Source organism: Vipera ursinii (assembly GCF_947247035.1).
Source record: "Vipera ursinii genome assembly, chromosome: 2".
NCBI classification, from domain to species: domain Eukaryota; kingdom Metazoa; phylum Chordata; class Lepidosauria; order Squamata; family Viperidae; genus Vipera; species Vipera ursinii.
The window spans coordinates 95,726,372-95,870,550 of NC_139513.1; the positions used below are offsets into that span (position 1 = coordinate 95,726,372).

A 144,179-nucleotide genomic window follows, 5' to 3' on the forward strand; every position below is an offset into this window, starting at 1 on the left:
TAAACAGGTCTGGTATCCAGGTGTGAAGAATTACTTTCTGACTAAAATGTGAGATCTGGATAATTGACTAGACTGAATACCATCAGATGGCAATCCACCTGAAAAAAAAAACCTGTCAGTAAGTTTCTGTGAGTTTTTCTGTAGGATGCTGAAAATGGTTGGTATTACAGGTTTTTGAGAGGTAAGCAAAATGTCAAGTGTCTCCTAGGACCACCCTTCATCTTTATTATATTTGCAGACTGGAAAGAATGGGATATATCTTAAAGAATTAATAGACTGATATAATATAAAAAAATTACCCCTTCATTTATAGAATAAAGGACATGTTACTTTTATAGTTTTATTCAGAACTCATAGAAATGTGAAGTGCATATGTGAAGCAAATGTTTTTGTCATACTTACAAGTAATTTGGGAAAAGAGAGACATGAAAAAACAAAGAGAGGAAATTTCTGTGCCAATCTGTTTGTATTATTTCCACTGTGTTATCTGCAGGTAAAATCCAAAACATTCTTTCGGTGTAATATCCTAAATACTGACAGAACAGTGCTGAAATATATACCACTGAGTAGCTAAAGGCCCCAGCTGTGAGCATTCCATGAAGGCTTTTCACTCCCCCCCACCCCGAGTAGTTTCCCAGAGTGCGACAGAGATGGAGATATCTGTAAGAATCCTGGTGTGGGCCTGGCAGGCCTGGCACAGCCTTTATTCCACTCTGCCAAACAGCTCAGTTTCCCAATGCTTTGCATTCTTCTCCCAGATGCTCTTGCCACCTCAATAGTCTTATTCTTTCCCCAACATACCATCATTTGAGCATCTCATACTGGGCTTCTTTTGACCCCCAACAATTAAGCAGCAGCAGAACATTAAGTGGAAGCAGGTGACTGAACACTTGGCTCCTTGTTGTTGACCTAGTTGACATACTTGGGGCTGTAGGTTTAAAAATAAATACTAGGATGCTGCGCTTGCTGAATATTCATGCCAAAGTCACGAGATTCCAGCCAGAGACATCAATGTATATCTGAGTAGCACATTTACAAAATATAAATAGCATTTGGCTCTCCCTCGTCAGTTGACATGTGAACAGACAGCTGAAGGCTTATCCTCAGTGCACACTGATGTCTACTTTAGGAGTTTCTCCTATTGTTGGGCCTCCCGAAGGTACTTTTTCACTAGGCAACTGGGCTTTCTTGTTTTTCTTTGAAGAACTTTTACTTCTTCTCCAAGAAGCTTCTTCAAAGAAAAACAAGAACATCCAGTTGCCTCGGGAAAAAGCATCTTTGGGATAACTATGACCTGGATGATTGAGAATCTCCATAGACACATTGCTGGGCCTGTGATATCAACTTTTGACTGATGTTATAAACGTTCCAACATGACTGAAGTTGCTATGATTCAGTGTAAATTGATGTCTATTCCATGCAGGTTATAAGCCAGTCAAAGAGCCAGAGACAAAATGGCTAAATATTGCAGAATTCAACGATGAAATGAACATGACACTGAAAAACCGGTGTTTTTGTCTTTAACTGGAACTCCTAAAAAAGTCATGACCTTTAAACTCATTGACCAAACCAAACAACTTTCAGGTTTGGTTTCATTATTCATTCTTCCCATTCTATTTTTTCATAACTAAAACTCTGATCTTTTGTATGTCAGTATTCCAGTTTAAATACATTCATATACACAGATCAGTTTACATCCACCCCAAAAGTCCATAAAACTCCTTCCCTCGTGATTTTTACAGGATCTTTAAAGATAGCTGAAATACACTGATCCTTCAATCCTAGCTAAATTTTATTGGCATCCATCTTAGGAGTGTATTGATTTATCATTAGTGGCATTTTTAATAATGTTGATTTCTATTGTTATTTTATAATCAGGCAACCTGTGAATTGTTGGATCACCCTTTCAGATATTTGCAAGCGCAGAGGGACTGGGGGTGATGGTGTGGGGACTGGAGACTTAACCAAGGAACTGTCAATCTTCTCTGCAAACTTCCCAGGAAGTTGCAAGTCCAAATCTGCTACTGTGATCCCACCATCACCCAATGAACTGCATCAAACTGCTGCTGGGTGGAGGATCTTGTGGGTGATTCTAGGACTGTCCCTAACCCAGGAGAATCATATAAACTAATGGAACACAGCTCCCTTGCTAATAAACTGAAAAAAACCTTCTTCCTTGGAAACCCTCTCACTGGAAGCCCTCTCTTGTAATCCAGCCAGAGTTTTGGAATTGGGCAAGCTATAAAAACTCTTATTAAAAATAGTTGTTATTTAGTGCTAATCAGAAGCTTGGGTGACATAAATAGCATTCCATCCTCCTATTTTTCCCTATGTTAACAATCCTGTGTGGTAGGTGAAACTGTTCAGCCCAAAGTTGCCCATGCATCTTCTGTAGCTGAGGTAAACTAGAATGTATTTCCACCTGCCCCACTCCACCAGCTTAACTACCACCTCACAGATATTAAGTTATTTCCATAACATGTTGTACATACTGTTGTACAGGTTTAATCAGTAACAGCAGTATTAAACATGTGAATCATGCTGAGCTATGATTATAACCAAGTGTTGCACTTAAGGGATGAACAGGGATTAAAATCTGAGACTGCAATGCTTACACTTTTATTTCTACTCCAACCTACCAATCATTCATAAATTATGAACCTGGGATCATGGACAGTGATGTAATATCACCAGAGCTGTGTGGTAGCAGGGAGAGGTAAAAGAGATGCTTTTTTTGTCTTCAGATGGAGGAGATATCTTCCTCCAAGGTATTTTCACTTTTTAATGGCCTCTTTAAGCTTTGCAAGATTTTAGCACCCGGTTTATCCCTTAATCTAATGAGCCTTAAAAACATGCCTCCGCTCCGCAGTAACTTTCAGTTTGTACAATCTAGAAGCTGGGGGGGGGGGGCATAAAAGAGGAACCTAAAGAGGGCAGATTATTCCATCCAGAGAGGCACCAGTTATATCTTGGCTCTGAAGAGTTCAAAGTAACAGACCAGACAGACATTGAGTTAAAAGTTTTATTCATTCAACATCTCACATTACAAATATTTAAAAATTATATGCATACTGCTATAAATAGTCATTTGCAAACTATTTAATAACATTAATTTTCCACTAGCACTTCAACAAATGAACTCTCTTAAAAAAAGAAACTTGTGTTATAACTTAGAGTAGAACATACAAAAATATGAACTTAAATTGTGAAAATGACTTTAATAAAAAATGAATTACCCTTATTTAAAATGCTATAATAAATACTACAACCTCCCCATACACAGTAAAAACTATATGGAAATTCAGCCAAGTAGTACAAGTAACTGACATACTTAAATAACTTTTCCTTCTGATAATATGAGCATTACATTGGGGAAAAACATATTAGGGATTAGTAAAAACTAGACACCCACTTGCTAAAAGTTTCACTTCCAAAAAATATAACAAAAGAATCTGATGAAAATTATAAAAACTAATTATACTTTAAATTTTAAAAATATAAAAAATAAAACAGTTGAATACAATATTGTCCCAAATTCTTACAATGCTATCAATCACAGTAGCTTTAAAATAAGATAATAAAATAAAGCAAATGACCAAAACCTCTTTTATTCCTTTTTTTAAAAAATAATCTCAAATTTACATTAGTAGAAAGATTGATTTCTGATTCTTTTCTTTAGAAACACCAGCAAGAAAGAGGATTTACTAGAACAGTAGAAAATGACATTTTTAAATGTCTGCAATTAAAAACAAAGAATTACACTGCAAAGATCTTCCAGAAGTCTGAAATAAGTATTGCACATAACTTGAAGTTAACTTGCCACAATTCATCACATTCAAGTTTTAAATCACCTTTTAAAACAGAAGGCTTTAACTCTTCAAGAAACAAAAAGGGGTGAATTATCAAGTCTTTCCAACAGCATCCTTATAAAACACTAAAGTCATTCACTGCAAGTTTTAGATTTGCGTTCTGCAGAGGTCTGTGTATGGAGAAGTAGATACTATATACCAAAAAAGCACGGGGCAGTGGGGTTCTTTTACATATAAAATAAATCAGAAACACTTTATTTTACATTGCAAAAATAACCATGTAATTACTCTGTAACTACATTGTAAATACATGGCCAGTGCCATGCTTCTGAAAGAAAATGACATGCTTGTTTACACCCCTTTAAAATAAAGTGATACCCTAGGATTTTTAAACTAATTACACGTTAGTTATGCTTGGAGTGACATGGCAGCTCCACCTTCCATGTAATCTGAAGGACATATTATATTAGCACTATTTTGAGTACAGAGTAATAGAGATAATCATTTATGCCCTGTAAATTGAAGTGTAACCAAATAATCTGTAAACACGCTTTTCACACAATCACCACAAGTGAATATTAGTAGAATAACATTTTTTTTAATATTAGTCATGCATACTAACATTACATGCCCACCTTTGGGCAGGCTTGAGTTTATTTCCTTAAATATGATTTAAAAGCGCAGACACATCTCTGCAAACACCTAACATCAATTTGTTAAGATTAAAAATGGCTAAACATTCACCAAAAAACATCTGCATTTGTGTATTATTTTTAAAAATCTATTAAGAAGCAGTAGACAATTTGGGATGTTACTGTTAAACTTCTACTCTATGTTTATGCATTAAATTTCAAGAGTCTAAAGACAAACTCTCTCATTTGTCACTTTCATGCTTTTTAAAAATTTCTTTTTTTTTAAGTCTCAACTTTACATATAAGTATTTCTTAAATTATATGTACACCAAATACCTGGTGCTGGGCTAAAGATGTTTAAGCAACATGCTTTCTTTTTCTCTGCAAATTCTAAAATAGCATTGCCAGTGCACAACATCCATAATTCAAAATGTATGCAGAGCACTGAAATGTATAAAAAGCAGAATATAAGAAAATAAAATTTATTAAAATTATTTATATTAAAAAATGAAGTATATGAAGATCTCTCAGTAATAAAAGTACAAAAAGCTACTCTTTGCAATATGAAAAATTGAGGTATTGCATAAAGAGATATCCCGTCAGTGAAAAGTGTGCCTAAAAATGCTCACTGTTGGAAAAACAAGATATACAAAAGTAGTGCATAACAAATATACATTATGTGCATGACAAAATAAGTTAGCTACAAAAACACTGTACCGAAATTCAGCAGGTCATGTACAAAGGGAAAAAATTATTATTCAAAGCTACTTCTCAAACAGTGTTATTTCTTGTAATGGTAACCCATCTCACCTGTTCACTGGATAGGATCGGCACAATAAGACACCCCAAGCCACCTACAAGCATTTTTTTTAAAAAAAAATTAAAAGGAATATTCCAACTATCATTATGTACTTCAGAGAAAAAGGTCCCTGACAGTCTACAAAAGAGCACTCTCCATTTGCATTTCCTGTTGTCAATATTTGCAGGGATTCATTAAAAGGAGCTCCCTTTCTCTACTTGACAAGTAGACAGCAAATGTCTCCATTTTGACCTTTGGAAAATAACATGGTATGTATCATGTACTGAAAACCAAACTGCCTCTGATAGGTAACCGGCAATGGAGGGAAGGGATGGGGAGGAAGAGAGCTTACAAAAGGGATGCTTTTTCTCTGTAGCTATGTTTAAGCAAGTCTTTGGTTTAAGAGTCTATGGTGGTATCGTGCCAGTTCAGAGTCCGACTGGCTTTTTCTACACACTGCTACAACCCCTTTACTGTAGTTAAGAGATGAATACATTCCCTCCTCTCGATTTTCTCAAGATTTACAGAGCATCAGGTGTATTTCAGTCTAATCACCACCACCCTGTGCCTTAGCTTTAACATATGCTGTGTTACATGTTTATAACACTTCATGCATTACTCAGCAAGTTGGAGTCCTGCAATGGTTCATGTTCTGTGCTAAGTTCCAAACATTTTTTTTTAATCAGGATTCCTTTTACTCACTTGCTCTCTGTTGAAAGGCAAACATATCCTTTGCAGACATGCATGCCTATTCATTCAGCCAACAGTACAAAACATCCCTGGAAACAAACTTTACTTTGCCCTCTAATAAATTGCTAGGTTACAGCTTTGTTAGGAGGTTAGAACTGGTTTCACATCCCAGAGTAAGCCCAAGAAGCAGACAGAATGTGTTATGTATTGGAACAGAGGATTAATAGTATGGTGTGGGGGGGTGGGGGGGAATAGGGAGGGAATTAAAATGTACTCTTGAGGTATATCTTTAGGTTCTTGTATTTCATGTCAAAATGGAGAGCAAAGGCTGGCCTCTGATTTACATTAGTAAATTAGGATATAGAGTTCTATATAGCCATCAAAAATAAAATCTATACATTTGTTCTTCAGGAGAGGACATGCCAGTTCACTAGTTGTCATTACTTTAGCTTTGGTAGGATTTGTAGGGCTGTATTCTGATAATGAAATTTCTTTCAAAACAACAACAACAATCACAATAATAAAGAATAAGTGCACTCCCCACCCACCCCCCAGTTATAAACTGACCCAGGATTTACATTCGGGAACTTTAAAAATGTGATTGCTTGGATGAAGAACACAGATCTAAGCTCTGCCTACTCAATTAGTACAAATTTGAATGTGGTGGGAAGTTGGAGGCACGGTGAGACACAATACTGTGCTAAAGATTTAGCTTCAGAACCCTTACATCAAACAAAAAAAGAAACTTAATGCTGCTTTAAACCTTGCTCATGCATTTTTGTTGCTTTAAACATGCTCTTTTCTGTTACTAAGTTAACAGCTAACTGTTTCCATTGCTATAAAATCATCGGTGGCAAGAAAAGAGGCTTCCCAGAGGCTTGGCTAGGGAAGGGGGCAAGGAGAAGGAAAGGGCGGGGGTTGGTTGGACAAAGTGTCAGATAAGATTCATAGTGTTCCTATCTCATGGTTACTTAATAAAAGTAGTCTATTGATTTTGTTATTAGCAATAATTTAATTTAAAAACAAAACAAAACAAAATACTCTATTGTTTCATTTCTCTTAATGTTGTTCTTCCTTCCTTCAAGAAAAGATAGCAGGAAAGCAGTGTCCTCTGGGGAACCAGGCAGGTAAGAGAACCTGGCTTCCATGCACTGTGTTATCCATAGGAAAAGGAGTTCCCAATAAAGTTTAATGACAAGATTCTACAAAATACCTATGTGGTTATAGGCCATTCTTTTGTTACACTATCTTAAGTTACAGACTACAACAGCAGGACATGCTATCTTGAGTAAGAGGGAATAAGGGAGGGAGGGCAAAAGGAATCGGGAGAACAGAAGAGTGCACTTATTTTGAGGCCTGCATACGAACACGCTGCAGTAATCACTTAGTTCCAGCGGAATGAAATATGTCTTGGGCGATCTCCTCCCTCTTTCACCAGGGGCTTGTGGAATTCCCTGCCAGCACGTGAATGGATAGCAGCCCAGCAATATTCACAGTAATACTGCAGACAGGTAACATTAGCACAGAAGAATGGAGCAAACTTTCCACCACAGCGGGCCCCCTGACATTCATCACATAGCTGATCATCCAAGACATATGGCTTAACTTCCACCTGTGATGAAAGAAGGAGAGAAAATGTACACATCTCTTTAAGTTTGGCCTCGTTAAGACATAACCGTAGTCCAGGTGTTTTATTCTCATCATATATTTGTGCAATCCAACTGAGATATCATTTTTCCTAGGACTGGCTGAAGAAGCAAAAACAGAAAAGCAATAGCTTTCCCCGGTTGTATGGTCTTTGTCAAAAGATGTACCGTAGTAAGTACTGGACTAAGATCCTGACAGGCTGGCTTCAACTCATTGGGCAATCGTATACCAGTCATTATCACTCAAATGTGAAAAGAGTAAAATTGGAATCTGGACTATGCCTCATGTTCTAAGTTCATATGGAGAATACAAGGGGGGGAAAAACACCAGGTAGTTACATTTCTTTTGCTGAGTTATATTTCACAGAGCTACCCTCTCTATGAATTTACCTAACGCTCTTTTAAAACCATACCACCTTGTGGCCATTACCACATCCTGTACAAGATGGCATCATATCTATCTACAGAAGACACTTCCCTGTTATTTAAGATGTCTATCGGTTTCACAATGTATACATTCGACTGAGGCAGGGGTTTGTCCCATAAAACAGTTAAAGACCTTTCTCAAATTAGATGAGTTTTGTTCTGCTCATGCCCAATATTCAAACCCTGCACTAGGTGAATCTCATTAAACTAGTAATTGTCTTAAATTGACATTATCTCAAGCCAATTTTGATTGTGCTGAATCATTCTAAGTACAATGAGACTTTTCCTGAGAATTAGAGATTTAGAATGTTTTGTGAAATTAAATCTTTACCCCTTTCCTTGACTTAAAATTCATTAGTAGGAATTTTCTATATAAACGACTTCATAATCTGGAGGTTCTACAAATAGACCCCCTTGAATTAAAAAGAAGAAGAAGATAAAAGCCGAATAGTTAGATATAGTTAGGACCTTAGCATTGTTTTGTAACTTTGGGAATGACCAGATGTGGAGATTTAATTCCCAGAATTCTCCAACCATCATAGCTATTGCTGAGAACTCCAGGTATGGAAGTCCAAACACCTCGACATTATACAAAATGTACATTTATCATATGTGAAGATATCAGAGTTCCAGAGGGACATGTGGATCACAGAATCACAAAAATAGGAAAGTGCAACTTACTCCTACCATTTCCACCATTAGAGGGTAGGAGAATTGAATCAAATGCATTTGCTATTTAAAATAAGTTTCAAAAAATATTCTGTATAAAATAGTTAAAATTTAACTGCAAAAATAAACCAGTTAATTAACTCCTGATTCCATTTATACACAGTGTGAATAAATGTATTCCACCAGCTGAAATGCTTTGGCTATAAATGTAATTTAACAACTGTGTTGTGTATGCATGTCTATATATGAAAAATATCTGTAACTGTTAAAGTATGGATGTCCACAGATAAATTCTGAACTTCAAGAAGATACATTTGAATCTAAATCTAAAACACAAGAACAGGAGAACTGCTATTTATAAAATTCTCTACATGTATATGTACCAAACAAAACTGCCACAATAAAGATTTACCTGTGAATCAATTCACCTTTCTAAAAGCTATGGCAGAAATGTTTGCTTAGTTTTTTAGATTCTGTTAGCATCAGTAATATATTACTATCCAGAAGTAGAACATTACGTTCCTTCCAGAACTGGAGGACAAGCTACACAAATCAATATTCATTTTACTTTTTCTATCTAAGGAATGGCATCATTCTAAATTGCTGAGTCAAAACGATTTACTGTAGTTGCCAAGTTGCCAGAAAAGAGAAAAACAGTGCAGCAAAAATTGAAATGGTTCATAATTTCTTACACCAGCTTTCCCTAACCTGACTGCAACTCCCAGACAGCTTTTAGCTTGAAATTCTGGAAGTTAAAATTTTCAGCACATCTGAAGGGCACAAGTTGGGGAATGCTGTCTTACAGTATCAAAACAACACATGTTTCTTTCCAATCTTCTTTCCAGCGAATATGTCAATGTGATAAAAGGAGAAGTGAACTTCTGTTGCAAAGATATTCTTAGTGCTGCTGACTTGGGCTGTGAAAATATGCTGAACGTTAACAGAGATGGATGTTTAAGTAATCGAGTATTGTTGCTCTACAGATTATACTGAATTAAAACAGAATGTGTGCAGGAAAATTAGAAATCCAGCAGAAACAGACTGGAGCTGCATGCCTTTAGCTTTGATAAGGCAGCTGCCCGTTCTACTACAAAGCATTCAGGCAGGGTGAAAGAAAGGCTAATAAGTAGGCAAGTCATGCAGATGTAAAAGGATAACACTAAAAGCACAGGCTTATTTTCTGTGCCGCTGGAAATGGCTCTAAAGGGGACAACTGGTTTAGGAGTCAAAAGGCAGTAAAAAAAAAATCAATTCTTTGATATTTGGAATGACTGGGAGGGGAGCAGTTTTGCATTTAAACAGGTTTTCGTTGTTGTTGTTCCTGCCATGAAATGGCACTTATATGGACGTAAGACAACAAAAGAATGCTGTGTAATAAATAGAATATGCTTGTAGTACTTACCCGTTTATCTATCTCTCCATGTTGCAGCTGAACAAAGCGGGCACTGATAGCAGCTATATAACTCTGTTGATTGGAAAATGCAACACGCCCAGCTCCTTTTGGGTACTTCAGTTCAGGGTCAGTATCAATTCCAGCATAGCAAACTCCTCCATACAGTCGATCCATTATCATTGCAAGCTCCACTAAAATACAGTGACAACAAATATGCATATAAATCCCTGCTTTTTTTCCCCCTAGGCTCTGGGCAGTGACATTTCTACTCTTCAATCTAAAATTTCTGCTCTTCTGTCTGAAAAGAATGTAAACCAATGTTAACAAGCCCTGGATGTTTCCATATCAGAAATTCTCAACAGCAAGGTAGCTTGGACAAAGGCAACAAGCCACTTATCCACCATACCTGCTCGTAAGGGTCGTGGAACTCCGCCTACAAAAATGGTTTTCCGTGGATCCAGAGGTTGTGAGCCATCCATCACAAAATCACTATCACTAAGATTCCAAGGTCGGATCTGAACCTGCAAGTAGAAAGCAAGACTTTATATAAAGTTCTAAGAGTCAGAATGGGGTTTTTTTCATCGTACTAACTCGTTATTATTTTGTGTCTGAGCGTGTAAATCAATTCAAGGCAATGAACATACCTAATACTTCACCTATTTTCCCTGCAAAATCAACCCTGTGATGTGGGTTGTGTGAGAGTGATTGGCCTAAAGTCACCCAGCTGGTTTTCGTGCCTAAGCGAGGCAGTGATAGCAATACAGCCATACAGTCACACCCCGGTAATATAGAGAACAGAGTGATTCCACATTCCTCTGCTATTGTTTATCCTTCAGCTTCAGCTAACCCATTAATGGAAGTGTCATCTGTACATGCACATGCTTGGTCAAATGATAGGAAATCCTCAAAGAGGCTTTGTCAGCTTCCAAGAAGAGAAAACACCTCAACATTAGAATCAACACATTCAGAGGGGACTTCAGTTGCTTCACAAAGCTTCCCTCTGAAGGAATCCCAGAGCTTTGTTAAATATCCATGAAGGTACTGAAAGGAATTGCTGATCATGTTTCTATTGCATCATTTTTCTTTCAGATTCAAAGAGCTGCAGAGCCCTAGTATTTAGTCTGCAGGCTGGAGACTTCCTACACCTGTTTGACCATCAAAATAAGCACGTAAGTGTTCTACAAAGCCTCAAAAGCAACTAAAATAGAAGCTATATCTTTAGTTTATCATGACCCCACTAGAGACAAAATCAACTCTCCCTCCCAACTAATTAACTTCTATAAATAGAATTCCCACTCCCTCCCAAAAAGAATTCTCCCAAACTTCTTCCCTTTATGCTTCTCCCTTTCATTTGTCCAGATTTTGGCTTGTACACAGAAGTGAGGACCAAATGTACATGGAAGAGCTTCAAAAATAATCCACATTGAGAGACAGGGCAGGCCCTTATCTTGATACCCAATAGTAAATTATAGCGCAGGGAGGAATTAGGACCCTGAACTTGTAGTTTGATAAGTAACAATTAGCCATTAGTTGTGTAGTGCCTCAAACTCAATCGAGGGAGAAAGGAAAAACAAATCCTGTAAAAAAACTGAAAAAAACTATGGACATACATACTTCTCTAGTATATGAACAATACTTAAACACATAATTCTTAGCTCATTTTGTAAACTTCATATATATCAAAGCCACATACTGGTTTATCTTTAATCGTGGGGCTGGAAACACACAGGTAGAGTTTTCCATCCTCTTCAATACATGCATCAATCAAGGCCTGTACAGAGCTTTCATCTTGGAACAACAAAAAGGCATATCCTAGATAGAGAAGAAACAAACATGATTTGTTCGCTATGTACTATATATGATGTATTGAAATTGTCTATTTTGTATGTACTTAGATATGATAACCATGGGGGGAAAAAGGAAAATCATGGGGGGAGGGGGGTATTTTTCCAAAACAGCAAGAGTAGCTATAGTCTAACCAAAATGCTATTATTAAAGAGATAAAAAATAAATTACAAAACTTCATCTTCCTTATATTGAAATTTAATCTGAATGTCACCGCTTTACTCTATAGAGAAGAAATAGAAGGGGGGATTAAAGAAACTAAAGAAATTACTGAAAGGAAAAAAAACAGGAAGGGAAGCATGTTGAATAGTAGATTAAAAAGTTTGAACTAAAAAAAAGTAAAAAGTGGATAAAAAGTGCCAACTGGAAGATCGGAAGTAAAATGGAATCAAAACAGTAATGGCAAAACATTTCAAATAAGAAGAAGGTGGACTAATGAACACTTCATATTACTTTATGATTAGCAGTAATACTGAAATATGCTTTCGTGGTAGTGAAAGCTCAGGTATGTAATAGCAAACGTGTTAAAGAGACATCCATGTTAAAATCTCAAATGATAAAATTCACTCCATGAATCATAAAATTGCAAGGTTCATACTATCACATCCAATTCTATGCTCCATGCAGGAATCCAGAATTAAAGCATTTAGTGGCAGGTCCAATAAAGAGCACACTGCTTTTCCTATTAAGAAAATTTCCTAGCGCTAAAAAAATCTTTTCACGAGGAGGGATAATACCATCTTTCAACTAACATAGCTTTTATAGAAACTGTTACTTGTTTGGAATAATTTTAGGGAAGGACAGGATACATGAAGTAACAAAAGTTACCTTTAGGAGGAAAATATGATTTGCTTTCAGCTTTATGAGGCCAATCTACAATCAATGGGCCAAAACGACGAAAGCTGGCTGTGATCTCATCTGCAAGTTAGTGGACCAAACAAAGAGAAAACAAATCTTCACTTTTTTTTTCAAGGGGATGGGTCCCAAATAAAGCAATTTAAGCAATTTGATAGTAATACTCGGGTAATACTAAGCAACCCAAATATGCAGAGAAAGCAGATATTTTCAAAAGGAAAACATTTGTGAGACCAAGTATATATTTAATAAAAAAAAGCGAACAGTTTAAATATCAAAGCTTTGGCTTTAAGGTTACGAATAAAGATTTGCAGCAGCCCAAGTACTGTAATTAAATTACTGGATTTGAGCAGTTTTTACTGCCTAGCTCCAGGCATTCTCCCACAGCTAGCATGCAGAGCTTGCATCAAGAGCAAGTTGCTCAGCACGGACTTGCGAAAGGTGGGGAGAAAGGGGAAAGAATGCAGCACAGCCTAGTCACGCCTACTGCTTACGTCATAGGCTTAAGCAGTATCTGTGCACATCATCTGAGCTTGACCTCAGACTATCTTCAGCAGCACTTGCAGAAAGTGGTTATGTAACTGCTGCAGAGACGAGAATGCAGATCTCATAAGCAGAAAGCAAATGCTTTCAAAGCCTTTCTTCAATTTCTAAATTCAGCTCAGGTGATCTGCACAGTGGTTAATATTACCCCCACGCACAATTCTTTTTAAAGTGCACTGTGGAATTGTTTCACTCAGTTTAATTTTAAAAGAAGCTGGGGAATCTAAAGCTATTTCGGGAACAGACTGAAGTGTTGTTTACACACAACACAGAACCTGAACAATTATTTGATCTGCCCCTCCCTGTATGCATTTTCTATTTTATTTAAATTCTTCCCAATATATTTTTGTGGGGTATTCATCATAGGCTTGTGTCAGAGTTTATTTCTTCATAATCTGATGTTTTTATCATCATTAAAGTAACAGAAATATTTATCTTGGGGAAAAGGAAATGTCACAGATATTTTTATGCACACAGCTTAAATTTATACAGTTATTGCCCAGAATTACAGAATTTTAAAAAAATAGAGCTAGACATCCCTAAAGAATTTCTTTACATTTCTTTTTTCTTTCGAAAAAGCAACAGTCTGTTATTCTAATTAGCCTAAAAAATTAAAATAAGGAGATTCCCTTTGTTTAGTAGACTTTTAAATCAAGGCAAATATTGCCATCAGTTGCAGTTAATGTTCATATGCCCAGCATGTTCCTTATGCTTAAATGGAATTTTTTTTCAGCAGTAATTCATCCCTCTGGTGAAATATATGAGGATAGCAAAGAAATAATGCATTATATATTGTTTCCTTAAATAGATGAAGCACTAAACTGTATTTTAAATCAGATACCGACTAAAATGTGTGCCTATTACAATCATCTTCAAAATAAAATAGCTTCATAAAGAGTTTTATGATGTCATAATATCTAACTAAATGAAGCAAATGTATAAAACATACCTTATAAACTGTGCAACACACATTGCCTTATCATTGCGATTCATAACCTAAAAGCTTGGATATTGGGCAGCTCATAGGTTTACACAATTTACACTGCTTGAAAAAAAACTGCTTGAAGTGAGGTCATGAGAATGCTACAATCTGGCATAATTATCCTCTTTTCCATAAGGCTGCACTTGGTCATGGTAATGTATTTTTGGCAATACTAATATCCAAATATACCTTCATCAATATCAGGTGGCAGACCACCCACAAACACCTTGCGAGAGTACCGTTCAACTCGCTCGCCATTCTGATGAGAGAAGCAGTGTGGTGATCCTAAGCCACTATGGAGAGTCTGATCCCCACGTCCATCATCCAGAAACCCATCTTCCATTGGGAACAGGGAGGACTGACCTATAGTTGAAAAAACATATATATATATATATATATATATATATATATATAGGTGTGTGTGTGTGTTGTGCATAATATACATAGATGTATGACTCAAAATATACCAGCAGAATAATAGCTGCCTATTTTATTATTTTTTCTCCTGTCACAAAGACTTGTTATTAATTAAACAGATGTGCAATATTATCTGAATGACTTTGTACAGAAAAGCTGAATCTTAGTATCATTAAATGATGCATGTCATAGACAAATGTCACTAGTTTTCTTCCATACACAGAGACTATTTTTCCCCCAAGTATATGCTTCAGAAATATTCTACACCACCCTATTATTGATCACTCCCAGTGACAAATTACAGTGTTATAAAAATGATCTTGGGACATTGCAAGTACAAGATTTTAGTCACATCCATACGATCATACAATTCAAGTAAAATATTATACATCTATCTTACATTTAGATCTCACAGCTCTTTGTCTTTATTGACAAAAATAGAAATAAAAAGCCAGAGAAAAATGGAGGAGAAAGGCGGCATCCTCCAATCATTTTACCTACAGTCTCACTGAGGTGGCATACTAATAGTGTCACCATACTTATATTCTCAGGAAGAATAACTATGGTGGGTCTAATAAAACTGGGCAATCAGTCCAGTAGAGCAATTAAAAGTTTATTAGTGCTGAGCAGAACCAAGTTCCATCCCTCTTGGCCATGAAACCTGGTCAATGTCCTCAGATTGGTCACTATTTATTTCTTTCATGTATACTCTAAATTCTGTAGAAAATAGCTAGGAAAGAAATGTAATATATGTTTCAATGGTAAAGAAAGCAGTATTGTAAGTCAGTTAATAGCCCCTGGTCCACAAGTACATGCAGGTAAATTATTTACCCAAGTCTATTAAAATTGTCCTTTTTTAGGAGCTTATTAAATGTGATCAGAATACTGTGTGGGTTTTTAAAAAACAGAAGAACAGGAGGACTTTTTTCTTCTTGAAGCTTGTTTTTAGAATTACCAGAGCACGCTCACCACTGCAACTCTGGTGGTTTAAAAAAAAGGTTGAAGGTTAAGAATTCACAGTGATTCAAAAGTGAGCCAGTAACTTCTCATTTTATAACATGCCAAAACTAAAAATAGGGCTTGAAGACTGAAGACGGTGTAGTTCTAGTTAGAATCACATGAAACCACCACTCAAAAATCACCTCAGGAGAGCCAGACCTTAATGATTTTTTTTTCTTGACAGATTATACTAGACTAGTTAGTGCCTCATCTAGGAACATTACACTATTATTTTTGCTCTTCATTTTTGCTACTGTAGTTACTGCATTAGTGTTAAGTATTGTTCCCACAACATACCTTAGAATAAATGTGACCCCCATTACAACTGGTCTTGTGTTTCTCGCTAGTTTTCTAGTTCATATAGGATTACCATTTATATGAAAAAGACACATATTAACACGCATCCCTTCATTTTATACCTCCCCAAAGAATGCCACGTTGTTTAGTATACAGCACGTTATGTCTGTTGAAATTATAGCAATATAAAAGCTATAGAAGTCATTCCTTTTATATGTATTATAAAATGCTAAACATACACCGCTGGCCAATAGTGAAATCCAGATGCACCAAATGGAATTGTGACGTTTCCATCTTCCAAATGCCAGTGTGCATGCACACCAAGAGCATGGAACAAGTGCAGTGCAGGGAAAGTGGCAGTTCCAGGGAACCAATCCTGGAGCCACTGTCCTTAGTTAAAGGGCAGAGAAGTAAAAGTCCCCATCTCTTAATGCCTTTGATAAAATAGCTCTGACACTGGCTTCAGGAAAGGGGTTGAGGCATAGAAACCATAGACATGCACACAGTGACGACATTTTGAGCACTAATGAAGTCATGACCATTTACCAGTTTGCCATAACCTACCAAAACTGGGGGGAAAAACAAGCTCTATTTAGAAAACCAGCACTACGCCAATCAATTTTCATGACCTACATTCTTCTGAAAAACTGAATCCTCTCAAATAATTTGAATTCAAGAGTGCTGCAGTGCCTCTTTTTAGCATTAATTCTCCAACCGCTGACCCTTTTTTGGGGAGAGATTTCTTACAGTGATTTCCAGATCAACATCTCAGGCCAGGCAGCCCCGAAGAAAGTGGCCTCTGTCTACGATCGTTAAGCCAGCATGCAGGGTTCATAGATGCAGTTGTAGCACCATGGTTTCTCATCCCGCAGGTTTTTGTTTTTTTTACAAAGCACCTATGTGACTTAATTGCCAGGCTTTATTTTCACAAATGTCATAAAATCTCCCCAAACTGTATATTGTGGTCCTGCTAGTGCCTGCAAGCCAGTTCCTTGCTGTTGAAGAACTCTCAGAAACTACCTATATCACGGTACTCGACATCTCGAGGGACATGCAAAACATTGCCTAAGTATAAAACTGATTGGAAGAATGCCAGTGCTAACAGCCACAATAAATTGTGATGACAATTATTATTGCCTGGGGGAGAGACCTAGGAATTCAAGTCATTTAGGTGCTTCTCTAGGTAAGAAACCCTCTTCTCCCACCAGCACCCAGCTGAAGCTACTGTTTATGCATATTTCAATTTTGGAAGTTCTCGCTAAAAAAAAATACTGTTTGATACCCCACTCGCCATGTATTTAATATATTGTGTTAATTCTGCCTTGACCATCTTGTTCTGGGATATGCTACTTTCAGTAAGCAAAGTTACCACAGCATGCACATTGAAGAAGCCTGCCCCTGCCCCATCCACCCGGCCCCTTTAAAAACTTCTTCTGATTTTTCTTTCAGAAACAACTGGTGCATTAGCGATGCCATAAGACATTTTAAACATCAGAAAATTAAAGAGGAATGTTGTTACCTCGCCTTCTCCCATATGTCCTTGCTGCATGTCAAATGAGAAGAAAAACAGCCTTTCAAACATTGTTAAATAAAAATTAAATATAGATAGAAAGATATGCTATTTCACCTCCATATAGCCTCAGTGGTTCTCAAGCATTAGTGCAGTGCAGACCACATTTTATATATATATATATTAATCTCAAACACATCAGAACGGCTAACAAAGAGATCTAATTTTAAAAATGCTGCCTTTAGCTACTTTGTGCTTACTAGAGCATCCAGTGGATTGCCACTGTATTAGCATATCTCATATTTCTGAGAGGCTGCAACCTTGGATTTTGATCAGTCTATCAGTTTCCTAACAATCATATTTTGTTTTCAGTGAGCCAATATCTTCAATTAAGATTTACCTGGGAAGCAATTGACCATGCGATTACCATGAATCCAGAGTTAGGAATGTTAATGTCTGTGAAACATTAACACATTTATCTCACCCTCTAGCAAGCTGGTTTTAAAGAATGTTAGCCACTGGGCTAAATAGCTAAAATGCTTTGCAGACTAGAAAAACAAACATTACAATGGATTGCTTTCTATGGACAACACTGGGACTCCTTCTACAGTACCTGATTGTTCTTTAGCTTCTTTGCCTGTGTAAAAATAGTATCAATGCTTGAGATCAGAGGTGGAAAAGTTTTTTTGTTTTTTTGTTGTTTTTTAATTTAGCAATTGCTCTGAAGGTTTGGGAGAAAGTAACTGGGGCAATGATACAAAGTAATCACAGAAATCTTACTTATGCATGTGACCAAAGCCAAATGGAGCTAAAATGGGGAATGGGGCTTGTGGAAAGTTGTTCAGGTTTTAACTGCTAACTATGTTAAGCTTACTTTAATGCTCCCACTGTTCTTGGGTTTCACAGCATGGCAGGAAACAACACGGATGATTTTTGATAACTAAAGTCTGAAATGCCTAGGGAGGGTGAGGTCAAAAGAATTAAGGACCATATACAGCCTTAAATCTTATGTTTCTCACCACTATTCTAGCTTGCAATGCTTACTAACAGCCACATCCTAATGATATCAATCAGAAAAGAAAAGGAAAAAAAAAACCATCTTACAGTCTGGTTATATCCCTCCGAGCATCAATTCACATATCATGCTGAAAGCAACAATGAGTTCTCTTCAATTTATGAAATCCTCAAACAGGTTTTTTTAAGTAATTTCCAGAATTCTCAAGGGCCAAGATAGTCTCTTGCATCATAATATCCTTAATAAGAGTATCAAGCTATTTAAAAAAATAATCCCAAACCACAATTTAAGAATCACTTGCATTAACTCTGAGGAGAAAGAGAGAGAAAAAAAATCTTCTCAAACATCTGCTGACTTTCTTTTTAACATTCCCAGCTCAAAGATATTTATTGTCCCTCACGTTATTAAATCTGGCATCAGTTCTCTCTTTCTTTCACCTCTTATAGTCTTTACACAAATTAGAATGCCCTTCAGAAAGAGTCAAAGCCCGATGAAAGAAAAGCAACAGCTTGTTTGGAGAAGTGGAAGTAGGGAGAACTGTCAACTGTTTAGCTGATAGAAGTTTAAATCTCAGCACAGACCTTTTGGAAAATGGGTCTTGACAATCATTTCTGCTTCACTTCAAGCGCTTCATTGTTTACAGATGCAGAAAGGCCTAGAATGGTTCTGTAACTCTTAAATAAAAACAGAGCTACAAAGGCCACTTTGTGTGTGCTTAGAGAAGCTCGAGTGTCTTCATAGCGTTCTCTGCCTAAAAAGCCATGAAATCCTGTTTGTGGTCTATAGCTGTGTAACAAAACTAAATATACAGTACAACTTTCCTCGCTCGGTGCACTATAACAGGCTGGTCAACATAGCTGCAATTCCTACTGAGGCCCACAACAGTGTTGTTAAAATGCCACAGACTGTACTGTCATGTGTGTGCCATAAAAACATTGTGACAGTAACCACACCCCAAAATCTGAGAGAATTGCAGGAAGTTTTGCTGCTAGAGATTCCTCAACTTCCTGAATCCAGGTTTGTCAAAGAAAGTACAACTTCAAAATATTAATTGTTCACATCCATATTTTTTATTTACTGATACAGTAAATCTATACTGCCCATATCTCTATCATCTATATGATGTTAGAAGCAATGTTTCAAAACATGTCTAGGATTAGGGTGAGCACGCTATTCCTATCAGAAATATTCCATAAATTTCAAGCTTCTCCAATTGAAGGATAGATTTTAAGTTTCAGTTATTTGGTGGGTTCAAATATTCTGATGTACTAATCAGAGGAACTTCATGAAAGTTCACAAGATGTTTTTGATAAACTAGAACAGACATGTCAAACACAAGGCCCGGGGGCTGGATCCGGCCCACAAAGTGGTTTCATGTAGCCCGCGAAGCCATCCCGGAAACAGTGAGGGAACGACCCCCGCTGTCTTGGCCCCGGCCCAGGCTGGCCAGGAGCCAATGTACAATTTTGTGGTCATCTATGTTGAAATACATTCAGTCTTAGCTCCACAAGGCCATCTGAAAACAGCGAGGGACCAGCCCCTGACACGTTGGCCCCGCCCACTGGGCCCACGCTGGGGAGGTATCACCCTTTGTGAGGAATGAAGAAATGCACCATCGCCTGGAAGTGGCCAGCACATGACCCTGCCTACTTCGGGCAGGCTAGGGGCTGGGCAGCGTTGCGCTTCTCTTCAGATTCGTGCCACCCGGCTCATCCTCTCGGCACTGGGAGGAGAGCTCCCCGCTGCCTGCCAAAACCGGGTAGGCTGGGGGCTGGGCAGCATTGGCCAGGTAACATTGACTCTCACGCTGCTTATGGCATCCCCTCCCCCAGAGCCAACCAAGCCGGATGTGTGAAGTAGGCGAGGGCCATATGCTGGCCACTTCGAGGAGATGGTGCATTTCTTCATTCCTCACGAAGGATGACACTTCCCCAGCTGCATTTCTTTCCTGTTTTTCTCCCTCCCTCATCTCAAATATTTTCCCACCACTCTGTAGGAAGGAAGGAAGGAAGGAAGGAAGGAAGGAAGGAAGGAAGGAAGGAAGGAAGGAAGGAAGGAAGGAAGGAAGGAAGGCGAGGGTCTGAGGGAAGTCCTGCCTAAGTCCTGCCCTGCTGCCCTTTCACCATCCCCTTACCCCCTCCTCCTGGCCTATCCTGGGAGGTCTCCCATCCTATTGCTAAGAAAGCTTTGGATACAAAGCCAGGTCTCCTCACATGGAGAGGGAATGGGCCTCCCTCTTGACTTTGCCCTAGTACCCATCATGAGCAACCTGGCTTAGGAGAGCAAGCACAGCAGCAGCAGCCTTGAAGAGGAGGTAAGTGCAGCTGGGCACCCCCTTGGGGAAGTGGGGCTGGGCTTAGTGCCATGGGTGCTTGAGGGCTGGGCATTTGACCTCTGTGCCACCGTCCAGCCCCCACCCCATGGCCTGAGAGGAACAGTGAGGCTCCTCCAGTGGACCATGCCTTGGCACTTGCCCCGGTCCCATCTCCTTCTGCCAGAGACCCTTAGATCTGTCCCACTCCTGCCCAGGCTCCCATAGGCACCCTTGACGTGAATGATGTAGAGCTGGCCATGCCCACCCAGTAGGCCATACACACTCCAGCCATGCCTACTCAGTAGGCTGTGCCCACCCTGGCCACACCCACCCAGCCCCCGAGGGCAACCGCAATGCTGATGTGGCCTTCAATGAAATTGAGTTTGACACCCCTGAACTATCTGTCTTATTTACTGAAACATTTCCCTCTCTGAGTTTTTGGTTAATTAAAAAAAGTGCCACTACACAGATACAGTAAAAATACTTTACATCAAACCAAAAGTAGATATATCCAGACTCTAGAATCTTACAGGAAAAAAATATAATGCTGGGACAAAAATGATCCTAGCAATATACATTTTGGGGATTTCACTTTAAAATGTTCAGAGAAAAACAACAAGCATAATAATCAGGACACTAGAAATGAAGTCCTATGTAGAGAAATTAAAGGAACTGGGAATGGTTAGCATTGAGGGCAAAAAAATATTGATGGAGGATATGACAGCACTCTTCAAATTTCTGTTCTCCATTAACTCCAGAATGCAGAACATAATCATGGATTCCAGCTGAATGTCAGGAGAAACCTTTTGACATAAAAGCATGCATATCTATTATATGTATGATGAGTGTATACATTCTGTTATGCCATCTTAACAGTGATTGTTCTCCTAGCAAAATACTACATAAGCACATCTACAAATGCAAGCCAAGGTAGTCATTACTCCCAAAGAAAAATGTCTTATGCACACAGAAACACACACAAGAAACTAGAATGGTTGGATATAAATATGAAATCTAATTTAGAATCAACACAGGAAGGCCATTCAAATGGCACTGAACTACCTATGACAGGTATGATAAGTTCAAGTATTGGCTGAAATAAAGTATAAAGATTAATATAAATTGTAAAGGGCATATTATAGTGATAATATCCCATTTATCTTCTAGTTTACCTCCCTATTTAGGACCAACAATTATATGTTGTAGAAGGAAAAATTAGCAGAACTTATAGTCTGAGTAGCAATTAAAATAGATACAGAAGAACTTAACTGATGAGAAAATACTGTGAGGCAGTCAATACAAGAGACATTATAATGGTTCAATACAGTTTTTTGCAACAGAAACCTATTTGGAGGAACAGAAGGCTACCAAGCAACTGAAACACTTTCCTGTCAATACCTTATGTAGTACTGCACCTAGTTAAACCTTTGGATAAATTGAAATATTTAAGATACCACCTTGTTTCCCAGGAATTCCTACTGTTATCTTTTTTTTTTGCAGCAATTCACAAACTGTGAATGACAGAAATGGATCATGAAACATCTGCAAATTTCTGCCCAAAGGTTGAAATCAGATCACTATTCCCACAGCTGCATGTTTTGCATGCTGAAGTTTTCAAATTTAGACTCTCGCATGCTCAGTGAAAGAATCTCTGATAGCAGAGATGCATGATTTTTTTTTCTGGCACTCAGGCAGTGCTGACATGGTAATATGTATCAAACCAGATTGATCAACAATCTGCATTAGTTTGTTAAGCGGGTTTATAAGTCATTTATAAGTCACCGCCCTGAGTCCTCCGGGAGAAGGGCGGTATACAAATAAAATTAATAATAATAATAATAATAATAATAATAATAATAATAATAATAATAATAATAATAATAATAATAATTTGTAGCTTACATTTTTACTGTGGGAAACACTGCCAATTCCATTAGTAAACATGGCTGCCATGTAGTATGCAGCAATAGCTGTGAGAGGGATTTTGGAGTCTTAGTGAACAATCAACTAAATATGAGGCAACAGTGTGGAGCAGCAGCTAAAAAAGCCACTGCAATGCTAAATTGCATTAACAGAGGGATCATGCAATCCTAAATTGCATTAACAGAGGGATCAAGATCATGTGAGGTACTAATTCCACTCTATAAAGCCACACCTAGAATACTGCAACCAGTTTTGGTCTCCACACTAAAAAAAAAAGATGTTGAGACTCTAGAAAAAGTTCAGAGAAGAGCAACCAAGATGATTAGGGGGACTGAAGGCTAAAACATATGAAGAATGGTTACAGGAACTGGGCATGGCTAGTCTAGTGAAGAGAAAGATCAGGGGAGACATGATAGCAGTGTTCCAATATCTGAGGGGCTGTCACAGAGAAGAGGGGGTCAACCTATTTGCCAAAGCACCTGAAGACTAGACAAGGAATAACAGATGGAAACTGATCAAGGAGAGATTTAACCTGGAAATAAGGAGAAAATTTCTGACAGTGAGAATAATCAACCCGTGGAACAAACTGCCTTCAGATGTTGTGGGAGCTTCATCACTAGAAGCTTTCAAGAAGAGACTGGACTGCCATCTGTCAGAAATGGTGTAGGGTCTCCTGCTTGGGTGGGGGATTGGGCTCGATGACCTACAAGGTACCTTCCAACTCTATTATTCTAATTCTAACTATATGCCTAAGAATTCAACCAACTGAACAGGCCACCAATTCTGTTTATTTAAAATGTGCAGGTTTCTCCCATTCTGCACACATATATAGGCATGTATATGTACATGTCTTCTACAGGTTTTTTGTATTAGTGACATCGTTAAGTTTTAGATTATCAAACTATTTGCAAACATGTTAGTTCTTAAAACAAAAATCCTTGAATACCCTAAAGTTGTAATTCCTTGCTTATGAAGCTTGTGGAAGCAAATCTGTCCCGACACATGTTAACTGGATAATTGTATTTAACCAGAAATCCATCAAAGCAAGATTAAGGAAAATTCACAAAAAGGAGATGATGAAGGCTACCAGCCCTTTAAGTAAGTGTGCACTCACCAAATGGCAATTAATCACATTGGATATAGGTATTCTAACACTGAAGCTTATAAAGTATGGTGCTTATAAAGTAAGAGTTTGAATTATGAATCAAAATGTCTCTAATTTTTATGTCAGTCTTACCAACATCCAATAGATAACCTAAATAATCCTGACTCTTAAAGCCAAATGAACAATGAACACATTTGGATATCATATTAATTTAAAATTTGATTTGGCTCCTACTGCTAGCAGGATTGCTAAACAAAATAAAATAGAAGTATGGGATCTGCAATGTATTATGTGTAAACCAGGAATTCTGACTCCCTTCTCTTCTAACAAGTCACAATCAATTTCAAAACCCACTGCAAGAGGAGCCAGACAGATCAGTCAGCAAACAAGAGTACACTATTTGTTCACCCAAAAGTTATATTAAATGCACTAATATGATTACAAAATATAATGCGAACATAAATGTATTTGTGTGTTTTTTTCACAGAAAGTCAAGAAACTATTCATTGCAGAGAAAATCCTGAGGATCAGGAGGAGGAGGAGTAAGTGCAGGCATTTATTGTCCAGTTTGGCTCTTAGATTTAGTCCAGGATTTATCTTCAGTCAGAGGATAATACTCATGTTCTACCAGATTACGCTTTTTACAAAAACATGTATATTCTGCCAGGTGATTCAAAAACACAGTAGGCAGTAGCGCACAATAACAATTTAACTCTTTAAGGAGTAGTAAACAACAATACAACTTAAAAGGAAAATTTTAAAAAATTTCCCATCAAACACAGGGAACAAAAATAGCTAAAACAAAAAAGAAAAGTATTTCTCTCGCATGCACAATCTAGCAAACAGATGGAAGAGGTCTCAGCAGAGTATAATGCTGTTTTTAGCCTGCTTTTTCCAGATATAAGTCTCAACATTTCTGCGATCAGGAGCAGATCTTATGGAAAAGTCTTAAAATATAAGAGGCATCCTATAGTATTGAAGAAGGAAGCTGTAAAAATATCCCAGTTCCTGACAGTTTGGGTTTTTAATTATTAACGCCAGCACTTTGAATTAGTTCTCGAGTCTACTGAAAATCCCTGTATGCTTGAAAACTGGCATTCTCTACCCTCTCTTGCTGATTTTGTCTTTTTCTCACAGCATGTTATACTGAACTGACATTTTCAATAACCATCTACTGAAGAAAGCTCTAATTATCAGGGCATTCCACATCGTCATCTTATTATTAGAATCTGTTGCAACTACTGACAAAAAAACTGACTACTGTAAACTAGACCAATATCTGAATTATTTTTGTAGTCTACTTGCAAAATATCTGTTATTAAAGTTAATGAATATTAACTCCAGCAATGAGTTACATGTTGTTAGCACCACTATTGTTTTCTCATCAGTCTGTTAATTGTAATAGAAATAAAGCACTGTCTTAAGAAATTGGAAGGATTCCAATCTTGTCCAGGCTAGAGCACAAATATGAAAATCTGAAAACATGTTGTGGATGCTCTTGCAGAATGACTGCTTTCGGTAGCTTTGCAAAATGGCTACCACAGAGAAGATTGGCAGTTTAACACCAGCACTGACCTGAATGTTCGGCCACGTTCACCTGCACCACTAATCATCTCTTCTTACGCTTTTCTTCCGTTTTTTAAACTGGCCCTAAGCTGCTGCCATCCATTATTTTTATTTTCCAATATAAGTAAATAGATGGAGCCTATCGGCAGCTCAAAAATATTTTTGAAAACTAACTATGAGTCTGGAGGCTGATATTTTGCTTTGAAGCATGCCATCTTTCTTTCGTTCTTTTTTTTTTTTTTTGAAAATCAAACAATGTTTTTAAAAATGTAAAAATTTGGGTGGGATAGAAAACCTTGCAAGTACTTTGGCACCACACTGAGGACCTAAACAATAAAGTACTATTTGCTCCAACTTTAAATAACAGCTATAAAATTCATACCTTACACACGTGCGGGTGTACACACACACACACACGCTTGCCTGTTGCCCAATGGGAAATACTCTTTGGCAATCCAATTGTTTTTATTACCAGAAATAGAAGACAGAAAGAAAATTACATACATACAATAATTATAAACATGGATTCCTTTTTTCAGTGTAAAAAAGAACTCACCAAAAAGGACTTCTTTTAATCTAGTAGACATCATCTTTTCTACAGAAAACACTTTCTCTTTAAAATCATGTTCTGTCTTTCTACACATGGGAATGTAACTTGTGAGTAGATATCGATAAGGCCCTCATAAAGCACACAGAGAAGCAATGAATACAAGCAAAAAGGGAGGCTCCTATTTAAAATGGTTGACATGTTTTACTCAACACACCAATTCTTTAAAAGTGGCACACAAATGCAACCTCCCAATTAGTATCTGAGCACCATTTTGACAACTATTAGTAATATTTGGATTAATAAAGGTTTCTCAGATTTTATACATTTATTTGGAAGGTGCTCGGCCTGCAACAAAACCAGCTGCCAATTAGTAATATTTTGACTATGGCAAGCAAGCAAGTTTCTTTATCCGATAAAGCAGAAGAGAAAGGTTACAAATAAATGGTTAATTTAATTGGGCACCTTAGTGTTTTTATCATTTGACTCACACATTTGCCTCTTAATGAGCTGCCATATTACAGCAGGCGAATCTGAATCTTTAGGGAAGACTTGTGTGGTGCCGTCCACAGGATCACTTTGAAAACTTTTAACAGGACTGTCAGAGAGTTGTTTTCTTCCCTCTCCAGGGAATGTTTTAGCTCAGATGGGGAACAGGGTTTTTTTTTTCAAACCCCTCACCGGTGCAGCTTGTTATTATGATTCTCTCTCTCTCTCTCTCTCTCTCTCTCTCTCTCTCAATCTCTCTCTCTCTCTCTCTCTCTCTCTCTCTCTCTCTCTCTCTCTTTAGTAAATCTTTTTCTCTCATAAAGTTGGTTTGCTTCCCAGTATTCTGTCACTTTTGCAATCCAATCTTCAACCAAGCTCTGTCAACACAGGGAGGGGAGGATAGGCAGAGGAATCAAAGACCTGGTAACGCCCTATCAGTGCTGCAACGAAACCAAGAATGTGGTACTACAGCTGCCCCAATCCATGATCCCGAGAAGATCTATTCCTTCCTTTCCAGTACTTTCCAATAGCCAAACTTCTACTTCATGTCAACAGGCCGTGTGCTCTGCGAACTTATTTACTGACTATGGGATAGAAATCTCATACCCGCCCTTTATTTTTTCCATCGTCTCCCTTTTGCAATCTTTTCCCATTCTCCATACCGATTGTTAACTGGCTTCTTTGTCACTTTGGCTTTATTGAGCCATGATGTGATCAGATAACCAATTTTCATATTTTTGGAAGAACAGTGTGAAAATGCTCCCTAAAAAAAATTGTGTCCTTTTCCATTGAATTTGCATTTAAGAGCTATGGTTTTTTTTAAAAAAGGCTATCCAGTTTATCACTAGCCTTTATATTATTTTTATTTCTTATCAAATCGTTTGTTTTATTTTTTAGATCTCCATGAAACTTCCCAAATTAAAATCCCAATGTTGTAAACCAATTATGGAAATAGGCTTTAATTCCCACTCTATATTATATGCATTACTAACAAGCATATCCATTTGCTCCATTTGGGCAAAATTATCCTTTATACCAGTGCTGACAAGTTTCAAGAGTGAAATAACTACATCTTCTCTAGCATGTGACTCATTTCATAAATAATATGCCTATTCATTTAATTAGAGGAACCAAGGGTTCTATGCTGATTTTCCAAATATTGCAGGATAATACAATTCTGTAATTTTTTGAAAAGAGTACTCTTAACATTTATTTTTGCTTTTCCTCAGTTCTCCAGAGATAGATCTAGGAAAGACCTTTGACCTTTTTTTTTAAAGTTGTAACACTAGCAAATACTTTTTTTTAATTGCAAAATAGGTTGGATATTGTGTCCTATAACTATGGTAGTATTTTCATCCACTGCTCTTTGACAGTACAATAAGAGAAAATTCATATGCATGTCCACTTAAAAAGAAGATTCATCATTCTCCTAGATAAGCATGCATATGATTATACTCTAATAATGCAATGGCTTGGAACCAAAGCTAATATATGTAAATACAAACAGAATGCTTCCAAACTGTGCAGGATCCCTGTTCTTCTGTAGATACCCCTTACTCCATCCCAGTCTGGTTGAAGCAGAAGATGTTGCAACATGAAGATATGCCAGTGTGTGGCAAAACCAAGCTGAATGAGCGGAGTTACATTTGCATTTTTCTGGATCAAATCATTATGACTTTTTCTGAACTTTGCATGCCAGGACGCCAAAGGAATTGATGGATGGGATCTCAAAACCACTGAGTGTTATCTTTGAGGACTTCTACAATGGGGAGGGGGAAGTGCCAGAAGAGCTAACCTTAATCCAATCTTTGTAAAGGGGGGAAAAAAGGTTCACACAGGAAACATAAAAAAATCAGCTTAATGCGAATATTTGGGAAAATCCTAGAAAAGACCATCAAGTAGCAGTTTGCAACCCTTTAGAAACAAGTAGTATGATTACGAGAAGCCAGCATCAGTTTGTTAAAAATAGGTCATGCCAGAAATTATTATTATTATTATTTTTTGAGAGAGAGAAGAGAGGGTCAAAATGATTAATTTAATTTAATTTAATTTATTAATATTTCTATACCGCCCTTCTCCCGGAGGACTCAGGGCGGTGTACAGGGCAAGAATAAAACACAGAAATTTACAAAAACTAAAAGATAATTAAATACATGCCCGATTAAAATACAATTGATACATAGTAAAAACCCCAATAAAAATGATAAAAAACCCCACCAATCCCCCCTCAGGCCAGGCCGGTTTGCTCGAACAAGTATGTTTTCAGATCGCGGCGAAAGGAGCGCAGATCGGGCGCCGTCCGGAGCTCAACCGGTAACTGGTTCCATAGCTCCGGGGCGCCCACAGAGAAGGATCTCCCCCTGGGGGCCACCAGTCGGCATTCTCTGACCGGTGGCACCCTGAGGAGGCCCTCTCTGTGGGAACGCACAGGGCGCAGGGAGCTTGATGCCAGCAGCAGATGTTCCCTGAGATTAAACCAGTGGACCAAAAGAATGTTGCAGATGTAGCACCCTTAAGAGTTCAGTAAGGCCTTTGACGCACATATATAAAACAGACAGCAACTGCAGTAATATTGTGTGAAGGGGGTTGGTACGCTTGGTAGACAAAAAAACTAAGCAAGAACCGGTAGTATGTGCAGCTGCCAAAAGAGCCAAAGCAATCTTGGGCTACATCAATAGATGAACAGTATGGAGACCACAAGAAACGACAGCACCACCCAATCCTGCCCTGGGCAGATCACACCTAGATTATTATTTCTGACTCTCGAACTCCAAACACAGTACAAAAAGGATGCAGATGAACCAGAGAAAAAGGACAGATAATGTAGCATTTACAACGACGAGGCCCTTCGAGACCAACTCCTATGCAGAAAGGTTAAAAGAACTGGGTATGCTTATCCTAAAGAAGAGAAGCCTAAGGAGAGACACACCGCAATAGCATCTTCCAACACGTGAAGAGCTGTCACAGGAAAAAGATGCGCTTTCAATCCTGACTCCCAGCAATTGCCTGGAGAGGTCCCTGCAGTTTACTTAGCAAGATTGCAGAAGTACTGTGTTGTTGCCTGCTTCATGGGGCTGAGAGAAAATGACTGGTCCAAGGTTATCCAGTTAGCTTCATGCATAAGGCAGGTCTAGAACTCACGGTCACCCGTTTTCTAGCCTGATGCCTTAACCGCTACACCAAACTGGTTACGCTTTTACAAAATCCCTCTTAAAAATGGCTAATATATTTTCTGTCTAATCTCTTCTGAGAGCATGATGATATTTAATATAATCATGAGAAATAAAGATTATGTTTTCAAAAAGGAAATATTTGCAAGGTTAATATCTAAACTTCATGGCCATATTCAAAGTCAGTCTCTCCCCCCCCCTTCTTTTGGCGTGATCAAACTTATCATTTCTCTCGTTCTCTCTTTCTTTCTTGGGGTCTCATTATTGAACACATATTGGAGTCAAATTTACTGCTTATACTACATGTTGCTATAATTGTGTATTTTGATCAACATAATAAATAGATGCTCAGGCAATCAGATTCTGCAATTCAGTTTTCAAATATTCTTACTGAATATTTTGAATGGATTACTGAATTTAACTGAATACTACTTTTTCTTATTACTGTAACTTTCTTCCTATAAAATAACTTGGCCCTACATTTAGGTTGCTAAGGAAAATACATAGATGAGGACAATTAGTAAATTTTAAAACTAACACTAGTTAAATATATGAGCAATTTTAATCATTTACATTTCTTCTCAGTATATTGGTATATGTGAAGCAAGCCCAGAAGTCATTCTGGCACAATAGAAACGGTCATTGGACAATATCAGGAATATTTTTAAATTAAAGGTATTGCTACATTCATTTTTATTTCAAGTAGAACATTTCTTAAAACTTTTTTATTGATAAGACAATATAGACCCAAATTATCATCAATCATTGGTGCTTACATATGTATGTCAAAACAGGCAGGATGGTATACATAGCATCCCAGTACAAGTCTCGACACTTCTGTATGTGCACACATTATCACAAGCACAAAAAGAAAGCAGCTTGCAATGTAATACCATGTCTACTGTCTGGCCCATTTTTACCTCCCCTACAGATGATTATGTCATTCTAATTATTAAAACATTACCCTGTTATTATTCTGGAGTTATCTGAGAGAAATGAATAGTAATTAACTACTCCTGTTTCTACAGTATGAAATAAGGAATTAAGAAATAAGAGGAAAATATATCACAATTAGAGATGCAGAAAGATCAGCGTCAACACATTTGTTATGAACATTTGAATATATCTAGGAAAGCTGTGGAATGCAGGCTAAGACTTCCATATTTGACTTAAGGAGGCCGAGGCAGAAGCCCCTCCTCAAAAGACTAATGATACCCCTGTCCTTTTCTTTGTGCAGGAAGAAGGAAGAAATTGTTCTTCTTCTTCTGTGCATGGAAAAAGATATTTCCTTTCTGTTTATATTGGATATGATATTCACTCCCACAGTGGCAATGCAAAGAACAGGGTGGAGCTCCACAGATAGGATTTTTAGAGGGGGCAATTGTACCCATTGATGTCAGCCAAGAGTGGGAGAGGGGGGACAGATTAACTTATCTACTGGTATACAGTAAGCTGTTATTTGGATGAAGAGTTTAGATAATAAATGATCCCAACAGCTAATACACTGCTTTAATGAGTTGGCCATGGATTGGAATTCTACATATAGCGGTGGCTCAGTGGGTTAGGATGCTGAGCTTGTCGATCAGAAGGTCGGCAGTTTGGTGGGTCGAATCCCGAGTGCCGCGTAACAGAGTGAGTGCCTGTTACTCGTCCCAGCTTCTGCCAACCTAGCAGTTCAAAAGCACGTAAAAATGCAAGTAGAAAAATAGGGACCACTACAGTGGGAAGGTAATAGCGTTCCGTGCGCCTTTGGCGTCTAGTCATGCTGGCGACATGACCACGGAGACATCCTCGGACAAGCGCTGGCTCTTCAGCTTTGAAACGGAGATGAGCACCGGCCCCTAGAGTTGGAAACGACTAGCACCCATGTGTGGGGGAAACTTTACCTTTACCTTTATAGAACTTGGGTGTGAAACAGATATTCAATCCTTGGTATTATAATGCCAAGATAATAACACTGAGTTTTTAGAGATCTGCTATAGTATTAGATCATTCTTTGGACTTAACAATATCAAAATCTGATAATACACCAGTAAAAGTTTACCTTTTCCCCCCACATTCCGATGGAACTTTTGATCACTACTGTTCAATACTATTTTGATCAGATGTTAGAAAATGTTAAAGGTTTTTTTCCATGGTGAGGAAGTGATAATTCTAAATGACATTTAAAAATTAATGTTGACTTGTATTTGTGCCAGAATTTAAGGAATCTTATTTAATATTGCATCAGATCCTGTGTGGTAACTAATTTGTGGAATAATCGTCCCACTGAGCTCAAAAGCCTTCTAGTACAGACTGATTTCACAAAAAGTTTAGCATATAGCAAAATGCTGGACCAACCAAGCGCTCTCAGTATTACTAGTTGCTGTAGTGAGTATGGAAATTATATTTGTTATTTTAACTTTTCAATAAATTATTATTATTTTTTTAAAAAATCTTTTTTATGAAACTGAAAATTTCATACATTCTTTTAGAAGATTTGATATTTTAGTCACCAAATCCAACTCCTTCTCTAATTGTTACGATTTCTTTTCTTCCTAGCACTTTCCTTGTTACTATTATTATTAATCAAGCGTTGATCCATTGATTTTAACTGAAATTGACTGATGAGCTTGTTGGCTGAGTCTGATATCATGGACTGAGAGAGAGTGATTGACCTAAAGTCACCCAGGCAGCTTTCATACCTAAAATGGTACTAATCTCACAGTCTCCTAGCTTCTAGCCTATGCCTTAACAATAGACCTCTGTTAGGCTCTCTTACGAATGCACTTACATATTTATACATAAATATCATAATCCATATAAATCACTTGGGAAATTGTGTGTGTACTAAATATAGTAGATACAGATACTAAAGATTATATCATATACAATATGCATATAGATATACTGTGTACATGTATATAGATATACTGTATATGCATGCTTGAGTAACAGTCTGCAAATCCATATTTTAGATGGAATGTTCAATATACATTTTAACAATAATCAGCTTACACTATGATTTTATAAACAAATACCTTTTAAATATGGTTAGTTTACTTCATTCCGATTTCAAAACAAATTAAACATTTTTATATCAAGGCCTTAAGGGTATTTATAACTTTGGAATGCCAATAAATTCAGCATTTCTAAATCTGACATTTAGCTTTAGAAGGGATAGTTGAGTTTATATTAACATTCCAATATTTGGGTTTTCCAACTCTAAACTTTACTTACCATCCAAATAACAAAAAATATTATTAAAAGAATATAGTACATTTGTCAACTGCTTATCAGTTTAATTAAAAAAGAACAATGAACTTTCTCCCAAAATGTCTTCCAATTCATACATTCATTTACAGAAAACTCAGATTACAGTTTAGAAAACATAAACTTCCAAATTATAAAAAACAACTATTGAAAAACTTTTCATTTCTTATGAAAGAGTTCCTCAGCCCATCTAGACTATTGTCAAGCAAAAGACCTCTGTTTCTTTCCTAAATTGATTGTTCAGCTTCACTACAATACTTGAAGATAGAAATTCAGAGGATATAAACAGAAACAAGATAGACATATATTTCACAATGGCCAACATTTAGATTTGCTGTCATCATGGTAAGCACTAATAGAAATCAATTATCCAAATATACTATCTGATATGGAATGCCTAAATAGTTATAATTCAAACCTCCCAGACCAATACACAGTTTAGAACATAGATATTCAGATATCACAGTTTTTAGGAAGCATTTCCCTGCAAATTCACTAGGTACAATTTAAAAGCAAAATGTGAAATTATCATTTTTTTTAAAAAAAATGGAATGGAACAGATCTATGACTAAACACATCAACATTGATATTAACCAGAAAAACTGATCCATCCTAACAATGAATACTGGCATTTCCAAGAATATTTGACAAGTTAAAAGCTACCACAGAAAAGAGTCACCTGTTCATTTTACATAACAAAAGTAAATATTTGTATTTTTATAATTAAGCCAAATTACATCCCACCGCACCTAAGGGGGAAAAAAAACTCTGGTGGATGATTGAATGAATGATTACCTTTTCAACTGCTTAAGAGAAGTATAGTAAAACAATGGTCTTCAAATTTTATCGTAGACATTTCAGGAAAAAGTTGCTTGTCTTAGTAGCATACCTGCATCTTAGCATTTATTATGTCCAATATTTTCTAAACACTGTTTCCTGAAAACAGGTTTTAACAATTTTAGCAAAAAATTCTAATCTCATAAAATATATTCTCATAAAAAACCCCTCTCTTGCAGAGCTTTGCTTTACTGTAATTCATCAGCAGCAGAGATATATTTAATAATGGACAAATTATATGGAAGATTTTACCGCATTCAAATAATCTACTTATCTGAACTCATTTAGCCGTACATTTTGGCTGGTTTGCCAGTAAAACCTGCTCTTCCAAACGCTGCACTAGAAATATCAGTACTGTGAGCATCAAGTTCCTTTCACATGAGCTAAACAAATTAGTGCACTTTGCTTCGCGTTTAATACTCTACTTCAGTATTAGTAAATTCAAGGTAAAGCTATTTAGTACAGGTATTTAAGATAATTTTTAATTTCAAACAATTGAATATCTTTAATCAATATTCTAATTAAGCAAACCATTTGACAACTTATACTGTCTCCAATAGTAGAAATCAGATAATACTATTGGGCTTCTGCTCAAAAGGTAATATATTTTATATTTGTAACTGTTGAAAGGAAGTCAAGCATTACTCTCTTTTTATTTTATTTTCCCCCATTTCCCCCTTTATCCCTTGCACTTTGCCCTTCAATATTTTTCTTTCATGTTTTTCTTTTTTTTCTTTTTTAATATTTTAAAACAAAAAAGAATGTATGGTGATAGGTAGGCATATAGGAAGTGGCATAAGGCAGGGCTTTTCAACCAGTGGTACGGGTACCACCTGTGGTACATTGGCATCTGGCAGGTGGTACGCAACCATCCTAGAAAAGTGGTAGCGGCGGAGGGGAATGGGCTGAACCGGTGGCAGCACCGCACAAGCCTGAGCGAGAGATGGCTGGAGCTGCAGGGCTGTCAGGGCTCAGCAGAAGCGCCAGGATCAGTGCTTCTTTGGGGCTGTCAGGGCTCAGTGGAAGCGCCAGGATCAGAGCCAGGCTCCAGCTGGAACTCAGCGCTGATCCTGGTGCTTCTCCTGAGCCCAGAAGACGCGCCGATCAGCTGGAATGTTGCAGCATCTCCAGAGTCTTGTGATTTACATTCAGATGCTTGGCAACTGATTCATATTTATGACGGTCACAATGTCCCAGGGTCATGTGAAGTGACCAAAACCTCCTGCAACCACCCAGCAGATGGGGGGAATAAAAACCAAACGCCCCCACCCCACCCCCGCTGCCAATCATCAACAGAAATGCTCACAACAGTGAAAACCTCAGACAGGAGGAAGAGCGTCACCGGGCAGGCAGGCAGGTGTCTTGCTCGACTGTGGCTTGGGGGGGTACTTTTTTCAGTGCCATTGTAACTTCGAACAGTCACTAAGCAAACTGCTATAAGTCGAGGACTACCTGTACTTCATCACTTTTTTTCCTTTTTTTGGTCAAGTTTTTGACACCTTGCTAGGCGACTGGTGGTACTCGGATGTACTGGTGATGACCTATAAAGCCCTAAATGGCTTGGGTCCGGGATATCTGAGGGAACACCTGCTGCCGGCATCAAGCTCCCTTCGTCCAGTGTGCTCCCACAGGGAGGGTCTTCTCAGGGTGCCACCGGTAAGAGATTGCCAGTGGACGACACCCAGGGATAGGGCCTTCTCAGTGGGTGCACCTGCCCTTTGGAACCAGCTGCCAGTGGAGCTTAGGACTGCCCCCGACCTCCGTTCATTCCGCCGGGACCTGAAGACCTGGCTCTTCAAGCTCTCTGGCCCAGGCTGAGAATTTTAATTTTAATTTTAATTTTTAACTGGGGTTTTATTTGTTCAGGGACGGATATAATTTTTAAAATTGTTTTTAACTTTTGTATTTTTTGTTTTAATCACCCTGTAAACCGCCCTGAGTCCTTCGGGAAAGGGCGGTATATAAATATAATAAAATAAATAAATAAAAGTGGTACAATGGGTGAAAAGGTTGAAAAGCTCTAGCATAAGGGGCTATAGTTTGCTATACATAGCATTTGATATCATCCAGCTGGCCTTCTAGTCAGCATTTTACAGTTTCAAACTCAAAAGTTGGTAAGCCCAAGATACCCTGGAATTCTCACAAACTTCATTATCATGCCATCATCAAAGCAGATCTTCTCTGCAGCAGAGAGAGATTCTGAGAAAACCAAGCACTGGCATCTCAATATGTTGCCGGATGCTTCAAGGGAGATACCATGTCAGTTAATGTATCATCAAAAGGCAGCAAATATACCTAGCGCTCCTTTTTCCTACTATAGTATTTTCTTCACAACAACCTGTAAGGTAAGATAAGCTGAGAGAGTGACTGGCCCAAAATCACCAAGCTGGCTTTCATGCCTAAGGTAGGCCTAGAACTCATAATCTTCTGATGTTGTAACTCAGACATGTCAAACACAAGGCCCGGGGGCCGGATCCGGCCCGCGAAGTGGTTTCATGTGGCCCGCGAAGCCATCCTGGAAACAGTGAGGGAATGGCCCCCACTGCCTTGGCCCTGGCCCAGAGACCCTCCTTCTGCCAGAGACCCTCAGATCTGCCCCACTCCTGCCCAGGCCCCCATAGGCACCCTTGATGCGAACGATGTAGAGCTGGCCATGCCCACCCAGTAGGCCATACGCACTCTAGCCATGCCCACCCAGTAGGCCACACCCACCCTGGCCATACCCACCTGGCCCCCTGAGGGCAACTGCAATGCTGATGCGGCCCTCAATGAAATTGAGTTTGACACCCCTGTTCTAACTGCTATACCAAACTGTCTCTTCATATATACATTACTCACCTTAATATTTAAATATGAGGTAGGTGATATAGCATGGATGATATTTTTACCAAGTCTACCCCAATTGCCTAATCATCCCCCTTTAAAATGATTACTAACTTTGCTACCCTACAAATGTTCTATCCCACAAAAAAAGACAAAGCAACCACATTTAATTTAATTTAAAAGGAAATGTTGATATTCTGTTATCCGGCAGCTTCAATCTGGATATCTTGTCATTTTAGAGGCACCCTGAGTCCCTAGGGAAAAGGGCGGTATAGAAATCCAATAATAAATAAATAAATAAATAAATAAATAAATAAATAAATAAATAAATAAATAAATAAATTATAACTTTAGTTTTGGTTGTGTTAGCCCTTCAAGGTAATCCAGACAAGAAGCCCAACCACCAGCATCAGTACTATCTTTTCTGTAAGGTCACATTAACAGTATCTTGCAAGACTGTAAGCATTTCTCCCCTGACCTCTTATTGAGTTTCCCAAAAAACCAGGGTAGGTCCCTTATGAAATGTTTCCCATGCTTTCCCCACAACTGAAGACTGAACTGCCTCTTATCTGACTGATGTCAAGGCACTGATGCCTTGGCTGTGGTCTTTCTCCTGTCTCCCAAGGTCATTCCCATATACCATTACCTCCTGCCTGTCAATATCAGAGATTTCAAAAGCTGAAAGCTTAATCCCAAATGCATACCTACAGTAATGGATACTTGGGTAGGCTTAGGCAAAGCAATGAAAATATCAACTCACTACCACATGATAAGGGTCCGGCTATTAGTTTAGGTAACTTTAAAAGAACATGATGTATAATCTTATTGTATTTGTCTATCAGCAATTGTTAGCAAGAATAATTACAGGGTAAAAAGTCATGTTCCAAGGCAGTATAGCACCTAATATCAGTTGCAAGGGGAAAACGTGACATGAATATTGTCTTGTCTGAAGGTTTTTTGGACGAATATAAGTGGCCATCAAGGGAAACCTAGGATGCTGTAGGCAACATAACTTATTGGTAGAAACTAATAACCCATCTTTTCTATTATCTCATGTTTCCCTTGATATAAATTCTTAAATGTTTACTCTATCAATTCTTCCTCAAATTAATTCATTTTTTCCTTACATTCCATTCATGCAGCTGATTTCAAAGCCATTATACAAAGAACTTTGCTCCACAGAAAAAAGAAAGCCAGGGTTGGTTTATCATGATAATAATGCTGAAATTGCCACGTCACATGAGCTAAATTTGGAGGAAGTAAAGCAGATCTCTGCCTGTCAAGCTCAATCTTTGAAAGTCAAATATCTCATAAAGGAAATGCAATCAAGTTTCTAGAGGATGATTCTGCACTCTTGTCGATATAAATACCCGTACTGAAAATGACAGCTGCTCAAGACAAACATGAAACTGTATACAGAAAGATGATAAACAAAAATAAAATTATGACAATTGGCCAGGGTTTGTGGACATCTATTTAAAAACAGCAGTATTTAACAAAGGAGACCACATAGTATAAAAGAAAAAGAGAGAGAGAGAAACTGGCTGGTTTACAGTACTCAGAATATTTGAAATTGTTCGTACAATGTATACAGATTATCCTGAACTGAAATTTGTCTATTCAAGATCAACAGCTTTCTGGCATTCTGACTTTACGATACTAAAAATACTAGCTCATCTGTCACGAGTATTAAACTGAAGACCCTACTGCTTTTTAAAAGCTACCATAAAATACAACCTAGGTATGCACCTTCTTCTGCATGCTTCACTAATGAGTTTTTTTTAAATAAATTTTATTGATTTTTAACATACACCTTAATATTTGGTAAACAGTGTGTTGTCTGGGTTAGGGTTTAAAAAAGAATAACAATTTCTATAATTCTATAGTCCATATAATAGTTTTACTTGATTTCCTCTTCTTCCACTAATATTCTCTTTAGCCAACCTTAAATTATTCAGAACAGGATCCTATGTCTCCTGCTGAACCCTCAGTTTAATTTTTCCCATCCTTCAAATCTGGGTTATTACCATTCTATTACTATGATTACAGACAAGAAAGGTTTGAAACAATTCACAAAATTTACTATCTTTAAAGCCAGGGCAAGAACAATATGCAAAAATTCAACTCTATTCCATAATTCATTTGTCCTTAGGGTAAGAATTAGAATATGCTCAATTCTTCATATACAGCTGACAGGTAGCAACTGTGCTGATCAAAAAATTCATCAATAAAGTAAACAGAAAGTAGGCATATTTTAGAGGCATTGTCAATGGCATTATTATACCACTACCATCATTCACTCCCAGTCAAAAGGAATCTAATAAACCCTGAAACAGTAAAGATTATAACTATCTGCCGTTGAAAATTATTCCCCTTGAGGATTTCTTCTACCTTTCATCTAAAAGAGAGGGAGGGAAATGTGGTCTCCTTAATTTTGGAACCAAATATGGCCACAGGACAAAACTGGTAGTAATAACATCAATGTTTCTTTCAAATAAGTGGGACTGTATGCAATAATAATCCTATCAGAACAAGCCACGTGTTGATTTTATTTCTTTTTTTCCCCTTGTATTGTAATGGTATAAATCTTGTTACACTGTATTACAGATTAGTCCTTGACTTACAACCAGTGGTGGGATTCAAATATGTGAACAACTGGCTCTCTGTGTGGATGCCGCTTCCGGAGGTCCATTCTGGGCCTGGGCAACAAAAAATTAGCTACCGGTTCTGCCGAACTGGTGCGAACCGGCTGAATCCCACCACTGCTTACAACCATTAGTTTAGGGATCATTCGAAGTTACAACGGCACTGAAAAAAGTGACTTGTTACCATTTTTCACACTTACAACCGTTGCAGCATCCACACGGTCACATAATCAAAATTCGGTTGCTTGGCAACCAGCTCATATTTATGATAGCTGTAGTGTCCCAGGGAGACAGCACACTAAAAAGCAGAGATATCACCCTGTCAACAAAAGTGCGTATAGTCAAGGCTATGGTCTTCCCAGTTGCAATGTATGGCAGTGAAAGTTGGACCATAAAAAAGGCTGAGCACCAATGAATTGAGGCCTTTGAACTCTGGTGCTGGAGAAGACTCCTGCGAGTCCCTTGGACTGCAAGGCAATCAAACCGGTCAGTCCTAGAGGAGATCAACCCTGACTGCTCTTTAGAAGGCCAGATCCTGAAGCTAAAACTCAAATACTTTGGCCACCTAATGAGAAGGAAGGACTCACTGGAGAATAGCCTAATGCTGGGAAAGGTTGAGGGCAAGAGAAGAAGGGGACGACAGAGAATGAGGTGGCTGGATGGAGTCACTGAAGCAGTAGGGGTGAGCTTAAATGGACTCCAGAAGATGGTAGAAGACAGGAAGGCCTGGAGGAACCTTGTCCATAGGGTCGCGATGGGTCGGACACGACTTCGCAGCTAACAACAACAACAGTGTCCCAGGGTCATGTGATCCCCTTTTACAAACTTCTAACAAGCAAAGTCAATGGGGAAGCCAGATTCACTTAACAACCAGGTTACTAACTTAACAATTGCAGTGTTTCGCTTAACAGCTGTGGCAAAAAAAGGTCGTAAAATGGGGCAAACTCAATTAACTAATGTCTTGCTTTGCAACATAAATTTTGGGCTCTGATGTGGGCATAAGTTGAGGACTACCTGTATTTTAATGCAGATTTCAATGCAGCAACGTTTATACAGTATGATTGAAATGACTAACGTGCTATTATTTAGAAAGCTTAGAGCATGAAAAATGAAAAGCAAAAAAAAAATTCTAGCAGCATGAGCTGCCATTTAAGATGTCAAGTGTTCCATGCACAATATTATTTTCATCCAGACTGCAGCGTAAGATTAAAGGAAAACACTGCAGTTCACCTAAAACTATTAGTTACAGGATAACAGGGGACGCGGTGGCTCAGTGGGTTAGCTTGTCGATCAGAAGGTCGGCAGTTTGGCAGGTCGAATCATGAGTGCCGCATAACAGAGTGAGCATCTGTTACTCATCCCAGCTTCTGCCAACCTAGCAGTTCGAAAGCACGCAAAAATGCAAGTAGAAAAATAGGGACCACTACGGTGGTCCGTGCGCCTTTGGAGTCCAGTCATGCCGGCCACATGACCACGGAGACGTCCTCGGACAAGCACTGGCTCTTCGGCTTTGAAATGAAGATGAGCACCGGCCCCTAGAGTCAGAAACGACTAGCACGCATGTGCGGGGGAACCTTTACCTTTAATACTTTTAGTCTAAAACTAGTTGTTTAACATCAGTATCTTCACTGTACTCTAACTTGAGCGTTGAATTTATTTCTGAAATTCCTCTAGAGGCCAGATTGCCAGATTACATCCTGGGACAACTTTTCTGTGAACAAAATGTCACCAGACCAGGTTCCCTCCTCACGGTCTTCATCATGTTCCAAAGACCCAACGACTGGCATCAATCAATCCAAGCTTCGCTGAATACATAAAGATAGGCTCTATTTCTTCAGCTGCAGACAAGCACATATCAATCTGCCTGGATAGTTTTATGAGCTTAGAAGGACTAGAAAAGCTCAGAAGGAAGGCTGTCAGGGAGTGTCTGCCCTAAAGATATTTCAAAAAGGGGGGGGGGAAAGGATGCACTGTTGCCAAGGAAGCTGCATGGCTGTAATCGTGAAGTCATCAGGAGCCAACATTGATTTAAGCAGGCTTTTAACTTTTTTTTAACCTTTATCTGTCTTTGTGCAAGAAAAAGGACATCACAATCCATTTCTCTGTACATGGTCTCTGCCTCTCTGAAATGAGGCGGAATAAACGGATAAGGTAAGAGGCAGGAGCGCTCTGGACATCTAATTCCCTTCATCCATTGTTTATGTCTATTTATTTAGTTGTTGTTTAGCTCTCAGTGCTGTTCCATCCTCTTTCAATCCTTAAAGACAACAGCTAACTAAAATAAACCAAGAAAGATGGTCATGCTTCTTCTCTGTTCTCACCACAGTCCATCAATTTGTAGGCATTTGTAGGGAAGCTTCAGAATTTTTGATGGCTGACATAGGTCAGCCATGAAGAATACTGTGAATATAATACGTAACAAGGCACTCGCAGATGCTAACTCTGGTATCTTTATTTGCCATGCCAATTTTGTCTTATCAGATTTAGAATGTTTTTGAAGTTATGATCTTTTTAAAATTCACAAACAATAAAGCTCTTACTTAATACACTGGTATTACAGTACTTTAAGAAAGGCATACCCATAAATACATTACAATGTGGGGGAAATAGTATTTATATTTGCTTGCCCAAATCAGATTAATTAATAAATACTGGGCTACTTCCCTATATTTATTTGGGATACTTTTTTCAAAACCGTGTATCTTTAAATTGTAAGAACTTCTCAAAGTTTGCAATGGCCAAATAGCAAAAAAAAAAAAAAATAACTGTAATGAACATTTCAAACTAAATACCTAACATACCTATATGGTTAAGATCCTTTACAGCAATTACCTCTACAGTATTTGAGCTATTAATTGAGACACCTTGTTTATGGGAAGAGAAATGCAGGTTTTCTCCAGCTCTTACTTAAAACTCCTAACAGAAAAAGCATGGCCAAATAGATCTACAAGCTAGATCCCTTCTGACTAGTGGAAACAACTTTGTTATTTACCTTCCCCATCCCATATAAGACTTAGAGAAGTCACTGTGGTTTCCCCTTTTCTCAGTAGGGAGTAAACCACCTCCAAACCTTGTTTGCTTCTTTTCATCCACAGTAAAAACAGCTTGGCTTGCCTTCATTGTCATTCATCATTTCAATTTCATCTGTACTCTATTCCTTGATCTCAGAATCTTTTCTTTTCCAGAATTTCTGCCCATTCAGGAATGCATGAGCATATTACCTGAATGAGGCTAATATTCAAATATAATTGCTTTGTTATTACTGTGGATTTTTTTTTACTTTGCCTACCACGAGTTAGTATAGCCAGTGTGTGAAAAAAATAATACAGTATTTTATATTTACTTCTCTTCCCACCGATACCTTCCTAAAATTCCAGCCTCAACTTGCTATGGTCCCCACCCACCCCATCTTCCTTTTTCTTGATCCTCTGCTATCCCTAGATATAATCTCTACCTCAGTTTTATATCAGTGTAAATATATGGATTAACTCTGGTTTTGTTGTAATTAAAACTTGTTTGCCAAATTAACTGCATATGTCAACAATTCTTTTTTGCAAATTAAGAATGACGAGAGCAATACCTGCAGTAAGTAGGAAAAACAAAAATAATCTACATTCAGTACAAATAAGTTTAGACTCCTCCATATTCTGTGTCCTAACAGAATCAAAGTTCACCAACTAATCAGTCAGATTAATGAAAATGAAAGATCTTTCTCCCAGAAATCAACAGAATACAGACCATGAAAGGCAAAGGCACCACATCTTGGATGTTTTATGCTCAATGATATTCTAGTTGCCTTTAATATTTATTTCTATGTATGTGTGTATGTCAATTCCTAGAAGAAGAAATGGCTTAACAGCTATGACTGCATGTCCTAAGATTCTATCTACCAAACAAAAACCAAAAAAAACCAACCACTTATTGACCTGGAATTCATTCCCTTTTATCCCAGATGCAAGCTGCAGATCCTCAATAAATCTGTATACTTTCAGAAATACCGTTCTCTAGAAATATAGTGCAGAAAAAAACAGCTTTCAATTAAATATTACAAGGGAAAATAAAATCATTTTCCTAAAGATGTTGGATTCTGCATCAGATAATGCCCAGCTTAAATTAAACCACAGCATGCCCAGTATTCAAGCAACAGAAGTTGCCTAGTTACAAGACACTACTTAGTAACTTACATGTATGCTGAACTGAACTAGTTTTTAGGCAAGACAAAGGGATTTCAATACATTCTAGAAACAGTAATATAGGAAGGAGTATCAAAGGTCATGGAAGAGAATGCCAACCAATCCCGGGACTGTTTTTTCTTTCCTTGTGGAAAGAAAAGGTCAGCTAATCAGGTCTTGCCAGATTCTCTTACTACCTGTTTTACTTGAGTAATTGATTTCATATCTTAAAACATTATATGGGCTTGGTGATAATACTTGTCACATTACTTTTCACCTCCAGAAGTGGATAATACCAACTTTAGCTTGTTAATCTGTGAAGCATTTAGTAGGACTCTTTGAGTCAAGAATAACTATTAAAAAGTTAATTCCATTAACCAACAACAGCCTTGAAAACAGAAAACATACTTTCAAGGAAGATCATAAATCTGCCCTTGCACTCCTCAGAAATAAACTACTAACTAGAGCAAAAGCCCTGATAAACGAAGCAAATGCAGCATCGGACACATAAAACCCAGAAACATGTAAGTTAAGATTACTGTTAAGCATTTACTCCATACTAAGCAAGTGACTTTCATACTATTTTGTTCTGAATGGTATGTTGTTTACATTAACACCTCAAAGTTCTGTATTTATTACAAGCCATTGTCAGAACAGAAATATGAGTTATTTAAGCGGCCTCTTTTTTTCCTGATGCTGTAAATTTTTAGGCATAATTCTTCACTCAGATACACCTCAGTGGGAGGAGAGGGATGGGATGGGATGGGATGGGTTGGGATGGGATGGGATGGGATGGGATAGAGTAGAGTAGAGTAGAGTAGAGTAGAGTAGAGTAGAGTAGAGTAGAGTAGAGTAGAGTAGAATAGAATAGAATAGAATAGAATAGAATAGAATAGAATAGAATAGAATAGAATAGAATAGAATAGAATAGAATAGAATAGAATAGAATAGAATTTTATTGGCCAAATGTGATTGGACACACAAGGAATTTTCTCCAGTGCAGAAGCTCTCAGTGTACTTGCAAAGCAACAGAGTAATAAAAATAATAATGATACCAATAAGAGGGAATAGTAGAGATGAGAAGGATAATAATAAAGCTAGAGCCACACAACACGGGTGAATATACTTAAGATATAAGATAGTATTGTGAGGATTAGGTGTTCAACAGAGTGATGGCATGAGGGGAAAAAATGTCCCTGTATCTAGTTGTTTTGGCATATAATGCCCTACAGCAGCATCCCAAGGGGAAGAGAAGAGTTGAAACAGTTTGCATCCAGGATATGAGGTGTTTGTAGTTATTTTCTCAGACATCCTTCTAACAGCATTGTATTAGTATCAAGTCTCAGGCCACTCGGAGATTTGGGTGCTGCCTGGAAGGGCTGGAGCACTTAACATGACCAGAGATATAAAGTCTTATAGGGGGATGTCAGTACAGTCATATGTTATTGAACATGGGAACTACACTACTCAAAATGCCAGCAGGCATGGAAAACAAGTTATTTAAAGAAAGGATCATGTGAGTTTCATGTATTCCTAGTTCTATTTGGTGATAGATTCTGCAACATGTTGTACTTCAGATGACTCCTAAAATAGAGAGGAGTCACAGTGTACAGTAATCTTACATCAACCAAAACATTCATCCAAGCCTTGACTACTTAATTTTAGACTGTGACTAACCCTCTTTTTTCATAGTTCACCTGCCAATTCTTAATTACTCCCATATAATCAAACAAATTTTCTTGCTTTCTCATAATTCTGTACCAGCTGAGAGCGATTGTCCAGTACTGTGTAATTATTATTTGAGAAAAATATGCCAACTGATAGAATTTTCCACATCAAGTTCAGTTTTAAATCTCTTGTCTTCACTGGAAAACCCAAAATTTTTAATTACATTTATTTCAAGGGAGGCATTAGGGATAAACAAATGCTTAGCTTCCTCTTGAGATAAATGGTGGAACAAAAAAACAAAAACCTGCAATAAGGACAAACTATCAAATAAAAGGAAGGAGCAATTGCTTTAAGTTACATACCCTTATCCCCTTAGTCCCTTTGAGATTATCAATATTATACAAAGGGCAGAAAAGAACTTAAAATATATGAGATAAGAAAGACAAAACATAGCTGAATATGATTAACAAAAACATCTTTCACTATATATAATAGTGACTCCATATCTTTCTGTCCTTGCAAAGGATCCTTGCTTCCAGACATCCATACACCTCTTAAAACATTGCTTTCTGCTCTTCAACGTTCCTGCCTCTCGGATCATATCAACTCCCACATATCATATAATGTAAGATCACATATCATGTAACTTGGGATGATTTAACTCCCATCTATCAACTGTGTGTAATTCCCCCTTCTTTTACACAATTTCTTCTTTGTCTTTTTTCACATGGACTCCCACATACCAAAGGCCATGTGAATCTTTGTCCACCACCCAAGCTGACACAAACATAAACTGGCATCATGTGGTACTGATTGGTGTCCTGATATGCTTAAGAAAGCTGAGCATTTCATAATGCACTTTCCCCATAATTTCAAGGGAGCCTTGTTTTCTTTTCTGAAAACTCTGTTCCTCCCACCCCATTAAGTTCACAATCCACAATACTCAATGGCAAGGATGTCCAAACGTGGCAACTTTAAGACCGGAGAACTTCAACTCCCAGAATTTTGCCGGTTTGGAAACCACTGCTCAAAGTCCCTTCTTGTGAGATGGCGGCTACATAAATTTGACAAATATATAAAATAAAGATACCCTATAAATGCAAATTTGGAAAGTACAGTGGGGCTTTTTAAATTGCTCTACAATGAAAAGTGTGTCTCCGTGTTTCAGTTGTTTCAGTTAAGAAAGAACAGCACACCGTATCCTTCTTAATTAATTAATTAATCAATGGAACAGCTTGCCTCCCGGAGTTGTAGGTGCTGCATCGCTGGAGGCTTTCAAGAAAAATTGGACATGATCACATCTCTGTGTTCATATAAGGACTCCTGCCTTGAGCAAAGGGTTGGACTAGAAGACCTTCCAGGTCCCTTCCAGTTTTATTCTGATTGATTACATGTTCTGCACATAATAATGCACTATGTTCTGTGTTCTAATTGCATCAAAGCATGACTTTCTCAGCCTTCTTCTCTCTCTCAACCTGTTCAGCCATTCTTTAGGTATCTCTTTTGCAACTTGATCCTCAATCATTTTAATCAAACCACCTCAACAGACTACTTTTGTACTGGCAATTTGCTTTTGAATTTAATCCACAGTCATTCATCATAAATTCATGCACTTTGGGTTTTACCACATATACTGCTAAAGTATTGCATTTCCACTGCATTCAACCTACTTTTACATTCCTTTTGCAGTTCCCTCTGCACTCAACTTTCTTTTGTATTTCTCCTGAAATACCCAATGCTTTTTTTTTTTACTTCTTTTGAAAAATGTTTATCCCTCGCCACAAACCACATATTATTTACCATCTTTCTACTAGCCTCTTAATGTCTTAACATTTCTCCAATCATTTTCCCATCTTTGGCAAACTATTCTACCAAGTTATATAAATTCATCTACTTGCTCTAAACTTTAACCACTTAAGATATAATTTGGTATAATTCTCTCTATTTTCCCTGTCAAATACAACTACTTTTGTCTTTGATACCTGAATTTCCAGATGCATACTCCTTTTCAGCCTCATTTCTATTATTTGTTGCAATTTATTTGATTTCTTAGCCAGCATAACAACATAAGACTATCCACAAAGTTAGGTTCCCAACCAACATACCTTTAACACTGTCAGTATCTTTACACATTTATTCATAAATAAATTAAACAATCAAGGGGATACACATCCTTATCTGACATCGTGCTTAATATTGTATCATTTATTAAGTATCCAATTTATTCATATTCATTTTCCTTCCACTATATACCATTTTTATCAGTGATCAACCTTCAACCCTATTATTCCACTATCCCATTATTCAAATCTATTCACCATCCTTGATTTTTCTATACAAAAATGTATAATAAGCTTCCCTTCTCACAATCAAGCCTTTCTCAATAACTGTTGAAAAGCAAATATCTGATTTGTATGGCTCCAACCAGCATAAGATGTAACACCTCTCAAATTGTTGTTGGTCACCTCTTGTATCCTTCCAATCAAAGATCTACTAAGCAACTTCTTAGGCACTCTTAACAAAGTAATCCCCTATCAGTTTTTTTTTTAAATTCTCTTTTGTTACCTATCCAATTGTAGATGGGAACAATAGCTACACTCTCTTAAACATTTCATACAGATGTAACTTTTGAGCTATTCAGTAAGTAAACTATATTCACATTTGAATATTACCTGCAGCCTTAATAATTTCCCAACATTTTCCTAATATTTATATTAGGAAATACATTTTCATACTTTTTGGGCACTAACGTTTAAAGTATTAAATTCAGTTCTACTCTTTGAGATAGCCCTGTAATTTCTATACAATACTATATCTCCTATAGTTCCTCCATTTAGCTTCATCTCAAATCGCTCTTATTTTAAGCACATTCATAGCTGTTTTATTATTAATTATTATTATTATTATTATTAATTCGGTTTATACACCGCCCTACTCCCAAAGGACTCAGGGTGGTTTACAAGGCAAAATTTAAAAACAATACAATATAAAATTAAAATAAGCCTTTTTAAAATTAGCCTTTTTCACTTCATCGTTTCAGCAAGCATGCTTTTTTCTTACTTTTCCTTACCATAGCTCCTCACACTTTTATCACACTGAAATTTAATTCTTTTTTATTTATTTCAAGTAGCTTCCATGTTGTCTTTCCTTATGTCCACTTCCTGTTTATTCCATCTGAGAGATTAATCTGTCTTCTAAACCTTTTGCATACAGGACGCATGCTTTCTCACCTTGCAGTCGTGCCACTGTTAGTCTTATTTCTTTCGCTTCTTTCATTTTTTTTTTTCAATATTAATACCAATTAATGACCTGACCAATATTCAGAACCTTTGGGGATTATGAGATGAGTGAGAATGAGATGAGTGAGAATGAGATGAGAGAGTACAAGAAAAATGACTGGGCTATTTGGGCACCCAACAGAGAATAAGCATAGTGACTATACAGTATAGTGCGTATATGGTTAGAAAAAGGTCTGTTTGAAACAAATAGTTTAAGCATAAGTCTATTCATGCACATACATGAAAAAGGAATTATTTCAAAGGTAGCTTTGATTTAATTGCTTATGATGAAAGACAGAGAATTGGTGAAGGACACATGAGTGGTAAATGCTTTAACTGTACTATAAATTGAAGAGCTTTCTACCATGCACAACTATATTACTCTAATTATTTAATCCCAAAAATTGGTAATCCAAGTTTACCTTTCAGTGAATCACTTTCAGCTCTCATTATGTCGATTAATGAATTCTCCAGTGAATGCATGTCAAAAGTTCTTGTACGATCCTGCAAATAAACACAAGGAACAGTTTAGAGTGGGAGCTAAGCTAAGCAAAAGAGCATTTTCACTTATTTTTTCCAATGTACTAATCACTTCTAAATATAAGAACTTGAAGCAGAAGTTAACTGGAAAGTTGTTAATGGCTTAGTAAATATATAAAAATGCCACATATTTTGCTAAAACTGTATATACACCTGAACAATCCTTTAGAACTCTGGCCGATCTCCCATGTTATTAAAAGTATCATACATAATTTCAGCAAAGTAAAACATAATTTCAAAACATAATAGCTTGCATGTTTCAAGGAATTATTATTCATATATTACAAGAAACTCATCAGCCTACCATTTAGTCTGCCAGCAATAAGGCCAAATCAAGTGAAATAAAAAGTGGCTCTATATTGGAATATTAAACATTGCTTTTGTTGACATAAACCTCACTTATCTATTCAAAAGGATACCATTCCATTGAGAATTAAATACAAAAGCACATTACAATTCTTTTCTATGGTTCCTTCTAGAAACACTTCCTTGGATAAATCATACAGTTTTAGAACCAAGTGACAACTTATACTAGAAGACATAATTCTTATGTTTCAATAAGGATGTTTCTGTTGTCAAAATATACAATTCACAAATAGCTATACTAAGGGTTTTCTGCTCTATATTTCATTATACTGTTCTAATGCAAATGCAACTGAAAATGCAGATTGAAAGTGCTGTATACTAAGTGTAATCAGTTTGATTCTCCACAATTTAATTAAAAGCTATGGACTTCAAACTTAAGTGAAAATAATTTTATAAGGAATTATAGTTAACACAATTATTAATATAGGAATATGTAATTAAAATTCATTCCCCAGTTCTAATAAACACTAATAGAATACTAAAATATATCAAGATAAAAATGATTAAAAGATCAGAAATATTTTTAAATATTACAATAAATAAATAAATTACTATCTGTGGATAGTAAGTGAAAAACTGTCCTATAATATCCAAAGTTCCAAAAATTTATTATTTCTAAAATAAATACTAATCCTGTAAGATAGCACTACACGGCATTTACTATGTACACTATTCATTGTCCTATATACTACAACTAGCAATAATTTCAGGATACTGCAACAAAAAAGTATAAGAATGCTATTTCTTAGAAATATTGGTATTCCAAATTGGCTGGTATTTCAGCTAACAAGATTACTCTGCATTTAAGTTAGAATTATATTATAATTTACATAAACATTTCACTGAAAAGACTAACATATTATCATCATATACTCTCTGTAGATCTGGAACATCTATATCAGTGGGGGCGAACCTATGGCACAGGTGCCAGAGGCGGCACTCAGAGCTCTCTCTGTGGGCACCCGCGCCATGCCCTGGAGGTGGTAACTGTCCCTCTTCAACCAGCCGCCTAATTTGCCGAGGTCCCACGTGGCTGAATGCATCCCGGCACAGCTGATTTTCCTCCCCCCCCCATCCTGTCCCTCCTGGCCTCGCATGCACTCCTTTTCCCAGGCACGACCCACTCCATCATCTCCTCAGCTGTTGGCTGACCATGCATCTCAGAGGCGGCTTCTTTGAACAGCTGGCAATGGGCTGCGGAGCCCCAGAGTGCGCCTGTCGAGGGGCAGGCAGGCTGTGGCTACTGATGGACACCATTGGCCACCATGCAATCGCTGGCCTCTGTGTGCAAGGGCCGATGGTGTCAGCTAGCAGCTGCCCCAGCCCTTGCCTTGCCCCATGGCAATGGCACCCTCACCCTGCCTTGCCTCACCCCACAGGATGAGTCTCCTGCCTACCGTCCCACCTGCCAGAGACCTCCTGGAGCTCCCCCAACCCTACCCACCCCACACAGGGGTCCCTCCCCACGAGCAACATTGAGCTGACCACACCCACCTTGGCCACACCCACCCAATCTTCCATGACCACCACACCCACACCCACCCAGTGGGCCATGCCCACCTGGCACCCAGCGATAAATAAGTGGGTTTTGGGTTGCAGTTTGGGCACTCGGTCTCTAAAAGGTTTGCCACCACTGATCTATATCGAACAATTCTCTTAAAATATCCAAAGTCCTATTTTAACATAGGCTTACACAGTTCCATCTAGTCTACGACTGTGTAAAGCTCAAATTAATAAAGAACCATAAAGTTCAATGAATGGCTTTGATCCAGTCAAATATCTAATTATAATTTATTTCTCACTTGAGAGTAGGAAGGAAACTTCGGAAGGAAAAATGGAACATGAATGGATTAATTAATTAATATTATGTTCTTAATTAATATTTAAGCTCTTGCACTGACCCACTTTTTGAGGAGGGGTGGGGCGACCTCCTCCCGAGCAGCCTTGCAGCCCTTCTCTGGGCTTGCCTACACTCCCTTCTCCTTGCCCTTGGATCAAGTGGAGTAGGCAGCTGTTCCTCATCAGAGGAGATCGGTTGCCTATGAGCACCACTGCCGGTCAGCAGCCGATCCTCCCATGTTTGTGCAGGCAAGCAGTTCTCTGTCTGGTCAACCACCTGCCTCAATGCCTGAGGGGCCCGGGACAGCATTGTCCTCAGCCCCTGGCGTGCCTTCCCTGTCAGATGGTCCCAGCTCCATCTCTTCCTCCTTCTCCTCTGAACTGGCCTCTGAGAGGGCCATGACAGAAACCACGAGTTCTAACCCTGCCTTAGGCCCAAGGCCAGCGGGGTGACCTTACTCCAGTCACTTTCTCTCAGCCTTAGAAAGGAGGTAACAGCAAACCATTTCTGAAAAACTTTGCCAAGTAAAGAGCAAGGACTTCCCCAAGCAGTATCCAAGAATGGGACATGATTAAATTAGAAGGAGTAAAAAGTCCCTTGAAAAGAATCAATTGATTAATGAATCTCTGAAACAAAAAAAAATTATAGACTTTCAAAAATCAAAATAAACTTTGCTGTGCCACATTTGAATACAATTATAGAACTTCTTTTGAAGAGTTCAAATCGTGTAACATCTATGCATATTACAGTTCTGTGAAATGGTATCAACATGGACATGAACAAAATGTGATTTTTGATTTAATCATCTAGTTCAGTTTAGTAACTTTTCTATATCTAAAACATCAAAATGAATTAGCAGACATGTTCCAGATACCACTTTGAATTTCGAGTTCAAAGCCAGCTCATCTTACATACTCATTTCCAAAAACAATAGCAATAGCACTTAAGACTTCTATACCACTTCACAGTGCTTTACAGCCTTCTCTAAGCAGTTCACAGTCAGCCTATTGCCCCCAACAATCTGGGTCCTCGTTTATCAACCTCGGAAGGATGGAAGGCTGAGTCAACCTTGAGCCCGTGAGAATTGAACTGCCGAACTGCTGACAGCTGGCAGTCAGCAGAAGTAGCCTGCAGTACTGCTTTCTAACCACTGCACCAGCACGGCTCTTAGAATGAATGAAGAAGAATGAAGAGTGGCAGGTAGAATTTAAGAATACAACAATTCTGTATGTCCTTTGAAAACTGAAATGTTGAAATGAAATTTGACACAGTATGTATATTTACTAAATAATTATCCTCATTTCAGTATCACAGTTATTTGAAAAACTATATATACTTAACATCTACCATGCGAGAGAAAACAAAAAGTAAAAACTAAAACAAAATTTGAAGCAAAGCTTTTCTATCACTGAACTTTATCAGCACATTTAAAGTTGAAGTATCAATTTTTAATACTCTCAATGAGTGTATTAACAAGTTAATTTCTTATAGGGATGAACTCCATAACTGAAAAATAAGTCAGTTAACAGTTCACATATTTTCTCTTAGCAAAACTGATAGGACTGAATTATGATGAGTATGCTCCAGTTTAAAAAGTGTTATTTCAAGATTGAATCCCTCCCCTAAAACTTATAAAATAGTTGTGTTAGAAATACAATGTGGTAACCTAATGTAACATTTTTTTTAATGTGTACTTATTTTTATTAAGAATTCAACTTATTCTTGTTAAGATATCATGCACTGGTGAAGAACTCATATTATTCTAATATGGCATCAGAACTCATTTTGTCTATTACCAACAAACAGTACCATGCTACAGCAGTGGACGGATGCCAATTCTCTTCAGTCTTATAACACTTTCTAGTCACTATTTTGTCCTTTTGTAGAAAAACATAATAAAAATCCCACATATACTGCTAAGCTTGTAAGCCGCCCTGAGTCTTTGGAGAAGGGCGGGATATAAATGGAATTAAAATAAAATAAAATAAAATAAAATAAAAAATATAAGTTTTTAAAAAACCGTTTAATTTTGGATTTATCAAAACATTTAAGGAAAAGCTTGAAACTTTCTGAGTTAGTCATTCAGTGAGCATAATTACTGGGACGCTGGCATGAAGTCAGTGCAGTATCAGATTTTTCACCTTGATATATTTTGTAACAATGTCTGTGAAAAGCATTAATAAATGTACCAAGAATGACTCCACAGTAATTCAATACATCTAAAGACATAAGAAAAGCAGGTACCACACAGACAATTTTTTTTACATATTCTTATAATATACATTTTCTTGGGCATCAAGAGACTTGCTAACAACTGATAATTGTGGAAAAAATATAGGTAATTTCGAACAGACTCCCTTAACTGGCATTCTTACAAGCTGAGAAGGTAGAGTTGTATTAGTTCACACTATCAGATTGACAAGTAGTCAAGACCACAAATAACTTTTACTAACTTTCACCCTACTCCATTTTTTTATTTTAAAAAAGTACAGATTGATGGATATATTCCTTATTCTTTATCTTTTGATCTCTGAATATCAAAAGCTTTTATTCTACTATCTCCACTGAAGGAAACGGAGTGTTTTCTGTTCTTAATATAGGAAGGCTGAAATAGCCCCCCCCCAAGTGACACTATTCTGAAACAATTTCTATATCTTTTCCATAAAATGAATATTTTGGGCAGATTTTTCACCTTTACCCAATATCCTGAAATTAAAACTTGGAAAATTTTATTATACTAAACGGCCATAAAATAATTGTGGAATAAAATATCTTGCTTTGAAGAAAAAATATAATAAGGTATAAATAAGGGATCCACCACCCCTTATTTTCTAAAAGCTTACAAGAAAAGGATTAGTCCATGTATTTCTGTAGCAGTTCATCACGCTGTAAATTTAGAGGTTCATGTAAATAAAGATGTACCAAAGATCCTAACCCAACTGCTGTTCAGGAGTTCTATATACAGTATCATGCATCAAGTACTGTATCACAGAAAAGACACAGTGATAGAAACAAATGAACAAATAAGAAACTGCTCCTGAAATATAAGAATCAAACTTAGGAAGTCAGCCCTTCTAATTTTATTCTAAGCAAAATACATTTAGCTATAAAAATGACCAACTAAAAACTAGGTACACACTGGAAATGCAGATAAAGGAATTAGATCAACATCTAAATAAAAGTAGGCTTACTTTTTAGATAATGTGGTCTTGTGCTTATATCATTTTCATAAAACCGAGTATCCTCGAATAGCATTTTGTTAGCTTAGTACATTACTGAATGCAGTAAAAACAGTATCGTGCTTTTTTACTTTCATTCCCTGCCTTAACATTTAAAAAGGGAACTTGTTAGTTTCAATGAGAGAAGCGCAAAACCACTATTTTACTCAAGAGGACTCCTATTTCTATTCATTTTCGTTCATGTCTAAATTTCAAAAAATGTATCTCTGGATGAGACCTCGGAAGAGACACAAAACCGTCTTGATGGCTCCACCTGAGATAGCTGGCAAACGTTAAGTTCATTCTGAGGTGATATAGTACAAAAGGGCTATCATACTCTATTTCAGAATGTTTGGTTTGGCTCTCACATCTTTTTATAGGAAAGCATGGGATGGTCTCTCACAGAAAGTTTTAACTTCTCCAAAAGCTGAAAGAAGCTGTTTTAATCTGCTACGTTGTGAGATGCTAGTTGTCTGATATGGATGTATCAAAAGAGGAAAACAAATCCACCTCCTGCCAGGTATGAAGAACGGTTGCATATTTGTTCATGAGCTTCTCCATAAAATTTGTAGCAGTGGGCTTTCTCTAAAAATACGTATGTACAAATCCCTTTTGACATGCAGTAAATTATATCTTCTGCCAACTAACTCCCTCCCCCCCACCCTGAACTCCCATGAGGCACAACAAGCTGAACAGTCACTTCCATGGCCACACATTACTTACATGAGTAAATCAATCCAGTCTGATGACTACGCTTATATAATAACTGTGACCAGCTCCACAACAAAGTCTTTCAGATTTACTACAGCATGGTATAACATAGTTTTAAGTTAAAGGTTTTTTTTAAAGAACTTGTTCATAAGATCCTGAATTGTGAACTCTACAAAGAACACACGAATAATTGTGCTAATAACAGCCTGACTAATCAAGGTTACAGTACTAATTTAGCATTTTATTCCCTTGAAGATGGAAGAGTGTCAGCAAATAAGGAAATACGGTAACAGCTGTTTCTTAAAGCAACATCAGGATCTTATGCTATTTTCTTCATTTAATCAGGGCACAAAAAGCATATAAGACTTTAATTAAACCTTACAATTTTGTGGGAAGGCTTGGTAAAAAGGGAGCCAAATGGTACTAATAAACATTTGTTTTATATAAAGCAAAAAACTTCAGTGAATATTTTTATTACCATAATTCACTCTATTAAAAGAAAAAGAAAATTATTGGCTTTTTTGCTTAAAGTTATTTTAAAATAATTCAGACATACGGAGGGGAAATAAAACATAACCTACTTACAATTTGTTTTACATTCTTGCTTTAACCATAATGTACCAATTTAAGTAAAGATTTTACATTCATTGTGACATTCAAAATGAGAAACCACCAGTTTGAAATCATAGTTCCAATTATGTCTGCTATCCCTCCAAGCAAAATGGAAACAATATCTGCATACACAGTATTTACTACAATCCTTTTGAAGTTACTACAAATGAACACATAAATATGTGTTTTTGAAAGCCAATGTAAATGCAGACTGAAACACCAAGTTCTTTTTTTCAAAAGTAGCCAAATCTCTTTATTTAATAATATCCTACTCTCAAGTTCAAGATATGGAGGAGAAAAATGGGAGGCAGGAGGGGAACTCTTTGATTACCTCCCAATCATGTCCTGTCAGCTTTGAAACGAATAGCAAAGACATTGGTACATATAAGGCAGACAGTATGGACTCCTGCAATTCATGTACAGGTCCCATCTTCTGCTGTAGTATATAATGAAGTTAATCAAGAATATTAGTACCGGATTTTGCAGTTAGACACAACTTTACTATGATGCAAGAGGAACAAGAATCCAAAATTAGGACATCAACCATTAATGTAACCTCTTGCACCACAATACCACAATGAGTTCCCATCTTTGTGGTTTTGTACCTAGTTCCTACCTAAGTAAAGCATGCATACAGTTTAAAGCATCAAGATATGAGTCAATTTGTGTTCCTATCATCTGAACAGTAACTGATGAACATTCGTTCCAATGTTTCCCAAGGTGAGGCAATCTCATCTGGAACACACCAACAAACATTATAAAAAAAACATGCTCGGGTGTGTCAAATTTGTTTGTAACAAAGGCCTGGGCTTTTAAATAGGTGCTTTTAAAATGAGAAATCTTTAATCATCTTCATCTTTGAAGATGAAGGACTCAGTGATGATGTGATGTATCACTTTATTGAGCAGGCATATATCCACCCACCATATATTATTTGCACTATCACATGATATTTGAGTCAAGCTCAACTGCTGATGAATTCATGGGCAGATGCCTGTAGTTTTCATGGTTGATCAACACCTTCTTCTAGGATTTCTTTTTTAATTTCCCAATCCAGCCTGTAGCCCTAGGAGTTTTTAGTGATCACCCATTCAAGTACTAACCAGATCCAGACCTTCATTTGATTAGTAGAACATAGATAGATCCATACACGCCTCCCCCTCCTCTACTCCACATTCCCAGTCCTTCTAGATTTCAATTTTCATAATTCCTAATCAGCCAACATTCCTGAAGGGCGACAAACTGGGGGAAATTGCTAATATCTCCAAATTAATACAGGTAGAAAAATATGCATTATGTATATATTCTTGGAAACATAAGACATTAATCAGAATAATCCATTCCCTTTTTCAACTATTGCACTAAATTAGAAGATAACATAATCAGTAGGCTAAACATGCTTCAGATTGAAAGGGAATAATGTACCTAGGAGGGTAGTCACATAATCCTGGGAAAAAATGCAGCTGTTTTAAGAAGCTGTAGACAGATACTAAATGATTGCCTCCACATGCCCCCCAAACACCTTTTTTGCCTTCAATGCTGTACTTTAAGCACGAGGTTTCTATCAAAATGTCTTGGTCTTCAGCAATATCAGTAGTGACAGCACTTGGCCAACCTTGGCTAGGCTTAAAACTAAACAGGGTTTGGCCTGGTTAGTACTTGAAGGAATACCAGGGGTGAAAACTAGACAAAAAAAATCCAGACGAAATATTTAGCAAATTTCTTTTCTTTTACTGCAAAGAAAACTAATGGAGATGTCCATAAAATCACCTGGGCTTGGTTGATTTGAACAAACCTTCAATTACAATCAAGCGGCTACCAGCCTTTTATCATTTTGAGGGTTAACCATTTGCTTTTGTCCTACCTCAACTGGTCAACAGAGAAGACTGATACACAACTACAGTGTTTCTTTTTTTAGCAGGGCAACCCTAGCATTAGAACTTGCACACGCATATGTAATTGGAGATCAAACAGTAAACTGAACTCCATGTTTAAAAGAAGTGGGGTATCTTTATATGCATTTTCATTTTTTTACCTTTACAAGAGGGAAAATGAAAACATATTGAAAGAGGTTCTAAATCTACAGATTGCCAACTTCACGTTTCCCCATGGAAAATGCTATAGTGGGAAAAATGCTTGTTTGGAGTGTATCAAAATTGCCTCAGATGCTTTCTCAGTCATACACTTAGGATCACCCCAGTCCATATGTCTTTCTTAAGCAATTCCCAGAACAACATGACTATAAATAAAAGGTTCTGATGTACATTCCAGATTGTGGTTATGTAAAACAAAAAAAAAAGGTGGAGAAAAATGGGACAAGCATGTATTGCCTTATATGAAGAACAGCCACTGTGAGTGTAACAATACCAAATGCTGGACTGGAGCTACAGGTTCATACAATCATGATTCAACTTTAGCAACATCTGTCAGATGTACAGGCACGCTTTCTTTAAAACCCTGAATCCAATTTCAACCTTCTTGAGCAATAAGTAAAACAAATACCCTCAAAGGCAGGCTGAGGATCAGATAAACATTGAAAGAGACTCTCGCTATTTTTAATCCAGAACATTGCATTATTATTATTATCGTACAGCTAGTGTTGAGGAAAATTTAAAGAAAATAGAAAAAGTCTGCTGTTCTTAGTAAAGTATTCAGATGCTTGCCTTCCTAGCAATCAACCATTCCTTATAAATTACTCTATTTTCTTTACCACTCTCATAATTTTGCATATGAAACAATTAACTCCATTTTGCCTTTCTTTCAATTCATACTTAGGACAAATAAAAAACAGATTTAGCAAAATATAAATGTAGCATATCAAATTAGAATATAATTACTTGGTATATCAGAATTATTACAAATTTTTCAAGCAATTTATTGGAGCCAAGAATATACACTAACTTATGCACACAAAACCTTGTTTATTTCAATGAAGCTATAGATGAAAAAAAATCTTTCTTTTTTTTGCTGGAAACATTTCTTTAACAACTAAATGTGGGAGAATACTCAGTATGCAGCAGTTGCATGTTTCAACTTAATAAATTCCTTCAGGGCAAGTGAAATAAGCATACAGCTATTCATTTTAGAAACTGGACTTCTGCCTAGCAGCAAGGATAGGTTTTCCTATTTCAACCTTAACTGTCTACAGTGCAGAACAGTGTCCCTGTTCTACAAGGAAGTACACTAGCAGGAAAGACATGTTTGCATACGCGAAAGCATATTTGAAATCTGTTACCGATAGGCCTCTGCATTCTGTTATGAGTGCAGTGAAAAATAAAGCTATGAATGTTCCTTTTAAAACAAGACCAGTATAAGTTTTATAGTAATTCTGATATATTTTCTTCCAAATTGCCCTATCATGATGAAGTATACGTTTTCATTGTGAAAAAATATGTGGGTTTCTTCTTCACTGAATTCTTAGCAGAAGTTTGTGTCCCTGTTTAAAAGGAAAGGTAAAGAGAGCAAAGATTTTTTTTCCCCTACAAAGAAAACGTTTTAAGTAAATTGTATTTTTATTTATATCTCTTTCTCCCTCCGCCCCGATTTAATCGGTAATTTCAAATGTTCAGAGCACGTTGCAAAAAAAAAAAAACCATAATGCATCGATACATGTACTGTGTTATACTTTGAGAATTTTAAGCAGGTTGTATTCTAAAATAGAAAAAGAACAGAAACGAAACATAAATGTTTCAACCATAAGCAACCTTTCCTGTCACTCCCAGGTCGAAATGTTTGAACCTGTCACATTCGAGGTAGCACATGCTCATGCTTGCATCTTAAACGAGGACTGGCTCTTTAAATCGAAGAGAATATGAATCACGTGCACAATTCCATACTTCTGTGGTTGTGTTCCTGGCTGGGAGCTGCACTGCAGTTTTTACTAGCTCTGCATGCAGTTCTCTCATGCTAAAGTATTAAAGGGGAAAGGTAACACAGGGACACAAACAAAGCTCACATTGTCCTGCATCCTTTTTTTCCGTCAGAGAACTCAAACTGGACAGTTCAATTTGCCATACCTATCTTTAAAAAGCTGCCACTTTGGCAAACAAGCAAGGAAAATCAACAAGCATTGTGTAATTGCTGTTTACCCTTTATCTGTGCACTAGGGGGCAACTGCTACTGACTACTGAATTGCGCTGCTGCGGCTACCATCACTTCCCTCAGTATTAATGTAGCATTAAATCTATGGACATCATCGAACATCTTCGTTAGCGGCAAATACTTTGTTGATTTTAAAACTTCAAGGAGCCTAGAGCACCAATAAATACATTCTCAGCCCATTCTCTATTTTCTTCCTAACAACCCAGTAAAAGATCCCTCATGCAGCACTGCAACATCCCAACTGGGGAAAAAACAAGGGCAACAACCACTATTAAAGGCAAAACTGGGTTCTAGTCTCACACCAATACCCATTTTCAACTGTCTGATCTTCTATAATGTCATAACAAAACTAAGGTGCCGGATGGATAGAATTTGATTTCGTCTTCAATTAAATCAGGCCTAGACACTTACAAGCTATTGGTCTGAATTTTAATAAAGATGCATCTTAGCGTCAAATGACAAAGCTTTTTTAAAACAATCGTCTCAGCTGTACACTGTACAACATACTAAGCATCTGCATGAAAACCAGGCAATGTTCTTTGAAAAGAAAGCCAGGTCAGCAAAGGCCTTTTTGCATCAGAGTTAATCTCTGAAGGATATTCGTGTCTGTATTTCCCGTGGCACCAAGATAAGGCCAGCTCCTCTATTAGGGGAGTCTGTGATTATTACATTTGCATAAACATTGCAGAATTTTCATTTACTGAAGAAAAGGCAACTTCTCTACATATGGAAGCTATTTGTGTGTGTGTGTGTGTCTGTGTGTGTGTAACAAATAATATTGGTCCAAATTAATGGTATTCTATTTGTTATTTCTGCCAAGATACCACAGCAGTAATATTAAACATAGCTGAAAAGAGGTCTTGTAATTAAATGTATCAGAGGAAGAATTGAATTGTACGTGTTCCAAGATCTTAATCCACATAAAGCTTTGTAAATATATTTTTTGCACCCACTTTCATTCAAAATAAATACTTATCTTGCACAATCGTGTTTTAAAAAAGAGAACCGTTGCATGTGAAAAAGGAGGAAGGGGGGGAGGGAGAAAGCACTATCTGCTTCATGCTGCAAAAAATAAATGCCAAAAGATTACTGGAGAATTTTCTAGATCTGCAATACTCAGCTGTTCTTTGAAGTCTTGCACTTGCCTTCTCAGCACTGAGCACAGGCATTTCAAATTAAAACGTACTTCATTAAAATATGTTCCTTTTGCTAGGATTTGGTCCTGATATGGCCAATTTGCTCTTCAGAAAAAAAACACGATCACAGCATATTGCCACAAATGTATACAAGATTGGAATAATAATCCAAAGGATAAAAACCACATAATATTCCAGTATTCCAGGACAAAACATTCCACTAGCATCATGCCTAGGTCTGAGGCCTTAATTTATGAAGAGAAGGACAATGCTTTATCCTACCACAGTGCAGTTTCTTTATATAATCACAATTTGCAAAATGAACTATTAAAACAATGAACCGAATCTTGCTGCAGTAAGGCTCAACCATTACCCCTGTACTCCAGCTGATTCATTGTATTAATGGATTTATGAATCCTCATCTTGCTTCCTGATTTATTATTTCATGATTTCTATTTCAGGTGCATGAACTAAAAAGAAAATACAAGACATGTCCTCTGGGTAGTCTAACCCCATTATAAAATAGTTTTCCATATTTAACAAAAGTCTGGGTTTTGCCTATCTACCAGTTTTCCATTTACAACAAAATTAGGTCACAGCACATATCTGATTATATACCACGTTGAGAAATACCAAATATTTTACAATTTTATTTTTTCATCACTATTTTAAGGGTTTGCTATCTCAGTAAAAAAAATACTGAATATTCATACCTAACCACAGCTAATAATCAAATGAAATATATTGTCAATATTTTCACCGCATTGTTTAAATGGCAATTTCTAGTGGTAATTAATGTTTATAAGTGGAAAAATCGGTACTGCTCAGCCTATTTCCTTATAGCAAATGGCTTCCCTCCAATAGAAAAAGCTCTCTGAAATAGTCCATATCTATTTTTAGTAATGACTTATCATCTACTACAAAAATATATTGCCCTTCCTAACAGAGACCAACTCAACATTTTAAGATTGTTATTTGAGCTACATTTAAAAATACATATATTCCAAACTGAATCAAAATGAAAATTATGCTTGCTGTACAAAGCTGTAGATGTATTTTCTATAGTTTTAGGAACCGCTAATTATTAATTGCACATAATTCTATTATATTTTAAAAGCAGCACTGCTTCAACAGTTTTTGTGCTTTAGGATTTTATTCAGTTATAAGGATGGCTCCAATTATTGCTCTTGTAGTTGTTTTATTGATCAGATAATACTGATTTGACAGCAAGCTAACTAGATAATAGATTTTATATTTAGTTTTAGGTATTTCTCTGACAAACACTATAGAGCATCCATGATTCAGATATGAGCAACCATGGCACGAAATGTCAAAGGATGAACTACACATTTAGGTGCATTTTTAAAATTAAGTTTATACTTGTGCATTTTCAATATCTGAAGCAATGCAAAGATAAAACCTTGCAATTTATGCAGTCTTTCCTAGATATCTTTATACAGCACTCTATCTAATATTAATAAAATGACCTCACCTGAAAGGGAAAGATATTGTCAGCTCTGTTCAAACTGTCTTCCATCCAAGATTTTGGAGCAAAAACGGAACTGGGTCGTGCATACTTCTGCAACTGGATATGATTATTTGGAAAATTCTTCTTCAGGGGTGAGATGGAATTCAGGGGTGTTATTCCTCCATTCAGTCCCCTGCGGTGATCTCGCCCTTGGGACCCACCCCACCCACCACATCCACCACCAGGACTCCATGAGGAAGATGGTGTAGGTGATGGGCTTTGGTAGCTGCTCCATGGAGAGGGTGGTTTGTTAAGATTATTAGCAAGATGAGGCAGTTGATTAAAAGCAGCATTTCTATGTGTAAATGGAGGTGGATGAGGGCTTGCAGGAGACCTCCTCTGTTGTTGATGCTGATTGTGATGATGTTGAAAATGGGGGTGATGAGGGTGGTGCTGAGAGAGGGGTCCAATCTGAGGGGAAAAACTACCCCCAAAACCAGGACTGACATGATGTGGAAAATTCTGAAACAGCAGAGCACCATTATTTGCTGAAGCAGGAGGTACCCCTCCCTGGTGGAAGAAACTGGCATCTTCATTTATTATTGTTGAAGACGAAGGAGCTATAGCTGCTGCTGACCAGTTACTGAAACCAGTCAGAGAAGATGCAGTAGATGTCAGGGGCTGGCTTGAAGTACCTAGCCCTGTAGCCTCTTGGTAATCAAATCCTGTTAACACTGGCGATTCTATTCTTATTTTTTCCTTCCCATTGCCATTTTCAGAAGAATTATCCCCCTGGCTTTCTTCAGATTTAGCTTTCTCAGAATCAGGCAGCATGCCTGCTTCCTGACTTTGACTAGGGGAAAGCTGCTGTTTTTCTAGGGAGTCTTGTTTTTCCTGTTGTTGACTTTTAGATTTTTCTGACCCCAGAATCTCATCCTGAATATTATGGGCAGCTGGAGCAGGAAAAAGCCAAGCTGACCCAGCACTACTGCCATTGGCAGCTGTGTTATTTATAAAAGCAGCAGGATTGGGGGCTGCATTTTGATGGTGATGTGGAGGCTGCAGATGTGGATGAAATCTGACTGGAAAAGCTGACTTATTCCCGGTGTTGTTCTGCACTAACACGCCAAACCCGTAATCCCCCATTTATTTTATTTAGAATCTGAATTCCTCCTGGAAAGAGAAAAAAAAATCTTTAAATGGTTTTCTTCTACTAAAGCAACAGAATAGAAAATATCTTTTTATGACAACTTTCTTCCTACCCACTTGAGATATCTGATTTGGATATTTTTCCTGGATTCTGGTAAGTGTGATCACTTAAAATATTGACATGGGTCAATTTGTGTTCACTTCCTTCCAATAGCCAGAAGGAATGGAAAGTAAATCTTTGGTTAACAAAATAAGAGCTTTCCTTTTTTAAAAAGGAAATACACAAGAATGAAGTGGGGATGAAAGAAAGTTCCGGGGAATTTTTTTTAAAAAAAGATATATATAGATATATATAGATATAATATATATTAACTTTCTTGTCTTACCAACTGCCTCAACCTGCTCATGTACACATTAATGAAAAAAAGATACCATGACATCTGGTACTCCTCACTCCTTCACAGCTCCAAAAATATATTTAAATCTGGAATCATTTAATAAATTCTATATCATCTAATATATATCTGTGTTCTACTCTAACAGTCTTTGCTGTGGAAAATGTAAAGATTTTAGCTCAGGATTTCTTTAGGGAAGCAATTTCTAGAAGAGAAACCTCCCTCCCCCACAACCTGTGCTGCTACTGCCTTTGCCTGTAGGACTATGAATAATATGACTTATGCGGATGCCCTTCTGACAAGGCCTTTCTATCTCGAGAGGGAGGGTGGGAGGATTCGTTCCTTTTCCCGATCTCTAAATATTGGCATTCAGTGAGTGCTGGGTGTATGTGTACAGACTGAGTTGAGCAGGCGAAGGGTGGATTCTTGCTGCTGCTGCTGCTGCTGCTGCTGCTGGCTGGGTGGGTGGGTTCCTGCTTTTTGAAGCTCGCCTTCTATTATGATCCGATATATTTACGTGTCCTTCAGATGAATCCTGGCTGCCTGCAGAGGAAAATTTTCACCTCAGAAAATCAGCAGTCAAGTGTCTGGAGGGGGGATGGAGGAAAAATACCCGGACAGCATTAAGTTAAAGACATCATTATTATTATTTTTTTTATAAAGCCATCAGCAGAATAATTGATTGGGCAAAAAAAAACAGGAGAGAAGGGCTTTGGGCTCAAATCCATATACTGATAATATCTAGGAAAGGGAGGCGAAGCTTCCTTTGGATGAGATTTCTTCGCGGGGGGGGGGGAGGGAAGGAAATACAGGTCTGATGCCGCCCTTGCTCTCTCAGAGGTAAGAGCTGGCAGCAAAATGGGGATTTCACCACCACTACCCGCGCAGAGGGGGAGGACTTTACCTCTGGAGGGGAGCAGTCTCCGCCGGGGAGGGGACGACGCTGGCGGGGAGCCGGACTCCTCTCTCCCCCATGGGAGCCGGTTTCTCAAGGGAGGAGGGTCACGAGGATCACTTAGTGGCGAAAGCGCAGGGAAGGGCCGAATCAAGGCTGGCTCTTATGGAGGTGGCGGTGGCGGTGGAGGAGGAGGAGGAGGGTGGTGAGGAAAAGAGGGAAGCGGTGGTGGCGGCGATAGCGGTTCCCAGGGGTCCTGCCTTTCCTCCCACTGCCGATCCTCGGGGGCTGCGACTGCTTCTCCTCCGCCTCGGCTCCTCCCGGCGTCGTTCTTTGCCCCTCATGTAAAACAATCGTCGATCGGGAGGGTGGAGGGAGGCTCCTATTAAAATCGCGAGACGCTGGGCTATTCTGTCAATACGCCGGTGCGTCAGCCCGGCCCGGCCGCCTCAGCCACCGCCGCCGTCTCCACAGGACCGAGCCTCCGATCGAAATGACAACCAGCTGGAGAGAGGCAGCGCGACACTTCCGGTTCCGAGAAGCTCCTCCCCCCCTCTCTCCCCCTCCCTTCTCTGCCTGGGCCACGCCCCTTCTCCCTCAGTCTCTCCAGGCCGCCCTTTTCTAGCCAGAAGAGGGACTGCGAGAGTCGGCCTCCCTTTTACATAAGGGCAAATGGGGCGGCGCTGCGTCCGCCATTCTTGCTTCGGGCAGTTTTCTTTCCCTCGGAGAAGCTGGAGCGGCCATGTTGGGTTACGTAATGAAGCCGCAGAGTCTGTTAAATTTATAGTTTGGTCTAAGCAACCATTTTTGAGTATGGCAGGCCTGAGCTTTTCATTGGCTAATTGTTTCTAAAAGCCAGTTTATTTGGTGGAGGGGTTATTTTAAGCATCCTAAGAAGTTTCTGGGTATATAAAATGTTGTGATCTGTCTTGAAATTGTTCTTGATAAAACAGGCGTACGTTTGAAATCCCAGTCATAGATCTTAGGCAACAACTTAGATGAATCGTTGATAAAAAAAATATTTAACTGGAATATGACATTTTCCTTTGTGATTTTGGAGACCCTGTAAAGAGAGCCACAGCTCTCCTTATGAATGTAATATTCACAGTTTGTTGTTGTTTTAACCATTCAGTCTTGTTCTACTCCTGGCGACTTTATAGGCACAGCAGTGGCTTATTTCCTTAAAGTCTGTCTGAAAAGTCATACATCCATTATTTCTAGTTGGTTCTCTTTCATCAAACTTCCCCAATCTGATGTTTTCCAGAAAAGGTATACCTTGATACCCATCGCTTCTCAGTGATGGGAACTGCTTCCCAGTAGGAAAGACAATCTTTCAATTATTGAATCAACCTTAAACAAAAAGGATATTGCTTTGTCTATTTTTGAAGGCCTTGCGTTTGTCACACCAGGATAAGGCTGCCAACCATGGCATTTCCATAATATGAACCAGCCTGTTTGAGTGACACCACATGTATTTATTTCCTCACCAAAACACGTGTCTGTTAAGATGCCAAAATGAAGAATCACCACTGCTAATTTAACCATTCTATAAGTATTACTCTCCGCTTTTCAAGCCATCCTCTCTTATTATTAATACCCAGTCATCATGCATTCAGAGTTAACAACTACATCTGTGAAGAAGTCATTAACTTGGCATTTGTACGTAGTGTTGCTGAATAAATGGCTTGGATGTTACATCTGCCGATGTTCATCACTTACATTTCAGCACACCTTTTGCAGTCTGTTTAGTTAGCCAGTTACAGAAGTTCTAGACTTTATTATTATTACATATAATTGAGGTCTGGCACCTCTTGTTTGCTCGAGTTTGTACAGGAAGCATTAGGCCTTTTTTAGGACAAACTGTGTATAAATATCCAAGATATGCTGGTGAATTTAGTTGCACAGATGACTACCTTAAGACAGAAATTAAAGTTTCTTTTTTTATAAGAATTTAACTATCAACAAGCAAAGTGAAATACTTGGTAATATGAACAAAAATAAGAAAGCTTTGGGAACAGAAGAGCTTTAAGATAAATAACCTAGTGCTTTTAATCAAGAGACACTATACAGTTTTTTCACCTTTTTCTTATCACCTTTTTGTGGTAATAAAATGGATTTAATTGGTTTTTGTGGGAAAATATAGGAAGATTACAATAGAAGATGACTATGACAGGATCACCCACACAATTTTATATTGTGATTATACAAAAACATTTTCACTGAGAAAAATACCTGGTATATTATTTTCTTCTAGGTCAGGGGTAGGCAACCTTGGCTCTTTTATGACTCGTGGACTTCAACTCCCAGAATTCCTGAGCCAGCATGGCTGGTTCAGGAATTCTGGGAGTTGAAGTCCATGAGTCATAAAAGACCCAAGGTTGCCTACCCCTGCTCTAGGTATATGTGTATACACACATATACATGTTGCACATATGATAAAGTACACTCTGTATGGAGAAGATCTTAAGTGTAATCCCTATTATATCAGTGAATAAGAAATAGTGGGAAAGAGTTTCTGTACACTCTTTTTCTCAAATAGTCTTTGAGGCAGCACGAGCAAGTATTGTATGAGGCAGCTTCCTACACAGTTATTTAGGATTTAGTATCAAAGGACACATTTCTTACCCTTTCCACACAGTTCAGTTGAAGTGCCATTTTCCCAGTGTTGACCAGTAGAAAAAAACCTACTGGAATGAAATCTGCTGCCCAATTGCTGATCCCTATCCAGCCTCAATTACTTCTGTTCACTTAATGTCATTCAGCTAAATTAACAGATTCACAAACCATGAACGTTCCCTTGAATGGTATTGGAAGAAAATTCTACATTAACTTCAGTATAGCCAAGAGTAAATGGCTTAACCCTATCTCACTTGTGGTCTGGGGATGAGAAAAAGGGCATCTTATGCTGAAGGGGAGGGGAAAAAGATTGCCAGGGCATCTTTGTGCTATGGTTCAGTGAAAAGAGAAAAGTCCTTACATAGGAACGAATGAAAAAAAGTTACATACTTAAGGGTGGGGAGCATTTATTAGAACTTCTGGATTACCCCAGACTTGATGTTATTGACTTAGACTCCACCCAAAAGTCCTTTTCCAAATGCTGCTCCTCAGAATCAAATCACTGTGAACTTTCCTATGCATGAAAATCTCAGAATTCTCTACTTCTTTTGCAGATCAGTCTGACTTTGAGGGACTGGAGTTTGCAGAGGATCCTTTTAGCTAGGCCACAAGATGCTAAATGAAGAGCCATATATACTACATCAAGCCTATACAGGAAGGAGGCTCCTTCAATTCTGCCATATGTTTTCAGGGAATTGTGAAGATTTAAATACCACATGTGTATAAAAGATCATACTGAATATTTGGTTTAAAGACAGTTCTGAAAAAGTCCTCCTTTCTTGAAAATTAAAATACGGCATTGTCCTGACACCAAATGTCCAGGCTGTACTGGAAAACAAAGCTGTACTGATAAACAAAGTGAACATTTGCTCAGCCTCAGCAGTTTATAGCATTGGTACTTTTTAAAAAACCAATAATGAGATATAAAAAAATGGTAATATATTCAGATGCATTAAAATAGTAGTTTTGTACATAAAGTAGTCAGACTAATGGAACAAAAATTGGCCAGAAACAAGCTTTTATCCTGTTGTAGTACAGGGGTGTCAAACTCAATTTCATTGAGGGCCGCATCAGCATTGCGGTTGCCCTCAAGGGGCCGGGTGGGTATGGCCTGGGTGGGCGTGGCCTACTGGGTGGGTGTGGCCAGAGTGCGTATGGCCTACTGGGTGGGCGTGGCCAGCTCTACATTGTTCGCATCAAGGGTGCCTATGGGGGCCTGGGCAGGAGTGGGACAGATCTGAGGGTCTCTAGCAGAAGGAGGGTCTCTGGGCCAGGGCCAAGGCAGTGGGGGCTGTTCCCTCACTGTTTCCAGGATGGCTTCGCGGGCCACATGAAACCACTTCGCGGGCCGGATCCGGCCCCCGGGCCTTGTGTTTGACATGTCTGTTGTAGTAGATATCTAGGTTTCAAACAATATATTATGTAGATTTTTTTAAAGATATAATAAAAAATTTGAACACTCCCCTAATCCAATAAGTTTGGGGCAACAAACTTACTTTCTTCCCAAGGAATAGTTTTGCCTTACAAATCTGTGCATGCTTACTTGAGGGTTACTATTATTTACTTCCAAGAAAACATATAATTATGTGGGCTGCACATAATTGCCATCAATTATAGTTATCTGTAGTTGTTGTCTTGCCTAAGTAACCCCCTGTACTTCACATAATAGTACATGAAAGATATTATATGAAAAATTCACAGTGACCACTTCTTCTATAGTATATATTTGAAATTCACCTTCCACTAAGCAATCTTACCCTAATGATCCTAAAAAAAGTCACCACTTTTTCTTTCTGTTATCATTTATGTATAACTTACTACTCTTTCATTTTCTTGGATGTCTTAACTTGCTCACTCCAAAAGACCTCAAAGCAAATAATTCTTAGGGCTGTTTTTAAGTATTTTCCTAGATAACAGCTGGAAAATGAGATTATGGTTAGAATTTCCAGTCTTCACGTACAGTATGTTGGCCTCTTTAAGACCATCTATTTTCAAAATCACTGTCATTAGTCTTTCACAGTGAAATCAAAACAAGTGTTTTGTGGCATGAGATATCAGTATATCTGATGAGAGGACTGGGTTGTAGGAAAGCAAAGCAATAATAAATTTGTTAGTCTTTAAGGTAACCCAAACCCAAACCTTACTATTACAATTTTATTCATAACATTTTTCAAGTTTCTTTCTCTGCCAAACATATCAGAATATTCTATATCCACTTATTGGATTCAGGTGGTGAATTCCCCATTAAAGATCTGAATTAAAGCTTTCTGTATTAAAGAAAAAAATAAACAGTCATTATTTTGATTTCTATCACTATTGGATGATTGTTTCATTGATTATGTGCCATCATGACAATGCTGACTCTTAACCATACAGATAGATTTTATCCAGGATGAACTGTCCCCAACCTGATCCTTCAATTTTTCCAACACTCTGATAATTTGACTCTATCCAACTTGCTGCTGGTTATTATCTTCTTCTCTTTCCTTCCACCTTTCCCAACATTAGACACCATTCCAGAGAGCTAAATCTTCATATAAGGTGTCCAAAATATGAAAATTTGAGTTGCAGCATTTGTGCCTCAAGTGACAACTCTGAATTGATGTGCGTGGTGGTCAGTTAGTTTTCATGGTTAACTGTGGTATTCGCAGGAACCAGCACTCAAGTTTAAAAGTGTCAATATTCTTTCTAACCTGCTTCAAGTCCAACTTTTGCTTCAAAGGGAAAAACACTGCCTATTCAGTTCTGATCTTTGTAGATGTGTGCACATCCCAGAATTTAAATGTTTTCCAAGGCCTTAATTGCTTCCCTAGCAAGTGCTAGTCTGAGGCATATTTCTTAACTGCTGGTTCCTTTGCTGTTCATTGTTGAGTCTAAAAGGCAAACACTAGATATTTCAGTATCTTCACTGTCAGTCCTGAGGCTGGTTGTCCAAAATGGTCTTTATATTTAATCTTAATCCCATTTTTTAACTTTGCTCCTTGACTTTTCTTAACAGATCTTGCAAATTATTTGCATTTTCAGCTATCAAAATAGTTTCATCACTATGACAGAGGTATTGGTCCTTCCTCCAGTCTTAAAGTCATCTTCTTCTAGCTTCTCTTAGTATACAGTATACTTGGCAAATAGGTTGAATAAATAAGGAAAGAGTGCACAATCTTGTTTCATTCCTATACCAATCTTGAGCCACTCTTGTTTCACCATGGTCTCTCTGGATTATGGCTTCCTGACCTGTATATAGGTTTTGCCAGTAAGATACTATGGAATTGCTATTTTTCTGGACACATTCTGTCACTATGGTGTTACCTAAAATATCTAAATTAATTGGAGAAGTAGATGTTTTGGGCAGAATTAGCTAAACTACCAGGCTTGGGAACTGGTACTACAGCTTTTCTCTGGAAACCTGATGTAAAGACTACAATATGTGCCTTGTGTTGGAGGAATAGACTTTTATTTACATTTATATTTGTACATATATAAAGTAAATAGTATTACTGTGCCATTTTATCATCCAAACTGTATTTTGTAGTATTGCTTTTAGAACTGCTCACAGTTAGAATATATGGGCATGCACAACAACATTATGCATACATTTAAACTGGAATATATTAGGAACATTAGGTACATCTATATAAAAGTGGGTGTGCTTATTGCAGAGTTGGATTTTTTTGCCAAAGTCCACAGTGATAAAAGCAAATACAAGTTTATAATATGGCAAATTTTAAAGCAACTATTTAAAATAAATGCACAATTGATGAGAGTTTCATCATATTTCCCAAAAAACTAATAAGGAGGTATGGTCTCTATTCCTGGAGATAAATACCCATAATGACTAATAGCTACTGTTCCTGTAGTCATTCCATGGTAACCAGCTTTGCTAGTACATCATCATGAGAGGTATCTCCCTTGTGTCCTGAACACACATTTCTCCACTCTGGGAGATTAATGGCATTCCATTATTTCAACACCTTTGCATTCCTGCCTGATTTTATTTTCCATCTGAACAACATTCTCAGTGATATAAATAGGAAGACAACATGTGAAACCAGGGTGAATGTTCAGTTCCTGTATGCAAAGCAAATTTTTGGATTCATAAATCTTTTGACGCTATTGGGAACCTGGTGTTGTCATTTACGCATAGTGATTTGGTTCAGGAATCTTTGCTTTCAAGAGTTTTAGTTTTTTGTGATACATAGTTGTCTCTGCCTCCCCCTATCCTTCTGCACCAAAAGTTTGTCTGTCTCTGAGCTATGGGTTCACATTACAACTACTGAAGAGCTAACAGAAGGTCTCAAAGAATGAGAAAATTGTTTGGTTGCTCCATTATACATATGTTTCATTCATGCTCTATCTTCCTCCCAGAAACCTAGTGCAGTGTTTTATTAAAAGACACATAGAGATGCATATGCATATACCACTTCATGAGACAGGATGTGTCACAAAAGTATAAACTGCCCAGAGCTATTCAACAAGGTTAGCTGCATTTGAACAATTTCATGAAATTCCATCAGCATCACACATCAGCTAACATTCCCTCTCAGGTTAAATAATTTGTTTGACAACTTGACTATCCTGACCAGTTTTCCATGAGATGATATTCTCAAATACATCTTTTGGTGCTATAGAGAAATGACTGCTTGATTATTTAACTAAAAAGAACCAACAAGATGTAATAAACCTTAAGTCTACCCATAGCTTTATGAGTTTATCTCGGTGTGTCCCTGTGTAGTTCTTCCTCTGTTTTGAAGGGCTCTTCGTGCACTTTCTTTTTTTCTTAGCATTAGAATTTTTTATTGTATAATACTATTAGGCAAGTTTTTTTAATTATACCCCACAGAAGTTTAATATAGGAATTATTGAAAATTAATGGGTATCACTGCAAGGCACATATCAACCTATCAAGAAGTTACTGTGAGTAAACTTCTATGCAAAGAGATTGTAAAGACAACTCAGTGAATTCTAGCAGGTTATTGTGCAAAGTTTCCATCAAAATTGAATAATGGGCAGAATTACTGAAATTCATCTGGGATATATGTTGGCTTCCTAATCTTTTCCAACAGCTCCACTTGAATGAACTTATTTATTAGCTCAGATGGCGGCGCCTGGAATGGCTGCGGCTGCATTGGCTCTTGAAGGCGAATAGTTTTGGGAGGGATAGTAAGGACTATAGGCCACATGATCAGGAAGATTTTAATGTGTTTGAGCAACATGGTGGAACTAAGGTAACATACAGTACGACATACGACCAACAATCTTTGCTGACCTGGCGAGTTTCTAGTTGTTTTGGAACTGTTGGTGAGACTGTTAAAAGTCGTTGGCGCTGTTTGAAATTGTTCTACCAGCAGCAAAATCTGACTGCTGGCCCAGTGATGGATTCTATTGCAAATCAGGGCTGTTTCCAGAGGAGGCAGAGGAGGAGAGGACCTGGAGCTTATGGAGCGAAGGAACTGGATGAGGCTGCCGGCAGGCCCAGAGGAAGAGAGAGAGGCTTTTGGAGGAGTTGGTGGCGGTGGCAGCATGCTCCAGGGGCGAAAAGAAGCAAGGCCTCTTTAAGGAAAAGGTGGAAGAGTCGGGATCAGAAAAAGGAAAGGAGGCGAGGTTGTCAGAATACAAGCGAATTTGAGGGCTAATCCACATGGAGCCCCATTTCCATCTGTCCTGATTGCCATAGTTCACTCCCTAGAGACTAAAATGAATAATGTGAAATCTGAGCGGGCCACAAACAAGGAGTATACTGTATATCGGAGGTGGTGACCCTTTGAGAGATGTATGCAATGAAATTTCATTTTGATGTATGCCGATTGGTGTACATTCAAAGTGAAAATAAAGTTATCATCATTTATCATCCTGTAGTCACTGATCATTTTCCAAAGTGAATGAAGAAAGTTTCCTAGAAGGTGACTTTCCTTGTGTCTGTCACAATTAGTGGCATATAATGTGTTCACAGCATCCTCCAGCCTGGATTGAAGTGTTGTAAAACCTCAGAACTATTATTTTGGCACCAGTGGTGGGATGACTCTAGAACACAGGGTTAAATTATAGTGGGAAAATGATTTACAACAGTCAGATTATTATTTGGCCCCAGGAAACCATGAAGCCTCAGCTTTGTCAGTCAGTACACATCATTTTTTTAAAAAACCCACTGTTGCTGATAATGGAGTGGGAGGAAAGAGAAATACATACCATGTGTGAGATACCTAATTTGAGAGAGCAATAAATGATAGTGAAATAGAAAAAAAAAGATACTGTCTTGTTAACATTTTTCTTTTTGGTCTGATTTTGGTCTGATTTACCCTAGCTTTTTTTTTTAAAAGTGGTTTTGCCTAGTTATATTTTGCTTTATGGTTTGATGTGCTTGAATACTATTTGGGAGGCAGCTGCTTTTTGAATGCCGTTTATTTCAATGGGCCAGGCTGGCCAGGAATGCTGGGAGTTAAAATCTTAACACTTCTATTGTTAGTATTAGGTTGCAGAAAGCTGATGTGAAAAAATTTAAAGGTTACAATTTAACAAATAAATACCTAAAACTGAGATATCACTGCATCACATGCTTTCTTTTGCAATCTTTTTGCTCTGTAGCACATGCTTAAGAGTCTAAAAATTAATGACATGGGCAAAAATAGCGAAGTGACAGCATTGGGACCCAAGTCAGGCGTTAACTAGGGTCATAGGGCCGGCCATGCTCATTCCTGATATCTCCAACATAGGGCAAGGATTTACATATGGAGAACAGAGAAAACAAAACTGACAGGAAGAAATGTTCAATATATACTATATGTTCCATATATACTTCTCAGCAGATTCTGTGCCAGAGTTTTATATCCAGGCAACCAAGAAGAAGCCGATACAGAACAGACCAAATTTAGAGAATGACTTGCTTCAAATACTGCACAAGAGGTATTTTACAGAGCAATCCTATGCATATTTATTCACGAATAAATCCCACTGCTTAATGGGGTGTACTCCCAGGCAAGTATATAAAAGGTTGTAGCAGATTAGATCCTAGGGAACAGGATGTCAGCTCTTTTACACATAGACACCTTGTCTGAATCAAGATGCAATCGCAATTTGTTTTCTTGAATTTTCTTCCTCTGTTCAGTTATTGCAGTACCAATTACTTATTTTATAAACTCAATAAACCATTTACACTGTTCACAGGCACATTAATTTGTGTTAAGGTCATTTAATAAAAATGCCTTTACTATTTTTCTGAAATTGCATTAAGATATTATATAGTTACATACTCCCGTGTTAAATAAGCTTTTAATAAAATTCATTGCCTTGGAGCATGCACTTCCTCTTCTTCTTTTTCTCTGTTTTTTAAAGCTGCCAATACCTAAAGAAATATTTCAGATGTAGTATTGTAATTATGTAATATTAATGAATGGTATCACATGTAGCTCTGTTTGCAAGTCCTTTAATGGATGGAAGAAACTCATTGTACACAACGTGCTTCTTGAGAATGACCTGACTTTGCAAAACTGCCCCAGCTTTTACAGCTCATGTAATATAAAAACAGATGCATAAATAATTGAGAATCAGAAATAGGCAACGTTTTAAGGATGATAGTATTCATGCAGATACTTACAAAAAAAATCTGCTAGTTAATACTATGGAAGCTTCTATTTTGCCTGTAAGTATGATGCACCATCCATATAGTCTTCACTGTACATATTAGTTCTGGGTACAGCACAATCTTGTATGTTTCCTCAGAAATAAGACTCAGTAGTTTAGTTTAGTTTATTAATATTTCTATACCGCCCTTCTCCCGAAGGACTCAGGGCGGTGTACAGGGCAAGAATAAAACATAAAGTTACAAAAATTAAAAAGTATCTGAATTAAAACTTAATGTATAAATGTTAGTCTTCTTAATCCCATGTCCTGCCAAATGGCATTAAAATATTTCAGGTATGCCTCGGAAAAAGACATACAACTGTATTGTTGCCTATGTTATGCGTATAATATGTGAACAGTCATTCTTCAATGCACCTTGCAAGAATAAATTTTAAATTTTGTTATTCACAACATTATAGGGCTTAGTCCAGGCAATAAAGCCTAGACTGAAAATAGTTGTTGCATATTTAATACTCCATTTTTCCTCTTTCATTACAATAGGGGGGGGGTGTTGTAGTGTTTAGAAATCTGCTAGGATCATAGAAAGAGCACATGGCTCGTAGTTTTCCTCCATGTTAAGAAACCAGGTTTATCTCATTACTGATAACAGCACATATTGGTAGGTCATAGAGTAAAGGGACAGCCCTGCATGGAGCAGCTGGGGCCCAGAGCCAGCAATCTCATTAAAGTAAGCCACTGTTGCTGCTGCTATTTTCAGCCAATAATAGATCTTTGCAGCTTGGTTATATTCATTGAAAGCAGGTCATTACAAATAGCGCTTTTTTGCATATTTTCTAAATTGAAAAGGTATAATTTCTCCTTTCATGTGCTATATTGATGACTTCCAGTTCAGGAATGAAACATGTTGATTAGTTAGTTAAAAGGGGTTAGTTCAGCTTTATGCTTCCAACATTAAATTAGTGCAAACAAATATTGTTTTGATAATAGGTTATTTTCACATTATTTTTTCCAATGGAATGCACAACCATCAAAATGATCCTGAGGAACAAGGTGAAATGCCACAGGATTCTCCCTTACCCAGCATTTCTTACTGTTTAAGCTTAACTTTTTTGTGATTTTTTAGAATGTAAAAAGCAAATTTACACTGTATTTAAGTTCCCTATCCTTCAACAGAATAATATGCAAAGGAAAATTATTGCAGTGTGCAAAGGTTCAAAATATGGTAGAGGGCAAACAGAATCTCATGAAACAGTCTTTATACTAAACTGAAGGGAATGTATCCATGGAATTCTTTAGGTGGCAGACAGTATGCTTTTCTATATAGCAATTGCATCTTCCTTAATGAGCAGATAAACAGCCAGATTTACAGCCTTATCCAGACTTGCTATGCTAGTTTAAACTAAGGCGTTCCTACTTCTGTATTAACTATTGCAAAATTTGTTGTACATGCCATTTTTTTCAGATTGCCAGCCCCAGCACTGGGAAAATTCAGAATCCTAGGGTCTTTCCTAGTAAGATTAATTCTTAAATAGTGCTTTCTAACCTATAAAACCTCAGATTGTATAGCTACAACATAACCTGCTCTTGGTGGTGGTTGCTTGTCACTGTGAGGCATTCTGAGATGCTAGATGCTCTGAGAATTAACCAGAATAGAACCTCATAATAAAAAATATCTTAATTACCTTGAATATTAATAGTTATATATGAAATAAAGTCAATATAGTTATCCAGTGCATAAGGAAATAGGAACTTTTTTTTAAATGTTACATTTACATTCATTCATTTTCCAAGGTGAAAGAATATACAGTATGTCTACTCGTATGGCTATATTTATTGTATTTGATTGTCTTCTGATTCTAATTAGTGGCTGAAAATCTGATGGTTTGTCTGTATCTAATAGAAGAAGCCATTCCTTCATTCGTCACTCTGAAATATTTTCAAAGCCTTCACTGAGAAAGAACCAGGTTTAAAACATTTAATTCTCAGTAGTCATTAAGACTTAAATATATGTTTAAAGTCCGGTTTGTGTTTGCAATGTGCCATTAAAATTATGCTTTCCTAAAGCCTCACCCTGTGCATGTTTACTCTAACCTAATTCTCACTAAGTGTAGTAGAACTGACAATTATTTTCATCTCTAAGTAACTGCAATCTTAAACACACAATAAGTCCCATTGCACATAATGGTTTTTATTTCCAAGGAAAAATGCTTAGCAATGTGCCATTAATTAGTTATATGGCAGTCTTCATTGCCAGTCTGTCCCCAGAGTAAAGCTGTGCCCTGCTACCATAAAACATGGCTTTATGTAATGATTATTGGCAGTGCTTTTTTTGTAAAAGAAAAAGGTGCCGGAACTCACACATGTCATACAACCCGCCTTGCCTACCCTACAAGGTTCCATCCAAAAAAGGTGCCGGAACTCCGTTCTGAGCATGCTATGAGAAAAAAAGCCCTGATTATTGGTAATTCCAGTTCTTTTATATATTGCTAAGTGTGAGTACATGGGATAAATAAAACTGGAGGACCACAGAACTTTTTGTGATAAGGGAAGAAAAATCATAAAAGGCAAGTATAATTTAATTTTAATTTAATTTTATTTTATTAGATTTATATACCGCCCTTTCCCGAAGGACTCAGGGCGGTTTACAGGGAATTTAAAATCAGCAATACAAAATACAAAAGTTAAAAAACAATTAAAAGAGATTAAATTATCCCTTAAAATAAAAACCCCAGTTAAAAATTCTCAGCCTGGGCTGAGTATAGATGAGTTTTACCTAGTTTCCACTCATAACCTTCTGGGTCATCACTAGGTTTTCTTAGTTACAGCCTCCAAATATTTATTCCTAATCAGTTGTGTTGTTGATTTTTTTAAAAAAAGTTGTGGTACATAATCCTGCAGCCCTTGCAATGTTTTGGATCTTTTTTCCCCTTAGCTTCAGCCAGCAAAGAATTCTGCAATTATTGACTATCTCTTTTTAACTCTTGAATACAGTATATGCAATCAGACATGCCTTCTGGCATTGCTTTATTGAAGGAACTGGATCAGTTCAGCCAAGCAAATACTTTTGCTAGTGAGAGTGTGCAACATGTATATAATAATATGTACACATTGTGGTTATGATTAGTTGCAGACATTTCCAAAAAATACTTTATACCTCACATGGAGAAGAATTATTTTTAATTATTTAAGTACTGTAACACAATTTTTTTTGCTTCTGGTCTTTGGAAGATGAACAAGAACAAAAAGAATGTGAAAATCATAATGAAAGGTTGATTTCTCAGAAGTTAAAATTTTGCTAAAATGTAGTTCTTCACCGTCAAGTACAGGTAATCCCTGAGTTATGAGCGTTCCCTTAGCAAACATTCAAAGTTATGCGATAAGCGCCCCCTAGTGTTTACGAAAAAGTCCCAAAATTATGAATGTTGTCACACCACGGCAGTCATTCATCCTTACAAAAGACCACAGTGGCACTGCAATGTTCACCATGGCTATTCTCTCCCTTACCCTTCTCCGGTTCTCCCTAGGCACTAGGCCATGGGTTGGCAATCCGTGGCTCTGGAGCCACATGCAGCTCTTTCAGCCTTCTCCTGTGGCTCCCAGTTTGCAGAGAGATAGAGACAGAGACAGAGAGAGGCGCTTGTGCTTCCCTTCTCTCTCTCTCTCTCTCTCTCTCTCTCTCTCTCTCTCTCTCTGTGTGTGTGTGTGTGTGTGTGTGTGTGTGTATAACATGCTGTCCTCCGAAAAGCTGACAAGCTTATTGGGTGGGGCTCCTGCCTTTGCTGCGTCTCCACAGGAAGCAGGAAGCAGGAAGCAGCAGGAGAGCCAGCCCAATAAGAATGTGTGTCAGCTTGTCCAACAGCATGAAGCCAGCTTGCCTGGTGAGCAGAAGATTGGACAGAGGGAGAGAGAGAGAGAGAGGGAGGGAGGGAGAGAGAGAGAGAGAGAGAAGGGAAGCACAAGAAGGAAAGCCTCTCTCTGTCTCTCTCTCACTTACACACATACACAACACACAAACACACTGAGTGGGGGAAGAGGACTGGCAGACCAAGGGCAGAAAGAGAGAGGGAGGGAGAGAGAGAGAGGGAGAAAAGAAGGGAGGGAGAGAGAGGGAGGGAGGGAGAGAGAGAGAAAAAATATATGAATATATGTGGTTGTCCTTACTGGACTTTTAGTAAAGAATGTTTAATGAAATATTTTGATTTTTTTTAATTAAGAGGTGAGGAATGGGGATAATTATGCTGTATGTAAAGATGGTAGATAAGCTACTAAAATTGTTTTTATCTGTTGGGATGAAAGAGAAAAGTTTTTTTCCCCTCTTTCTCCTCTCCTTCCCCCCCCCCCGCATTTTTTTTTCTTTTCTATTTTTCTATTTGTAGTTTTTATAGTTTGCACCAGCTTTTTATTTCATAAATACAAGAAGGACTCAAACAGACATTTGAGTATTTTATTTGAAAGTACCCTTCGACCCAGCGTCTTTTATTTTTTGGAGTTCAAAATGTTTTTGTTGCATGCAGAAATAAAAAAATTTTTCTTTGTAGCAGTTCATTGATTTCATAAATGCAGCACACTATAGTTTTTTTATACATAGCATAAAGGTAAAAAACAATATTTATTTATTATTTATTAATTTTATTTATATACCGCCCTTCTCCCGAAGGACTCAGGGCGGTGAACAGGGCAGATGTATAAAATACAAAAAATACAAAAGTTAAAAAGAATTAAACATAATGCCTGAGGTAAAAAACAATAAATACAAATATTAAGAACAATAAAAAACCCAACCCACCCCCCATCAGGCCAAGCCGGCTTGTTCAAACAAATGCGTTTTCAGATCGCGTCGGAAGGAGTGAAGGTCGGGCGCCATCCGGAGCTCGACCGGCAACCAATTCCATAACTCTGGGGCACCCACATAGAAGGACCTCCCCCTGGGGGCCACCAAACGACATTCTCTGATCGGTGGCACCCTGAGGAGGCCCTCTCTGTGGGAACACACAGGGCGGAGGGAAGTTGATGCCAGCAGCAGGTGCTCCCTAAGGTACTCCGGACCCATGCCATGTAGGGCCTTGAACACCATTACCAGTACCTTGAATCTCACCCGGAAGACAACTGGGAGCCAATGCAGCTCACGGAGCAGAGGTGTAACATGGGAGTATCGGGAGACTTTAAAGCCACGGGACATGAAATTGATTTTAAAAAAACCAAAACTATAGCCAAAATTGAACATTTTAACAACAGAATAATCAGAGAAGCCATTGAGATAGAAAAACACCCCCACAGCATGAACAAACGAGATGATACCTCTCGCCTACCAGCCATTTGGAAACCCGCCTTGATTGACAGATGAGTCCCAACCACCAAGAATGATACCAGACCCAAACTCATGATAACATCACATGACATCACCACCACACAACCATTCAAAAAGCAAATCCGAACCCACAACGATAACGACACACAACCACAAAACAGAAACCTAACTACAGCTGCAACATCAGCCACTTTAAACCCCTCCAAACCACACAATAAGCAAACTGACACCCACTATAAAAACATGGCACCACCACAAACACGGAGCCAAACAAAAGCAGCACAACTCACCAGTTCAGGTCTAAGGCTGGTAGCTAAGATCAGCCCACCCACTCAAAACACATCCCCACCCAATCAGAACACAGCCCCCATTCAAAACACACTCCCACCCAATCAGAACACAGCTAACCCCCCACCCAATCAGAGCACACCTCCACCCACAGAACACACCCCCTCTGGCAGTTTAAAAAAGAGGAACAAACAGCCACTACCACACACTTCTCCCAGAAGAAGCCACCAGCCTGAGGATGACGGATGAGATTTCATCGAAACGTTGCTCTTATACCTTCAATTCTACGTGGGAAAAAACCCGAATGACCAAAGATCTACATATATATATATATATATATATATATATATATATATATATATATATATGTATGTATGTATGTATGTATGTATATATATATATATATATATATATATATATATATATATATATGTATATATATATATGTATATGTATATATATATATGTATATATATATATATGTATATGTATATATATATATATGTATATATATATGTATATATATATACACACACACATACATATACATACATACATACACAAATATATATATATATATATATATATATATATATATATATATGTGTGTGTGTGTGTGTGTGTGTGTGTGTGTGTGTGTGTGTGTGTGTCTTTAAATACCAAGAAATCAAATAGAAATTATGTTAGAATAAAATTCTGGTTCCAGATCCTGATTATCCTGTCCATATTCTATAATTGAGATATCAAAGGCAAGCAAATTTAAAAGTATTAAGTTTGAATGACTCTATACTGTGTTGAGAAATCAGTATGTTATTGTCAAACATTCAATAAGCACACGAAATCACTTTGTTTAAAGTGTACATAGTACACAGGTCAAATGTGGGAAGAAATCACCAGACCAGATGTACTTGAAAAGCAACATTATTTGTTACAACAGCTTTGTTGCCAGAAGCTAGAAACTAGTTTAGATCCTGTTTTTTTTACTGAAGTCAAGTGTAGTTGTTTTATAATTCCCATTATGCTCCTCCTACATCTCTTATTCCAACTTTCCAATCAACCATGCACAATATTATAATGCACTTCTTACCTTTTATGGAATAAAATATGTGTGGCATTTATAGAACTTGCTCTGATGTTCATTTGCTGCATTTCATTTATCAGAAAGCCATATAAACACTGTGTCATATCCATCCATCCAGCTCACAAAAGAACACACAGATATTTTCCTCCTCATCTTTATATAATGCAGCACACATAAATAGACACATTTTGAGCATTTGACTCAATAAGGTTTGCCTATTTGCTATATCACAATTAAGTTTTACATGGCTGTGCAATTATTAAGAAAACATGTGCATGTCCATGGGTGTGAACAGTCCATCTACAATGTAAAAATAAAACAACTAGGTGTTAACTTCTCCTTTGAACATATTGTCTAGCTCTTCCACTTGCCATAATTTTCTGACTCTGCCTATGTTTTGCAAACTGCATGTCTTCAAAATCTCTGATGGAGTAGATTTCATTAGTTGGGTTATAATTGCCCATTTGTCAGGTTGCCAGGCCCAACAAGGCTCTGCATTTGCTCAAATGACTATGAAGATATTATTTACTCTCCATTTGTTATGAAGCACAATAAAGAAAAAAATGCCAGGAACATTGCTGGCAAATATCTTGATGTCAACAGAGAAGGTTATAAAATCTAATATAAAAACTTTCTTCCACTGTTTCCCCTCTAGATGACTTAGAGGTCAGGGTTTAGGTTGCTCTATTATAGACTGGGTTATTTGTCAGGTTCCTGTACATTTAGTTCAGGGGAGGAGGGGTGAGAAGAATAGCAAATAGCAATTCTCAAACTGTGTACCTTTTAGTGTGTGAATGTGTATGTATGCAAGCACATGCATACACACACACTTATCTTTTGACATTGTAATCCTTCCCAAGCTTCATACTTTTCAAATATTTTGACACTAAACTGTCTGTAATTCCCATTCCATGTTTATGGCCAAAGAATTTGGAAATTCTGGTGTCAACTCATTCAGAGGTAGCAGATTGAGGATAGATTCTGTGCATGCTTTCCACTATATGGATTGTGATCTTATTCCTGTTTTCCATATACCACTTTAGCTCAACATTGTTGCCCAAGAAGTCAAAATAGGGAGGTAGAAAAAAGGAGAAGAATGAAATAGAAGTTAGCATTGTATCAAAAATATACTTTTTATGGTTTTTTTCCTCATTTTTAATATAAATAAATACGGCTGCTGTTGCCTTCAAAATCATAGGTAATATATGGTTCTGGAAGGACAGTCCAGGTTTTGGCCAGCAAAGGTTCCAAAATGGAGCTAAGTTAAATTTATAGCATCTTCATGTATCCCGAACATATGAGTCCGTATGTCCATCCAATGAACTGTAATATTTTTGTGAAAGGCACAAATAATTTTAAAATGCAATCAGAGAGGGTAACTTATGGGAACTGTCTCTGCCTTGACAACATCAGCAACATACATAGTCTTGTAATAAACAGGTAAGTTTTGGTTGTACAGTACTGTTTCTGCTCATTCTGCCCCATTGCCACCATCTATTTGTACTGGTTTCATGTGTTGATCTACTATATTAAACAAAACATGTAGATTAACAGTCACTCAAATAAAGTGTCATGATGTATAGTATACTGACACAGTAGCACCTAATCTGTGCCATGTTACCAGGATACCTTTGATCAGTGATGGGATTCAAATATGTGAACAATTGGTTCTCTATGTGGATGCTGCTTCTGGAAATCCATTCTGGGCCTGGGCAACAAAAAATTAGTTACCGCTTCTGCCGAACTGGTGTGAACCGGCTGAATCCCACCACTGCCTTTGATGTGCATTCACTGAAATTATAAATTAGGTATAGGTAGTTCTCATTTAGCGACCATTGAAAAAGTAACTTTGCAACCAATGTCTGCACCATAAAACAAAAGAAAGCTGAGGTAAATCCATAAGCACAGAGATGGTATTAGTATCTCATATGATACACTTCAGCTAAAATGCTACCCATGGATGATTTTTTTTTGTTTCATTATGAAAACACTAGCACACCAAGCACTCACTTGTTTAAGAAAGTCCAGCACATCTAAGCAACACCAGATTGAGGATTAGAAATTTGTCCTAATTTATTTCTTAACTGGGTAAGGAGCTTAACATTAGATGTTCAGGTGAAACTTCTCTATAGTAAACAATTTCATGCATTGCCACATTTCAGTTGAATGCACATTAAATGAATCCTGATAATATGGCATATATTAGGTGCTATTGCACATATCATGGTGACTCTCTTTTTATTGGTTCTTACTATATGTTTAACATTATTTTTGCTAAGCTCTTAGGGTTAATTTGTTTTGCCTTTGTTGTTTTGGTAAAACAATGATAAAATCAAGCATGTTAGGGTTTTAAAGAAGAACTTTTTATTTTATTTTTTAAAAAAAACATTATTCAAAAGCTTGCATTTACGGTACACACACAACCCAACCTTCTCCCCAACTATGCAAAACAAAACAAAAACCTATCAAATTTGCCTTTCTCCCAGTTTTATATTCTACCGGTTACCAGCATATGCAAACAGTAATGCACATCTGTAATGAATACCATATGCAATTATCTGCAACACCACCTCCCTAAATGCCAGAAGTGGCTCTTTTAACCGTCCTCTAAATTTGTCATTTTCTATTGCATTCATTAAGCTGTCCTTTTGTGCACATCAAATAAGGTTTTCAGTGCAAACTGATATTTTACGTGCTTTGTTGGCCTATAGATAATTATCACTGGGATTATTTTAATCCATTTTCTGCATGTGCTGCAGGATTATTTATTGTCCCAAACAAACTAATAAATAAATCTGCCACACTGAGATTTCTGTTAAGTAATACATCTATAGTGTTCAGAGCTAAAGGGAAAAGGTCTGCCAGTATGTTCTTGGTTCAGGACTGTGATTTAATTCAAGAATGCTTTTAGACATAAACTTAAAACTGTGTCTACTAAGAAGACAATTTCAATGAGACTGACTACAAAATAAGCAGGTGGGTTGCAAACATTTGGGCGTTCAGTTTTTGCAGAATTACCGACTTGTGCTAATCCCATCCAGTGTAGACACTGACACAGAATTATTATTATTATTATTATTATTATTATTATTATTATTATTATTATTATTATTATACATCAAAAACATCTGCCAGACTATCCCACCTCCTTTACATGGATGATCTGAAGCTGTATGGCAAAACATCATCTGAAATAGAATCGCTGCTGAAGACTGTCCGTATATATAGCCAAGATATTGCAATGGAGTTTGGCTTGGACAAATGTGCCATACTTACTCTCAAACAAGGAAAAATAGTGAAAACTGAAGGATGCCCCATGAAAATAACATTAAAAGACTGGATGAGGAAGATTACTGCAAATACTTGGGTATCCTTCAAGCTGACAACATCAAGCACACTGAAGTCAAGAAAAAGATTAGAGATGAATAGATCAAAAGAGTGAAAAAGATCTTAAAGTCCAAACTCAATGGAGGAAATACCGTGAAGACAATCAACACCTGGGCAATTACAGTCATTAGATACACAGCTGGAATAGTGGACTGGACTCAAGCAGAACTAAAAGCAATGGATAGGAAGACTAGAAAAATAATGACAATGAATCATGCCCTTCATCCACGCAGTGACATTGACAGACTCTATCTATAAAGGCAAATAGGTGGACATGGTACATCAGATGGCTGAAGAAGAAAAAATGGCTTTGGAAGAATATCTGAAGGACAATGATGAAGATGCACTGAAATTAGTATATCAGGAAGGCTTACTGACTACTGGAGAGACCAAACTGGCTTACAAGAAAGACCAAATGAAGAACATAATAGAGGCATGGGAAGACAAAGCACTACATGGCCAGTACATTAAAAAAAAATAGCTTGGAAAGCAGATAATAACAAGACCTGGCAATGGCTAAGAGCAAGAAAGTTGAAGAAAGAAACCGAAAGACTAATTCTGGCTACACAAGACCAAGCCTTAAGGACAAATGCATACAAAGTCAAAATTGAGAAGACAGCAACAGACAGTAACTGCCACCTATGCAAAAAAGCTGAAGAAACAGTGGACCACCTGGTAAGCTGCTGCAAGAAGATCGCACAGACTGACTACAAACAGCGGCATGACAAAGTAGCAACAATGGTGCATTGGAAGATCTGCAAGAAATATCATTTGCCTGTAAGCAAGAACTGGTGGGATCATAAAATAGAGAAAGTCATAGAAAATGATAAAGTTAAACTGCTCTGGGACTTCAGAATTCAAACAGACAAGCACCTGCAACATAACACCCTGGACTTAACAATTGTTGACAAGAAAAACAAAAAATGTCTGGATAGTGGATGTGGCAGTGCCTGGAGACAGCAGAATAGACGAGAAAGAACTGGAGAAGATAACAAAATACAAAGACCTACAAACAGAAATAGAAAGACTGTGGCGAAGCCAAGCAAGGGTAGTACCAATAGTAATAGGCGCCTTGGGTGCAATCCCAAAACAACTGGAGCACCACTTGAACACCATTGGCATTGACAAATTTGCCATTTGTTGTTGTTAGTTGTGAACTCGTGTCCGACCCATCATGACCCCATGGACAACGTTCATCCAGGCCTTCCTGTTCTCTACCATCTTCTGGAGTCCATTTAAGCTCACGTCTACTGTTTCAGTGATTCCATCTAGCCACCTCATTCTCTGTCGTCCCTTTCTTCTCTTGCCCTCAATCTTTCCCAGCATTAGGCTCTTTTCCAGTGAGTCCTTCCTTCTCCTTAGGTGGCCAAAGTATTTGAGTTTCAACTTCAGGATCTGGCCTTCTAAAGAGCAGTCAGAGTTGATCTCATCTAGGACTGATCAGTTTGATCGCCTTGCAGTCCAAGGGACTCGCAGGAGTCTTTTCCAGCACCATAGTTCAAAGGCCTCAATTCTTTGGCGCTCAGCCTTTCTTATGGTCCAACTTTCACAGCCATACATTGCAACTGGGAAGACCATAGTCTTGACTATACACACTTTTGTTGGCAGAGTGATGTCTCTGCTTTTTAGTGTGCTGTCTAGATTTGCCATGTCTTTCCTCCCCAGGAGCAAGCATCTTTTAATTTCTTGGCTGCAGTCCCCATCTGCGGTGATCTAGGAGCCAAGGGGAAAAAAATTGTCACTATCTCCATTTCTTCCCCATATATTTGCCAGGAATTGAGAGGGCTGGATGCCATGATCTTGGTTTTCTTAATGTTAAGTTTCAAGCCAATTTTTGCACTCTCCTTCTTCACCCGCAGCAAGAGGTTCTTTAGATCCTCTTCACTTTCTGCCATTAGAGTGGTATCATCTGCATATCTTAGGTTGTTGATATTTCTCCCAGCAAACTTAATTCCAACTTTTGATTCATCTAGCCCTCCCTTTCTCATGATGTGCTCTGCATATAAGTTAAATAGACAGTATACAGCCTTGCCGGACTCCTTTCCAAATTTTGCACCAATCAGTGGTTCCATGTCCAGTTCTTACTGTTGTTTCTTGACCTGCATATAGGTTTCTCAAGAGACAAATAAGATGGTCTGGTACTCCCATCTCTTTAAGAACTTGCCACAGTTTGTTGTGATCCACACAATCAAAGGCTTTAGCATAGTCAATAAAGCAGAAGTAGATGTTTTTCTGGAACTCCCTTGCTTTCTCCATGATCCAGCGTATGTTGGCAATTTGGTCTCTAGTTCCTCTGCCTCTTCAAAATCCTCCCTGTACTTCTGGTAGTTCTCAATCCACATACTGCTGGAGTCTAGCTTGTAGGATTATAAGCATAACTTTACTAGCATGTGAAATAAGTGCAATGGTGCGATAGTTTGAACATTCTTTAGCACTGCCTGCCCACTGTTGAGTTTTCCAAATTTTGGCAAATTGAGTGTAGCACTTTTACTGCATTGTCTTTTAAGATTTTGAATAGCTCAGCTGGAATACTGTCAACTCCACTAGCTTTGTTATTGCTGTTTTCCTAAGGCCCACTTCACTTCACATTCTAGGATGTCTGGCTCATTGTGGTTATCAGGGATGTTAAGCTTGTTCTTGTATAGTTCTTCTGTGTAATTTTGCCACCTCTTCTTAAACTCTTCTGCCTCTGTTAGGTCCCTACCATTTTGGTCCTTTATCATGCCCATTTTTGCATGAAACGTTCCCTTCATCTCTCTAATTTTCTTGAAGAGATCTCTGGTCTTCCCTATTCTATTGTTTTCTTCTATTTCTTTGCACTGTTCCTTTAAGAAGGCATTCTTATCTCTTCGCCATTAGTCAATTGCAAAAGGCGGCCTTACTAGGAACTGCTTCCATCCTGCGACGATATCTGTAATACCATCAAACATCCTCATCTGCCTATCCCAGGTCCTTGGTAAGGACTTGATACGTAGACAAAAATGCCAAATCCAGTCTGAACATCTGGCTGACTGTGCGATGATCAATAATAATAATAATAATAATAATAATAATAATAATAATAATAATAACAATAACAATAATAATAATAATAATAATAATAATAATAATGTTGGAAGGGACCTTGGAGGTCATCTAGTCCAATCCCTGCTCAGGAAGGAAACTCTATACCTTTTCAGACAAATGGCTCTCCAGTTTCTTCTTACAAGCTTCCAGTGTTGGAGAATTCATAACTTCTGGAGGTATTTGTAGTTCAAAAAGATATGGAGGGCCTTTATTTATTTATTTTATTTTATTTTAATTTTAATCCCATTTATATCCCGCCCTTCTCTGAAGACTCAGGGCGGCTTACAATTTAAAGCACAAACCAATGTGCTTAGCAATAATATAATAATAATAATAATAATAATAATAATAATAATAATAATAATAATAATAATAATAATAATAATAATAATAATAATAATATTCCCACCCCAGCACTCAGGACAGATGATTTGAACTTCATTTACCCAAAGCTGCTTTGATCATGTGGTTATCTGGAGTGATAATATCATAATGTGAAAGAATTTAATTTAAGGACTAATGTTTGTCCCAAATCCAACACATTTAATAAATTCTACCAACAGACATCCTCTGCAATAGTGAAATGTAGTGGTGACTAATTAAATATTAACTGAGTCTGTGTGGTTAGATTTTGATGATCCTTGCAACTTAGAAGCTGGCAAAAAATTGCTGAGTAATACCATAAGAATAAGAAGGACACAAACTACTGACCACGTATTTTATTTTTGTGTAAAATAGTAGATCTTTCTCTCAGAGGTGGGTGTAAAATCTGAAAGGATTTAAGAAACATTAAAAACAGTATAGCTGGATACACATATCGAACTAAGCCATTATGTGATTTGCTTGGTCTTGGCTTAGTTCTCATTACTCTGTTATCTAGCTCAGTGTAACTTGTAAAACAAACAATGGGTTAAGCAGAGGAATCCATAACCTTTTTGGAACAGTAGGCACAATTTTAAGAACATATATGGGCATTCTCACAAAATGGTTGCTGTGATAGATGTGGTCACTCAGTTACTAGAAAGTAAAGAAAACACTGGGCTGTAGCTATGTACTATCTAATTTTATTCTGGATTCCAAATATGATCCAGAATTATTGCTGAAAATACAGATACGCTTGAAGTTAGTGATATGCTTTGCAACATATCAGATTTTGTTGTTGTTGTTTCAATTAAAAGAATCTACTATTAGGTTGAAAAGCTTAGTGGTCACCAAGGAGTGTGATAGAGGCACATCATAGCTCAGGCACTACTTTGAGGACCAGCAAAGATCTGGGTCCAGTCACAGTATTTTGAAAAAAAAAAGTATTGTTGATCAACATGTACAGAATCATGCTACAATTTTCACGTCTCCCTAACAAGACTGAACAACAGTGCTCCCAACTTTTCCAGTCACAAGGAAAGCCCTCCCTGTTTGAAATCTTTTCCAGCCTTCCTTATTAGACCATATTTTAAATGGGGGTGGGGACGGTGGGAGTATGGTCAAGTCTAAGATCAACTATTTCCATAGAAATGAAATGCAGCTCCATGACAGAAAATTCCATAGATCAGTTTCATACCGGCTGCATGGCTAGGCAAGATTCTGCTAGTGTTTGGTACGGGATCCCACACTGCTGGCTTTTAAGTTCAACTCTCGGTGGGGAAAACGCTTTATACCAAGAGTCAGCAGAATCCAAATCACAGCCTTTAAGTACATGGGTCTGCAGCACAGAGTAATAGCTGCATAAAGATCCAGGCTTTCCTGGAACACCCTCCTATCGCTGCTGTGATCATGCCTTTACTTGGGCTTCAGTATCTCTTTTCCTGGAAAAGCATTTCAATTATTAATCAGGGTTTTACTGCTGTCACCAGTGGACAATGGGGAGCTTTGATTTCCTTTTGTTTACTCCTCTTATTCAGCAAATTTCCTCTTTCCTTTTTTCCCCCTTACAACACAACAGATTCATCGGTGCAGAGGTATCTGCTGATACTACAACACATATACCACAAAGAGATACAAAGGCAACAGCGCCTTGTTCTCCAAAATACTGAAGGTAATGGCTGTTCTATATATAATGTGTTCCATTTTCATCCTAGCATGTGCAACCTTCCCTGTAAGGGTGGCAGGTTTTAAAGTTTTTCATGAAAAAGACTTTGCAGTTCATTTGGCTAGTTGGTGAACAAAATGCTCCCTTGTTCGAGCAAATTCCTCTGTGTCCCAAACCAATTAAATGAAGGGTGGCTCCTCTAGGTGGCTCACAGGGGTTGACCTCCTGAGCTACTTCAGGTGACAAAGGCCCCTAGCTAGAGTCAAACAAGGAGAGGAATGTGTGCATTAGTACTTGTTTACTGTTCAAATTGCAAAATAAAACAGTTTCTCTCTGGGCCATTGAACTATTCTATAGCTCTGTCAACAGAAGGTTGATGTTGCCATAGGGGGTCACAAGGGCACATGGTATTCACAGTGATCTTTGCATTATGCCCTGTAAATAACAGCCCCACCATGCTTTCACTTTCCTTGTTTTAATAATTAGCAGCAAGCAAGTACAAACATGGTTGGCCTTTAGTGTTTTCAGACATTTGGAAAAAACGGTATATTTGCTGTGTCCTTAACATGCAACTGTTCAGAAAGTAAAGAAGCATATGGTATGACAAACCAGCCTTCTTTTGCCTCCTTCACATTAAGAGCATTTTAGTAATATTTTTTGTCAGCCCATGGCTTCACTCTAGAGCAGACATGTCAAACACAAGGCCCGGGGGCCGGATCTGGCCCGCGAAGTGGTTTCATGTGGCCCGCGAAGCCACCCTGGAAACAGTGAGGGAATGGCCCCCACTGCCTTGGGCCCTGGCCCAGAGACCCTCCTTCTGCCAGAGACCCTCAGATCTGTCCCACTCCTGCCCAGGCCCCCATAGGCACCCTTGATGCGAACGATGTAGAGCTGGCCATGCCCACCTAGTAGGCCATACACACTCTAGCCACGCCCACCCAGTAGGCCATGCCCACCCTGGCCATACCTACTCGGCCCCCTTGAGGGCAACCGCAATGCTGATGCGGCCCTCAATGAAATTGAGTTTGACACCCCTGCTCTAGAGTAATAATAATAATAATAATAATAATAATAATAATAATAATAATAATAATAATAATAATAATAATAATAATAATAATTTTATTTATATACCGCCCTTCTCCCGAAGGACTCAGGGCGGTGAGTAGTTGGTGTCTTGTGTATTTGCTAAGTGGCAGTTGGTCATCTATTCCCAAACTAGCTTAATCTCTCACCATTCTATCCATTCTCCCACACTTACATGTACCTTTCATTCAATCCTTTCTTTCAGTTATCTCAAAGAAGCACATACAGTAATTCTTGGCATTTATCTTTGCAGCAAAACTGAAAACACCCTAAAGCTACAAAGAATAACCAGGCTCCAGGATCATCCAATATAATCTACATTTGAGGGAGATCTCTGTAATCTTAGTCTAATACTGTTTTCAAGCCCCCTTTTCAACTGAATTTCATCTTATAGCCACTTTATATATCTCTCCTCCCAAGTCCCAAAATATTTCCTGTTTTCCCCCAAGTTACTGGATTCAGGTCACATTGCCCTGTTGTTAAGACTACAATCCTTTGCGTGATTATTAGTCAGTTCAAACCCATTTTAACACAGTAGCATTTGTCTTTTTACACATAAAGCCAAGTTAGTTCAGATTTTAGTCTGTTTTCTTTTGTATACTGTTTTCCAGGGCTGCAGATCTCACTTTTGTCCTATAGACGCCTCAGCTGCAATTACTGCACTTTAATTGCCTAAGCATAAATATAAACCAGAAATAAAGAGAATCAAAGAAAAAGAAGCACAAAAGCGTACATTTGTCAGGTAAAACTAGTTTTGCATATATTTTCATCTCTTGTTATACACTTGCATTGATAACGTTTAAGTCAGTTTTATTATACAAATTTATACAAAGAAGAGGGGGTCAAATTATTCTCCAAAGCGCCAGAGGGCAGGACAAGAAACAATGGTTGGAAACTGATCAAAGAGAGAAGCAACCTGGAATTAGGGAGAAACTTCCTGACAGTGAGGACAATCAACTAGTGGAACAGCTTGCCTTCAGAAATCATGGGTACTCCATCACTGGAGGTTTTTAAGAAGAGACTGGACAGTCACTTGTCTGAGATGGTATAGGTTCTCCTGCTTGAGCTGGGGGCTGGCCTAGGAGATCTCCAAGGTCTATTCTATTCTATTCTATTCTATTCTATTCTATTCTATTCTATTCTATTCTATTCTATTCTATTCTATTCTATTCTATTCTATTCTATTCTATTCTATTCTATTCTATTCTAAATAATCTTCCAATAGGAACTCTTTCTCTTGTGGCTGTGCTCATGCTTGTAGCAACCTATAAAGTTCTCAGGTGCCCCAACAAATATCTTGAACTATGTGCCTTTTCCACACTTTGGGATAGCTGATAATTTCCTTTTTTTCCCCCTCCACCTTGTCATATCTTTGTTAACCAGTTGCTCTCTTTCTAGCCTTTAAGCTACTCCTGTTATCAGGTCATGTCATGCTTAGCTCAGCTGTTCTGGAGGATGGTCTTTTAATTGATGATGCCATCTTCTAGTGTGCCTGTGTCCTTATATCTTGAGCAATATCTTCCACAAATGATCTCCTGATCATCAATGTGTCATCTTCATCCCTGTGTTCCATAGCTTGTCCCAATGATCTTTTCAAATTCCACCTATAACTCATAGTTTGCCTATTCTCACCATCTGCTAGTTTATGATCACCAGCAGGTCTGATCTGAATGTCCAAGCAATTTACCACCCAGGAGAAGAGAAAATAACAAGAGAGGGCAGGGCACTATCCACAGTACATTCCCAGTGGCCAAAGCATGAAGATCCGGGAATGAACAGTACAACTGAACCAGGGTCTCTACTATCTAAGTACAATACTTTATACATGCTATATCAACCTTCTTAAGTTCTGGCACTCCTACGCAAAGGTTCCTATTTCTACTTACCTATTTCTCTTGTGTCTCACTTCTATTGTTGCTAGATCCTCTTTGGTTGGTCTCCTGGTGTTAGAGAGAAGAACAGAAAAGAATTGAAATCAGCCATTACACTCATAAGTTTAAAAGTTGAAAATCAAAGAAAATGGAGGGGAGATTGACTTTTAAAGGCAGACAAGTATGAGAACTGCTAAACTCTTCGCCTGCATCTAGCTTAATTCTTTGCATTGCTCTCTTTCTCTCTCGTATTGGAGGTCAGAAACTTTCTTTAGGAAACCAACTGAAGAAAGTAGAACAGAGTGTGGGCAAAAAGGTTTGTCATTCCCTTTCTGCCATTCCTTTTAATGATGAAAATGGAGCTCCTTCCTCTTTTCTGATGGGACTAGGATGTCTGAACAAACGATACAGAATTGCTTAGCAGTTACCTTTCTGATAGAAATTTAAATGATATACATTCCTCTAAGCTCTCAAAGCAGCGAAATATAGTTCTTATATTATGTTTATTATTATATTTTATGCTGTCTTTTTATATATTGCTCCATATATGCGATTTTGCATGGTATTCACACAGACCATCCGTATGACCAAGGGTTTTTTTTTAGACTGTGGTATTTCCAGTTTCATTGACCACTACACAACCAATTTCATCCTTATAGGAACTTCTCAGACAAGGTAGCCAGTTGTCATTCCATGGGATTAAAATCCTCTACTGAAAATTTAATGTCTGGATCTTCCCACTGTAGGTGACTATACTGTATATACACAATGTATTAGCTTTAGGAGCTATCCAGACCCTATGGTCCAGTGCTTTCTGGAAGAGATATTTATAACCTACCAGAATCATAGATATAGCCTATAGATTATCTGCAATATGTACACATAAACTGTGTAAACATTTTTTGAAAAGTAGGTGGACTTCATCTAAAAAGCCATACATGAGAGCCTTGCATAATAATAACATCTGTATCTCTCTTCTCTGAGCTCAAAAAGGGTGTACTGTATTGTTCCTAACATAACTATATGGATGTGCCCATGAAATCTTCTGGAGCTATGTAACCATTCGTTTTACTGCTCTCTGACCATATAATAAAAATAATAATAATGGCATTCAAGAAAGCTTCACTTTCGCAGACTTGCTCCAAATATTATTTCAAAGTCTATATCCACAATCATTGTTAGGTGCTACAAGTGCTATTTATTTAAACAGTGAACCATGGATGGATGTATTCTTCTTGGCGATAATAGTGTGAGGAACCATTATAGGCCAATCATAAGCCTGAATATGTAGCTCAACATGCTTAGCATTCTCCAGTGTTAGCCATGAAGCTGAGGCTTCTGGAAATTTTGGTTACATTTCAGTGTTACCTTTGCACTAAAACTGTAAGCATGTTCCTAACCTGATTTTTTAAGACTGCGGCTTCAAGCTCCATTATAGAAAATTATTCTTGGAGTAGAAATTTAAATGACAGAAAAAAGTGTTCTAAGTCAGATCTCAGCAACTTCTATATACAGGTAGAAGTTTGATTGAAAATGTATTGTATCTTTGGCCCTCCCATTGTAATCTGAAGTAGTAGAATCCAGATTTCCTCTAAGGAGCTCATCCATCAACATTTATAAACATATTAGCATGGTAACTTACCCTCTCTTATCTAAAGTTCTGTATACATAGTGGTTACGTATATGATTCCAAGTATCTTATTATGAGACAAGGCTCCCACTACAACAGCAAATCCGTCTACAGGAAGAGCATAACTATAGCAATGCACTTATTGTTCTATATTGATTGACACAAAATGGAGAATCTTTAATTAATCAGGGAGCTCTTTTGAAGTGCTGGGTCAGAATGACTAATTAAAGGCTTCAAATACCTAATATCCAATATTTTACCTCTCTTGAACCTGACAATTATTCAATGGACACTTTTTGTTCCTTGAGTAGGCAATTTATCCTCCCGTTTCCCTGAAAGCAAATGGCCCGTTCTGTTAATACTGCTACCATCATGAAAAGTATAACAGAAAAAAGATTAATGTGGATAGGGACACTCTACTTTTCCAGTCTGATGAGTTTGCTCAGAATTTTATTCTCTGAAATTTAGCATGTTGACTGGAAGTTATGGGAACTCTTATCATTTTCAGAGGGCATCAAGTTTGCAAAGGTCTATGGAGATTCTCAGTCATCCAGATCATAGTTATCCCAAAGATGCTTTTTTATGAGGCAACTGGACTTCCTTGGTTTTCTCTGAAGATGTTTTGTTTCTCATCCAAGAAGCTTCTTCAGCTCTGACTGGATGGTGGGGAATGTAAAGATTTATACTCCTGCAGACAGCTGTTCATTTAGCGAGTTGTTAAAACTACCTGGAGGCTTATCTGTGTCTTTGGGGGTCACCTGAGTAGTGCAAATGGGAGCCTTAGAACCATTGAAAGGATTGTGTTGTAGACTGGAGATAGATGATGCCATATCCCTCCCCCTTTGTTGAGAGAGGACTGTTCAATTTTGACATAGATGGCCTCTTTGACCCCTCTTTCAAAGCAGCGGTCCTCTCTGTCCAAAATGTGGACTTTGCTGTGTTCGAAAGAGTGGCCTTTGTCTTTTAAATGCAGATGGTCTGCTGACTCTTGTCCTGATGGGTTTGTTCTTCTACGTTGTGCCATACGTTTATGAAGTTGTTTCGTTTCCCCAATGTACAGATCTGCACATAGCTCACTGCATTGTACTGCATATGCAGTTTGTGTCTGGGTGTTTTATCCTTGGGGTGGACATGCTCCTGCCTTAGGGTATTCTTAGGTTTGAAGTGTGCACGTATGTTGTGTTGGTTGAAGATCCTCCTGAGCTTTTCCAATATTCCTGCAATGTATGGAATGGCAATGTTGCTTCATTTATTGTTTTCTTTGTCTGTTACAGAGGAGCTCCTCTTAGGTCTTTTTTGAGATTTGATGAAGGCCCACATGGGATAGCCGCATGTTCTGAGGGCTTCCTTGATTTTTTAAATTTCTTTTTCTTTTCCTTCTTTGCTGGTAGGCAGGCCTTCAGTTCTGTGCTGTAGGGTTCTGATAACTCACATTTTGTGCTCCAGTGGGTGGTGTGAATCAAAATGTAAATATTGATCCGTGTAAGTGGGTTTTCTGTAAATTTCAATGTTAAAGCTTCTGTCTTCCTTAATGTATATAGCACAGTCCAGGAAGGCTAGACTATTTTCCTTAACATCATGTGTGAATTTGTTGTATCTGTGCACTGAGTTGATATGTTTGGGGAATACTTCCAATTCCTGTGTTTTGATCTTGACCCAAGTATCGTCCACATACCTCTATGTGCATTGCTGTACCTCTGCCTGATCACTACCTGTTTTCAATACAGTGAAGGTTTCCACAGACAAAAACACGGCTGCACCATGTCCTCCATTGTGGCCAATCTCTATATGGAAGTGGTAGAAACCAAAGCCCTAAACTCCACAGGAATTCCACCCACTTACTGGTATAGGTATGTGGATGATCTTCATCTCCAACCAACACAACATACGTGCACACTTCAAACCTAAGACAGGAGCTTGTCCACCCCAAGGATAAAACACCCAGACACAAACTGACCAACATGATATATGCAGTATAGTGCAGTGAGCCATGTGCAGATCTGTATATTGGGGAAAGGAAATAAAAACTTCGTAAACATATGGCACAACATAGGAGAACAAACCAATCAGGATCAGATTCAGCAGTCCATCTACATTTAAAAGACAAAGGCCACTCTTTCGAAGACAGCAAAGTCCACATTTTGGACAGAGAGGACCTCTGGTTTGAAAGAGGGGTCAAAGAGACCATCTATGTCAAAACCAAAGAGACCATCTATGTCAAAACTGAACAGCCCTCCATTCCCCACCATCCAGTCAGAGCTGAAGAAGCTTCTTGGATGAGATGCAAAATGTCTTCAAAGCTGGAACTTGCTCCCTGTTGAGCTCCGGACGGCTCCCGACCTTCACTCCTTTTGCCGCGACCTGAAAACTTGGTTATTTGAGCTTGCCGGCCTGGACTGAGGGATTGGAATTTTAATTTTTTAGAATGTGATTTATTTGTTGGGGCTAATTTAATTTAATTTATTTTTAACTTTGTATATTGTGTTTTAACTGTCCTGTATACCGCCCCGAGTCCTTCGGGAGAAGGGCGGTATATAAATCCAATAAAATAAAATAAATAAATAAAAACAAGGAAGTCCAGTTTCCTCATGAAAAAGCATCTTTGAGATAAGTTTTGAAAGGCTGCTGAATTGCAATAAAGGCTAAGGCAATTATTTTCATAGATGCTCATCAGAATTATTAAAAAAAATTCATGGAAACAAGCAAACTCTATTTTTTAAACCATTTACATTCACAATAAAAATCAGCCAAAGTGAAAAAGATGGTTGCAGCAAATTTTTTCCGGCTTAGGGCAACTAAATTGCAGAGTGCTGTTTTAGACATAATTATGTGAAGTCACAACAACACTGCCTCCATTTCAAGAAAATACTGATTACTCTCCAAAATGACCAGAATAGCCATCTGAATAAATGGAGGTCTTTTCAGTATAAGCAAATCTTGGTTTTTTGTTTTTATTTTGCAGGTCTTTATAGACATCAGGGTATTATTTCCTACCTGTGAAGACTGCATCAATATAATGGCATGTTTTCATGAACTTTGTTATCTCAGTCAGGGCCAAGGATAGTCACATGATCAGTAAACAGAAATAGGCATTTATTCCATGATTGGATGCAGGTGGGGATACAATCAGTATAATTACTGCCCATTCTGAAAGTTTTCTTTCTTTTGCTCAAGCAACCACTGAGGATTTTTAATGTCTCATTGTTCTTAGCTGGTATTATTGGATTTACATATCTATGTCAGGTTTGCCCATTTTTTGTGGATATAATGGAATTATGTGTGGTCACGTCAATGTCAACACTTGGACTTCCTCCAGGATGAGCTATCTCTAACCTAGCCCTTCAGATTTTCCAAGGGTGCAACCCTCCGTCCTACTCAAGTCATCCACATTGTCTCTTTTCTTCCACTTTTCTCAGCAATATGGACTTCTCGAGAGATCTGAATCTTCACATAAAGTGTCCAAAAATCATTACTTTATTATGAAGCTGAATTTATATGCTGCCCAACTCCCAGCAACTCTGGGCACTTTACAAATTTTTTTTAAAAAATTAAAAAGAAAATCACATAAGATAAAATAAAGGTGGCAGAGAGAACAAACCCAAATGGGAGCAAAGAGAAAGAATAAAAAGGATGCTTCAATCACACCCACCAAGGCCTAAGCAAAGAGCCATGACTTCACAACCCTTTGAAATGCCAGTAAGGTGGGTGTTATTCATGTTTTGGGAGAAAACCACATTCCAGATGGTAGGCAAATATTATAATTATGTATGGGTTGGTGGTGTTTTTTTTTGCTCTTGTGTAGCAATTTTAGATTGATCTGTTCTGTAATAAACTTGTTTGCTTTCTTGGCTATCCTAAGAGTCTTCTACCCATTGAAATTCAAAAGCACCAATATTACTTTTATCCTGCTTCTTCAAAGTCAAACTTTCACTTCCATAAAGTATCCCAAAGAAAATCATTGCCTGCAGTGTTTTGAAAGCCCCTGTATAGATACACCCAGATGGGCTTTTTTTCTCATAGAACGTTCAGAACGGAGTTCCGGTACCTTTTTTGGATGGAACCTTGTAGGGTAGGCAAGGCAGGTTGTATGACATGTGTGAGTTCCGGCACCTTTTTCTTTCACAAAAAAAAAGCACTGACCATAGCAATTGATTGTCATTTCTCAGGCCTTCATTGCCATCTGTTAAGTGTTAATTTGCTGGTTCTTTTACTGCTGAATTGAAAAGGCCAAAACTATCCCCCCTCTTCAGTGAATCCCTGGTCAGAAATTCTGTGAATTATAACCCCAATATATCCTCCGCAAAATTAGGAGAGGCAGACTTATGTCTCAGCAATATTATAGCCATCTGAGATCTCGGTGAGGTGTAACAAACCGCAGCTCACAGCACAGCTGTAGTGGGACAGGTTTGGAACAGGCTTACATTTATAATGCAGGGTTATCCTCTAGCTCGAGGAAATTCATACAGAAAGAGGGACACAAAGGCTCCTTTGTATACAATGCGCTTGACCGGCAGCAAGCATAAAATCTCCCTGCGCTTGTTAATATTTTTTCATGGCACGATATTCTTTGCACAGGCTTTTGTTACATTGAACGAATCTTTCCACTGCCTCCCCCTGCACCCAGTAGCTGCTGATTTATTATTATAAAGACATAATTGAAGGAAAGCTGGAGTTGCCTCACCAGGCGGAGCATATGCATCATTTAGGCAAAGCAGACATTTAAGCTGAGTCATTGTAGCATGGCTGAGAGCAGATGCTAAGCAATAAAACTCCAGGTATGCAGCTTCATTAATGACAGGTCTCTCAACTTCTCCCACCTACCATTTCCATGATGAATCCAAAATAATTCGTTTGCTGCTGATGCAATGTGAAAAAGGGAAGCTGAAAACAGTTCTTTCCTCTTTCCATTTTGCCTTCAAAGTATTCAAGAAAAGTTCTCCATCTATGTAACAGATAGTCTAAACTCTAAAGGGTTTTTTTTAAAAAAAAAATCTGAAAGGGGACATATAACTGTGGATAATCCCACACACACATCTGCATTTCTCATCACTTTGTGTGTCAGCCTGTTCACTGGCTGACAGCTCATATATCAGGGAGTTTCTCCTGATACCTTGTAAGTTTTAACTCATTGGTTCTGCTCCAGCAATAGAGAATAAATTCATTCCCTATTCTAACATTCCGTGTAACAGTCCATGTATTTGGGAACTGGGAACAGATCTGTCCAGGGCAGAGAAGAATGTAACAGTTACTTCCCATAATTTAGACACAATGCTCCTTTTATTTTAGCCCAGTATAACATTTACTTTTTTAGTTTCTGTATCACGTTGCTGCCTCTTGTTTAACTTGTGTTCATTGTCATATGTATTCTGCCAGAGTTTCTTGCATCCTGTATGTGTGCCTTACATTTTTCCTATCCAGATCTCCTTCCTATATATTTCAGCCCATGCACACACATTTGAAATTTCTTTTTCTCCTGTAAAATATAAGCTGCTATTCCCAGCTTTGTGTCATATATGCAGACTTGATAAATATTCCTTCAACACCTTAAATTCTTGGTTTGAAACTAAACCATCAGTTTTGGCCCTGGGTATTTTGGTAGCAGAGTATGCTGCTCAAGTATGGAGTCCACAGATAAGAAACAAGATGACATTGCTGTCAATGAAGTAGTACACATAGTGACAGGATGCCTTAAATCAACACCAATTGAGAAAATGTATCCTCTTGTTGGTATTGCTCCATCTAGGATTAGAAGAGAAGTAGCAGCAAATGCCAAGAGAAACAAACAAAATAATATTCCCTGGCATCCTCTGAATAAATACATGCCCCAAATTTGTCAGCTTAGATCTAGGAAGAGTTTTATGGCAAGAACAAATATTCTTGAAGGTGCGCAGGAGCAAAACCAAAGTAGAAGATAAAGGAAAGAATTTACAGAACAAGAAATAATCCCAGAAGTGAACATGCCTCTTCTCCCTTATGTTACTTGGAAGTCATTGAATAGGTTGAGGGGGGGGAGTGCCTAAGTATAAGACCAATATGCTCAAGTGGGGGTTGATGGCAGATAATACAGGACGCAAATGTGGAAAGATGCAGAGTCCAGTCCATTTGTTGGTCTGTTGATTACTACCAGTAGAATGCACCAAAAGAGATTTATTTTTGGGCAATGATAAAGCCAAAAAGGTGGCCTCATTTTGGCAGTTTAAGGTTTGAACTGGACACGAAAGGAAGAAAACATAAGTTCTTCTCAATAATATTGAACAACAAAGAGCTCTGGACACAATTCTAGAGGATTCCCTTTGATACTTTCTTCTAAGCCTCAGAAGAACCAGTAACTTTGTCACAGCATAAGCCCCAAAGAGACACATGGACCCAAGTTTGGCCTCGTTTAAATGAGCCCTTAAAACTGGCTCTTCTCCAGGCCTTGGATTAGAATGTTTGGGAAATGCTTTGGTGGTATTGCTGTTATTTTACTGAATATTTGGTTTTGGGACAGATTTTGGAAGGGAATGGAACCCCTCTCTCCTTCTGTCACAGAGATTGAGAAGTTTTACTACCTTTAGGACTGCATTCCTCTGTCTCGTTTAAAAACCTTCCAAATTAGTAGCCATTACTATGTCTGATGGTACTGATTCCCACAATTTAACTGTTTCATCAGAATCCTGGCTCAGTGGAAGAAAACCTAGCTTCCCTTTTGTAAACATTTGCACTGAACATACACATATCTGCAAGAAAACTGATGACGTTAGAACCACAACATCAGTGGCTAAAGATGGTAGATATTTAAAGAGGGTTTATAAGGAGAAAACAGATTCCTAGTTGCTTTTTTTGTTTATTTGGGGAGGTTGTTTATTTATTTTATGGTTTTATTGATTCTATTGTTGTGAGCTATCCAGAGTTCTATTTAAGATGGGTGGTCATACAAACCTTTTAAATAAATAAATACCAATAATGATCAAGCACACAAAAGCCTGTCTCCATTTTTTTACCACTATTTTTTCTGCTCAGTTTTGAATTCCATATTTAATTCCCATCCATAAAGTTAATTCCTCATCAACTGACTACAGTGTGGTAATTGGGGGAAATTTTTTTTAATAAAAATCCTCCACATAGTGTAATTCTTCAGTTAAGCAAGGATATGGGTAAATGGAATTGCAGATAAAAGGATAATTGTGTATAAGACAATCATATCTTATACAATTTTATATGGTATACAACAGGAAAAAGCCAGTGCCTGCAAATGTAGAACATTTTCCTCTAATTCCATCTTATGAGTACAGTTCCAACTTTTGGAAATCAAAACATTCAGGATTTGAATATAATTGGTGATAGACTGGGCCTAAGGATGGAGAACTGAAGGGAGGTACTAAAACATTGAGAGTGGGTTGTGAATAAGAATTATCTAATCAACTAAGATACGTAATAAATAATTATTAAAATCTGGGAGATATTAAATAGCCTACCCTATTGTTTCACTGGTGTATCATTTAATTAAAAAAACATGCACATATATTTGGGGGGGTTTCTTTTTCTTCTGGTTGGCAACTATAGTCTCAAGTAGGAAAAAGTGATGTTTGTCTGGTCAGCTGCCTCATTGTGTTTTGCACTAGGAAGCTATATTTGTATTCTTATTTCCAGTAATCATCATGATCCAGTTGTCGTCTCTTGTGTTAAAGTTCAGATATATTCCAGTTTGTGAATCATTTTAATCAGGGAGAGATTATGTATTGATGCAGAAGTAATTATTATTGTCCAAAGAATTTCTGAAGCAGGGTAAAAACGTTATGATTGTTTGCTGCCAATTATAATTGCAGGAGATATATATATATATATATATATATATATATATATATATATATATATATATATATATGTGTGTGTGTGTGTGTGTGTGTGTGTGTGTATGTATGTATGTATGTATATATGTATGTATATATGTGTGTGTGTGTGTGTGTGTGTGTGTGTGTCATATGTTAACTCTTAGATTACCTTGCTAGGCCCCAAACATGGGGCAAATCTTAATTTTCCTGTTTTCAGCCTTATCTCAAAGGCCATCGAACAGGCTGTAGTCACACCGGACAGTTCATATATTTGTGTAAATTACTAACAAAGAATTTAGGGAGGCTGATATGCATTTCGGACTCATTAGTCCTCATCAGTCAGTCATACCCTTCTGAGATTCGAAGAAGTAAAAACACTGCCTAACGTGCAAGCAGCCCAGGTTCGAATGCATGCATACATCAAGGGATGTGTCATGACGTATCGTGACTTCTTTTCCATTGCCAGCAATGTGGTGGGCGCGGTTTCGCCATGACACATTTGGCCCGCAGGCTGGCAATTTGACACCCCTGACATAGAAGATCCATCCGTGAGGGATTAACATATGATGCTTTTCTTTTCCTGATATATTGAAGAGGGCTTCTCCAGACAACCCAACCCAATCAACATCATAAAATAGTTTCCTGCCTTGACCAAAATTTAATCCAATAATAAAGGCACAACAAGAATGCACACATCTCTTTCAATAGAGACATCTGACCTGTCAGTTAAAGAAGCAGATCAACCTAATTAGAACTTCTCATTAGGATACAGTGAACTTTGTTTTGAAGGACAAAAGAAAGAAATAGAGGGAAGCCTGACATGAATTACAAAATGCTCCCAGTTAGTTCTGTTATTCTATACTCTAGAATACAAAAAGGTTTCCAAAACTAAATGCTGCCATTTACTACTAGTTTTTTTAACCCTCCCTGCATTCTTGTTCAATTCTATCATCACTCCCAAAATTTCACAAAGGGGGGCATGCACAATATCAACTCAACAAGCAGCTTATGGAAGAACTGGAAATGTAACCAATAATCTGGCACAGTCTCAGCTATTTTTTATAAACAAGATGCTTATTTTATTGCTCAGGGAGGTGCTATTAAATAAGCACTCTATTAAAGAATTAGAGCGCAAATGTGTTTAGGATTAAATCTGCAAGATTTTCATAACACCAAACAGTCGAGTACACCATACATTATGTTTCTGTCTCCCATACCAGGTATTTAGAACATATGCTTCTTATTACATAATGTGAATCAACCATCATTTGATTCAGGGAATGGCAAGCATTACACTTTAGCAAAGTGAAATGAGAAACCATTTGCCATTCTATAAAATGCTCAGATCTTTCTTATCTACATCTGTTTAGAGCTACAAATTTGTATTCCAGCAAAGTCACCGCTGAAGTTATAATATGCTATCCCACATATTTTAATGCAGTGAAGTATGCAGGGTTCCAAGCACCTGGTAACATGAAGAAGCCTGGAGACTCTTGAAAATTCTACACGTCTATTATTTATGTTTAGTGACTTGGTGTGCACATATGCAGCTAAAAATGTCAAGTACTTCAAAGTTTTAAGAGTTTCCCACCTGTTTATGTGCACTAGAAATCAAAGCATCAAAGGGCCACAGGAATTTGTCCTTTTCCTTCCTCATGTGCTCATTTACATGCCAGATTAGTCAAAAACCAACCCACCCACCCCAAAAAAAACCAGACAATTTTTTCTCATCCAGTACATACGTTTCCTATGGACACGATGCCTGGAGGCTGCAAAATTAGACTGCAATAGAGGAAAAGGAAATAAAAAGACAAAAGCTGTGACAAAACCATTTAAAGTGCATATTTTAAGCCTCCGAATAATACAAAACAATAGATCAAAATAAAAAGGATTAATGTGTAAAAGCAATTCAGTTTCTGAACAAAAAATACAGCCTTACCCACATGGAATCATATTAATTAATCTTTGTTGACAGAGGGCTAATTTAAAAGCTGAGAGTAAAAACAATCCAAGGTTTTAAATTTGTATTTTTTTAAAAAAAATATAAATTGTTGTATAAAGAAAAGAAAAAAAGCAAATATAGGGGATCAGAATTAAGCATTTCTTCACCCAATAGAGGATGAACATGCCAGATTTGCCTCTCCTGAACCCCTTCATATAAACTGTGATTAGACTTCTTAGACTTTCCAATGAACATGAACACTGGCTGAAAAAGGCTTGTTTATGGAATTACCATAAGATGCGCTGATGGCCCTAAGCCTAGAATGTGACTTTAAAGGACTGTTATTTTTCAGATATTCAGTCTTTTGTGTGACACAATGCATATCATTTTTCCAATACTTCTTTAAGTCCTTATAAGCTCCTGTGTGTTTATCTATGATAATATTTAGCGCTCTATCATTTGTCAGCCTCTGTTTTCATTGCCTTCCGTTTTTCCTAACTTCAGGAACTTCTTCAACAACTCTTGGCTTTGCATTATGTGTCTGAAAGGACCAAAACAATAGTAATGGACACCAGGACAACAGAGTGTGAGTTGTGATAACTAAATGGTATCTGCAGCTCAAAACTGCTTTATATACCAGTTGGTGAGTGTCAGACAGGTGAAGGCTCTTACTCCCTTGCTCAGTTGATGGGGTTCCCAGAATAGATGGTTAGCTGTTGCTGGAAAAATGCAGGAATGCTAAATTAGATTGCCTCTTAATCTAATCTTGGGTGCTCTTTTGGAGGATAAGCCTACCAATAACTACAGCGACGACAGCTATATATGCCCTTCAGAATCAGAAGCAGCATTTATCTCAATATCAGCTCCAAGTAAATCCAAGCAGAAACTGTTCTTTCATTCAAAACTTGCCTGTTAATTTCCCAGAAGCACCTGGCTCCCCATCATAACAACAAAATGCTCTGCTAGATGACTCAGATCCCCGATCTAGAAAGGTCTAATTAGTATATTAATTTTTCACATACACAAATGTACATTTTGTGAAAATAATTATTGTCTACTCTGGTGGCTGAATGCCTCCTACCTCTTTTTCTTTCCTGATGTTAAGGAAGTGTCAATTCCTATGACATAAAGAAATAACCAGATCTCGTTAATCTTGTTTTAATCTTAATGCATTTTATATTTCCCACATACTTAATGACAGATATACATCATATCTACAGGAATACACATCTTAAAAATAGATTTTCTTAAAAAAAACAAAAAGCCCTAAGGACTTATACTATATGGTGCCATGGAACCATTAAAAAAAAAGGCGTAACTCTGGCTTGTCACAGATGGTACCTGAAATCAAAATACTTCCAGAAGAAATGTATTTTATGATTATATTTGGGGATACCGCATCAAATCATTATCCCTGTTTTAAGCTTGAAACAACCATTTTCAGGTACAGTACATGTGAGTCATTCACATCTGTGGACAAGGACAAGAAAAGATAAATGATGGAATGGTCATTAAAATGTCAACTCCATCTCTCACAGATTTGAATGAGTTGAGATAAAAGGTTTATCAGCTTGCATTCTGACATCACAATTCATATTTCAGCATTTTATCATCATTGTGGAAGTCCAGGTAGAAATGTATCTTGCTGCGGTCTTTAAAAGCATTCTAGCAAAATGAAAAGTCTTGCTGATGTCTTTAGGCTATATATGAATACATTCTCAGTTATATTGGCTGATTCTCAAGCTATTGTATAGATTTGGCAGCCTTTTAGCCTCAGGCTATCCACAAAATCTATCCCCCCAACATGGTATCCTCTAAAGTAGATATTGCCTAGATATGGTAATAGTTTAGGACATTCAAACTATTGTTTCCACTTATTCACCATTCCTATATATTTGTGCCTAATATTAAATCATGGTTATTACCACACTTATGAGTTTATGAGTTTTATTGATGAGTACCAATGACATAATGACACTCTCCAAACAATGGTTTCCTGGTTCCCTCTCCTCTCCATCCTTTGTGATGGTTATCCAGTTAGTATTTCCTGTGTTGTTGTGAACTAAATAAACCAGAATTACTTTTGGGTCAAGAGAGGCTAATCCCTCCTGCATCTCCTTTAGTTTTTGAAATGCACCCCCTTCCTGCACTACTATGAGGAATGGCACATGATCTGCATGCAGTTCTTCCTATCACTTGGCTCTGTGTCAGGAAGCCAGAAGAGAATGTCAACATTTGGTAAATTCCCAGGTAAAGCCTCAGTGTACATCAGGCCATGACTTTGCCAAGTAAGCCAAGAATATTATTATAAGTTTATGTTTTACATGGAAACTGAGCCATGGTTCAGATTCAAACGATATTGTAATCCAAACCAGAATATGTCTTGGACCTACTGAACTACACTTATGTTCAAGGCTTCCAGTAGGATATTTTCTTAGTGCTATCTGAGACAGTCAATGTTTAAAAAATGAAATGTTTAAAAAATGCGCTATCATGCTTGGTGGACATGTTTAATACATGCTACGTTTGGTGGACATGTAAAACCGCTAAAATATTTGGATTCAAATGTATACTTTGACACAAAGGATTTTAAAGATTAATATTTAGTTGAAGCCAGAACTTTTCTTTTCTTGCACTTTTTGCCTTTTCTTTCTTTCTTTCTTTCTTTCTTTCTTTCTTTCTTTCTTTCTTTCTTTCTTTCTTTCTTTCTTTCTTTCTCTTCTTTCTTTCTTTCTTTCTTTCTTTCTTTCTTTCTCTTCTTTCTTTCTTTCTTTCTTTCTTTCTTTCTCTTCTTTCTTTCTTTCTTTCTTTCTTTCTTTCTTTCTTTCTTTCTTTCTTTTTCTTCCATATTTTATATTAGTTTGGATTCATTTTAATGGTTTTTTTAAGTTTCAATAAAAATAAGATATTAAAAAACATGTTCCACTATTTGAGGAACAGAATTTCCTGGTCCAAATTTTATATACATATGGTGAAATATTTTCAGTAGCAATTCTTTGAAAAAAGCAAAAGCAAACCATCCTATGGCTGATCTCAAAACCAAGTCCTTTTCTAGGATCAAAGCTTAATTGAAGAGGAAAATGTTGCTTCTGAGGAAGTGGGGTGGGGGGAAGAAACCATAACAGGATTAGGTTAAGCATCCACAGGTTTTCACATTGAAAATTCTCAGGCTTCTGTCTTGTTGCGATTGACAAATTACACTGTGCTCACCTATTCCACTAAGCTGAAATGTGATTTATTTGATTATGGCATGGCTTGAGTCAGTGTGTGAATCCAATCGCAGTATAAACCATGATTTGAAACTTTTTATCTGTGAGTCAGGCCATGATTCAGTTAACAAACCATCATTAAAACAAACCATCATTTGTGCATTATGTGACACTAGAACAATCATTTGACCTTCATATACAGGTAGTCCTTGACTTACAACAGTTCGTTTAGTGATCATTCGAAGTTACAATGGCACTGAAAAAAGTAACTTATGACTGTTTGTTTTTTTACACTTACGACTGTTGCAGCATCCTCATGGTCACGTGATCAAAATTCAGATGCTTGGCAACTGACTCATATTTATGATGGTTGCCGTGTCCTGCAGCCTTCCAATAAGCAAAGTCAATAGGGAAGCCGGATTCACTTAACAACCATGTTACTAACATAACAACTGCAATGATTCACTTAACAAGTATGATAAGAAAGGTCATAAAATGGGGCAAAATTCACTTTACAACTGTTTCACTTAGCAACAGAAATTTTGGCCTCAATTATGCTCATAAGTCAAAGACTACCTCTACAAATACTGCACTGCTTCTCAAAAATATGTTAGAGACTTTTTGCAGCAAGGAAGCTCTCTGTTCAGCATTGCAGCTACCTCTCTGTGGCTTCTTTTATCAGAATCCTTCGTTTCTTTTCCTTCTGTCCCCACTTTCCATCCTCTCAACCTCCGATGGCCACTCATTGCTTATTGGGCTGTTTAGGATGGTTTGTTCCCTTAGTTCATTTCGTACTTTTTCCAAAAGCTGGGAAACTTCATACTATGTTGGCTGCTGATCTGGTGGGATCTTAGTACTTAACTATTACTGTGAGTAATGTAGTCCAGGTCCAAAAGAAACATAAATAAATAAACAGACAGACAGCAGGCCATAGCTTGCTCCATGCCATAAAGGAAATGGAGAGGTAGAAATGAAGCAGGGCGTGCCAGACTATTGAGCTGTCATTCAAAACGTATCTGTATGCAATAAAGCAAGATGGCTTCCTGAACATGTCTAAGTGGTAGGACCTTGTAGTGATCCAGATTAAAAATGCGGGGTTATTTGGAGTGTGTGTGTGTGTGTGTGTGTGTAACACTATTCAAGAAATCCTTTATCTTTCCCCGGGTTCAAGCAACAGCCACCCAAACCCCGGAAAGGACACTGTTGAAATAATAGAAAATACTTGTAGCTCAGGTTTTAGTTTTTGGCAGTGTTTTGCTCTACAAGCTTGTTTCAATTTAGTGAACGTTTCAAAAGGTAACATCATTAGCAGGATTTTCTTGTCCTATTCTCCTTAGCTTATAAATGTCTTGTGTGCCAGTGTGGTCTGTTGGTCGTGTGACTGGTTGTTCGTTTGGAGCTGTATTTAAATTCTGAGCCATTGATTGGTTCTCTTGCTGATTGGTAGTTCAGAACACCAAAATCAGAACACTGCTGATTTAAGGCGTACTTGACAGGTGTTACATCTGCACCCATGTGTACTCTGAATCATGTTTTGTGTTTCACCCAGCTCTTTTGTGTAGTTTTTTTCTCAGTGCAAAGCTGCCCAAGAATTGGAAGTGGTTTGCCTTCCTCACAATTTTTAATGAGTTCAGTTTGCAACTTGTAATTTCCTGGGACCTTCCATCCAATCACTAAAACCAAAACATATATATTCAAAATTCTTCCGCACTTTTAATCCTGTTTAACTTTCTGAGATCAGCTAATGTTTACATTTAATTTGTGCCTTTATTTATTTGAAAGGTAGATTCTGCCCTGCCCTTCAAAACAGGGTTATTCCAATTTGATGGAATACAGGAAACTTGCCCTCTGAAGTTCATCAAATATGGCTGAGATTTATTTATGTATTTTGGACCATTCTATAATGCCGATTATAAATACCCATTTATGGTGTATATGTGAGAAGAAAAGAGATGAAAATATTCCCAAGAGCAACCTGGTCAATGACATTTCCAAACCTGATACAGTTTGTAGTCCTTTCTGCTGTTACGGTTAAATGTGATTGTAATTGAAGTACATTGATTAACCCAAAATAACTTTCCCTCATTTTGCTGGCCGCTCAAAAATACTCAGGGAACTTGCTTTTGTTCTAAGTTAGTCATTCAGGAGCCCTGGCTCCAGTTTTGATGTAGCTATTGAAAATGAATGAACCAGAAAAGCTCCAGGAACTATGCAAGGACACGTAGTACAGTTTAATTAGTTAGAGGGAAGAGTTCAATTTTTCTCACGAAGTATTACTCAGATACTTTATTAGTTATTTTGCTTTTCCATCTCATGCCTGTGGAGGGGTGTACACATGTTTGTGGGTAGATACTTTTATTTTTTTCATCCATAGTTTAATAGAACAGGCCAAGGTTCAAGACATCTCAGAACATGATTAGAATACACATTCCATTGTTCCAAAATGTTGAAATCTTAGATTTGTCTTATAAATACAAATTTTGATTTGCTGATGGTTTGTATGCTGAAAAAGCAGAAGGGTCACTGGTAGATATGAGGCAAAAGGACCTAATAATAAACATAACAGCTTCTGGATTTCTTTTTCAGTAATGAATGACAAACCTAATGAAAAGAACTGTATTCAGAAATTTAAACACTGGGATTTAACTAAAAATTGTTTTCTGTAGTTGTAGTTCCTGGAATCACATTCAGTATTGGTGAAGTTCTTCCAGATGTAGGAGTTGCACCAACCTGAGAATGCTGCTATAAATTTAGGTTGTGAGGCCGATAGCTCAGAAAATATGGAAGGGACGTGGTGGCTCAGTAGAAGTAGAAAAATAAGAACCACTACGGTGGGAAGGTAACAGCGTTCTGTGTGCCTTTGGCGTCTAGTTATGCTAAAGGTTCCCCCGCACATGCGTGCTAGTCGTTTCCGACTCTAGGGGCTATATATCCTGAGATTAAAGCTGTGGTTAGCAGCAGTAGATGATCCTTTCCTTTAGTATGAAGGTATCCTAATCACTTACAGGAAGCATAGGAAGCTACCTTATACCAAATCAAGTCTCTGGTATTCTTCACTTATCTTTACAGGGTTCCAGATAAAGTTTTTCCCAACCTTCTGCATTTAAATTATAGATTCTGCAGCTTAGTTAGATCCTGTCCCCTAAGGCCAGGCATATAGCATGGAAACACTGGCAACTTTCAATTCCATAATATGAAACTGGGGAAAACATTATAAAATTCTCTAACAACCCTCTCTCATAAGTTATTGCGGGTTATATTTGGCCTCATCACTGAGCCAGCAAGATGCAGCAAAGAAAAATGGCAATATAGTGGTTAGTATTCATGGTAGTGACGTTTGCCTCTATTATGAAGATGGGGTCTCCTATGAAAATTGATTATGTGCATTCAAGTCATGCTTGATTCCTAGCGATTACATAGATAAATCTGTTCTGTGACAATCTCTCTTCAATGAGGACCCAGATTGTTGGGGGTAATAAGCTGACTTTGTAATAATGCCGCTTGCCTAATAAGCAGGCATATACATAGAATGAAGGCTATTGCTAAGCACATTGATTTGTGCTTTAGATTGTAAGCTGCCCTGAGTCTTCGGAGAAGGGTGGGATATACAGGTGAAACTCGAAAAATTAGAATATTGTGCAAAAGTTCATTTATTTCAGTAATGCAACTTAAAAAAGGGGAAACTAATATATGAGATAGACTCATTACAAGCAAAGCAAGATAGTTCAAGCCGTGATTTGTCATAATTGTGATGATTATGGTGTACAGCTCATGAAAACCCCAATTCCACAATCTCAGAAAATTAGAATATTACATGCAATCCATAAAACAAGGAATGTACATAGAACAATATCGGACCTCTGAAAAGTATAAGCATGCATATGTACTCAGTACTTGGTTTGGGCCCCTTTTGCAGCAATTACTGCCTCAATGCTGCGTGGCATGGAAGCTATCAGCCTGTGGCACTGCTGAGGTGTTATGGAAGACTAGGACACGTCAATAGCAGTCTTCAGCTCTTCTGCATTGTTCGGTCTCATGTCTCTCATCTTTCTCTTGGCAATGCCCCATAGATTCTCTATGGGGTTCAGGTCAGGCGAGTTTGCTGGCCAATCAAGCACAGTAATCCCACGGTCATTGAACCAGGTTTTGGTGCTTTTGGCAGTGTGGGCAGGTGCCAAGTCCTGCTGGAAAATGAAGTCAGCATCCCCATAAAGCTCATCTGTGGAAGGAAGCATGAAGTGCTCCAAAATCTCCTGGTAGACGGCTGCGTTGACCCTGGACTTAATGAAGCACAGTGGACCAACACCAGCAGATGACATGGCTCCCCAAATCAACACAGACTGTGGAAACTTCACACTGGACTTCAAGCATCTTGCAGTGTGTGCCTCTCCATTCTTCCTCCAGACTCTGGGTCCTTGGTTTCCAAATGAGATGCAAAAGTTGCTCTCATCGGACTTTGGACCACTGAGCAACAGACCAGGTCTGTTTTTCTTTAGCCCAGGTAAGACACTTCTGACGTTGTTTGTTGTTCAGGAGTGGCTTGACAAGAGGAATATGACATTTGAAGCCCATGTCCAGGATCCACCGGTGTGTGGTGGCTCTTGATGCACTGACTCCAGCCTCAGTCCACTCCTTGTGAAAGTCCCCAAAACTTTTGAATGGCCTTTTCCTGACAATCCTCTCCAGGCTGAGGTCATCCCTGCTGCTTGTGCACCTTTTTCTTCCACACTTTTCCCTTCCACATAACTTTCTATTAATGTGCTTTCATACAGCACTTTGGGAACATCCAACTTCTTTTGCAATTACCTTTTGAGGCTTTCCCTCCTTATGGAGAGTGTCAATGATGGTTTTCTGCACAACTGTCAGGTCAGCAGTCTGCCCCATGATTGTGATTCCTACTGAACCAGACTGAGAGGCCATTTAAAGGCTCAGGAACCCTTTGCAGGTGTTATGGCTTAATTAGCTGATTAGAGTGGGACCCTTTGAGCCTAGAATATTGCACCTTTTCACAATATTCTAATTTTCTGAGATTGTGGATTTGGGGTTTTCATGAGCTGTAAGCCATAATCATCACAATTAGGACAAATCATGGCTTGAACTATCTTGCTTTGCATGTAATGAGTCTATCCCATATATTAGTTTCCCCTTTTAATTTGCATTACTGAAATAAATGAACTTTTGCACAATATTCTAATTTTTTGAGTTTCACCTGTAAATGGGAGTAAAAAAAAAATCTGTTCTTTCAAGTCTCCCAATGGTGCACTCAGTGAGGCCAATGTAACTGAGTCCATCCACCTTAATGCTGATCGTTCTTTTCTTCTCTTTCTTTCCATCTTTCCCAACATTAGAATCTTCTCTAGAGAGCTAGATCTTTGAATAATGTGTCTGAAGTAGCCTGGTCATTTATGCCTCAAGTGAGAACACTGGGCTGATTTGTTCAATGATCCTTTATTTTGCTTTCTTGGCTGTCCACAGCATTCTCAGGTTCTTCTCCAACACCCAAGTTCAAAAGCCTCAATACTGTTCCTAGCCTTCTTCTTTAAAGCCCAATGTCATGGGGGAGAAAAATGGAAAAATCATGTACTTCTAGCTGAAGAGGTCCTAGGTAGCCAGTTATTTAACTCTGATTTGCCTATCTTCATCCTCACTTGGAAGAGGCAGAAAAAGAGTGCACAGGAATCTAGATGCATTGAAGCAGGACACACCTTCTCCTGTGTTGCTATGATGCTCAATTTAGTATCTAGCATTCACACGTCATAATTTTATCCATCAACAAAACAGATAATGAGCAAGTACAAATAAGCACCATGACTCATTGAAATGGATCAAGATAATCACAAGTTCATTGTCTAAAAAAAATAATGATGTGAATCAGCTTCAGGAATAAGTTTTCTCCGCATGGAAAGAAACTGCAGGAAAAACTGACAGTTGGGGGTTGATTTTAGGAACCAAACAGCCCGTTCTTTGTCAGAGCAAGTACTGATAAATTTGGCAGCAGTTCATTAAACCCAGTGCTTCTTTCTTCTTTCAAAGATTTAGGAGTGAAATGTTAGAACAAAAAGAGTTCGTTTTCCAGATAACAGAATAATACAAAGGCAATACAGAAATTACACGTGAGGGTTTTAAAATGATATCATTTTTTTTTCAGTATCCTTTGGGAGATACTGTTTTTTCTGCCAAGGAGGTCATTCAGTTTTAATCAGTAGAGCTCTGAGGAATCAACTGCAGGTCCTTACTGGACTTCTGCTTATAGGACAATGGGTGATGATGGCCTTTTAATTGTCTGGATCTGGCAGCAAACACCTTTTTTGGTTTGGGAGGTTCCTAATTTTGGCATATCAAATGTATTTTTCCCACAGTACAACTGAAATGCATGTTGCCATTAAATTTGATGACAACCAAAATTATTCTCCGAATCAAATGTGAAGGAAGGAAGGAAGGAAGGAAGGAAGGAAGGAAGGAAGGAAGGAAGGAAGGAAGGAAGGAAGGAAGGAAGGATCCCATATTTCAGTGTTTAAATTAAGTTAAAGAAAACCTACAGCATTAGTGATATAACAAATGTTAAGTACCTGAAAAAATGTTTATATTTCATTGGTTAGTTTGTGGTATATTAAAGGAAGTGTAAAAAATAGATTTTTTTTCTTAAATAAATACAGATGCATGCCTCCTGTTTGAAAGGTTGTGCATTTGTGCACAAACCACTGTGCATTGCTGATGGTTATGTTTACAATTAATTCAACTTTGGGTGCCTTCTGATAGGCATCCTGTCTTCATGGACTCTGCCAGAATTATATGCAAATAGTGCTAGCAGTGTTCTGAATCAGCAGCAAGGAGTTGCTGTTTATATTATGCCTAGAGGGATGCTACACCTAGGAGACAATGGAAAATTTGAACAGCAGTTCCCAAACCTAGCCCTTTTTCCAAGACAGATTAGGGCAGATACCATTAGTTGCACTAAGGATGTTACACAGAGAAGCCTTTTCTGATTGTGGCCACAATGAATTATAAATGCCTATTATTATAAATACCATATATGGAACCAACTGACATACCTGTAGGTAGCATTATAATTAATCTTTGTTTTTAGGGACCTAAGCTATATAGATCTCTCTCTGCCCCCCAAGGAAAACAAAACAACAATTCTATCACAAGATTTCTATAGAATCTAACAATTCTATCTACAGACTTAAATCATGAAGTCCAACAAAGGAATTTAAATTAAAGCATCCCCAAGTGATGACTGTTCTGCCTCTGACTGAATATATCCTGTGAAAAATGTTTCACCTTAGCTCTTTCTTTGTAATTAAATCTTTAATACTGCTAAACTGCTCTTATTGTTAGGAAGGGGTTTTCAGCAATCAATGAACTTACACAATCACTGCCTACCTGTAACTTAAGACCATTATTGCATGTCCTGAAATCCAGGATGATATAAAAAAAGTCTTAATCGTCTGCAATTTAACATTCCTTCAAGTATTTCAAGAGTTATTTTATCTTCTCCCATCTGCTTACAGATGAGTTAAACACACTGAACTTGGTTTGTTCAATCTCTCTCTCTCTCTCTCTCTCTCTCTCTCTCTCTCTCTCTCTCTCTCTCTCTCTCTCTTTCTCTCATTTTCCAGTCATCTAATCATCCTTATCACCTTCTGTACACTTGTTCTGTCCCCCCATTTCTGCATTGGCTACCGGTTGTGTTCCGGGTGAGATTTAAGGTGCTGGTACTTACCTTTAAAGCCCTACATGGCTTAGGCCCGGGATATCTGCAGGACCGTCTGCTGCCGGGGACGACTTCCCATCGCCCAGTGCGCTCACACAGAGAGGGCCTCCTCAGGATGCCGTCGGCCAGACAATGTCGGCTGGCGACCCCCAGGGGGAGGGCCTTCTCTGTGGGAGCGCCAGCCCTTTGGAATCAACTCCCCCTTGAGCTTCGGATGGCCCCGGACCTCCGGTCCTTTCGCCGCGACCTCAAAACGTTCCTTTTCCATCAGGCTGACCTGGATTGATGATGGGTTTTTAAAAGTTTTAATTTTTAACTGTGTAATTAATATTTGGGGCTGTTATTTAATTTTTTCTTAACTTTTGTACTGTTGATTTTTATTGCTGTTAGCCGCTCTGAGTCCTCTGGGAGATAGGGCGGCATATAAGTCCCATAATAAAAATAAAATAAAAATAAAATTTCTTAAAGTGTTGGCTGTAATATGCAAGCTAAAATTTGACTAATGTGGAATAGAGTGAAATGATTTCTACTTTCATGAGCTGGAAGCTACATTTGATGGGGAAATTAAAGTACTATATATTTCCCCACTGAAACAGGTATTTTTGAAACAACAAGAAAAAGGAAAGAGAAGGAAAAATTGGCACAAATTAAAAACAGGGAAGAAGAGCAGAACAAAGGTGAATGAAAACAACCCAAGATATCAGGCTATTTTAGGCTTCCAGCCATCACATACAGGGGTGTGGGCCAGAATAACACTAGAGAAACACATGACTGTGAAGGCAACAAGCCACAAAAGAAGAAAAATGTTTTTAACATGGAAAAAACATAATATATGCAAGAGAATGCATGTCCTATTTTTAAAAAAAAACCCAGAAACAATCATATTTATCACCTTCTAATGAAATAGCTACTTTCAACTATTTGCTGGGAAAAGAAATCCCAGCAAATCCTAAACAGCAGGGTGACAAATACAGAACCTCTGAATCAAGACAGCTTAATACTGTGTTGGATACTTGCCCAAGACTGTTGAACTCCAGAATGTCAAAGGTTGCATTTTAGCTAGTTGGATCATGGGGCTGGCAGACAAATTCCTTTTTGCCCCATGGTGCCTATCAACAAAATAGGATAGTAAGGCAAAGGCCTAGGAATGTGCATGTCTTTAATCCTGCCGTTTATTACAAGTGGCTGGCTTTTCATGCAGAATGAAACTGTTTGTTCCCCTAAGAAAGGGAGCTTTTCTTGTTTGCTTGATTAGCAATAATATATATATTCACTTTCCTGTTTTGGGAGAAATATGTCAGCACATTTTGGTTTTTTGGATCAATGTCAAGAGGTAGCATGAATGGCACTTGGGGTTAAATAGAGGTTTGGAATCCATCACAGCTGGCCCTGCCATTTGACAGAGAGAGACAGCTAGAAGTTATGAATGGCAGGGTTAGGGTTAGGGTGTGCATCATATAACTTGTCCTGAACCTCTGAAGCTAACCTGCTCTTTTACGACAGAAAGAAATCAGACTATTGCCTGTGTTAAATAAGATTCAACTGTCAGACAGTTTCTTTATTTGAATTAGAATGGGGGGGGGGATTTTGTTCTTTTTCAATGGGAAAAAATACTTTATCACTAAATATAGAATAATACAGTTGGAAGGGACCGTGGATGTCTTCTAGTCCAACCCAGTGGTTCTCAACCTGTGGTCTGTGGACCCCTAGCAGGGGTGCAATATCATCAAATGGGGTTCAAGAAGGCTTGAAGAAATGTTATGATTTAAACCTTGAGTTAAGCCTCGGTGGTCTGAGTTAAGCCACGGTCCATGGCCACAAAAGGTATTTAAAGGGTGTCCATTTTGAAGAAACAGTTAAGAACCATTGCCCTATACCATTTCAGAAAGTGGCTGTCCTGTCTTTAAAATTTCAAGTGATGAAGCACCTACAACAACTTCTGAAAGCAAGCTGTTTCACTGGTTAATTGTTCTCACTGTTCAAAACTTACTCCTTAATTCTAAGTTGCTTTTCTTCTTGATTAGTTTCCATCCATTGATCTTGTCTTGCTGTCCGATGCTTTGACCCTTCTTCTTTATGGCAACCCCTCAAATATTGAAACATGCTATCATGTCACCCCTAGTCCTTTTCTGTAGACTAGCCATATCCAATTCTTGCAACTGTTTTTCATATATTTTAGTCTCCAGGCCCTTAATTATCTAAGTTGCTCTTCTCTGCACTCTTTCCAAAGTCTCAACATCTTTTTTATAACATGGTGATCAAAACTGGATTATAACAAAAGTTGATGAGACTTTGGAAAGAGTCTTGATATTCTTGGCCTTTGTATTCTGACCAAGAGATTAAATTTCATTGTTATGGGTGGTTCTCTACCAGAGGCCTGGGAGTTTGAGGATTCTTAGCAATATATCTTAGTGGTTCCTAACACCACACTCTTCTGGACCGAGAGCTCTGACATTGTTTCTTGGATCTGTTGGAGCTACTCTGCCAACTTAGGGACTGGAACTACCTTGGCCTTTTCCCCCCACATCCTCTTTAGTTCCACCTCTGGCCTGGTATTTCTTTAACTTCTCATACTCTTTCTTTCTGATGTTGCTGTCACTTCGTACTGCTGCATCTACCACCACCACTGCCTAATTGATTGGCCAGTAACTACCTTTCTTTCTGGATCTGAAAGTCCTACAGGATTTTAGCCCTGTAGTTCTCCCTTACAGGGGACAGAGCCACTGACTTTGGTATAAGCCCATACACTATGCATATGTTCCCGTGTACCATACCAGCTACTTGATTGTGTCATTCAGTGCCCACATCTTATACACTGCCACTATGTGTTGGACAATTTCTGAGTTGTCAGTTCCTCTAAAAAGAGACTTAAGATGCTCATATTAGAACCAGCTATCCTATTAGGCAGAATTGAACCATCGACTCAAGCAGTAGATTCTGTGGGACATCCGTGACAAGTTCTTGGCTGATGTTTGTAATCTGATCTTTTCTTTTTTTTTCCTTGTAGAACCATTTCATTAATCATGTCGCTTGTCCTGCATCTCTAACCTATTTTCAAGTACAGTGTGCATGACAGTATCCCATCCCCTGTAGTGAAGTAAGTGTCAATTTTCAGCCCACTCTTCTTCTGCATGGGGACGATTGACATGTATCATCTTGCCTTTTGCTTCTAGAAGAATAAGGTCTTGGGTTGGTACTGGCTCACCCATTCATGCTGGGAACCTCCTGCAGCTACATCTTGGAAACATTATGCTTAATGATCATTTGTTTGTGATGTGGAAAATAAAACGAACCAAATGGAAAATCAGGGGAAGGCTGCTTTACACCCAAACAAGTTTACCAGATTTCTCTTTGAAGCCTGTGAGCCCATCTCCTGCTCAGTTTGTTTTTGTCTATGAAATGGGTGCTTTACCCCCAATTTTAACTTATTAAAAAAAGTTTCTGCATGGATTTTTAAAATGACATACTGCTGTCAGACCTGCATGATCAAAGTGACATATCATCGAAGATCACTTCTAAAGCATGCTTGAGTTTTTACTATCTTGAAAAGAGCTCATGCTTGTGGATTAATTAGAGGAGGGGGAAAAGCAGTGGCTGAATGGGGAGAGGCAAACTGGCATAGCTACAACTGGCTTATTATTGGAGGTTTAAGCTATTCTGAAAAGAGGCATTGTCATTGCAAGTTGTGCCAGTGCTAGGAACTCAGAGTCAGGCCCCTGTAAAATCCTGTTTGCACAGCTTCCGCCAAAAAATGCTTTATTAGCAAGTTGCAAAGTCTCTGAGGCTGGAATTTCTGCTGCAAAATGGCATCCAGGCCAAGTTCACAAATCATTAGCCCCACAATCTTGTTTATCCTGCTAGGGATTGGAGTTTGACCTGTTACAAAATCAGAGCAACAAGGCTGAGCAAAATAATAAATAAATAAGCTACTCTTTGAAGGGTAGAAAGACGCTGGCTTTGTGCTGATGGGATCAAGGCTATGTAACATGCCTTTGGAAAAGAGAAAAGACCAGCAGAAAATCTAGGGCAAGCAGCCAACTGCAAGCCATTCCTCTTTAGCTCCTCTCCTGCATAGGACTTCTGGTGCTAATTTTTGAAGCACATCAATCAGACACACACACACACACACACCCTGCACTCAGTTCTGTATTAATCAGGTCCTAAATGTAGCACATGGAGAAGGACTGCTTCCTAAGCAGTTACCAGGTTTATTAACCAAAGCATACAGTTTTTACAGCAACCCTGTAAAACAATTTAGACTAAACAAAAGCTAATTGTTCAAGGGTAGGATTGGCATATGTGAATCAGCAGTTGTGTGGCTGGCCATTTTTACCCATCTCACTTATCCAAGCCAATTAATACACCACCCAGGGTCACTTGCTTGTGTGATGGGTGGCTATATAAATCAAATAAATAAATACCAAGAGAGAGAGAGAGAGAGTACCGGATGTCAAGCTGCTGTATTTTCACATCTATTTCTTTCTCCATTGTAAGGGTTATCAAAAAAACAAAACAAAACTTAGTTATCCAAAACTTAGATATGACAGTTTAAAATTCTGGAGCATGGGTACTTTAAAGCAGAAGTCCCCAACTTTTTGGGCACCAGGGTCCAGTTCCATGGAGAAAGGTTTTTCCATGGACCGGAGAGTGCTTGGTTTTGTTTGCTGCCTACATCCCACGGATGGGGCTTTGCTTGTTTGTGCAGACCGGTTGCTGGCATGCTGCAGCCCAGTACTGGTCCACAGACTGAGTGTTGGGGACCCCTGCTCTAAAGTGATACCAATCATTCTGTATTTTCCTTCATAGTCTAGCACCATACTGTACAGAAAGGCAATGTGGTGGAGTGGTTAAGATACGAGCTCTGGGGAGGTTTATGTTCAAGTTCACCTTTGGTCCTGGAACCTCCCTAGGTGATGTTGAGGCTGTCATACTGTCAGTACTGCTAACATTGGATGTTTTTGCATTGACACCATGACACATACTTCCTTAGCAAAATATCTCTCCCTGGTGTGGTGGTTGAAAGAAAATCTGAAAGGAGTATTCTTCTTTGAGAGGGAGAGGGAGAGATATGTTCATGACTGAAGGAACAGGTAGCAACTCAAGCCAAGAAGCCAGAGTGTTATAACAGGTAACCGATAATTATGGATTTCAGCTCCAGAAACATGGGTTTGTTCACTAACTTCATATTGGTCCAATGGTACAGTACTTCTCATCCAACCTCTTCTTTTTCCCAACATAAAAATCTTAGTCCTTAGCAAAGAAATGCATGTTATTTTGAGTGTACTCTTCATTTTATAGATCAAATTTTCCATTTTATGATTTGGCTGGAGAATTGTCATTAAAAGAGTATCATCCCATCATTAGAGCTAGCCCATTATTAATACTCCAGAGTCCATGTAAATCAGGGATGTCAAACTGGTGGCCTCCAGGCCAGATGTGTCATGTGCAGGCCACACCCAGCTCCGCAAAGGCAAAAAAGTCACAATACGTCATGATACATTACATGACACGATTGAGTTTGACACCCATGATGTAAATCCTGCTTTAGGACTTTCAGTCTATGGTTTTTCAATCATTGTAAGTAAACTCCATTTCAGAAATTTCATTGATCACATTTCACTGAACCTCAGAAAATCAGAAAATAAATTCTACAAGTACAATAGATCCCATGCTAATAATATCAGAATCAGATTGGCTTTCATTTGTTTTTTATATTTATAGTACACAAATTGAATAGGGATAGAGGAAATTCATGCAAATTACTGAATATCAGTTGTTCTATTAATACTTCTATTTAATGAATGCTAATTGGTGTAGTGGTCAATGCACCAGGCACTTTTTGCCTTAGGCACAAAGTTAGCTAGGTGATCTTGGGCCAATCCCTCTCAGCCCTAGGAAGCAGGAAAGGGCAACCACTCCTGAAAATGTTGCCAAATGAACTGCAGGGACTAGTCCAGGTAGTCACCAGGGATCAGCACTGATTCAAAGGCACCAAAACAAAATCCCAAACAACTTTGTAAAATTCAGAACGTCACTTAAGGAACACTAAAGATTATAATTGATTAATAAGAAACAATTAAGCACTTTTTAAAAGAAGTTTTGAAACTCTACAGTTCTCCTGCTTCAGGTTTCAATTACACATATTCAAACATGGTTGCTATGGAGATTAGTAATTTTACTTCAAGGCTGAAGACATAACAGCAAACAAAGAATGTAAATGAAACTGAAGCTTGCCTGAAAAATTTGCTTTTAATAGGAGCACACAGAAGAATAGTCCAGGTCCAGTCCAGATTCTGAAAGCCAGGTCAGGATTGTCAACCCGTTCAGAGGCTCAATGTTTCTTATACAAGCAGGATTCACAGGAACATTACACAAAGGCTGGAGATCAGATGTTGCTTCCAACGAAGAGGAGATGGATCAGAGGTTCAGACTTCAGCCAACTATCACTAATCAAGAAATTTACTTGCTTTCCTAGGAAAGTAGCTTCATGGAACATCTCAGCTCTCCTCTCTGTTTGCTGGGTGCAGAGGCTGGGAGGCCTTATGTCAGCCTTATCTGACTGCTTCAGCTGTCCAGGTAGAGCCTGTGTTTGATTAGTCTCATGTGATTCCCACCTTGGTATCTCCTGAGGCTGATATTCTACAAATTCAGCAAGAGCAGTTTCTTCAGATTCAGAACCAGGGTCAGGACAACAGTGGAATGTGATTGTAATTCATGCTGCATGCTGATGTCCTCGTTATGCTGTGGTACATCTCCACAGATGTGGTTATGGGTTTTTACTTGCTGTGAACTTGCTCCCATTATTTTTAGAGAGATACATAGAAGTATGATATCTATAGCATCCTCAATGCTGGGAATCTGACAGTACTAATACAAAAGAGAATTAATTAATTAATTAAATTCATATAGCTACCCGTCACCAAAGCGGCTCTGGGCAGTGCACAACAAACAAGTATTATGTACTGTAGTTTCATACATCTGAGATGAGACAAATTGCTAGATATAATAATACCTTCAGGCACAATTTTTTTCTTATTGTTTGCCATATCTTTATCATATATTTTTTTGTTTTCCAGAATTCCTGTTCTCCTTACAACCTTGTGATAGTCTAGAATGGCTTCCTTCAATTTAAGAAATAAATTGATGTTCTTGTAGAATATTAGTGTAAATTGCGATAAAGGAAGAGAAATGGATTTATTTGATCAGAAATTGAAGTTTAGGAGATGCCTAAACCAGGTACTTTATTTTGCTTTTGTTTTATTTTTCATGCCTTGAATGTTTGAATTGCATACCATTCCTCTGGTGCATACCCCACTTTGGGGGAAGAAAGTTTGTTACTTTTTAAAAAAACATCCAGGTCCTGTACTTAGGGCTGGCCACCATCCATTTAATGATGATGATCTGCAGCAATAAGCAAGTGGTATATTTAGTTCCTTCCCATGAAGAGATTCATCAGCCTGTTTATTGCATATGAAGACTTGCCTTCTCCTTAGAAGCAGTCCAATGTACTTTTTTATGACCAGCTGGCAATGTTATATGTAGTCGCCTATTATTTTCCACTGTTAAAACACAGCCTTAAAAAGAAGGTGTGCTTCCATGTCAGATAATACAAAAAGGATCCAGGCTTTGGAATCGGATTAAAATGCAGTTGTTAATGCTAAAGAATTGAGTCCTTTTTCTGTACGTTTAAACCTTTTCTAGTAAAAAAAAATGTTTGAGATTATAGAGTTGTTTTGATTTTGGACAGCACAGTATATTATAAAAATCGTGGAAGAGAGCTTTGAAATCCTATGAAGATTTATTATTTCCATCATTTTCTAAGGTAATATCATTAACTTCAATATTACATTTCTTAAATCCATGTTTTGGATGTAAATGTACCAATCCTCTGAAGGGCTGATAAAACATTCCAATAGTCTAGATAATTCTTCTCCACTTACCACCCAGCACTATAATCCAATATAATTTGTGGGCACCAAATTGAGGAATACTACTACTTTGATGATGGAACACCAGCAAGACAGGAGCAAGCCAGTTGATGGTCCTAATTCCAGGCTTTCTTTTTCTTTTGTAGTAGCTAAGATTGCTATGATCTTCTCAACTTCACTCAGTTCATGATTGTTGTTTTGTACTATAGCAAAATGTACTTATTTTAACTGCAGGAAGATAAGATGCCAGCCCATCTTCTCAGCCTTCTAAGTTCTCTGCTAATGTAAGAAAGTACAATAATGGTCTAGTCCAGGGGTAGGCAACCTCGGCTCTTTTATGACTCATGGACTTCAACTCCCAGAATTCCTGAGCCAGCTGGAATTTGAAGTCCACGAGTCATAAAAGAACCGAGGTTGCCTACCCCTGGTCTAGTCTGAATGAGTAGTTCAGCAAATATGTATTTATACATCATAAACCTATCATGTGTCTTGCAGCAATGTCCACAAAAATATAACAAAATTTATTAGGACTACCTTCAGTTTGTACTAGCTTGCTTTTCCTCATATGCATATATCAGGGGTGTCAAACTGCCAGCCCATGGGCCAGATGTATCATGGTGAAACCACGCCCACTCTATTGCCAACAATGGGGAAAAAAGTCGTGATATGTTGAAACACATCATGTGACATTCAAATTTGAACCCCTGGCAAATATGATTAATTTTTGTCTAAAGAAGAAATCATAGTCACCTTTCAGAAAATTCCTATGTGGCTGTTATAAAATTGGTTTTTATTTGCTAACTGGCCAAACAAGTGGCTACAGTATTGGCACAATTGATAGATAATATAGTTCTGTACTTTTTGGGTAAAATAAAATGTTATGGTGAAATATTTTTTAAAAAGTCTTTTCAAATCATATTGCTTCAATTCTTCTGCCTGCAGAGTCTTATCTTTCAGTTTATGTTGAGACATCAAACTGATGTAGCACCAAGATGGATCATCTTTTCCCTCATAATGTTATGCAGCCATTTTTCTCCCTATTGTCAGCCACTTTCTGAATAAATTGGTTTGAATAATTCAACAAATTTTCACTCAGTTTATATTGGATTTTTAAAAAGGCCTTCATTTTTTGCCCATTTCCACAAGCAGGGTCCAAACAGCCCCTGATAATTTGCAAGATGGGAATCAGTTAGGATGGAGACTGATTGAATCTTCTCTTACTTGCATTACTTCTTTTTCATAGCGAGGCTAGTTCCAGTCATTGTATAGAAATCATTTTAAAAGTGTAAATCTGGAATCATTGGCAGTGATAATAAGTAGATTTAATTTATTCTCCCATGCCCCCATCCCACACTTTGAATGGCTCCCTCCCTCCCGTCCTTTGGCTATATATTTGCTTTCTCCAACTGGACATCCGTGGATAAGTATGCTGTGATTGCAACACAGAGAAGCAGGGCTCCAGTTTAGAGAACAGTAGTCTAGAAAACAGGGCCACCACTGTTTCTCCTACACATGAGGGTGCTGCTCTTGGTTCTTCTTTAGACCTAGAAAATAGAACAGCCAAGATACTGTATATGGCTGAGGGTGTATGTTGTGAACCATTTCAAGTTTTGACCATTTACACATACGCGCGCACACGCACACACATTTTTTCTATATGTGTAAGAAATTAGGCACTGTTGAATGATTATGGGCACAGGACCAGGCTGACAGTATTGTTGATTTCCTGAGAAGACACTTCCTTTCTAAAGAACAAAGACAGAAGGATCCTGTCCTCTGGATAGTTATTAAAAGAATAGCAGAGTTGGAAGGGACCTTGGGAGGTCATCTAGTCCAACTCCCTGCTCAGACACGAAACCCTATACCATTTCAAACAAATGATTTTCCAATCTTTTCTTAGAAACTTCCATTGTTGGAGCATTCACAACTTCTGGAGGCTAGTTGTTCCACTGATTAATTGTTCTAACTGTCAGGAAATTTCCCCTTACTTAGTTCTAGGTTGATTCTCTCCTTGATTAGTTTCCTTCCATTGTTTCTTGTCCTGCTTTCAGGTGCTTTGGAGAATAGCTTGACTCCCTCTTCTTTGTGGCAGCCCCCTAAATATTGGAACAGTGCTATCATGTCACCCCTAGTCCTTTTCTTCATTAAACCAGACATACACAATTCCTACAACTGCTCTTCATATGCTTTAGCCATCAGTCCCCTAATCATCTTCGTTGTTCTTCTCTGCTCTCTGTCCAGAGTCTCAACATCTTTTTTACATTGTGGTGACCAAAACTGGATACAATATCCCAAGTGTGGTCTTACCAAGGCATTATAGAGTGGTATTAACAGTTTACATTGGCTTTTTTGGCAGCTGTAACACACTGCTGGCTCATATTTAAGTGATTGAACACTAGGACTCCAAGATCCCTCTCACAATTACTACTAATGAGCCAGGTGTCACCTATCCTATACCTGTGCATTTGGGTTTGTGTTGTTGTTGTTTTTTTGCCTAAATGTAGAACCTTACTTTTTTTCACCATTGAATTTCATTTTGTTAGATAGTGCCCATTGTTCAAGTCTGTCCAGATCCTCCTGTATTTTAAGCCTATCTTCTGGAGTATTGGCTATTCCTGCCAGCTTGGTGTTGTCTGCAAATTTGATGATTTTCCCATCTAGCCCCTCATTGATGAAGATATTGAAGAGTACTGGGCCTAGGACAGAGCCTTAGGGTACCCCCCTGCATACTTCTCTTGATACTTGTATACTTATTAATGGGTTGCCTATTTGACTTTATAAAGAAAAGGAAATTGTAGTGTTGATGCAGATGCCCAGTATGATAAGAGACTCACAAACAAAATACCAATTCCTGACCAGAAAATTAATTGAAAAAGGAGTGAATTTTAGATGACTGATTCTGGAAGAGATTTTAATTAATTGGGACATGAAAAGATACAGATGGGACACTGTACTCAAGGCAATGGAATTCTATGAGAGATACAAAGCCGTTTCGGAAGGGGAAAGTCCAGAATTTCATGCAGAGAGAAAAGCAAAGAAACAGGAAGAGATAGCAATAGAAGGAGCAGCCAAACCAAGGGAAGAAGAAGAAACAGAAAACGCAAACATAGAAGAAGGGGCAAAAGCAAGAGAACAGAGATAGATAAGAACAACTAGGAGAATAAAACCAAAATATAACTGAAGGAGATGGAGAAGGAAAATAGGATTCTTTCAATGAATATAAATGGATTGTATTCCCCCACAAAGAGGGAAAAAAGTTTTTACACAACTACAAAAATTAAAAATGGATATAGTTTGTCTCCAAGCAACACATATTAAAAGACAACACTACAAACTGTTGGAACAAACGAAACTTGGGAAACTCCACACTAGCACAACGAAAGAAAAGAGGAATAGCTTTATATATTAAAGAGACAATGAATCCTAAACAATTCTATGCAGATGAAGAGGGAAGAATATTAATGGTGGAAATAATGATAAATCAAAAACAGACACTGATGGTAGATTTAAGGTGCTGGTTCTTACCTTTAAAGCCCTACATGGCTTAGGCCCGGGATACTTGCAGGACCATCTGCTGCCGGGAACGAATTCCCATCGCCCAGTACGCTCACACAGAGAAGGCCTCCTCAGGGTACCATCGGCTAGACAATGTCGGCTTGCGACCCCCAGGGGAAGAGCCTTCTCTGTGGGAGCGCCAGCCCTGTGGAACCAGCTCCCCCCTGAGCTTCGGATGACCCAAGATCTCCAGTCCTTTCGCCGCAGCCTCAAAACACTCCTTTTTCACCTGGCTGACCTAGACTGACAGGGATTTTAATTATATTTACAATTCTAACTCTATTCTTTAATTTATTTTAATTTATTTCAAATTTTTATTTTTAATTTACTGTACAGAGACCTTTAAGTTTTGTTGTTGTTAGCCGCCCTGAGTCCCTCGGGAGATAGGGCTGGATATAAATCCCATTAATAAATAAATAAATATATGCACCTAATAACAAACAAGAAGAATTTTATCAAAAATTACATTAAAAAATAGTGGAATTGGAATATTAAAATATCTGCTTAATGGGAGATTTCAATGCAGTTGTAGATGGGAAGCTGGATTACAGAAGTAGCAAAATAGAGAAAAAAGAAAAGAATACACTACCTAAGACTTTCTTCAAAATGGCAGAAGAAATTAGTATACAGGATATATGGAGAGAAAAGAACCCCCCCCCCCAAATTGCAATATACATTTTACTCAGGCACAAATCATGGTCTAGAATTGATATGATATGGTTATCCCCTGAATTAAGCATGATTATACAAGAGATCAAGATAGAAACTAATATATGGGCAGACCATAATCTGATAAAGATGACTTGGAGAGGAACTAAGAAAAAAAAAGTAAGATGGTCTCTGAATCAATCTTTACTGAAAGAGAAAGAATTTATACAAATAACAACAAAGGAAATTGATTTTTTCTTTAAAATAAACAAAAAATAAGAGACATCACTTCAAAATGTGTGGGACAGCTAAAGCATACTTTAGAGCAGGCATGTCAAACTCGCCACGTCACGTGACATTGCGCAACATATCACGACTTTTTCCCCATTGCCAGCAATGGGGTGGGTGCGGTTTCGACATGACGCATCCGGCCCACGGGCTGGCAGTTTGATATGCCTGCTTTAGAGGTTTGGCTATAACTTACATGGTGAGAAAAAAAAATAAAGAAAAAAAGCAACAACAAACAAAGTTAAAGGAGGAATTTATAAAATTGGAATCAGAACTACAAAGAGATCCACAAAAGAAAAAAAAAGCAAATGGAAATAATAAAACATAAATTAAACTTAGCAGAGGCTGAAAAAATATTGCACCTATTTTTTAATTTTATATTTTAGACACATTATAACTTTAGTATTCTACTTTAGGGATGCATGACTTCGTTTCTGAATGTGAGCAGTTTTAGAGAAAAAGTTCCTCTGAGTTAGGAAATAGTCAGGCCTTATGTTTTCATTTTATTTATTGATACATAAGCAATAAATGCTGAATATATATTGAGGGAGATTGGATTGGAAGAAGATGAGTATAGTTTTAAAACTGGAGGAAGAAACATCAATAATCTGTGCTACACTGAAAATATTATTCTGATAGCAGAAAATACAAATGATTTACTAACTCCAGTAATGAAAGTTAAGGAGCACGGTGAAAAAATGGAACTTAGATAAAACATATAGAAGATTAAAATGATAACAATAGATGCAGCCAGCAGCCTCAAACCTGACAAAGTAATTGAGGTAGTTGATAGCTTCTGCCTTTTAAAATCAACTATGAACAGTAAAGGGAATAAAGAAACATGCCACAAAGCAGAACTTGATAGAATAGCCTTGAAAATCTTGGCAAAGATATTCATATGCTATTATGTTTCTATACCTGCTAAAATCAGAATTCTACACTTTTCTGCTTTTCTTTGTGGCAGTCCATGGCAGCAACACTTGGGCTTCAAAGATGCAGGATAGAAAAAATATTGGTGCCTCTGATAGTCCAATATTAATGGAGAAGACTCCTGAAAATGCAATGAATATTAAAGAAAACAAACAAATGGATGACCGAAAAAAGCAACCTAGATTTTTCACTTCTGTTTCAGTTGACAGATCTGTGAGCATTAATGTGTTTGTGGATTATTTTCAGATTTACCAGCCTCCCAGCTCTCAATCCTCCTCCCTGTGAACTTTTCTAACAATTATACTGACCACCAGTAGGCACCACGTTCCCAGTGTCATCCTGGTAGAGGGTTTGAACCTCACAGAATAACATCTGATCACTCATGTCTGATAAAATAAAAAAATAAAATAAAATAAACCTTTATTGTCAAAGTACGACACTGAGATTAGCTGAGCCTCCCCCCGTGCTCTCTCCCCCCAACACACAGTGACAACAAACCCTCCAATAAGGATGAAACTGGTAACATGATGTTGCCTGGTGGCCAGTGAAACTGTGAATGCCACCAGAATATATAATGTGTAAAAATAGAGTTGGAATCATGGGGACGTGACATAATGTAACATTTCTATCTCTCTCTTTAAGGAAAGCTGGACTATATATAACATTCTGATAGCTTCAGTCAATCATTGTGGAACTTTAGCATAGTATCATTTCCAAGAAGAAGTCCCCCAAAGACCTCACCAGCAATCCTAAAAAACAGAAACATTGAATAGTTGGGTGTTTTGTTTGGAAACATGCCCACCTACCCAAGAAAAGCAAGGGGTCTTTGGTTAGCTGGAGGATAATAGAAAGCCTTGGAGAACGTGGCAGTTTACATTCTTAAAAAAGGACATGTGAAACCCATCTGGCAGACATTCTGTGACCGTGCCCATGGCATGATCTCAAATTCCCAAACATGCCCTTCAACCTAAGAATATAGCCTTCTCCTACTATATATCAATGTTTTCTTGGATTGGGTTCCCAAATATTGTTGGATTATAATTCTCACCATAGTTAAAATTAATTCAAGATATAAATCAATATCTGGAGTCTTTCTATTCTGGCAAGATGAGAATGTGACTGACAGAAATATGCAAAAAAACCACAATACCTAAACAGAGGACTGAAATGTTCTTTAACTACTGGAAGGCAAGATAATATCCAGAAGTGGCTAAGGCAAACAACTCCCTGATTCACTGAGGAGAGGAGGAATAGCACAATCAGACTTGCAGGATTCTGTTATTATGTTAGGGATTATGTTCTGTTATGATGTAAAGGGACATCTCTTTTGTCAAAATGTTAATTATTAACCTAACTGATTAATCAGTAAAATTAATAATTAACATTTTGACAAACGAGATGTTCCTTTACTAATCAATCTGCAATCCATTTACTAGATTCTTAGCTATCCTTTCCCAATGCTGCAACATTTTTATTTATATCTTTTATTATTATCCTATATACCGCTCATTAATGTTTATTCTTTTTTTGGAAGCTCTTTGTTTTCTCTAGTGGAAAAGATATAAACTGCTATCAAAGAAACATAGCCTAAGCACAACCATTATAACATATAAAATCCCCAAAATAGAACACTGGAGAACACTGCTATTTTAAAAATGAACAAGAAAACAAAGCAGCATTTCTTCAGCCCCAAAGTTACATGGGCATCCAGAGAATGCTTGAATATTTATTAAATACCTATAACATTAAATCCTTCATCGGATTCAAAATCCCTTGAATGAACTTCCTTGCATTGCATTGCAGATGTGACCCAACTCTAGTTCTTTCTCTGAACAAATCTTACAATGTTCTTAATTGTCCTGTGCCCATTTTTGTGGGATGAATGTCGAAGCTTTCTGATGGGCATGCTATGAGGTTACAATAGTTCTGATTGGTTCAGATGATTTGGAAAATGCTTCAAACTGTAATGCAGTTTTGCTTTTAAGGAAATTATCTAGCTGGGGTGGGGGGGAAGGGTACTGAATGCAAGAGATTCCTGCAGAGATTATTGTATTTGCAGGAGCTTTCTCCCCCTCCTTTGTTGCACATGAACAGTCCGTGTGAGCCAAAGTCCTTTCCATGTGACTTGCTCATTCCCATGCTGGCAGCGTAGCAGGGCATTTAAAGCAAGAGGCAAGGTCAATGTCTGTTTGTTGACTCTATTATAAGAACAAACATTACAGAAAAGATCAGAATTCGGAAACTCCCACCACATGCATGTATACAGAGAGGTATAAATAAGTGCTCACTCCACATCTGCAGAAAACATGGACATCATTCTTCTTATAATGCGACCAGATGGGGATTCCAGATTGGGCATCTTAAAGAGGTCATATTAACTGAATCAGAAGGCATGTCTACTTCACCTGCTAGGTTGCACAAATGCGACATTCAATGCCACATCACTGTCTATACATCAACTTTCAAACAAGTCTGTTATCCCTTCAGAATAAAAAGCATTAAATTTATTAGCATTTTTTTCTTCCATTCCAAATGTGCTGGTAGTGCTCCTTCATGTGCCCAGAAATTAGATGTTATTACTTTCAACATCATGATAACCAACATATCAGATCAGACATAAAATGAATTGATTCCTTCATTTTTATTTTATTTTTTTGTTATTTTTTGTAAAGGTCTGCTTTCCACTTAGATTAAGAATAGAAAGCTTTCACAGATTAAATTTATGGATGAAATATATCCAAAATTTCTAGCATGATGTGCATTCGATTATTGAAAAGAATACTGCAATTTTTGACGTTAAAAATAGCAGTTTAACAGAATGTTTGCTTCTGTCATTCACTAAGTATGATACTTCATTAAAAACTCCAGAGTAAATTGTAATGTTGCTGAAGTTCTGAGAATGAAAATGTAATAAAGTAAGCTCTGTACTCAATCAATGGGAGTCGTGATGTTTTATTCCTAGAGTTACATCTGCCAAGTTATAATCCTAAACTGATCCAATTTATTGCTAGCAAATTAATGAGGTTTAATTTTAGAGCGATTGTAGGGCAAGATGGAAAGAATTCTTATCCTTTTAAAAATTGTGAACACTTGCCCCAAACAGTTTATTTATTTATTTTATTTAAGACATTTCCATAGCCACTCATCTTTAAACCAACTCTGGGTGGCACCCCATCAAAGCTTACCATGACAAGCTTAGAGTGCATTCAATTGATTAACTTACAACTTTTATATAGGTACCCAACTCCCATTATCATGACTTCAGGCAGCCTATATCAAATAATTATTACAGGTAACAAATTATTCATTTTTTTAAAAAAAACCTGTAGTCAGCATATCAAATGTACACGGTAGAGGTCAACCAAACACAGATTCCCCCTCTCAGAAGACATGTTCATTTCTTAACTGAAGGTGAAAACAGTTTTTAAAGGTTTTTGGAAAGCTAATAGAACCAGGGCCATCTCCCCTTGGGCGGGGGGGGGGGAATCATTCCAATGAGCAGGTACTAATATAGAAAAGGCACATCTCCAAGACACCATCAGATGACCTTGCCATAAAGACAGCCTGTAGCAACACCCTTCTATGAGTGGATGAGACAGGCAAAATGGGCAGAGAGGCAGTTCTGCAAATAATTAGGAGTCTCCACCCAACTCAAAGCCGTTAAAGACACAAGCACAATGTTATCTTTTCTTTTATTTACCTGTGAAGCCTTGGAGGTGCAGTACTGGAGGTGCAGTATTGCAGGCTAATTCAGCTCACTGCCAGGAGTTCGATCCTCACTGGCTCAAGATTAATTTAGCCTTCCATCCTTCCGAGGTCAGTAAAATGAGGACCCAGATTATTGGGGGCAATATGCTAACTCTGTAAACTGCTTAGCACTATGAAGTGGTATATAAGTCTAAGTGCTATTGCTATTACTATCCTATATACCATCCCAAATAAAATTGATTGTTTTCTTTTTAATTCTTTCAAAATGCCCGTATTGATATCAAGTCAACATGATGCCTCTGATTTATATACACTTACTGATAGAATATGCATTAAGAATCAGAACAATACCAATTTGTATATCAGCAGGAAATGGAGGACAAGGTGAAAGGGGGACCCTAATCTTTGCCTCTCCTTATTTATGGGTGGAAAAAGATTTTTTCTTCTTCTTAATCTAGAAAAAAGTATAGGAATGAAGGAAAAATGCTGGATATATGGAGGGTCAGACCGAAAATGGCAAGAATTATGCTCTGCAATTTTAGTGATAAGATTGCCAAAAACCTGCTGCTGTTTCTGTACTATCTCTTGCATTCACATTATAAACACTGCAGATGCTACATTCTTCTATTCATAATACTGTAAAAGGGCTTGCATTTTGGAAGATTGCTATTGTCATAATGTGTCCGAGATGGAAAGGACGTGTAGCCTCAATCAGCCATATGGCATCAACATGTGGAATGGCAAGAAGAATATTGTCATGGCCCCATCAGAGCATGGTTCAGAGGAGGAGGAAGAGGGGTTGGAACTGGGACCATCCAACAGGAATGGCACTCTCCCTTGGCATACGTGGAGAGGCCAGGGGCTGAGGACGATGCTGTCCGAGCCCCCGCCCCCCCGGCATTGGGGGAGATGGTTGACCTGACGGAGAGTTGCCTGCCTGCACATATGTAGGGGAGATCAGCTGCTGACCGGCAGTAGTGCTGAAAGGCAGCAGATCTCCTCTGATGAGGAACAGTTGCCTCCTCCACTTGATCCAAGGGCAAGGAGAGCAGATCGGAGGCAAGCCCAGGGAAGGGCTGTAAGGCTACTTGAGAGGAGGTCACCTCCACCCCTCTTCACAAGAAAAACCTGGAGTGGCGTAACTTAAGGAGAATGCGTCTTTGCCAGGAACAATTGTTTGCTTTGGTTTAAACTCCCCCGGCTTCGACTCACGCCTGTTGCTGTTTGCCTTGCCTTGCTTCAAAAATTGCTCTTCACCTTTTCTCTTGGACCTTGCCCTTCTATTGTGGACTGCTTTGGGCCTTTGCTTCGCTCTGCCCTTGGAACCTCATCTTGCCTTGGATCTTTTCTTTGCCCTAAGGACTGCCATTGTCTTGTGCGTAGACTCTGCCTTGTGGACTGGACTTGAAACCCTGTGCCTTGCTCTTGAAGAGGCAATGATTTATACTTTCTGCAAGATGCCTTCACTCCATTGAACAGAGCTGGACAATCTTTATCCAGGATCAATCTTCCCTTTTTAATAAAACTTGTTGACTAGGTTCCCAGTCTTCAGCTCCAAAGGGAGAAAATAAATTATCTGGATTCTTTTCAGTCAGAATTCAGACCTGGAATTAGCACTGAGATGGCACTGATCACATTTGTCAATGATCTCCAGTGAGTTTGGGATGAGGGCAGTGAATCCATCCTGGCCAGCAGTTTAATTCCCAAGCAGTTTTCGAAGTCATCAACTACCAACCTAGGGGGTATGAATTGACACTATTCTAGAGCGGTTCTCCTTCCTTCAAGGCTGGTTCCAATCAGTGACAAAGAGGATGAGGTCTACTCTAAACTCTTACTTTGTAATTATTGTTATTTTGGCAGTGGTTATGAGTGCCTGTTACTCGTCCCAGCTTCTGCCCACCTAGCAGTTCGAAAGCACGTAAAAATGCAAGTAGAAAAATAGGGACCACTACGGTGGGAAGGTAACAGCGTTCCGTGCGCCTTTGGCGTCTAGTCATGCCGGCCACATGACCACGGAGACGTCCTCGGACAAGCGCTGGCTCTTTGGCTTTGAAACGGAGATGAGCACCGACCCCTAGAGTCGGAAACGACTAGCACGCATGTGCGGGGGAACCTTTACCTTTACCTTTTTATCAAACAGGGCTTCAAAGGCCAGGGGAAAAAAGGAATTGTGGAAGCCACATGCAAATGCAAAATTCAGGGACATCTGCAGCAATGGTCTCAGTGGTTTCAAAATGGTGAGTGCAAACAAGTGATGCATGTTAAAAAGAGATAAAGCTTTGATCCTCCTATAGTCCCATTTAAAGCCAGTGCTTGTCTCTCAGATGACCCTGCCAGATGGGTTTGCAGGTGGCTCCTCTTCCTAGGCAAACTACAAACATCACCCCATACCTGTAAGCCAAAATGATACAGTCCAAGTATAACCTTACTGTGTTGTTTTTTTCTTCTTTGTGAATTTGAAATGGAAACAAGAAATGTAATTCAATATATTATGTGGGAAGTAATGCACTATTCAAATGTTCTTCCCCAAAGGTTACCCCAGTGACACAACGACACCATGGTAACAACTGCTAAGCTTTGGTAGGCAAAAGTTTTGGATGGTTTTGACAGGCTGAACAGAAAAGTAAAATAATTAAAGTAGCAATTCTTAGCTTACTTACTGCAGAATAAATAACATTTAACTCAAGTGTACTTTATTCTAAGTAAATGTACTTAGGACCACATTACAGATCTGACTGCACTGTGACACTGAAGCAAAAACAGCATGAACAAGACAATTAAATGTTCTTGGTTCTTTCAACCTTTGCTACATGACAACACTGAAGTCAAAGATTAGAGTGTCTACTAGGACATGCTTGTTTATTTTTATTGTGCTGAAACTCAGAATGGCAAATCCTGTTTCCTGAAAAGAGGTAGAGGAGGGATTTCAGTTGTTGTTACTGGATATGTGTTTACAAGGAAACACATTTAATGATGACCTATGGATGGCAATTGTGGACTGTGTTCTTAAAAGTAGACGACATGTTCCTTATTATCAGATTTGCAGTGAGTTTTTTTAAACATGAGCTGAGCCCACTCAGCTAACAGTAATGATGGAAAAAATAAAAGAAACCCAGTATACATTGAACTGGCTTCAACAATTATTCACTGGATAAATTTGGTCAGATCTACATGCTAAAGCAAGTAAGGCTCTCAGATATGTGCAAATCTAATACAAAAGGTCATTAATAGAGGAAAACCAGGCAAACGTAATGCTTAAAATTTTCCTGTCCAATTCTTACAAACTCAATCCCTTTCCAGCCATTTTCTCCCCAAATAAGTCCGAGATCAGAAACACACCTGCTGCCGGGAACCATGGTAAGCAGGAAAAGGATTATGGAGAAAAGTAAAAGAGCTAAGAAACTTCAATTCTAAATGTGGCTCTCATAGGTCTTTATTTTTCCTGATCTCTGGAGCCCCTTTTGAACATACAGATTGTCCTAGACTTACGACCACAATGGAGCCCAACATTTCTGCTGCTAAGCAAGTCAGTCATTAAGTGAGTTTTGCCCCAAGAGCCTTCGTGGAGCAGTGGGCTAATGCCTCCTTAAGTAACACCAGCTGCCTGCAATTATTGCAGGTTCGCATCCCACCAGGCTCAAGGTTGACTCAACCTTCCATCCTTCCGAGGTAGGTAAAATGAGGACCCAGATTGTTGGGGGCAATAAGCTGACTTTGTAATAATGCCGCTGGGGGGGGGGGGGGGGCAAAGCCCTAATAAGCAGGCATATACATAGAATGAAGGCTATTGCTAAGCACATTTGATTTGTGCTTAGATTGTACGCCGCCCTGAGTCTTCGGAGAGGGGCGGGATATAAATGGGATTAAAATAAAAAATAAAAAATAAAATACATTTTACAACCTTTCTTGCCACAGTTGTTAAGTAAATCACTGCAATTGTTAAGTTAGTAACACGGTTATCAAATGAATCTGACTTCTCCATTGACTTTGCTTGTTGGAAGGTCACAAAAGGTGTTCACATGACCATGGAACAGGGCAACTGTCATAAGTACAAGTCAGTTGCCAAACCTCTGAGTTTTGGTCACGTGACCAAGGGGATGGCTGCAGAGGTCGTAAGTGTGAAAAACTGTCATAAGTCACTTTTTTCAGTTCTAACTTTGAACAGTCAGTAAATGAATGGTTGTAAGTCGAGGACAATCTGTACTATCCAGCCACCAGAATATTGTCCTGCCATTTTGAAATCTGAAGACTATGTACTCCATGCTCTAAGGTAGACTCGCTCACTCACTCTCACGATGGAAGCACCGAGGCGCTTCCGATTTGAAGGATTAGCCGGTGACGTTACCGTTTCTCTGGGGATGCCAGTTTGGGGGGAGGCTCCTTTCATCTCCCTGTTAAGTTGCCCACCAAAGTGGTGTCCATCTCTCTACTTGTAGTAGCCCACTTTCAAACTGCCAAGTCATCAGGAGCTGGAGCGAATGTTGGAAGCTCACCCCATTACACAGCAGCCTTTGGGTCTCGAACGCGGGCTTGCTAATTGTCAACCCAGCATCCTGATCGTGTCAGCCACCACGCTCCAAACACAGACTTTAGACTTAAAATGGTATATAAACCAAAGAATCATCAATATCCAGGATCCCAAAGCACTAATCTTCTCCAACATTTTGTCATCCTCTGCATCCCTTGGCCCTCCAGGATAGATGATCTTGTACTTCTGCCAAGAACACCTGCCCTTGACTTCGCCTCTGCTTTTCTGGCCCGGAGACAGAGAGTGGCTTTTAGATAGATAGTTTGTCTCTCTGGTGCAGCAACTGAAGTCAAATGCTCAAGTGGAAGCTTTCAGCACTGTCAGAATTCAGCCCCTCTTCCCTGCCGAAAGGAGGATAAAGAAATGACATCATTGGCGGGATAGATCCCGAAAGTGACATTTAGCAGTACAGGAGTTCAGGCCTCTCTATTCTTTTTTACTCCCCTACTGAGTAGAATGCCTATCAGCCATTGACTAAACATATAGCTGCATAAGTTATATGTTTCCGTGCACTATATATAAGCATTTGCTAGCTATACTTGTTCTTAAGGTAGAAATTATGCCTACATGACTCCTGCTGATCAGACTAATTTACTCCCATGGTCTGCCCTGTTGGTAAACCAGATTTCTTTGGAAAGTTGACAAGCCCTTACATTATTCCTCATCAACCAATATGCTCTCTGCAAGTAATCATTGACTTGAAAACATAATTGAGTTTGGAATTACAGTTGTAAGCCATTGTAGTTGTTAAGTGGGTTACCTTATGACTGGGCTCTATTTTATGACATTTTTGTGACATTTGTCATTAAGCAAATGCCTTAGTCATTAAGTGAATGTGGTGGTCACTAAGTGAATGCCGCAGTCATTAAGTGAATAATTTTTACCCTAACTGGAAGTAATAGTTGGAAAGCAGCAAAAAATGTCACAAATTGCAGTCATGTAGCCAGGGGACACTGCAAATGGTCATAAAGGTGAACTGGTTGCCAAAGACCCAAAATGCAGTGACATGACTGTGAGGCATGAGTGGCTATTGTAACTTCAAAATTGGTTCATTAAGTAGCTTTAGCAATAGATTTAAGACTTATATACTGCTTCATAGCACTTTACAGCCCTCTCTAAACGGTTTACAAAGTCAGCCTATTGCCCCCAACAAGCTGGCTCCTCATTTTATCGACCTCAAAAGGATGGAAGGCTGAGTCAACCTTGAGCCAGTGAGGATCAAACTCCTGGCAGTGAGCTGAATTAGCCTGCAATACTGCATCCTAACCACTGCAACGCCATAGCTCCTACCCATAAGTAATACATAGACATAATGACTAATAGCCTTTATTAGTCTTATCCTCCATATGTGTATGTCCTGTTCTTTAAAATTGATTATGTCACTACTTTTCCTAAGTGCTCCTTTATTCTACATTGTTCAATTATTTGAGACACGTACACATACACATACACTATTTGGGGTTCATCAGCACTTTTAGAATGCGAGAAAGTGTCATGGGTTTGATTCCCACTTTGGACGAAAAGCTACAGAAGTTGATGGAGCTGGCAGAGATGGCTAAATTGACTGCTTTGATTAAAGAAAAGAATAAAAGTACCGTACCTTCATTTCTACATGGACTTTTTCTTCTGGACTTTGAGCTTGAGGTAGGAAAAAAAATGAAACTTTGATTCTGGGTTTCACTTGATTAGATTAGATTTGTTGTTACAGAAATGGCTAGTTTTTTATTACTATGAAAAAATAAAAAGTCGAGGCTCGATGTTAATGCTTTATTCTACTGCAACAGGGGAAGTCGGAGGTCAATCTCTTTTTTTCTTTTTTCCTCCCTTTCTTCTCCCTTTTTCCTCCTCATTGTATCCTACCACTTGCTTTGTAGTTTGTATTTTACTTCACAACTTAATAAAACATTTTGGTTTTTTTAAAAACTGTCATGGGGATCCTCATAAAAAGTCTGCTACAGGAATGGCTGTCCTATTGGTTGTGTCTAAATACACATGCCTATTTCACGGAAAGGCACACAGCGGAGCCTACATGTCCCTCTTCTCAAACTTGAATAAGTGGAAGACATGGGAACAGAGCCCCAAAATGCAACCTCCTCTTCTGAGTTTATATTATTCTCTCATTTAAATTATTATCCAAATCTCTTTCAACCAACACTCCTAATATGTAAGCTGTGTTTACATTTACATGAGTCATTCACTCCTCCTGACCACCATTCTCAAATTCATCCTCTTCCATATATAAATGGGCAGAAGAAATGTTGAGTAACAGAAGGAAGAGGAGGGGGGTGGAAAGTGGGAGTAGCTAGCTGACATTTATGTTGGGAAAGTTTGTGTATCAATTATAGTAAGGTTTGGCTCTCTTCCCTGCGCTGATCATTGCTGAGCAAATCGGAGGTTATTTTGCAAACACAGAGCAGAATGAGTGGAATGGAAAGGCAGGTTTCTAATCCAAAGGAATTATTAAACTATAAATTAACACAGGGTAACAAGTGCCTGCTCAGCTGTGCAAGTGGACAAAGTCAAGAAGATAAAAAATGGTTGCAAAACCCTTCAGGCTCTCTCCAAATATCAGGCCTCATTAGGCCATTGAATGTGTCTGTGATCGACTCTGCCTCATTATTCCATACATCACAATCTCTCACCAAACACTGCAGGCCATAGTTCAAAGAATTAAACCACAGGCATTCTCAGCATGCAACCTGCTGAGAAATATGAGAACATGAGGAGAACATGAGGAACTGAACAGGCAACAACAGTGCAGTGTAGAATTTGGAATCTAGTTCACAACCGTCTGTTTATTATACAGAGATTGATGGAATCTTACAAGTAGACATGGACCTGATCAAAGGGAGTATTATCAAATCGTCCAATTCCATTTCACGTCTTATATAATACAGGAAATGAGTAGTTTGATATAGGGCATTCCCCCAACTTAAATGAATAATATTGGCAAGCTACAAGAAGGGGACACAAGCTCTGCTTTCTTTGGGGAAAGAAAGGGGAAAAAAACAACACTAGATTTTATTATGACCTGGTGTTCAAAGTCATGCTATGGCATGCCTTTAAAACCATTAGTGGTAAATAAGTATTTTTCAGGACTCGGCCTATGGAGCGATCTTTCTGATTCTAATCAAGTAATTTATTTATTTTTTTTAAAAAAAATGCCTTCCGTTAGCAGTACCCAAAACACCTTTCTGAAAACTGAGGCTTCTTGTAAGAGTTCAAGAGACACAAACCAGTAACTTAACAATAGCAAATAGAGAATAATATAATCCTAAAACACCTCTTTGGACTTAAAATTCTGTTCAAGCCTCATTTCACCCAACGACTAGGTGTTTTCTGCTCTTTCTTCTTTGCTAGCGCCAAGCATAAAAGCAGCCCTGTCATTTGAACCCTTCAGCCTCAAGTAGATCAGCATTCCTTGCTGCCGCTGTTCGGTTTGTTGATTTGCAGCAGCATAGCAGAGCTCTGTGCGTGCCTGCGCGCGTGCGCGCGTGTGTGTGGGTGGGTGTGATAAAATGGTTCGGGCCCCTCCCAAAACCATCTGACTGCTCAGCAGCCACGTGAGTTGCTTCAAGCGTCCGCCGGAATAGCCTTACTGGCGAAGGAGCCACCCCGCTGCCTTCGCTTTTCCTCTCCTCTTTGATTTCTCCAAGTGGGCTTGCTGGTTAGGGAGGAAATTTCCCATCTCTTGTCTTAGAGACAGGGACACAGACTCTGGTTTTACTGATTAACTCAGGTGTACCAGCAGCAGTGAACGAGCGATAGAAAGGGAACTTAAGCATTCATGTAATACCCTGACTTATGCAGTAGTGCAGGGGTCTTCAAACTCGGCTCTTTTATGACTCATGGACTTCAACTACCAGAATTCCTCAGCCAGCCTGCCTGGTTGAGGAATTCTGGGAGTTGAAGTCCCATGAGTCATAAAAGGGCCGAGTTTGAAGACCCCTGCAGTAGTGGGATTCAGCCGGTTCGCACCACTTCAGCAGAACCGAGAGCCCAGGCCCAGAGTGGACTTCCAGAAGCGGCATCCACGCAGAGAACCGGTTGCTCACATATCTGAATCCCACCACTGCCCTTATGGCTCTGGATAGTCTCTGCCATGTGATGAAATGTGCTGTGTAAGAAAACGTTGTTTTGTCTGTTTCATCTTAGTTTTTATTTTTATTTTATTATTCACGTATGGCTACAGAAACCAGGTTTTCTAATTCAAGCATACATTATAAAGTATTCTCAGCAAGCTAGAATATTAATTGCTGATTCATTCCAAAATGACTCCATTTTTTCCCTAAAGAACTTAGTGCAATATAATATGTTTCGAGAGCCACACAACGTGACAGAATACAACTGATTTTTCACCAGGAGAACGCTTTCACATTTCTTCCCTATTTGATCCTTATGAAAAAAAAACACCTTATTTTTGCAAAACGGCATAAAATTAAGAAGGCAAGTAGCCATTCACTTGTTCCTCTCATTTCCAGTTACACTGAGGTTGTTAGCATAGCCTAATTAAATTCCTGAGATATAAAAAACGGACCCGTCCTCCTTTTCTATCAAGTGGAAATTTCTTATTTAGATGGCACTAAAAATAAGATGACATAATACGTGGGGTGAAAATAGATGCATTCACAAACATTCTTTTTACTGTAAGAAATCTAATTATATTAAAGAGCAGATAGACATCTATAATTATGGTAACCTCATGATGTCTTTTGCTCCCATATCTCAAATAACTAGCAATAAAACTTTAATCAGTATATATAAACAACGCAAGAATGTTGAGCTCTGTTATTATGATCTTCCTCTTCAGGAGCAATCCCCATCTATCTTTATAAAGGAAGGTGATTGTTGTACCACGTTAGCAATTGGGTTACATATATCATTAAGGAGTCCCTCCTCAGCCCAGTCGCCCTGAAAGATAGGCTTTGCAAAGCTCTTTTCTCTGCAAAGAGAATCACAAGATGCAAAGTGTTAGCAGTACAAACAGTGATTGCTGTGTGAATAAATCTGTTGATTCTGACTGGGTTTGATTTACAGTGGCACACAGAACTATCAACATTTCCTTGCACAAAATACTGGAGCACTGTATCCTTGAGCACGTGCAGAAGAGCAAGAGCTGACATATTTTTTAATACACAGACTTAAAAACAAAATAGGCTTTAGCATATGCAAACAACTTTTCTTGCTGGTAGGAATCACTTGGAAAAAGTAGTGAGGGCAAATTATGTTTTAAGGAATGAACTGGTTTAATGATTAAGCATACGGTCTGTATATAAAAGAGCCCTGTTTTAATCCCTGGAACCTCTGAGTTCTAGGAACTAGGAAAGATTCATAGGCTGCCTTCAGTTGCTTTGCCCTGCTTCCTTCCCATCTTGAACCCAGCAGGAAATTGTGTTGTCCTACATCTATCTGCAGTCTGCCCTTATGAGGAAAGGGGCTGTGTTGCTTCTGTAAAGTTTTAATGTGCAAGCTTCTAAGGGCCATGATTCAAATTCCTGGTCAAAATTCCAGCTTTGCCCAATGTTATCAGCACATGAAATGCTTATCTCTAATTCTTTGAAATCATAGGCCAGCTATTTGACTCTTCAACCTCTTGACCCCTTATTCATACATACATACATACATACATACTTTTGAATCAGTCATGACTTAGCAATTGTCTGGACAAATCTCTACATTTTTGTTGGCAAGATATCACAAGTGGTTTGCCATTTTCCTAGGTTGAGAGAGAGTAATGGATGCAAAGTCACCCAACTGGCTTTGTGCCTAAGGTAACACTAGGACTCACAGTGTCCCTGTTTATAATCTTATGAGTTAACCACCACACACAACTGCCTCAACTGTTCACTTACTTGTTTGTTTGATGTGGGTTGGTTTTGGGGCATTTGAATCAATGCTGACTCCTGGAGAAGTCCCTGAGAAGCTACAGACAGAACTAGAAATCATAATCTTCCAGTTTCTAGCTGGGTGCCTCAACCACTACACCAAACTGCCTCTTTATCGACCACTAGTTTGGACCACAGAGTTGGGGATTTCGCATCCAGTGGTTGCCAGCATGAAGCCGGTGGATAAGTACTGCCCAAGAAAAGGAGCTCAGCCATGGAGAGTAGTGTGGCAACTATTACTCTTAGAACATAATGTGAGCAAAGGAATTCAGAAGGAATTCTTTGCCAAGCAGATTACAAAAGTATAAGAACTGATTCCTTTCAATTACACCCTGAATTATATGCATTAATCCAGGCAAGGGCTAGTTAGTTTCAAGGCCTTCTATTTTCCACGCCTCCTACTTTCTACCAGTTGGCCAACACATTTTTCTAAAAAAAAATAATGGCCACAGAAGCTAATGTTCAGTCTCCCTTGTTGCCAAGAGGACAAAAGGGTAGGTCAAGAGATCAGGGACCTGATTGAAGTGGGTAGTCCCACAGGAAATCAGCAGAATCACTTGAAACCAGAAGATTGTCACATGGAGCACATTTCTTGAGGCAGCTTCCCTAATGCATATCATTCTGTATATATTGCCTGCACAAAGCATAGCATTTTAAGATGGGATATTAGGGAACACACCACTTTCAGAGCCTAGAACCTTAAGCTGTCCTCAGGTGTGGGATGACCGTGAGATACAGCTGGAGGCAGGTGGATATGCACTCAGGAAATTATTACTAGAATGTCCTTCCACCAGGGAAAGGAGGCTGGGTAGATTTGTCCAGATACTGCTCAGTTGTATCAGCCTTTCCCCAACCTTGAATTATTCTACTAGGAATTCTGGGAATTGCAGAATGACCATTAATGGAAGAAAGTCTTAGAACTAACGGGTCCCCAACCAATTCAAACCCATGGCAAGGCAATGCTGGACTTTAAATATAAATGAATATTTCTGTGACAATAGAAATAGTTTTTGAAGCTTTACCAGCCCAATACTGTGCATAACAGCATATGCAGTTTGTGTGTGTGTGTGTGTGTGTGTGTGTGAATACCAAAGAGATTAAATTCTTTCATTTTTATTTTTATTTTATTTTATTTTGCCTTGCCTTGCGATGTCATGCACCTAGATGGGCATGACAGAATTGCCAAGAATCTAATTTAGCCCATCAGTAATAACACAGTAAGAAACCAGAAACATTAGAATGATTTAAATATGTTTTGTTTGCTTGGTGTTTTTTTTCTGTACTTAACTAATACCAAATTTTAATTGTTGAGGTTGGGAGGGGGGGCAGGTTAAGAATATATATTT

General features: G+C 38.2%; 1 protein-coding gene across 1 annotated transcript; it reads right to left on the minus strand.

Annotated features, from left to right (window-relative positions):
- Window positions 1–3,008: 3,008 nt before the first annotated feature.
- Window positions 3,009–65,230, minus strand: CPEB4 (cytoplasmic polyadenylation element binding protein 4). Its single transcript, XM_083354399.1, has 9 exons — window positions 64,757–65,230; window positions 62,333–64,395; window positions 48,739–48,820; window positions 14,479–14,652; window positions 12,738–12,827; window positions 11,758–11,876; window positions 10,471–10,585; window positions 10,074–10,255; window positions 3,009–7,542 (listed from the first exon to the last, which is right to left on the minus strand). Exons 2-9 carry the CDS (start codon window positions 63,452–63,454, stop codon window positions 7,315–7,317), a joined length of 2,112 nt encoding a protein of 703 aa, XP_083210525.1. The 5' UTR covers window positions 63,455–64,395; window positions 64,757–65,230; the 3' UTR covers window positions 3,009–7,314.
- Between the last annotated feature and the right edge of the window lie 78,949 nt (window positions 65,231–144,179).

Bases quoted from the DNA above. Each gene is read 5' to 3' on its own strand.
- CPEB4 (XM_083354399.1), bottom strand. From the start codon at position 63,454: ATGGGGGATTACGGGTTTGGCGTGTTAGTGCAGAACAACACCGGGAAT. The intron at 11,877-12,737 runs GTAACTTTTGTT...TTCTCTATCTAG, and splicing joins ATCATATTTTCCTCCTAAAG to GATATGCCTTTTTGTTGTTC. The intron at 7,543-10,073 runs GTAAGTACTACA...CTTTCATCACAG, and splicing joins ATGGAGAGATAGATAAACGG to GTGGAAGTTAAGCCATATGT.